The sequence below is a fragment of the Scyliorhinus canicula genome, chromosome 4 (assembly GCF_902713615.1).
Source record: "Scyliorhinus canicula chromosome 4, sScyCan1.1, whole genome shotgun sequence".
Classification (NCBI taxonomy): Eukaryota; Metazoa; Chordata; class Chondrichthyes; order Carcharhiniformes; family Scyliorhinidae; genus Scyliorhinus; species Scyliorhinus canicula.
The window spans coordinates 36254045-36398223 of record NC_052149.1 but is presented as its reverse complement, the minus strand read 5'-3'; the positions used below and the strand labels follow the sequence as shown (position 1 = coordinate 36398223).

General features: G+C 44.6%; 1 protein-coding gene across 1 annotated transcript; it reads right to left on the bottom strand.

Moving 5' to 3' along the window:
• Nucleotides 1-51166: 51166 nt before the first annotated feature.
• On the bottom strand, nucleotides 51167-102053 carry LOC119964479 (diencephalon/mesencephalon homeobox protein 1-like). Its single transcript, XM_038794027.1, has 5 exons — nucleotides 101869-102053; nucleotides 64941-65106; nucleotides 57133-57311; nucleotides 55918-56272; nucleotides 51167-52622 (listed from the first exon to the last, which is right to left on the bottom strand). Exons 2-5 carry the CDS (start codon nucleotides 65092-65094, stop codon nucleotides 52216-52218), a joined length of 1095 nt encoding a protein of 364 aa, XP_038649955.1. The 5' UTR covers nucleotides 65095-65106; nucleotides 101869-102053; the 3' UTR covers nucleotides 51167-52215.
• Nucleotides 102054-144179: the final 42126 nt, after the last annotated feature.

The window sequence follows — 144179 nt, the reverse complement described above, 5'->3', positions numbered from 1 at the left end:
AATGCTATTGTTAGAAGTCAAATGTGACATCCTAGCATTGAGAACAAAAGGCTTAAACACCGAGACATTTACCATCATGGCAAACCAAAAATGAACCTATAAGTACGGCATGACCTCTTCAAAAAGCCTTGGGCGTTCTACCTGCCTATCAGTAACACTAATTGGTGGGCAAGATTAGCAAGTGGCAAGTTGGGTTCTAGGACATTCCAAAATAGAAGGATTCCTTATCAAATGTCGGACCCTCATTTACATGTTATTCATTGCTGTAAGTGGTTCTGGGTTGTACTCTGATACCTACAGAGGAACCCAATCCAATATGGCAGACAGCACATTTTTGTCTAGAAATCAGCACCCCTACTAATCACGTTAGACACATTTATTCAGTGCCCAGAAACCAGGAGAAGCACAATCACACCCGTAGCTTGTTTGATCAGGGTTACTGATGTGCATTGGCTGGTGTCACTGGACAGTTTATTTTCTTCCACACAAGTATTCTCTCTTCATTCACCTCACCCAGGAAAGAGAATACAATTTTTAATAGTGCTGTAATCGTTGCCTCGGGGTGTCGTGCTTTGCTTAATAGCTCAGTGATTCATCACTGGTGCTTACTGGTTTGTCCACAGGTTTAGTTTCATCTCGTCTGCCAGATCGTTTGATCCCTGTCTCATTGAAGACATGATGATTACTCTTTGCTATCTAGTCTTCTTTCAGTTCTTCATGACCTGCATTTAGGGGTTCAGTAATTACAGTCTAGCTGCTGGTTGTCAGAAAGATACTACGCAGCTAATTTGTCCAGTCTATGCCTCATTATGCTGACAGTGACAGCAGGTGATTTGTGCTGTTGTAAACCTGCAGGCTATACCTGATACCTCTTGCAGGGAAGGCAAAACAAAAAGAACTCATTGTCTCTAGAGGTCTGGTGACTGTAAATAGTAATCACAGGGAGCCTCGGGTAACATGGTAGAAAGGGTATTCCCCTAGCACAGGTGATAGATAGGGAAGTTTGGGTGGCATCAGAAGCTAGAGTCAAAATCACATCTTATTTTTTAAATTGAGAAACCCAAGTGAAAGTCCCAAGGATCCCAGTAAGATTCAAGGCAGCAATAAAGGACGACTGTAAGTAATGGTGATGTTAAACTTCAGTTTTAAAAATCTGAAGATTGTGTGAGGAAGGCAAATTAAAGGAAGGTGAGAAGAAGTTTGAGGAAAGAATGGAATGGCACAGAACTCTGGGTGTAATAAGTCTTGATTTCAGTGCAGTGAGATAGAGGAGGAACAGTGCATGATGCCAAAAATGGACATTACCTGATTTACGAACATGCCGGTTTTTGCACTCTTCCCATAAAAAACATTCCGAGATCAGAAATGAATACCTACTGCCAGGTTATGTCAAGAGTGATTGATATGAGGGGCTGCTTAGCACACTGGGCTAAATCGCTGGCTTTGAAAGCAGACCGAGGCAGGCCAGCAGCATGGTTCGATTCCCGTAACAGCCTTCCGGAACAGGCGCCGGAATGCGGCGACTAGGGGCTTTTCACAGTAACTTCATTGAAGCCTACTCGTGACCATAAGCAATTTTCATGTCACTTTTCATTTCATATGCAAGATAGAAATGTCACGTTTAGCGCGTGGGCAAGAATATGGTCGATGGAATATAACGTGGATAAGTGTGAGGTTATCCACTTTGGTAGGAGGAATGGAGGTGCATGGCATTTCTTAAAGGAGGAGGGATTAGGAAGGTTTCATGTTCAAAGGGACCTTGGCGTTCTTGCTCATGAGCCGCGAGAATCTGGCATGCAGGTGCAGCAAGCAACTGGGGAAGGCAAATGTTGGCCTTTATCACAAGAGAATTTGAGTACAGAAGTAAAGGTGTCTTGCTTCAATTCATTGGTTAGACCATTCCTGGAGTATTGCGTACAGTTTTGGTCTCCTTGCCTGAGGCAGGATAGATTTACCATGGAGGGAGCGCCATAAAGGTTCACCAGAGTAATTCCTGGGATGGCGGGACTGTCCTATGAGGAGAGATTGTGGGGACTGGCAGCGCCGGCCCTAGGGTTGCTGGCGCCCCGGGCAAGCTGAACTTCAGCGCCCTTGGGGGGGGCGGGGCCTAGGCGGGCGGGGGGGCGGGTCCGGGCGGGGGGGCGGGACCAGGCGGGGGGCCGGTGGGGGCGAGGCGGGGGGGGGGGGGCGGGCGAGGGGGGGCGGGGGGGGGGCGGGGGGCGGGCGCGGGGCCGGGGGCGGGGGGGCCGAGGCGGGGGGGGGGGAGGCGGGGGGGGGCGGGGGGGGGGGAGGGGCGGGGGGGGGGGGGGGGGGCGGGGGGGTGGGGGGGCGGGGGGGGCGGAGGGGGGGGGAGGGCGGGGGGGGGGGGAGGACGGAGGGAGGGAGGACGGGGGGGGGGCGGAGGGGGCCGCCCTGGGGGAGGGCGGCCACCGCGCATGCGCTGGTTGGCACCGGCCCAACTGCGCATGCGCGGGACCCGAGTCTGGCGCCCCCTAGCACATGGCGCCCCGGGAGACTGCCCGAGTTGCCGGTACCTTGGGCCGGCCCTGGGGACTGGAACTGTACTCTCCAGAATTTAGAAGAATGAGAGGTGATCTCATTGAAACTTACAAAATTCTTCAATGGCTTGACAGGGTAAATGCAGAAAGAATGTTTCTTCTGGCTGGAGGGGGGTCTAGAACCCAGGGACACAGTCTCAGAATTAGGAGCAAGCCATTTAGGATGATGAACCTTCGGAATATTCTACCACAGAGGCCTGTAAATGTTCAGTGGTTGAGTATGTTCAAGAACAGGATCAATAGATCCAGGGACATGGGGATCAGGGGGGGAAATAGCATTGTGGTAGATGATCAGTCATGATCCTGTAGAAGCATAGAATCATAGAATTTACAGTGCAGAAGGAGGCCATTCCTTTGGAAACCGAACCTTGGAAAGAGCACTCCACTTAAGCCCACACTTCCAACCTATCCCCGTTACTCAGTAACCCCACCTAACCTTTTTGGACACTAAGGTCAATATAGCAAAGCGAATCCACCTAATCTGCACATCTTTGGACTGTGGGAGGAAACTGCAGCACCCGGAGGAAACCCACGCAGACACGAGGAGAACATGCAGACTCCGCACAGGCAGTGACCTAAGCCGGGAATCGAACCTGGGACCCTAGAGCTGTGAAGCAACTATGCTAACCATTGTGCTACCATGCTGCCGTGTTGAATGGTGGAGCAGGCTCAATGGACTGCACGGCCTACTCATACTCCTATTTTCCTCTGGGCAGTACGGTGGTGCAGTGGTTAGCACTGCTGCTTCACGGCGCCGAGGTCCCAGGTTCTATCCCGGCCCTGGGTCACTGTCCGTGTGGCGTTTGCACATTCTCCCCGTGTTTCCGTGGGTTTCGCCCCCACAACCCAAAGATGTGCAGGTAGGTGGATTGGCCACGCTAAATTGCCCCTTAATTGGAAAAAATTCATTGGGTGCTCTAAATTTGAAAAAAAATACTCCTATATTCCTAGTTGCTGTCTTTAATTGGTGAGACGGTGAATTATCGTGGACCTGATATTACAGAGACCTAGGATAATGATCTCGGACATAGGTTCAAAACCCACCATGGCAGCTAGTGGGATTTAAATTCAATTGGATATAAAGCTGGTAAAGTTGTATAAACCCGTCTGGTTCACTAATATCCTTTTAGGAAATAAATGCACCCAGTCTGTTCTATACGTGACTCCAGAGCCACAGCAATGTAGTTGACTCATAACTTCCCTCTGAAATGGCCGAGGAAGCTACTCAGTTCTATTGCCAGCGACACCCATGAAAGAACAAAGAGAAATAAATAGTCAAAGGGGCAAGAATGTTTGCTTTGAATAATGGATACTGAGAAATTCCTGGAACAATGTCCTGCAGCTGAATTGATTGGCTTCAACCAGCACCGCCATCTACAGGTCCACACCCACATACCTTTGTGCCAGCAATGACTCGGTCACTGGAGAGCTTTCCCCCAATCCTGATTGACTTCCATTTTCCTAGGGTTCCTTGATAACATAGTCAGTTGAATATTGCCTTGGTGTCGATGATTATTGGTGGTGTGTAAGTGTTGCTTGATAGCATTGTAGATAATTTCATCCATTGGGAAGACTGGCTGCATTGGACATTTTTTGTGGAAATGGCATATCTGAGCAATTATGCACATTGTTGGGTAGGTGCTAATGTTGTAGCGGTGGATCTTCGCTAGAGGTATGGCTAGTTATGGTGAACAGGTCAACAACCACTCCAGCTGGGATGTATCAGGACCCATCATCTTCACTGTGTCCTGTGCACGAAGCTGTTTCTTGAGTGAATGAAGTTGCCTGAAGAGTGGCATCTCAGGAGGGTGGGAAGAAGGATCAGTTGAGCTCCACCATTAGTTAGAATCATAGAATTCCTACAGTGCAGAAGGAGGTCTTTTGGCCCATTCGGTCTACACTGATCCTCTGAAAGAGCATCCTACCCAGGCTGACTTCCCCACCCTATCCCCATAACCCCACCCAACCTGCATATCCCTAGACTTTGGGAGGAAACCGGAGCACCTGGAGGAAACCCACATGACACAGGGAGAATGTACAAACTCCACACAGTCACCCAAGGCCAGAATTGAACCCGGGTCACTGGTGCTGTGAGGCAGCATTGCTAATTGTGCCACCGCGCTGCCCTATGTTTTGATGAGAATCTTCATGGATTCTCCTCATTGTTTCAGTTGCTTAAATGACCACCACCAAGCATGACTGGATGTAAATGGCTACAGAGCTTTGACTTGATCCTTTGGGCATGGAATTACTGTCCAGAATTTTCTGCTTCTACTGTTTAGTATATATATAGTCTGTATTGTGGCTTATTAGGTTGGCATGTCATTTTCAGGTATGCCTGCTGCAGCATTTGGGAAGTGCACCCCACTTCTGCACACGTCTCCACCCTATCCCCGTAACCCAGTAACCCCACCTAATCTTTTATGGACACTGAAGGAAATTTAGCATGGCCAATCCACCTAACCTGCACATCTTTGGACGGTGGGAGGAAACCGGAGCACCTGGAGGAAACCCACGTAGACACTGGGGAGAACGTGCAGACTCCACACAGCCAGTGACCCAAGCCAGGAATCGATCCTGGAATCTTGGAGCTGTGAAGCAACAGTGCAAACCACTGTGCTACCTTGCCACCCAGGGATGCTGTTCTACATTCTATATTGAAGCAGGATTGACAAAATGCCTCAATGGTAAGGCAGCAGTGAAAGATATGCCAGGCCATGACATTATTGATATGGTAATATACAGTTCTGCATCTCCTGATTCCCTAATAATAATAATAATAGCTTATTGTCACAAGTAGGTTTCAATGAAGTTACTGTGAAAAGACCTTAGTCGCCACATTCCGGCGTCTGTTCGGGGAGGCTGGTACGGGAAGGAGGCCCTACAGCACATGTGCCTAGTTTTGAGTTGTTACAGCTGTTCTTAATCTGGCACACTTATAATAATCTGTATTGTCACAAGTAAGCTTACATTAACACTGAAATGAAGTTACTGTGAAAATCCCCTAGTGGCCACATTCCGGCGCCTGTTCGGGTACAGAGAGGGAGAATTCAGAATGTCCAAATTACCTAACTTTTGGGACCAGTGGGAGGAAACCGGAGCACCCAGAGGAAGCCCACGCAGAAATGGGGTGAACGTACAGACTCCACACAGACAGTGACCCAAGCCGGGAATCAAACCTGGGACCCTAGCGCTGTGAAGCCATAGTGCTAACCACTGTGCTACCGTGCCACCCAGTGGTAGCTTAGTGTTAGCACAGTGGTGGTGTCATGAGGATTGTGCACTGATCAGTGCCAGACATAGATGTGGCTGGTAGATTTGTTAGATAAGTTAATTATTCTCTGGTGATGGCTCTTTCACCCACAGCTCCAAACCCACTCTGGGAGCCACGTCTTTAAGGCCGTGACCTGCTTGGTCGGTAGTGGTAATACTGAGCCGATTCTTTTGATGGATATTCAAGTGCCCCACTGAAGCTGCTATCTGAGCCTTTGCTATCCTCAGTGCATCCTGAAAATAGTGTTTAACGTGCAGGTCATAGAATAGGATCATAGAATCCCTACAGTGCAGAAGGAGGCCATTCGGCCCATGGCGTCTGCACTGGCCTTTGGGCAGAGCACCCTACTTGAGCCCATGCCTCCAACCTATCCCCATAGCCCAGTAACCTCACCTAACCATTTGGACACTAAGGGACAATTTAGCCTGGCCAATCTATCCAACCTGCACATCTTTGGACTGTGGGAGAAGCCAGAACACCTGGAGGAAACCCACGCAGACACGAGGAGAAAGTGCAAACTCCCCATAGGTGTACTGATTGATCAGCTGAGAGAGGGTAGTAGAAGGTAACCAGCAGGAAACTTCTAGACTCATGTTGGGCCTGGGCTCATGAGAATTAATTAAGTCCAGGACCAATGTTGGACACTCTAAGGCCCGACCTACCTGATTCTATATTGCTGTATCTCGCCTCTAGTGAATCTACTTTGCTGTTAGGAAAGGAAATAAGCTTGTTGATGACAAGCAGGGCCGAGCTTACTTTGGGGTTCCGTCCATTGTATCAGTTTTTGCAGTTGCTTGTTTATCCAGTGTAGTTCTGATATACGTTTGAATATATTCAATTCCTTTTTGCAAAAATTATCTGAATCAAACAGAGAAACCATGTGTCCAGGGACACAGTATAATTGGAAATGGATAGTTGAGTAGACTAACAGCAGGATATTCAGGGGCCAGTAAAAATCTAGTTGGCATGTACGATTTAAATCATCATCTGCAGGAAACAAAGGTATGTGACGTTACAATTAATGAAACTTTGATTCTTTGCTTATTTCATTTATTTTATTTCTAAGTTAAGTACTGAAGAATTTCAAATAAATTGCCACAGCTTTCATGTCCTTTCCCAGAGCCATGTGTGGATATTCAAGGATGCAACCAGTTAAACACTTGCTAATGGTTCAGAGCTTATACCTGAGGCTTTAGATATTACCTTGTGGAGAGTTAATAATTTAAGTCGTCAGAGAGAGCTTAGATATAAAGAGGAATCTGAAATAAGTTGAGGAATGATCACGGGGCTGTGAAAAAAGGGATCAGTGCGGCTTTTGGATAGTGGTTAAAACCTCGTTATTTTCATCCTTCTAATCCTGACCTTCGCAAATCTCATTCAGACCAGTGGGAGAGGGGGAAAAAAGAAATTATCTTCAGGTAATCTATGGCCAAGTTAGACTGCTCTCCTCGGGGATGCACCTGGCCAAACCCACCCTCTGTGGAATCAATTTCTGAGCCATGTCCGATTAACGCTGGATTCAGCAGCTCAGGCATTTTAGCAATCAGCTGCCTCTTAATTGGCTCCATGCATAACCAAAACTAATTTAGTGGGGGGGGGGGGGGGGGGGGCTATAGCTTCCAATCCACCGGATGCTCACTTTACTTATTGTTTGCCCTTAATGCAATTTAGTCCAGTCTCTGAGACACTTCTGCCTGGGAAGCGATTTAAGACACAAAAAAGGGAGATTGGAGTGCTTAATGTAGCTTTGGAGCTCTTAGGTTTCAATGCAGATGAAGATTGGGTTTTTTCTTACAATGCAGTGTACCTGCCAGTTTTTAAAAAGCACAAAGAGTTGGGGGAAAAGAGTGTTGGCTACAAGAAAGGTGAAGGTTTCATGTCAGTGTGGCTGGTTGCACTAATGGGGCATTAGCAACTTATTAATGATGCCCACTTCTCAGAATTTATGTATGAAAATATTCCATGGGGTAAACATACAACCCAATAAAGCATGATTTAATCAATTCATCTAGATTTCCAGTTCATATATTGATGTTGAAAAACCCCAGCAAGGGGTCCAGTTCTACTTAAGTTAACCTTGCCTGTATTTGATAATCTTCTAACAACACCAACAGGCTACATTTATGCAGTACCTTTAAAGTGATAAAATATCCTAACACACGTCACAGGAGTACATTAAAAGATAAATAATTTTGCGGTGAAGAAAGAGTTGTTAGTTCACGTGACTAAAGTCAAAGAGGTAGATTTTCACCAGACAAGGATGCCCACTGTCCCCGCTGCTGTTCGCACTAGCAATCGAACCGCTAGCAATCACGCTCAGGGCAGCAAAAAATTGGAGGGGGATCCGAAGGGGAGGTAGAGAGCACAGAGTCTCACTCTATGCAGATGATCTGCTCCTCTACATCTCGGACCCACAAAGCAGCATGGACGGAATCATCGCGCTCCTGAAAGAGTTTGGAGCCTTCTCGAGCTACAAACTCAACATGAGCAAAAGCGAGATCTTCCCAGTACACCCGCAAGGGGGAGGGGGGGGGGGGGGGGGGGCAGCACTAAAGGGGCTGCCGTTCAAACAAGCCCGACACAAATTCCGCTACCTGGGGATCCAAATAGCCCATGACTGGAAAGGGATCCACAAATGGAACCTCACCAGCCTGACGGAGGAAGTAAAAAAGGACCTGCAAAGATGGAATACACTCCCACTCTCCCTCGCGGGGAGAGTCCAGACGATCAAAATGAACGTACTGCCCAGGTTCCTCTTCCTGTTTAGATCCATTCCAATCTACATCCCCAAGGCCTTTTTCAAAGTGCTGGACAAACTTATCATGGCGTTCGTATGGGGGGGTAAAAATGCTAGGATCCCAAAGAAGGTCCTACAAAAAACAAAATCCAGGGGGGGGGCTAGCCCTCCCGAATCTACAATTCTACCACTGGGCGGCAACAGCCGAGCGAGTAAGGGGATGGATCCAGGAGCCAGAAGCCGAATGCGTGCGTGTGGAGGAGGCCTCCTGTATGGGGACCTCCCTCCGGGCCCTCGCCACGGCAGCATTCCCATCCCCACCCAAAAAACACTCCAGCAGCCCAGTGGTGACAGCCACCCTCCAATCCTGCAACCAACTGCAGCAGCAATTTGGCCTGACCAAAATGTCGGACAAGGCTCCCATCTGCAATAACCATAGGTTCACACCAGCACTGACTGACGCCACCTTCAAAAGGTGGAGGCAGGACGGGGGGACACTGACAGTCAGGGACCTATACATGGACGACAGGATCGCAACACTGGACGCACTGACAGGGAAATTTCGGCTAGCTGGGGGGAACGAGCTACGGTACCTGCAGCTCAAAAACTTCCTACGAAAGGAGACAAGGACGTACCCACAACCGCCACGACAGACACTACTGGAAGACCTACTGGACGCAAGTATCCTAGAGAAAGGGAACTGTAGCGACATGTATGACCGACTGGTAGAAAGGGACAACACCGTACTTGACGTAACAAGAATGAAATGGGAGGACGACCTGGGGATTGAGATAGGGTGGGGACTCTGGAGTGAAGCACTGCATAGGGTCAACTCCACCTCCACGTGCGCAAGGCTCAGCCTGACGCAACTAAAAGTGGTACATAGAGCCCACTTAACAAGAAACCGTATGAGTAGGTTCTTCCCGGAGGTGGAGGACAGATGTGAACGGTGCCAAAGAGGCCCGGCCAACCACGCCCACATGTTCTGGTCTTGCCCCAGACTTGTGGAGTACTGGACAGCCTTCTTCGAGGCTATGTCCAAAGTGGTGGGGGTGAGGGTGGAGCCATGCCCGATAGTGGCGGTCTTCGGGGTTTCAGACCAGCCATATCTATTCCTGGGGAGGAGGGCGGACGCCCTTGCCTTTGCCTCCCTGATCGCCCGCCGTAGAATCCTGTTTGGCTGGTGGTCAGCAGCACCGCCCAGAGCTGCAGACTGGCTGTCCGACCTCTCGGAATCTCTCCAAATGGAGAAAATCAAATTCTCCATCCGAGGATCGGACGACGGCTTCCACAGAACGTGGGAGCCATTCAGGCAATTGTTCCGGGATCCTGTTTGTGGCCAACGTACAAGAGGAAGAATAGTTGGGTGGCCAAGAATCAGGGGAAAATGGACGGGAATCGGGGGAAGGTAGCTGGGGGGAGGGGGGGGGGGAGGGCTATGGGTTCGCTATGGGGGTTTGATGGCTAGCTAAGGCCCAAAACCAAACTATAAATAAATGCCTATAAACATGTGCCTCGGCCATATTGGGGAATGTAAAATATGTAAGCTGGCTAAAGGGGGCGGCCACAGTTGTTATTACGAAGATGCTTACCTGTAAATATACATGTTAATTTTTGCGTGTTTTTTTTTCTCTCTAATAATTTGTTATTTGTTCAATATAAAATATGAAAACTCAATAAAAAACATTTTAAAAAAAGAGGTAGATTTTTTTTATTAATTTACAGGATTTGGACGTCGCTGGTTAGCATTTATTGCCCATACCTAGTTGCCCTTCAGAAGGTGGTGGTGGGTTGCCTTCTTGAACTGTTGCAGTCCTTGAGATGTAGGTACATCCACTGTGCTGTTAGGGAGGGAGTTTCAGGATGCTGTCCCAGCGACAGTGAAGGAACGGCGATATATTTCCAAGTCAGCGTGCTGAGTAGCTTGGAGGGGAACCTCCAGGTGGTGGGGTTCCCAGGTATCTGCTGCTCGTGTCCTTCTAGATGGCAGTGATTGTGGGTTTGGAAGGTACTGCTGAAGGAACCGTGGTGGGTTACTGTAGTGAATCTTGTAGATGGTACACATGGCTGCCACTGTCGGTCGGTGGTGTAGGGTTTGAATGTTTGTGGAAGGAGGAGCAATCAAGCGGGCTGCTTTGTCTTGTCTTGTCGAGCTTCTTGAGTGTTGTTGGAGCTGCACTCAGCCAGGCAAGTAGTAGTAGAGGTTGAAGAGTGACCTAAAGGAGGAAAGAGACACGGAGAGCTAGGGAGGTCCGGGGGGGGGGGGGGGGGCGGGGGGGGGGGGGGGGGCGTAATTTCAGCATTTAGGGCCTAGATGGCTAAAGTCTTAGCAACCAACGGTCAGAAGGGAATGAGGGATGCGGAGAAGGCCTGGTGAAGGAATGCAGAGTTCTTAAAGAGTTGTAAAGCTTGATAAGATAGGGATGGACAAAGCCACGGAGTGATTTTAACATGAGGAGGAGAATTTTAAAACAAGACTTTGAGGGACTAGGAGCAATGAGGTTAAGCAAGCAGAGGGATAATTGGAATTTGGTATGAGTGAGAGTGCAGTGAAACATTGTGAAAGATGTTTTTGCCTGCAGCTTGTTCTTTGTAGATTTATGAGCACCAAGTACTCCAGCTTCACTGAAATACAAACCATCTATGTTCTCAGGCACAGCAACATCAAGATAGGCAGACATGCTAACTGAGAATCCTTAAAAGAGGTTCTGATTTGCTCCCTCATATTATGAGCTACTTTGTCCTAAAAGCAGAGCACTATTTTTGTGGGGTTGGAAATTTTTTAAAAGACCAACGACAGTCTAATCTTTACGAGGTAAAGATTCCTGCAGGTTTATTGCAGCTACAGCTGGCAGTAAAGAAGGCAAATGGTATGTTGGCTTTCATAGCGAGAGGATTTGAATATTGGAATAGGGAAGTTTTACTGCAATTACCTGGGGCATTGGTGAGACCACACCTGGAGTATTGTGTGCAATTCTGGTGTTCTTATCTGAGGAAGGATGTTCTTGCTCTGGAGGGAGCGCAACAAAGGTTTACCAAGCTGATTTCTGGGAAGGTTGGACTATCATTCAAGGAGAGACTAAGGGCGAGATTCTCCGCAAATGCGGAGAATCGTAAAGGCTGCCGTGGGACAGGCGGTGACCTACGGCAGCCTTCACGCCCACTTCCGGGGCCGATTCTCCCCCCCGGACGGGGCTAGGAGCACGGCCCCGTGCGTCACGGTGGCGCGGCCTTGACGACGGTCGTCAAGGCCGCACGTCAAGCGTCACGCCAGCTGATGTGGCCGATGATGTCGGCCGCGCATGCCAGGTTGGACAACGCCAACCCGCACATGCGCAGTTGCCGTCTTTTCCCTCAGCCGCCCCGCAAGACGTGGCGGTTTGATCTTGCGGGGTGGCGGAGGGAAAAGAGTGCGTCCGTTACAGACGCACGGCCCGCGATCGGTGGGCACCGATCGCGGGCCTATGCTCCCCTTGGCACGGCCGTGGTACTGCCGTGCCAATCGGGCCCCCAGATGCCCCAAACGGGCATCTGGCGCCCGTTTCACGACGGCAGCGAGCAGGTGTGTTTGCTGCCGTGTTGAAACGGGCGTGAAGGCCCGGCCGCTCGGCCCATCGGCCTTGGAGAATCGCTGCTCGCGAGCGCCGATTCGCGGCGTGGGTCGGGCGCAGGGGGAGGGGGGGGGGGGGAGAATAGTGGGAGGGCATGAAAAATGTCGGAAGGCCCTCCAGCTATTCTCCCACCCAGCGTGGGGGGCGGAGAATCGCTCCCTAAATCTGTTACGATTATGTTCATTGGAGTTAGAAGAGTGAGAGGGGATCTCATAGAAACCTGTAAAATTCTAACAGGATTAGACAGGGTAGATTCAGATAAAATGTTCCCGATGATGGGGGAGTCCAGAACTAGGATCATAGTTTGAGGACAACGGGTTCACCTTTTAGGACTGAGGTGAGGAGAAATTTCTTCAACCAGAGAGTGGTGACTCTGTGGAATTCACTACACACAGAAAATAGTTGTGGCCAAAACGTTGTGTGACTTCAAGAAGAAAGTCGAGATAGTTCTTGGGGCTAAAGGGATCAAGGGATATGAGGGGAAAGCGGGATAAGGATATTGAACTTGATGATCAGCTATGATCACAATGAATGGTTCAAAAGACGGAATGGCCTCTTCCTACTTCTATTTTCTATGTATGTTTCTATGTATGTCATCCCATTGTGCATCATAACTTGTGAGTGACCTAATGGGCACATGTTATTGCTGCGCAGTGGGATGCTATGTTTGCTTTGTGTGGCACTTTCTGTACGGTCAAGTAGCAATTATTCAGCAATTTGAGCTTGGAAATAGTTGTTCTATTAGGATGTAACTGTGAAAGGAAAATACTGGCCTGCGTATATTGGCCATTTATTTGATATGCCACAATCCTGTCCAACCTTACCTCAACAGACCTTTGGAGGCTATTAAACTTTTCTCTCATCTGCCATTCGGTATTGGATTGACCCTGGAAACCACTTCTTGCCAAGTAGCCAGAACATTTCTTCTGAGGAGGGCCCCGAATGGCAGCTAAACTTTGTTTAAGAGGATCATGAAACATGCATCCTGAGAAAGCTGATATAACTATTTCTCCATCCCTCATCAGCAATATTTAGTGTGACCTTTTAAATGATTGTTGTCGGCTTTAAGAGCTACAACTACATGCTAATATCTGCCCTTTGCTCATTTTGAGTTCCCATGGATTAGCTCAGTCTGGGCCAAGAGCTTTCTGTTTGAATATGTAATGATGCTGATCCCATGAAATGCCACAAGATCAACGAACATGATTTCAACAATTGGTGTGTCTACACTCTCGAGGTTGTGCTGCTTTTGCCTGGGGACCAGAAATTCTCCCTGCTGTGTAAACTACATTGCCACATTGCTGTACTCAGTTTCTGTCTTGTGGTAAATCAGGTAATATAAGGGTATAGTCATTGGGAGTAGCAAAATGTTTTTATTGTATCTGCACAAAGGCAAATCCTTTTATATGTGACCTCTGTAATGTCCCACAGGGCAACTGGAAATTTTCCAGCATAAAGCAGTAACTGTGCTTCATGGCTTATATATTTTGCATGGTACCCATGCTAACATGAAATAAAATTACAATGGCGGCCTGGGGTAATGTAATTTGTCAGAACGCAACCTTTCATGCCTTCAACCTAGACTTGATCCCAACCCTTAGTAATAGGATGAAAGTTTCTCTTTTTCGAAGGACTATAAGTATTCTGAGAGAGATATATCTGGGACAGTTTTAAACCTAGTCCCAGGTGGAGTTGATAAAAAGCACTATAATATGTTATACAAACCTTTCAAGTTATTGGGAAATGGCACCAGGATGCATGATGTAGGATTTGGAAATCGCTGCTGGTAAAGTAGGGTGCCCTGTTGCAAAATTATAATATAATAATTTTTATTGTCACCATTAGGCTTACATTAACACTGCAATGAAGTTACTGTGGGAAGCCCCTAGTCGCCACTTCCGCCGCCAATTCGGGTACACAGAGGGAGAATTCTGAATGTCCAAATTACCTAACAGCACATCTTTCGGGACTTGCTGGAGGAAACCGGAACACCCGGAGGAAGCCCACACAGACACGGGGAGAACGTGCAGACTCCGCACAGGCAGTGACGCAAGCCGGTAATCGAACCTGAGACCCTGGCACTGTGAAGCGACAGTGCTAACCATTGTGCTATCATGCAGCCCACTTATGCATTGAAATAAAGTTGCCTTTTTAAAATAAAAATTCCAATTGAGGGGCAAATTAGTGTGGCCAATCCACCTACACTGCACATCTTTGGGTTGTGAGGATGAGACCCACACAGACATGGGGAGAATGTGCAAACTCCACATGGACAGTGACCCAGGGCTGGGATCGAACCTGGGTTCTCAGCACCGTGAGGCAGCCATGTTAACCACTGCGCCACCATGCTGCCCGAAATAAAGTTACCTTGATGGAACATTGTAGACACATTTTTATTCTAGATGTGATTTGTGATATACCTGGTCCGACTCTGGCAGTGAGTGGTTTGTTACAAATTCAACTCTGTTATGACATCTTGGGTTCAGTGATGTCTATCACTCCCAAAAACCTGAACATCATGGAAGTTGACACTGCTTACATCTACTGTACCAATGTACAACCAGGGAGAGTAAAGCAGTACCTCCTTGTGACCTGAACTGGACATTTATGTCTGTCAAATATATATTTCTTATAACACTCTGAAGGAGGAGTGAACAAACATTCGATGAAATGAGGCCAGATTCAAATTGTTACGCTACTTCACAATATGGCAGTTACCATCAAACTTAACTTAAACAGCACAACTTATCTTTGTACAAGATAAAGAAGAAGCCACATTTTTCCATATGAGTGGATTATCTTATTTGACTCAATCTCCTTACAGACTGTGCTGTCTGACAAATGCTGTCTGTCAAGCATTCTGTTTCAAATACCTCCCAGCTACATGTACATTTATGTTTTATCTCTCACTGTTCCTTGCCAAAATAGGAATCAAACACCCTTTAAAACAATGATTGTGAAGTGTTTTCTGATTGTCAAGCTAGTCGAATAAATGTCTTATTATTTACTGTCTATCAATGCTAGCTCATTTACATTATAATTATCCATAATCCTAGAACCCTTTTTTTGTCTTTGAATACATTGGAGCTTTTACTTTGGGAAAAACAGGGAATCTGGGCACAAATTATGCTTCCAATTTGCGTTGGTTTTCCAGAGTGAGGATACAATTCAACTTTCCACCAAACTTATTCGAATAATCATAAATTGTAAAATCTTCCATGAACCATCGTAACTGGGATGCATAAGAGAAATAATGTCATTGTTTTTGTTTTGCTTTAAAATATATTCATTATGTATTAGGAGTGGCAACATTGGGCAGTTTTATTAATAACGCAGAAAATGTATTTATCAGAGGACTTGGCCTACACCCAGTGGGTAAATTGATTTGAAAATTACATTAAAGAACTACACTGAACCATTTACTAGTTTCATTGGTGTAAGTCAATTTCTTGATAAGTGAAATACTTAAGTGGGGAGCACGGTAGCATGGTGGTTAGCATCAATGCTTCACAGCTCCAGGGTCCCAGGTTCGATTCCCGGCTGGGGTCACTGTCTGTGCGGAGTCTGTACGTCCTCCCCGTGTGTGCGTGGGTTTCCTCCGGGTGCTCCGGTTTCCTCCCACAGTCCAAAGATGTGCGGGTTAGGTGGATTGGCCAGGCTAAATTGCCCTTAGTGTCCTAAAAAAACTAATGTTAATGGGGGTTGTTGGGTTACTGGTATAGGGTGGATACGTGGGCTTGAGTAGGGTGATCATTGCTCGGCACAACATTGAGGGCCGAAGGGCCTGTTCTGTGCTGTACTGTTCTAATTCTAACTTCTTAGCATTTAAACTTTCAAAACACGCCAAACAGTGTCCTTGTGTCTAAAAGAAAGCTTTATTTAAAGCTAACAGTTGCAATTGGTGAAAACACATACATGTAATGAAATGAAATAAAATGAAATGAAAATGAAATGAAATCGCTTATTGTCACAAGTAGGCTGTGAAAAGCCCCTAGTCACCACATTCCGGCGCCTGTTCGGGAGGCTGGTACAGGAATTGAACCCGCGCTGCTGGTCTGCCTTACAAGCCAGCTATTTAGCCCTGTGCTAAACCAGCCCGTCATGCCAATTATTTCAATCTAGGGGCATCGCCAGCTTTGGTGGGGGGCAGCTACTAGCAAGATGTTTCTAAATGAGTGCAAAAACAATCACAGGCACCCGATTTATGCTGGATATATATAACTTGCTATTCTTTTCACACTGATATGCCAATTTCAGACAAACAATGCTGGTAAGTGGAAACTCTAGGCCTGTATATTTTTGAAAATGATGAAGAGATTTGGAACCATGACTAAAGGTGGAATCTTGAGGCTCAACACGCCGCCCACGGGATTGACGGCATGGGCGGAAAAGCTCGTGAGAATCGGGAAACATGATTCTTGCCGGAGAGATTGCATTTCCTGATTTTCCCCACTCCTCACTAGTTATGTCACAAGATTCACGCCCACAAACAGCATAAACCTAATATTAATACATTTGAATTCATTTAAATGATATTAGCGGCCTCCCCCATCCACGCCAAATGGTCCCCCTCACTAAATATTCATACCTCACTGACATGACTTGAGGATGGGGGAGGGTAGAGGGACTCGATTGACCAAGTGGCCTAATTCTGTTCCTATGTCTTATGGTCTTATCGTCTTATGGACATGCTCATGAAGAGAGAAGAGCACTGAGTGGGCACTGGGGTGGGGTCATTACCTGTAGCTAGGGGAATCAGAAATCCGGTGTAGTGGGTGGGGGTGGGAGAGAAGTAGGGAGGGAAATGGGGGGGGGGGGGTGGCACGGAACAGGGGCGGGAGATTGGGTGCGAGGGAGCTTGTTGGAGGGGAGGAAATGGAGGGCTGAGGAGAGTGCTGAGCTGACAGAGTCAGCCTCATCCTCGGAGAATCTGGAGATGATGACAACCTCCCTGGTCCTCCTTGCATGTTGGACCCTCGCCGCAGCCTGTCCTCCATCCTCCAGCAACTCCTCGGGCTCATCCTCCAGCCCCTCCAGGCAGTGGCGGAATGGGTCTAAAAATATTGGTTGCCAGGAGACAAAGGGGCCCGCCCACAACTACAATGCTATCATTTAATTTTCATAACGAATAAATAAAATTTTCAAAAAATACATATGGAAAAAAGGGGACAATTAAAATTTTTGTGGAAAAAATGTGCATTTCTTAGTAATTACAGTGTACATATACTGTACATATTACTGGCAGTAGATACCAAATGTAAATACAGAATGTTATAATTGAATTTTTAAAATTTTCTTTTAAGTAATTGGTTGATATTTTTAAATAGTTTACTGCACAATTTACACATTAACAGATAGTTCAAAAGCACAATAGAGCATTGCATGCAGTCCACTATATTAAGAGCAATCGTTTGTGTTCGCTAGATGATTGTGCGAATCTGCCAATAATTGCTTCTGCATCCAATTCATCTAACAATTCCTTTTCAATGGATAGCAACATGTATGATTCCAAATTCTCCTCAGACAGCGAATTTCTTAACCCTTGTCTTTATGATCTTTAGCTTTGAAAATGTCCTCTCACATTGGACTTGAGTAACTGATAGTGTGCAGATGACTTTATAAAGGTCATAAAGGTTATCATATGCCTTGTCATGAAGTCTGTTGGATGCCAGAATTTTTAGTACACATGATGGGCAAGTGCTGCAAATTTTACAATTGTTCCAACTGGAATCCATAGTCTCACCATCATTAAGCAATAGCTTTAATACATCAAAGTTTGAAGCAAAAGAAAACAATTCCAATATTACTTGATCTTTGCTGATTTGTGGAAACAGCTTAATAATACCTTCCAATGCTTCATCTTCAAGCCCTTCGCTGCAATAGTTTTAAACTTTGCTGGGTCCAAGCAGGACAAATCTTTATACAACTGTTTGTGTTGTACAAAGTGTGATTCTAGTGACTGGACAATGCGGTCCATTATTAGGTTAAACACATTTACTCGAAAATCAGCTAGAGAATCTGAGGAATTTCTTTCATCATCAATAAGCTCATCTGCCATTCTTTTCTTCTTCCTCTGCCTCTTAACTGGCAATGCTGTTTCCAACGCATCAATTTCCAATGTTTGATTTTCATCCATATTCAGCTGTGAAATCCTGTCATTACATTTATTTACAAATTCCAAAGACTTGCTGTGAACGTTATCAAATATTCTTGTCTGTTCCTTCAACTTTGTTGTAGCTGAATCTACCAAACTCCATGCAGTAAACATATCTAAACCACTTGTCTGTAGATAACTTACTAACGGGGTTGTAGTTTCAAATATATACAAGTAAGTAAATGGTGTCAATATGGTTTCAAACTTTAGAAGACTTTGAAGTAAACCATTTGCTTCATGTTTTGTTTTTGCATCAAACTTTTCTGAATCTTGTATCCTTGATAAGCATGTCAATAGATTTACGAAAGCACTGGCAGCGGCATCATCAAAACGTCCAAATATAGTTGTTGCTGCATTGGATTTTCCTGACCATCTGGTCTCACCAATTAGCTTTAATCGTTTCATTTTTTCTTGTCCTAGATGTTTTCCAACAACTTCTATCCATACAGCTATTCTCTTGTATGATGCTTTCACAAAAGTTGCTATATTCTGGAGCAAATTGAAAAATGAAACTGCAGGCACACAACATTTTGTTGTTTCAGTTATCACCAAATTCAAGACATGGGCATAGCACCATATATGAACATGTTGATCAGCCACATCAGCAATTTTACTTTGTAAACCATTATACTGACCATGGTAGCTTGCAGCGCCATCTGTGCTATCAGATAAACATTTTTGGGGGTCAATTTTAAGATGCTGTAATGTTTCAATCAATAGATCAAAAAGTCCCTGTCCTGTACCATCATTACTTGGCACAACTGAAAGTAGTCGCTCATAGATAATACCTTTAAGCACATGCCGAATAATAATGCTAAACTGATCGATGGATGAATTATCTTGTGTTGAATCAACCTGAATAGAATATTTTGCTTGAGAAACTTCATGACTAATTCTTTCTTGTATCATATTCTTCATAATTTCGATTAACATGTTTATAGTTGTTTTACTCAGGTATGTAACAAGTCCACCATGGCCTTTACTTTGAGCCTTTCCTTGTTGCTCTAATCGTTTGATTCTTTGTTTAGACATGTTTTGCACTGCAGAACCATGAGCTGCCATAATGGAGTCATATTTTGCCATCAACTGCACTGTAGCTAAAAAATTGTCATGATTCAGAACCTCATTATCTAGAGTGTAGGCCAATTCATTTCTGTGACCTCGAAAAGGAAGTGCTTGCTTGCCTAATATCTTTATGATGTCTATAATCCTCATGACAATACTTCTCTGCTTCAATACTTCTTCTTTCCTTTTAATTAGTGATGCTGCAAAAAAATTATCTAAGGTGCCATCATTAACCACACTGATATATTGCTGAGCATTTCTGACATGTGTTGTTGTCGATTCATGTAAAGTCAAGCTCTGGCTAATACGCCTGTAGTCACTAAAGCGACGTACAAAGGGTGATGGATTACAAGTGTTGGGAAACTCAAAGGCTAAGCAGTATGAACAATATCAGTATCTATTTTCTTTGTTATATGTTAGCCATTTTCTTGGGACTGAGTCATTCATAATTTTCCTCTCATATAAACGAGCATCAAATGGCAGATCATCAAGTGGCTGAAGTGGATGTTCAGCAAAAAACTGTTTTAGGTTTGCTCGTGATGGATATTGGAGGATTCCAGTAATTGATCTTTCATTTTCTTGCGTAGGTTCATTTACAGGATGTGCTTCAGAAACCAAGTCATTTATGCTTGAGGGAATATCTGATTCCCTGTCAATAGTTGAAGCTATGTGTTCAGATGTTGCAACTACAGGCAGTACAGATACCGGAACAAGGAAGCCAGAAGAAATATTGGGCTTGGGTTGATTAGTAATGGATGCACTTGTATTTGTCTCTACATTCAAAGTAGCTCTTCTCTGTTCTTGTAACTCGCATGTCATTGCATCATCACCATGAGCATTGTTTCTTGCTTCTTGATTATTTGTTGCAGGACTGAATATTGATGTGGATTGTGCTTGTGGTATTACAAACTCTGTAATAGGCCTGCATCGCTTGGCTGATTCCTTCCTTTCTGCTTCTTTTTGTTCATTGCGTTTTAGTGACCCAGATTTATGCTTTTTCTTTTCCATGCTGGTAGGGGTAATATTCCTGAAATAAAAATTTAATTAAAAATAGCCCACATTGTGAAAAATTTATATTGATGATTGCAAGAAAAACTTGAAGGAACGCCAGATAAACCCCTACTTGATAAAAAATATAAAATAACTTACTTACACTTCAATAGGCTATGTTCATTAGTCAATACTACTGTGGCCTATGCAGCTTCAGAAGAGGAGACAATCCACTGTCCAGTGTTCACACCAGCAAGCAACTGAGACAACTGTTGAAACTTAGAAGTTTGGTCCGACTATAGTAAGACATTAAGAATGGTCCCACGACCAAAGTTAACATGTCCAGTTTGATACCAGTGTAGTGTTACAAGTCGCAACCCTTTGAGTTTACCGATCATGGCTTATCACTTCAATATCTTTGACCTCATGATTCATGGTCAAAGGTACCGCTTCTCCTTTTCGGTGACCTCACGACCCTATGTACTGCTTGATATCCTTTCAAGTTGCCGACCATCTCAAATCACGAACTGTAACTTTATCTTTAAATTCACACACTCTTGCTGAAAACGTGGATTTCCAACTATGTCCGACCCAGGTGAACCAGCACCCCCCCCCCCCCCCCCACTCCTTTTCACATTCGTTTAACACTGCTTCATTCCTTCATACACTGAGTGATTATTTGTTTGTTTCTTTATTGAATTTTTATTTGGTATTGCTCTTTTTAAAAACAATTATATTTTATTAAGTTAGAATACAAAACTCAGGAAAGAAGTTGGAGATTTATTTATCTAATTAATTATAATTTTTAAGGGCCCTTCAGAGATTCACGGGCCCCTTCTTGGCTCTCCAGGCCCCGGACCGATGTACCGGCTGAACCAAGACTACTGCTTGATATCCTTTGAAGTTGCCGACCATCTCAAATCATGAATTGTAACTTTATCTTTAAATTCACACACTCTTGCTGAAAACATGGAATTTCCATAATTATGCCTGACCCGGGCCCCCCTATTCCACATCCTTCCACTACCTCCCCTGCTTCGTTCCTTTTCATGCACTGCTTATTTGTGTCCTGTTCTCTTTTTTTTCTTATTCCTTTTTATTACTAAAACAGTTGTCTGTGTTTGTTTCTTTATTGCTTTTTTATTTGATATAGGGGGCCCACTTCATCAGGGGCCCACTTGCCATCGGGCAAGCTGACACCCTGGCCAGTCCGCCAATGCCTCCAGGTCCTCCTCCTCCTCATCAGATGAGGCCACTTGTCCCTCTGCTTCCTCGTCCTCCTCCAGCATATTGCCCCACTGCAATGTCAGATTGTGGAGGACACAGCAGACCACCACAAAGCAGGAGACCCTCTGGCAGGGGGGTACTGCTGGTGCTTGACCACCAGAGCCGTCAAGGCATCAGAACCACATTTTCAGCAGCCTGATGCTCTGTGGCAGCTTGGGTGGCAACGTGGGCCTCATTGTATTGGGTCTCCACCTCAGTCTCAGACCTCTGTACCAGCATCATCAGCCATGTCCTCAGCTGATATCCCTTGTCTCCCCTTTGATGCACTATCAATTGCGACGAGAGTAGAAAGTAATCGAGGCTATATTGCACATAAATGTGTGGCCTCCGACAGCAGCTGATGAAATGGCTGCTGTTCTGACTACGCACACATTTATACGCCGCCTACTGTGTGGAGCCAGCAGGCAGGGATCTACCCCCATACCTGTAGTACAGGAGTCTTACCATAATACCCATATATACAATATAATACAACAGTGATCACTAGCACATTCACCCCCTGTTAAAAATGAGTCCAGCTCATGGGGGTGGTGGAAAACTGTATATATACAGATTGGTTTTAAATTACAGAGAAGGTTACAAATTTAGACGATCAGGCGTCTTGATCTGTCGTCAGGAGCGCCGCAGTTCTGGTGGCGGCACAGGCGGCGGCTTGGTCTTCGGTGACTCCGGGAGCGTGTCGAAATCCTCTTCATCCCTGGGTGGGAGCAAGGGGAGGACGGATTGTCCTGAAGCGGGGGCTGCAGTGGGGTGCGCCGGGGGAAGGGAGGGTGGCGCCGGTGCAGGGTGGGGGGGATCCCCGGGTGGGAGCAAGGGGAGGACGGATTGTCCTGAAGCGGGGGCTGCAGTGGGGTGCGCCGGGGGAAGGGAGGGTGGCGCCGGGGCAGGGAGGGGGGTGTGCGGGGAACCAGCTGGTGCCAGATCCCTGAGGGAGACTGTGTCTTGGCGGTCATCGGGGTACACTACTTAGGTGTACTGCGGGTTTGCGTGGACCCTCTCAACCAACAGGTCTGCCTTGTGGAGCCGCACGTTCTTGCAGAGGAGAACAGGTCCTGGAGCTGCCAGCCACGTTGGGAGCGAAACCCCGGAGGTGGACTTCCTGGGGGAGGCAAAGAGACGTTCATGGGGGGTTTCGTTAGTCGCCGTGCACAGGAGCAACCGAATGGAGTGAAGTGCCTCATGGCGGACCTCCTGCCAGCGGGAAACCGGGAGATTTCTGGACCGTAGGGCCAGCTAGATGGCCCTCCAGACTGTCCCATTCTCCCGCTCCACCTGTCCATTTCCCCTGGGGTTGGAACTGGTCGTCCTGCTCGAGGCGAAGCCCCTGTTGAGCAGGTACTGGCACAGCTCATCGCTTATAAATGAGGATCCCTGGTCGCTGTGGGGGTAGGAGGGGAAACCGAACAGAGTGAAGATGGTGTTGAGGGCTTTGATGACGGTGGCAGACGTCATGCCGAGGCATGGGAAGGCAAAGGGGAATTGGCAATACTCGTCGACCACATTAAGAAAGTACGTGTTGTGGTCGGTGGAGGGGAGGGGCCATTTGAAGTCCACGCTGAGGCGTTCAAAGGGGCGGGAGGCCTTCACCAGGCGCGCACGGTCTGGCCGATAGAAGCGCGATTTACACTCCACGCAGACCTGGCAATCTCTGCTGATCACCCTGACTTCCTCGATGAAGTAGGGCAGATTGCGGGCCTTAATGAAGTGGTAAAATCGGGTGACTCCTGGGTGACAGAGATCGTTGTGTAGGGTCCGGAGTCGGTCCACTTGTGCGTTGGCACATGTACCTCGGGACAGGGCATCGGGGGCTTGTTGAGCTTACTGGGGAAATACAAAATCTCGTAATTGTAGGTGGAGAGCTCGATCCTCCACCTCAAGATTTTGTCATTTTTGATCTGACCAAGCTGTGTGTTGTTAAACATGAAGGCAACCGACCGTTGGTCAGTGAGGAGAGTGAATCTCCTGCCGACCAGGTAATGCCTCCAATGTCGCACTGCTTCAACTATCGCTTGGGCCTCCTTTTCGACGGAGGAGTGCCGAATTTCGGAGGCATGGAGGGTGCGGGAAAAGAATGCCACGGGCCTGCCTGCCTGGTTGAGGGTGGCGGCCAGAGCGACGTCTGATGCATCGCTCTCGACTTGGAAGGGCAGCGTCTCATCGACCGGGTGCATCACAGCCTTGGCGATGTCGGCCTTGATACGGTTGAAGGCCTGGTGAGCCTTGGCCGTCAGTGTTCGTTTTCATTCCGCTCCTCTCCCCTTTCTTCCCACATTCCTGTCAGGACAATGATATAATCAAGATTCGAGTCTCACACACTGTGAGGAATTGCGAGTCAGACATACATCTTAACCATTCTTTTGGTTTTAATGCATTGCCCCATAGTGCCATCTCAGAGGAAGGTGATATGAAAAAGAATCCATTCATTGAAAGTGGTGAATCCTGCCCATCTGTTATATGCTGCAATGCAAAATAATCATCATTGAACAATCCTATATGGCTGAACAATAGGGGGCCTTTATTCCAAGAGGACATTGGAGAATATGGTCAATAGACTGTAATGTAAAACAATCATCAGTCCACACTCCAATAACAGTCAAACAGCAGGGATCCTTCACTCCGGTAAGATGCTCTAAAATATTACCGATAGCGAAGAGTTATTCGATTCTTTTGTGATGTAACTCAGACAGTTAGGAAATAATTCACAATATCAAGCAGTTGCTATTCTCTTTGAAGCTAGAGTTTTCTTTTTGCAAGACATATATAATTGGGACAATATCAACATTTAACATTTTTTTCTGTGAAGCCAATTGTATGCGCTCACACCCACTGGGATTTAAATTGACACTGCCTCACCTCATTTCACTATGGATCTTTAACAGATACGGACAGCAAAGAAGTTTATCCTAAATGTCTGGGCCATATTCGAAATAAAGTCCCAGGAGTGAAAAAGCAGCGTTCTCACATTCTGAATTACGTTCTGCATTACTTATTTTTCCATCAAAAAGATGAGAATTTTCAGCTTCTCTGTCTGGGATAGATCCCATCCATGTCCGAGACATGAAAGGATAGATTTCTATATTAGTTTTTCAGAGTCCCCATTTCCACTGCTCTGTTTGGATGCTCAGCACCATGAACAGCAAATAGAAACAGCAAGGCTGTTATTCTGTCACCTGTAACTTACTTTCCTTTCTGCACTTGATATTGGCTGTAGGAAACCTGAACACTGCAACAAAATGAAATCCTCTTGGTGTGTCAACTTGGCATTTTCCAGCAACCTTCTTCATCCTCAATCCTGAGGACCTTACAGGGGAAAATCTTCATTTGGGTAACAAATTGCCGACTGGGTTCTCTGGTCCCCTCAGCCGTGTGTTTCTCGGCAGTGCCGTTCACTGGTGGCGGGATTATCTCTTCCCGCCACTTGTTAATGGGATTTCCCATTGAAGCTGCCCTATGCTGCCGGGAAACTTGCCAGTGGGAACAACGAATCCCAACTGTTTGAGAATTCCAGCCTGAGATTATGGGTGTCCTGTGAGATGCTGATGATGCATTTCATGTTGAATTCAAACTCCGTGTGCAGATATGAGTATGCAAACCTCTATGTTGTATATTTACTCGTTTAGAGCGTGTCTTTTGCTCTGATGCAGGTGTAAAGGATACTATGGCACTATTGAAGAAGAATAATAGAGTTCTGCTGTTCTCGTCAACAGTTAACCTTAACCAAAATACTACAATATATTATTTGGTCATTTATCATGTTGCAATTTGTGGGCCATTGCTCTGCACAACTTGGCTGCTGTGTTTTCACATAGATTTTCACAAAGTCCTATACTTCCCAAAGCACTTTCCAGGAAATGGAGTACTTTTTGGAAGTGCTGAAGTTGTGAAAGATTGATACAAGTTTTTTCAAATGTGGGTCAATGTTCTTCCATTACAGGCTTGGTGAGATGTATGGCTAACGTATATGACAGAGAAAGTTTCAGAACATTGAGGCATAAGGGAGAGGTAAGTTGAAAGCAATAAAGAATAATGGGCTGGATTATGCAGACAGCGATGCAGCAAAGGTGACCTGAAAGAAAATTTCTCACAAAGATATGGTAATCTCTGTAGCATGGAATTCCCCTTTCCTGGTGTAAGTCTGAATCAGGTGTAGAATTTACAGTGCAGAAGGAGGCCATTCGGCCCATCAGTCTGCACCAGCCCCTGAAAAGAGCACCCTACTTAAGCCCACATTTCCACCCTATCCCCATAACCCTGTAACCTCACCTAACCTTTTGGACATTAGGCCGCGTGAGGCAAAAATTGTGGCTAGCGCCAGGCACCCAGCAGAATGCCATGCTCCAGTGCCTTGACAGTGGTGTTGAGGAATTGAACAAACGAATGTGATATAAAATAGGATAATTAGTTAGAATAATGTAGAGGATAGAGCCGGTCTGATGGTAGTGAGTTAACAGACTAAGAACAAAGTAATTGAGCGAAGCATGGCCAGAAAGGGGGGAGGGGAGCCTCATGCAGAGGATGGTGAAAAGAATGCTGGGTAACAAGAGGCCCAGGGTTGAGGAATGTGAAGTGAGCCAATCAGGATATATGGCCAGGTCAGGAGGTATATAGGATGACCTATGGGAATCTTGTATGTGAAACTTGATGCCATTTGAATGATATGTGCAGAGATCTCTTTGTCCTCGGCCTCACTTGGTTCTGGGAGCTTCAGGAGACTGTATGTGTTCTGAATCTCTACAGAGCGGGTCAGCCTTGCAAGTTGTTTAAAAATAAATAATACCAAGCCTACAGATCCCTCTCGAGTTTTATTGAGACCAGACTGACAGGTAAAGAACTTAATTTGTCAGCGTAAATGCATTCTACTCCACATGTACAGATAATGGGCCCAACCTGGGACACTCGACGGTTCCTGACACCTTCGAGGCACTCCTCAGGGTGAGCGGTTGGCTCTTGGACAACAGGGGTTATCCACTGTGGTTGTGGCTGATGAAGCCTATCTGGAGGCCGCAGACTGACACGGAGACCCACTATAATGACGCCCATGCCGCGACCAGTGCCATGATCGAGTGGTGCTTTGGAATACTGAAGATACGGTTCAGGTGCCTGAACCTCTCTGAAGAGGCCCTCCAGTATAGCGCCAGGAGAGTTTCCCACATCGCGGTGGCCTGCTGTGTCCCCATAACGTTGCGCAGCAGAGGGGAAGTGTGCTGGTGGAAGGGGGTCAACACCAGGCCTCGTCCAATGAGGGAGGGCAGGGCATGGGGCCGGGGCAGGCACAGGAGGCCACATGAGATGCTCTAATCATCTCCAGGTTCACTGACTAGGGGGCCTGGCCGATGGTACGGACATCTCATCCCACAACCTGCAATCGCCTCCCCCCCACCCCCCAGCTGACCACCCCCTCCCATGACCACCTGTCCTACACCAACCTCCCTCCCGTCCCACCCCTGCAACCCCCTCTGTGATTCCTACCTGTGGCTGCAGGCCCTGGGTTGGAAGTAACAGCAGGTCTGGTCCATGGGATAGAGGATGATGACGACCCACTCTGCGATGAGCTCTGGTGCTCCCTGTCAATTGACAACATCTGACTCCTGCCCACAGGAGCACTTTCCAAACACCTGGGTAACCCCTGCAAGTGAGCTGGCCATCCCATTACCCGGTCCCACTGAACCATTGGAGTGCCGGTGGTGGGGACATGGTGTGAGGTGGGGTGCTGTGTGAGAGGGAGGGGTAGGCGCGGGGTTCCGGGACGATGTGCGGGTTCTGACCTAGGGTCCTGGCTCATGACCACCTCCACCTTCCGCCCATCTACCCCCCGCCCACCACCCCCCCACCCCCCCATCCCCCCACAGCACCCCCTCTGCAGCCAACCCAGCTCAGCCCATCCCTCACACCCTGCTGACAGAGCACCGAGGCAGGTTGGAACTTTTATGCACAGGTGTTTATTTTACAAAGAATATGTGAACATCTCTATAATAGTGTGTGCCTTAGCCTCTAATGTTATCCTTTGTGCTGCACCCATGCCATCTTAACTGGTATCTTCCTTTCTGACCTTAAGGCCCTAACGCAACATCTAGGTGGATCTCCAGGCGGTACATCAGGAGTGGAGGTGGCCTGCTGAGATTCCTGCCCTGTGACCTGGGTCCACTTTGGTGGCCGGCCTCTGGAGCAACTGGGCCTGGATGGACCCGGTGGTGGCTCGGGTGTCTCAAGTGGCATGGTGCCACCCTGTTCTGCCCACTGCCCCTGAATGTGCCAGGGACAGAAGGGGGGCATCCGCGACACGTGGTGTTCCAACACCTCCCCTTTCGGAGTTACCGGCACAAACCCATCATCTTCTCCTCCCTCGGGGTGCCCGATGGCCCAAGGTCTACTCAGTGGGATGGGGGTGCACCTAGGACGACTTCCAAGGGCTCCCCCATCACCTGGCACCACCATTCCTGGAGGCCCGCTCTCTTCTCGTCATGGCTCTCCATGCTCACGCCATGGAGTACAGGGACTGGGCCACCTCCCTCTGGGACTGGCTTAGGTTAGCCAGCGCCTAGGCAATACTGATGACGCCCTCAACCATAACTCGCTGTGACTGGGCCAAGCTCTGGAACACTGCTGCAATGTCCAGGTGGCCTTGGTACATAGCTGCCTGTGACAGAGCAGCCCTGTACTGTGCATCGGCCATCACCCGCACAGAGTGCCCCAGGCCTCGGACATCCTGACCTATGGCCGATACCTTCACCCCAAGGCCTCCTCTGCAGACACCACCTGTTCAGTGTTGGCCTCGGTGGCACACATGGTCGGTACTGCCTCCTGCAGGTGGTTGGACCCCTCCAACTGCATGTGCAGACACTGGATGGATGCTGGCAGCCCCTTATATGGTCCCTGGCTCTGTGTCTGCACCTCCATTATTGATGTACCAACCTTTCCCGAAGCCCGAGACCCATTTGGATGGCAGCTAGTCCCTGGGATCGGGCTGCCCTCTGACTGTCCGCCCACTTGGGGATTCCTACCTGTACCTGATGTACTACAGAAGCCTGCCCACTAATATGTTCACCCGATGTGAGTGTCTCTAGGATGTTGGAGGGGGTTGAAGACAGCTGTGACAGGAGATCAGTGTCGACCCCAGATTTATGCTCTGGGGTGTCTCAGGCTGGCATTTGGGGGCTCTCCTTGCAATCCTTCATCTCCTTGTCGCTGGAATCTGCTTGGGGTTGGGCTCAGGTGCGGGGGACACCTGGTCGCCAGGTGATCCTTCAAGACACAAGAAATAACTCATGATTGGTTTGCGGGATGCAGTGGTGGATAGTAATGAGGGGGTGGTTAAGAGGTGGTGTGGGAGTGTGAGGGGATAGTGTGAGGTGGTCTGGGGAGCTGACTTGGTAGAGGGGTATATATACCTATACCCCCATATTCCCACGCATGGCATGGGAAACTGCAACCCAGTGGGACCTCACTTGGTTGCCCGATGCTGACCTCAGCCATGGCGACACTCCGGGCACACCGACCTGCTTCAGTAAGTGGCCACAGGTCCGCCTGTCCCCCTCCAGTCTTCTCTCTCTCACGGCGGTTGTGGGCCACCTGTTCCTGAGGGTAGGGGACAGGCAAAGCACAGAATGAGACACTCCGATGCGGGCAGAACAGGGGGCGGGAAGCTGGTGGCCTTCGTGGCCAGTGCACCCGGTCATGGCATCCGGTATGGGTGTTGGCATATGGTGCAGGTGGGGTGTATGCACACTGCCAGCGGGTGTGGCTCGGTCACACTCCAGGTTGGGGGGGGGGCGTTGGTTATAGGTGTTGGGGTTGGGGGTTGGTGGCAGGGGCACAGTGCTGCCTACTCATCCTCGCTGCCCTGAGGAGGCTTTTTCCGGCAATGCTGACCGGTCCTGGCAATGGACCCATGGCCTCTGCCACCTGCACCCAGGCCCGGTGTACGGCAGCTGGTGGCAAGCCCCTTCCCACCCCGGGAAACAGGGTGACCCGTCTCTCTTCTATGGCGTCCAGCATGGTCCCCAGCTCGTCATCCACAAACCAGCGTGCCGCTCTCCATGCTGACATCTTGTTGACTGGGATGAGTGTGTGTGTGTGTGTGTGTGGGGGGGGGGGGGGGGGGGGGGGGGGGGGGAGAGGAGTGGAGTGCTAATATGCGGCTGCAGCTTGTCAGCCTCTTGAGTGGTAATCCTGACCCCGGCGAATTGGACACTGTTTTTCATTGAGATCGATCGTGTTCCACAACACTGGTGTCAGTGCTAGCCCATTAATGGTTGACGAATTGCTCTGGGTCCGGTGCCAATTAGTTATCGTAGAAGTCCAAGAATTCAGTCCCGGCATCAACAATTAGTTTCTGAAACGGAAAATCCCACCCATGGTGTTTTGATAGTTTGTGATTTGATGGGAATGTAAGGTATAGCATTTTGTTTAAATTAATTAAAATGTTATTATTCAAAGAGGTGCTCTGTTATAACTCGTGAATTATTCCTGTTCAGAGTTTTTGGACCAGGTAATGTTATTTGTACAGTCATTATATAAATGATTGTGCAATGGAACCAAGCACAAATCCAGCAGAGAGCAGTAGAGCGGAGCTGCTGATTGGCTGTTGCGGGGAAAATTTGCATCAGTGCATTGCGGTCACTGCATCCAGAACGTGTACCTGAGCAAGACACCCACCATGTTCAAGTGAAGGCAAGCATCCAGCAAAGGGCAGTAGAGCGAAGCTGCTGATTGGCTGTTGTGGGGAAAATTTGCATCAGTGCATTGTGGTCACTGTATCTTGAAGATGGTTTGTAGAGGAGCTGTTATCAAGTGACAGTTAAACCCCAAACACTTATTCAGTGTTTCCTTTCCTACTTCCTCCTCTAACCAAAAAAAAAAATCACTGTAAAGATCCCAGCCAAGTAAAGATAAAGAGGGAGACTCAAGGGCAGGTAGAAGTAGAAAGAAGTTGAACTGTGACATCACAGCCTGCAGGTAAGTGATTGGCTGGTGACTGGTAAGTAGTTTTTCTTTTCCCTGAGGTGTTATCGTGTGGGGTGCAGTGGTTCCTGAGTGAGTGCTTGCTGAGAAGGGCAGTAAATGTTTTAAAAACTTACTGTTGGGAGTTTCCAGCTGAATCCGGTTGGAGTGAGGACAGAGTGACTGCTGGGTAAGTAGTTAAGATTCAAATTGTTTGCAGCAGGCCCATGACAGCTGATTGCTGTTCTCATGTGGGGCGCAGTGGTTGCTGGTTAAGTGTTTTATTTTTTGGCAATTCCTAAACCCTAGACACTACACTTGTAGTGTCCCCCACCTTTCCACCTGCTTTAACCTAAGGGGTAGAGTCAATAACAGGTAAGCTCGTTCTTTCTTTTTCTTTTTTTATCTGGAGGGAATGGCAGGGAAGGCCAGTGCAATGTTCCTCCTGCAGAATGTTTGAGGTGAGGGACGCCGTCAGTGTCCCTGCCGATTTCACCTGTGGGAAGTGCACCCATCTCCAGCTCCTCAGAAACCACATTAGGGAACTGGAGCTGGATCTGGATGAACTTCGGATCATTCGGGAGGCAGAGGTGGTTATAGGTAGTAGCTTCAGGGATGTAGTTACACTGAAGAATCAAGATAGATGGGTGACGGTGAGAGGGGCTGGGAGGAAGCAGTCAGTGCAGGGATCCTCTGTGATCGTTCCCCTCAGTATCAAGTATACTGTTTTGGTTAGTGTTGAGGGGGATGCCCTACCAGGGGTAAGCCACGGTGAACGGATCTCCAGCACTGAGTCCATCCCTGTGGCTCAGAAGGGAAGGAGGGAGAGCAGGAGAACAATAGTTACTGGGGACTCGATAGTTAGAGGGGCAGATAGATGGTTCTGTGGCAGCGAAAGAGACTCACGGATGGTATGTTGCCTCCCGGGTGCCAGGGTCCGTGACGTCTTGGACCGTGTTTACAGAATCTTTAAGGCGGAGGGAGAATAGTCACAAGTCGTGGTACACATCGGTACCAACGACATAGGTAAGAGAAGGGACGGGGATTTAAAACTGGAATTTAGGAAGCTAGGGTGGAAGCTGAGAGCCAGGACAAACCATGTTGTCATCTCTGGTTTGTTGTCGGTGCCACATGCTAATGAGGTGAGGAACAGGGAGAGAGTGCAGATAAACATGTGGCTGCAGTGATGGTGTAAGAGGGAGGGTTTCAGGTACGTGGATAATTGGAGCACATTCTAGGGAAGGTGGGACCTGTACAGACAGGATGGTTTGCACCTGAACCAGAGGGGCACCAATATCCTGGGAGGGAAATTTGCTCCGGCTCTTCAGGGGGTTTTGAACTAATTTGTCAGGGGGCTGGGAAAACGAGCTGTAATCCAGAGGCCAGTGTTGAGAATAGTGAGGTACTGAGGAGGGTATCAAGGTCGCAGGAGTGTACCGGCAGACAGAAAGGTGGGTTGAAGTGTGTCTACTTCAGTGCAAGGAGCATCCGGAATAAGGTAGGTGAACTTGGAGCGTGGATTGGTACTTGGGACTACGATGTTTGGCCATTACGAAGACATGGTTAGAACAGGGACAGGAATGGTTGTTGGCAGTTCCGGGGTATAGATGTTTCAGTAAGAGTAGGGAAGGTGGTAAAAGAGGTGAAGGAGTAGCATTGTTAATCAAGGATAGTTTAACAGCTGCAGAAAGGCAGTTCGAAGGGGATCTGCCTACTGAGGTAATATGGGCCGAAGTTAGAAATAGGAAAGGAGCGGTCACATTGTAAGGAGTTTTCTATAGGTCTCCCAAATAGTTATAGAATAGTGGAAGAAGAAATTGCAAAACAGATTATGAATAGGTGTGGAGGTCTCAGGGTAGTTGTCACGGGTGACTTTAACTTTCCAAATATTGATTGGAACCTCTATAGGTCGAACAGTTCGGATGGGGCAGTTTTTGTACAGTGAGTGCAGGAGGGTTTCCTGACACAATGGGCGAAATTCTCCGACCCCCACGACGGGTCGGAGAATACCGGAAGGGCCTTCCCGACATTTTTCCCGCCCTCCCGCTATTCTCCCCCACCCCCCGCCCAACTCCCGACCCGAATCGCTGCCGCCGTTTTTTTACGGCCGGCAGCGATTCACAGCTGTTCGATGGGCCGAAGTCCCAGCCCTTTACGCCGTTTTTACGAACGGCAAACACACCTGGTCTGGCCGTTCGTAAAAACGGCGTCACAAACTCGCTTTTCATAACCATGGCACCGATTGGCACGGCAGTACCACGGCCGTGCCAAGGGTGCCATGGGCCTGCGATCGGTGGGCACCGATCGCGGGCAGCGGGCCCGATGCCCGCGCACTCTTTCTCCTTCCGCCGCCCCGCAGTGTCCATTCGCGGGGCGGCTGAGGGGCAACCCGGCCCGCGCATGCGCGGGTTTCGCGCAAATACGCGATGACGTCATCCGCGCATGCGCGGGTTGGAGTCTTCCAATCCGCGCATGCGCGGCTGACATCATATGACGCGTCAGCCGGCGCTAAGTCCGGCAAGCGGGCTTAACGATATTCGTTAAGCCCGTCATGCCGGAGCCTACGGCGTCGGGCTGCTAGCCCCGACCGGGGACCAGAATCGGTTCCCGGTCGGGAAGGGGCGCGCTGGCGTCAAACCCGCCCGGGTTTGACGCCAGCCTTACGATTTCTCCCGTTTTGGGAGAATCGCGCCCAATATGTGGATAGGCCGACATAGGCCAGATTGGATTTGGTACTGGTTAATGAACCGGGCCAAGTGTTAGATTTGTTTGTGGGAGAGCACTTTGGAGATAATGACCACAATTCGGTGTCTTTCACTATTGCAATAGAGATGGATAGGGCCATACGGCAGGGCAAGGTCTATAATTGGGGGAGGGGTAATTATCATGCGATTAGGCAAGAATTAGGGAGCATTAGATGGGAACAGAAACTGTCAGGGAAAGGCACAAATGAAAAGTGGAGCTTTTTTCAAGGAACAAATACTGCGTGTCCTTGATAGGTATGGCAGGGAGGAAATGGCCGTGTGAGGGAACCATGGTTCACAAAAGAGGTTGAATGTCTTGTCAAGAGGAAAAAGGAAGAGTATGTAAGGAGGAGAAAACAAGATTCAATTGGGTCGCTTGAGGGTTACAAGGTAGCAAGGAATGAGCTAAAAAAAGGGCTTAGGAGAGCTAGGAGGAGGCATGAGAAGTCCTTGGAGGGTCGGATCAAGGAAAAGCCCAAGGCTTTTTATTCTTATGTGAGAAATAAAAGAATGACCAGGGTGAGGGTAGGGCCGGTCAAGGACAGAAGTGGGAACTTGTGCATGGAGTCAGAAGAGATAGGAGAGGTGTTGAATGAATACTTTTCTTCAGTGTTGACCAAGCAGAGGGGCCATGTTTTTGAGGATGAGAGTGTGATAGAACATAGAACATAGAACATAGAACAGTACAGCACAGAACAGGCCCTTCGGCCCTCAATGTTGTGCCGAGCCATGATCACCCTACTCAAACCCACGTATCCACCCTATACCCGTAACCCAACAACCCCCCCCTTAACCTTACTTTTTAGGACACTACGGGCAATTTAGCATGGCCAATCCACCTAACCTGCACATCTTTGGACTGTGGGAGGAAACCGGAGCACCCGGAGGAAACCCACGCACACACGGGGAGGACGTGCAGACACCGCACAGACAGTGACCCAGCCGGGAATCGAACCTGGGACCCTGGAGCTATGAAGCATTTATGCTAACCACCATGCTACCGTGCTGCCCTGCTGATACAGGCGGGTAGGCTGGAGGAGATAGATGTTCTGAGGAAGGATGTATTAGCAATTTTGAAAAACCTGAGGGTCGACAAGTGTCCTGGGCCAGATGGGATATATCCAAGGATTCTTTGGGAGGCAAGGGATGAGATAGCAGAGCCCTTGGCTTTGCTCTTTGGCTCCTCACTGTCCATGGAGATAGTGCCAGAGGACTGGAGAGTGGTGAATGTTGTTCCTCTGTTCAAGAAAGGGAATAGGAATGACCCTGGTAATTATAGGCCAGTTAGTCTTACTTCAGTGGTCGGTAAGTTAATGGAAAAGTTCCTGAAGAATAAGATTTATGACAATTTGGAAAGATACAGCTTAATCCAGGATAGTCAATACGGATTCGTGAAGGGTAAGTCTTGCCTCACAAAATTGATTGAATTCTTTGAGGAGGTAACTAAGTGTGCAGATGAAGATAGAGCAGTTGATGTCGTATACATGGATTTTAGTAAGGCGTTTGATAAGGTTCCCCATGGTCGGCTCATGAAGAAAGTAAGGAGGCGTGGGATGGAGGGAAATTTGGCCAATTGCATAATAACTGGCTATGACACAGAAGGCAGAGGGTGGTGGTGGATGGAAAAGCTTCAGACTGGAGACCAGTTACCAGCGGTGTACCACAGGGATCAGTGCTGTGTCCTCTGCTATTTGTGATTTTTATCAATGACTTGGAGGAGGGGGCTGAAGGGTGGGTCAGTAAATTTGCTGATGACACCAAGATTGGTGCAGTAGTGGATGAGGTGGAGGGCTGTTGTAGGCTACAAAGAGACATTGATAGGATGCAGAGCTGGGCCGAAAAATGGCAGAGGGAGTTTAACCCTGATAAGTGCGAGGTGATTCATTTTGGTATAAAAAAATTTGAATACGAATTACAGGGTCAACAGCAGGGTTCTGAGGAATGTGGAGGAACAGAGAGATCTTGGGGTTCATGTCCACAGATCTCTGACGGTTGCCACTCAAGTGAATAGAGCTGTGAAGAAGGCTTATAGTGTGTTAGCGTTTATAAACAGGGGGCTTGAGCTTCAGAGCCGCGGGGTTATGCTGCAACTATACATGAACCTGGTGAGACCACATTTGGAGTATTGTGTGCAGTTCTGGTCACCTCATTATAGGAAAGATGTGGAAGCATTGGAAAGGGTGCAAAGGAGATTTACCAGGATGCTGCCTGGTTTGCAGGATAGGTCTTTGATGTACCATCAATTGGACGCGAGACACGATGAAGATCCAAACTGTGGCTTTAATCAGGTACTTGTTAGCCCGGTGGTCGACTACAGAGAAAGGCCGACCGCCGGGAAACCTGGGTACTTATACCCAGCTCAGAGGCGGGGTCTACTTGCCTCTCGACCAATTGGTGAGCAGTCACATGATTAGCCCCAGCCAATCAGACGAGAGGCACATGACCAGCCAGAGCCAATGGGAAACCAATGCTCTGCACCAATGGCAGTGCTCCCACTCATATCACCACAGTCTTATGAGAAAAGGTTGAGGGAGCTAGGGCTTTTCTCTTTGGAGCGGAGGAGGATGAGAGGCGACTTAATAGAGGTTTATAAGATGATGAGGGGGATAGATAGAGTGGACGTTCAGAGACTAATTCCTCGGGTGGATGTAGTTGTTCCAATGGGGCATAACTATAAGATTCAGGGTGGGAGATATAGGAGGGATATCCGAGGTAGGTTCTTTACTCAGAGAGTGGTTAGGGTGTGGAATGGACCGCCTGCTGTGATAGTGGAGTCGGACACTTTTGGAACTTTCAAGCGGTTATTGGATAGGCATGATGTGTTAGGCAGGCTGGGTCGACGTGGACTGCACTTGATGCAGTGTAGAGAGACAGACCTCCAACACTTGATAAGATGCAACACGATTTTATTTAACGTCTTAACTAATATACATGTTCAGCTGTGGATTGACACTATACTGACTTGACTGGAGACCTAGTACTAGCCTGACCAGACTTACTAGCTACCGCATGGTATTTGCACTGGCTAGCTCACAAACTCTGACTGTCTCAGTGGCTGGGTCCAGAGAGCGGGAAACATAGTGCCGTTTGGCTTTATAGTGGTAGTGTCCTGTCTGGTGATTGGCTGATCTGTTCTGTGTGCTTACTAGTCATCCTGTGTGTGAACCACCGCCTGTCTGCACTCCATTATATACATAGATGTATATTATGACATCTCCCCCTTTTTTTTAGATAATAAATATTAAGGTGTGTGTGCGTGTGGATATGTTTACGTGCCTAACTACATACAGACTGTGCTAAAATGAACTTATATACATAGGAAGGTGTCGCTGGTGCAGATATGGGGCAGATGAAATGGTAAAACGATATTTACAGAGGTCAAAAGGATGAGGTAACAAGATGTGCAAAAGTTCAGTCTATAAATTTAGTCTTTGTGGCGGGCGACAAATTCTTGTTGACTGCCGCAAGGGTAGATCAGGGACTGCCTGCACTTGTATAAGCGGGTCCGCCGCCAATGCGGTGGTCGCAGGAGCCGGCAGGATTGCTGGTAGATCGGTGGAAGAATACTTGGTCTGACGCGGATGGTGTCGAGATCGGATTTCGAGATGAGGTTCGCCGATGCACCGGTGTCCAGTTTGAACCAGGATGCAAGCCTTGTTGACTGTGAGGACAGCACACCACACTCGTCGTCGGGATCCACGCTGAGGATCGAGAGGTGTTTCACTACCTTGGAGAAAGGCAGCGCATGCTTCGTAATGATTTCCACCTGGTATGGGGATTTGAGGAACTCAGCATCAGGATCTGTTGGGCTGTCGGGATCGGAATCTGGCATGCCTTGCTGTATTGAATGGACACTTCTGCACCGTGGCTGGGATCGCTGGCTGCTGGGCAGTGGAGCAGATCTGCAAAGGGTTGCGTAGTGGCCAGGCTTGCCACGCTATAGGCACCGTCATGCTTTTGCTGGACATTGCCGCTTTAAATTGGCGACGCCACAGTTCGGACACATCATGACAGCAACGTCAGCGCGTTCCGTGTGCCATCGCGCATGCGCAGTGCGGTCGAACGATGTACGCACCTGCGCAGTCTGGCCGTCGGTCTCGCCGCCCCCTCGGTTGTGGTGCTCATGTGCAGGAGCCCTGGAAAAGCGCGCGAAATGGGCACTCTCGTTGATGCTTGGGTCCTGCATTTGTGCGATAGTCTGCACCTGTTCCGCCTCGTGGGAGGCTAGCTTTGCATTCTCTGCCGCCCTGATGTGGGAGTCCCGATTGTTAGCATGTTCATGGACAACGCACGTCTCGATGGCGATGGTGAGGATGAGCTGCTTGACTTTCAGGAGCTGCTGGCGAAGGGAATCGGAGTGGACCCCGAAAACGATCTGATCCCGGATCATGGAATCAGCTGTCGAGTCATAGTTACATGACTGCACGAGGATGCGGAGATGGGTCAAAAAGGACTGAAAAGGTTCATCTTTACCCTGAAGCCTCTGCTGGAAAACATACCGTTCGAAGCTCTCATTGACTTCGATGTCGCAGTGGCTGTTGAACTTCACAGGACTGTTTTAAATGTCGTCTTGTCTTCGCCTTCAGCGAATGTAAGGGAGTTGTAGATGTGGATGGCGTGGTCCCCGGCTGTGGAGAGGAATAGTGCAATTTTCCTGGCATCCGATGCGGCCTCGAGGTTGGTGGCTTCGAGATAGAGTTGGAACTTTTGTTTGAAGATCTTCCAATTTGCACCAAGGTTGCCGGCGATGTGGAGCTGAGAAGGAGTGTGGACGTTTACCCTGTCACCGGATGGCTGCTTGCTGGTCAACGCTGATTCACTCAAGGTAGGTCCGTCAAATTGCAGCATCACTCACTGGTATGTTGGGCAGGCTGGGTCGACGTGGACTGCACTTGATGCAGTGTAGCGAGAGACAGACCTCCAACACTTGATAAGATGCAACACGATTTTATTTAACGTCTTAAATAATATACATGTTCAACTGTGGGTTGACACTATACTGACTTGACTGGAGACCTAGTACTACCCTGATCAGGCTTACTAGCTACCGCATGGTATTTAGCACTGGCTAGCTCATGAACTCTGACTGTCTCAGTGGCTGGGTCCAGAGAGAATGGGAAACTTAGTGCCCTCTGGCTTTATAGTGGTAGTGTCCTGTCTTGTGATTGGCTGCTCTGTTCTGTGTGCTTACTGGTCATCCTGTGTGTCAATCACTGCCTGTCTGCACTCCATTATACACATAGATGTATATTATGACAAGGCACATGGAGCACACCAGAATGACAGGGGGCAGGATTCTCCCCTACCCGGCGAGGCAGGGGGTCCCGGTGTAGCGGAGTGGCACCAACCACTCCGGCATCGGGCCTCCCCAAAGGTGTGGAATTCTCCGCACCTTTAGGGGCCAAGCCCTCACATTGAGGGGCTAGGCCCGCGCCGGAGTGGTTGGCACCACGCTGACTGGCGCCAAAACCGGCGCCAACGGCCTTTGATGCCCGCCGCCCGGCGCCGGGGCTGGCCAAAAGGCCTTCGCCGGTTCGCGCATATGCCGGTGCGTCAGCTGCCGCTGACATCACCACCGGCGCATGCGCACTGGGGGATTCTCCTCCGCTATGGTGGAGGCCGTGGCGGCGGCGGAAGAAAAAGAGTGTCCCCACGGCACTGCCCCACCCGCCGATCGGTGGGCCCCGATCGCGGGCCTGGCCACCGTGGGGGCACCCCCCAGGGTCCGATCGCCCCACGCCCCCCCCAGGACCCCGGGGGCCCGCTCGCGCCGCTGATCCCACCGCCACCAGAGGTGGTTCAAACCACGGCGGCAGGATTGGCCTCTCAGCGGCGGGACTTCGGCCCATCGCGGGCCGGAGAATCGCCGCAGGGGGCTCGCCGATCGGCGGGGGGTGATTCCCGCCCCCGTCAATTCCCGGGGGGTTGGAGAATTTCGTCCAGGGAGTGGGATAGCTTCATCTTGGTTTCGGACAATGCTCGGCACAACATCGAGGGCCGAAGGGCCTGTCCTGTGCTGTACTGTTCTATGTTCTATGTTCTAAATGTGAAACAAAGATGAATTATGTGGTAAAAGCTCTAAAAGGGGTCTACACTTTTTCAATAAGACCACTTTGTTTCAAAGAAGATCACACGCAAAACCAGGAAAGGTTATTTTATGTGTGTGAACAAGCTTTTCACCGCACTTCCAAATCCAGGGAATTTCCTGGGCCAGCAAGTTCTGATGGCATGATTGCTGTTTTATAGGAACATCGGGACAAGCATAGGCCATTCAGCCCATCGAGCCTGCTTCACCGTTCAATACGGGCATAGCTTCAATGCCTTTTACACCCTCTGCCCCCATATCCCAGTGTGTTATTGTTAATCAGAAACCTACCAATCTCTGCTTTAAACATATTCAATGACTGAGCTTCCGCAGCCCTCTGGGTGGTGGATAATTCCCAAGATTCACAACTCTCTGGGTAAAGACATTTCTCCTCATCTCGGGGAAGTGACTTCCCCCTAATTCTGAAATTGTTCTCGACTTCCCAACCAAGGTAACCACCTTACCTACATCTAACCTGTCTACGCCTTTAAAGTTTTATTATAGTTCAAAAGTTTAAGGAGCCAGAATGAAAACTGCTAAAGTGAGAAAAATGCAGACATGTTCTTGGTTACCAATTATATCTCCAAGAATATGATTTATGCAGAAGTTAACTTTCTTCGAAGGAAGTGGGCTGGGGGGTAAGTACACTCATGCAAGAACGAAAAATCTCTGATGTGGGGCACAAGAAACAAATGGGAGAACTGAACCACATGAATGTGAAATCTTTATCGCCTATTTTGCACAGAATGGTGAGATCTGGTGGGTGGGATTCTCTGGTCTCCGACGCCGAAATCGTGTTCAGCAATCGGCCGGAGAATCCCCATTTGCGCCGAAATTGGGGGTGGCGTGCTTTTGCAATGCTCTGCCCTCTCGAAATCGCGAGTACGCCGCAAGATTAAGTTACCTGAGGCTCTTCCCCCGATGCTCCATCCCCCGATGGGCTGAGTTCCCGATGGCGTGCGGCAACTTCTCCTATTATTTTCGTGGACCCGGCATGGCGTCTGCGGACTGAGTCCAGCGCCACCACAGTCGATGGGGGAGCCGTTCCGCGGGCATGGGGGCTACGGTGGGGTCTGGGGGCACTGGTGGGGTGCGGTCTTTGGGTGGCGAGCCTGGTCAAAGGGGGGCAGTTTTTGGCAGGCAGAGTCCATGTGCGGCCGGCGCCATGTTACATGACATGGCCGCTGCTATGCGCATGCGTGGCCATGGATCCGGTAATTCTCCAGCCGTATCCGCAGGTAAATCTTTATGCTTCGTGCTGCTAGCCCCCCACCAGACCGAGGATCGGTGCAGCTTTTGTGCCGTTTATTCGGACATAAAATGCCACCGTTCCCACGCCGGTGTCAGCATTTAGTCTTCCAATCAGAGAATCCAACCCGGTATTTGCAAGTCCAATTTTGAAATTCATGAAATCTATTAATTAAATCTATCACATCACCCTATAATTTGCATTACATCACCCCATCAGTTCCATTACATCACTCTATCATCACTCTATCATTCCTAACCTTGGCCCGAATTCTCCGGTGGTTATGATTCACTTTTCCCACCGGCAGCGTGGCCCTGCCCACCGGTTTCCCAGTGGAGTGGGGTGGATACAATGTGAAATCCCAATTACAAGAGGCGGGAAGATATAATCCCGCCACCAGCGAACGGCGCATAGCCGATAAACACGTGACTGGGAATCAGAGTAACCAGCCTTTAGCTTCATTGGAGCTACCTTGTTAACTGAAGACATGTTCTTAGTAATGATATCCACAGCAGTGCGTAAACAGATGTCATGTATGATGTCTTGTGACATGAATCAGTGGGAAATTTGGTGTGGTACACAAGTTTAGTATCAATTGTCCACTTAAGAGTCTCAATTGATACCCAGGCAAGAAGGCTGTCCACAAACCGTCCCATCCTGGACTAAATTGGAGAAAGACACAAAGGTGATTGGATCTCCACCCTTCTGTCCAATCATACAGCCCCGCCGCCTCCAAACTTGTGTAGGGGGTGTGGGGGGGGGGGGGGGGGGGGGGGGGGGCAGGTGCATTAAATTCTGCCCATGTTCTCATTAACTTACATATGTCTCTTACTGCTCATATTAATAGATTTTGGTTTAAGACCTGCCCACCAATAAGGCAACAACACTAAAGGCAACTTTTCTCAAGCTGTCCAAATTCAAACAGGACAAGCCAGTGGGTAACAATTTCTATCCAAATTTTGGACACCCAGATTTAGGTTGTGGTGAGCAGCCTAAACATTCTTCAAAACCCAACAGCCAAATATGGTCTTCCTTCTAAAAATGTCAACATGACTACGTTAACAGTGAAGCTGGGAGTAGATTATTGCCTCGCATGCTGGGTACTAATTTCATAGACTACTTATGTAGAGTCATAAAGGTCTACAGCACAGAAAAGGCACTTCGGCCCATCGGATCTGTTCCAGTCAAAAACAACCACCTAACTATTCTAGTCCCATTTTCCAGTACTTGGCCCATAGCCTGTTTGCCTTGGTATCGCAAGTGCACAGCTAAATACTTCTTAAATGTTATGAGGGTCTGTGCCTCTACCACCCATTCAGGCAGCAAGTTCACCCTTTGGGTGAATAAGATTTTCCTCACATCCCTCTAAACCACCTGCCCTTACTTTAAATCCAAGCCCCCTGCTCATTGATATCTCCATCAAGGGGAAATGTTTCTTCCTAACTATTCTAAGTCCCTCAGAATTTTATACATCTCAATCATGCACAAACAATCCAACCTTAACCCTAACCCTAACTATAACCCCGCAGTTTCCACTGCTCCAAGGAAAACAATTCTAGTCTATCTAATCTCTCTTCATAGCTACAATCTCCAGCCCAGGAGGCAGCATGGTGGCACAGTGGTTAGCACTGCTGCCTTACAGCACCAGGGAGCCAGGTTCAATTCTAGCCTCGGGTGACTGCGAGAAGTTTGCACTTTCTCCCTGTGTCTGCATGGGGTCCTCCGGGGACTCCGGTTTCCTCCCACAATCCAAAGATGTGCAGGTTTGATGGATTGGCCACGCTAAATTGCCCCTTAGTGTCCAAAAGGCTAGGTGCGGTTTCTGGGTTACAGGTATAGGGTGGGACCTGACCCCAGGTTGGGTGCTCTTTCAGAAGGTCTGTGCAAACTTGATGGGCCAAATGGCCTCTTTCTGCACTGTAGGGTTTCTATGATTTTATGAACATCCTGGTAATTCTCCTCTGCACCCTTTCCAGTGCTATCACATCCCTCGTATAATGTGGATTCCAGAACTGCACACAATACTCTATACGTGGCCTAACTACTGTTTTATACAGTTCCAGCATAACCTCCCTGCTCTTAAACTTTATGCCTCAGCTAATAATGCCTTCTTAACCACTTTATCCACCTGCTCTGTTACCTTAAGGGACCGGTGTACCTGCACACCAAGATCCCGCTGTTCCTTGGTGCTGTCATTTATCATGTATTCCCTTGGCTTGTTGTCCTGCCCAAGTGCATCACCTCACACTTATCCAGATTGAATTCCATTTGCCACTGATCAGCCACTGAGAAGACCTTCTATATCCTTCTGTAATCTGGAGTGCACTTGCCTGAGAAAGTGACGGAGGCAGATTTTGTCATGGTTCTCATCTCACACTCTCTCCCTTCGCTCTGTGGTAAGAACCAAACCAAAAAAATGGGCAGCATGGTAGCAGTGGGCACACGGTAGCAGTGGGTGTCATGGTAGCATGGTGGTTAGCACTGTTGCTTCGCAGCGCCAGGGTCCCAGATTTGATTCCCGGCTTGAGTCACTGACTATGTGGAGTCTGCACATTCTCCCCGTGTCTGCGTGGGTTTCTTCCGGGCACTCCGGTTTCCTCCCACAAGTTCCAAAAGACGTGCTTGGTAGGTAAATTGGGCATTCTGAATTCTCCTTCAGTGTACCCGAACAGGTGCCAGAGTGTGGCGACTAGGGGATTTTCACAGTAACTTCATTGCCATGTTAATGTAAGCATACTTGTGACACTAATAAAGATTATTATTATTATTTAAACAATGGGAATGATTGTTAAGATGTCACAAAGCGAATGTATACAACCTATTGCCGACCATTTATTGCATTCAATAATTGCACCATACAAGTCTCCAAGATTTCTAAGAATTGAAGGTTATGTAGGATTAGTACATGTGCTTTGCTATCACTGTATTTTTCTTCTTGGGATAAATGATTTCTCCAGCCTAAATGGGTCGCAGTCTGATTTGTCTGGATCTCCCATTCATCTGGATTGCTCATCATCTGGAAGGTTGACAGTAGCCGATACAGAACAATGTTACAATTTTGCAAAAAGCTCTTGTTCTGTTTAGTGAGGAATTAATTTTGTTACCAGCGAATCTAAGTGAAACTTATGGAGCCAGAAGATTCTTCAACTGCAAAGAGACTGCAGAGTAGTCCATTTAAATTGGTTTCCCCCAACTAACGAGCTTAATTAACAATTTTCTCCACTCATCACGAAATGTGGGTTGGAATCTCATTATCCAAAGATGACATGTGTGCTGTGGCGTGGAGCACTGGTGTTTCGCCAAACCCAGAACTCACAGCATGACTTCACCACAAGGGACAATCTGTGTAGAAATGCTGGAGAATTAAGATCAGCCTCTGATCAGACGTTCTAAATAGAACAAAGGAAGACTGGGAGACACTATAAGGTACAGATACCTCACTTTATATACATCCAGAATTATGTGGCTATTCAGATAAATACAGTTCCCCCATTAAAAATCATCAAAATAAACATTTATAGTGCCTACAGTAAAACATGTTCACAAAATCTGTCAACATTTGAGTTATTTTTTTACATTCTGTTTTTTAACATAACAAGCGGATGCACAAGTGGTCTTGGAGACCTTACTATGGTGGTTGAAGCGGTCATAGATTTACCTCTGGAAACATGGGCCTACGAAGGAACATTTGCAAATGAATTGCCAGAGTTCAGCCCTTGATTACGTGAATTATACATTACATACACACAAACAAAAAGTCCCTTTTTTTGAAAAATATTTTTAAGTGACCTTCACAAAGTGCAGTTTATCTAATTAGCTGCAGAAGCTCTTTATAATTAAACATTTTACAAGGCCACGTAGCACAATACACTTAATGGAATTCACTCACTTTTGTTTTTATTTTAAATAATTGCTTTGCACTTTCCCTTTTTGCAAGAGGCAAGCTCCTTCAGTGGCAATACATACTACAGTTCATCTACTAAATTATCATTGGCAACTTAGTTATTTACAAAAATCAAACAATTCACAATTAGTGTTTTGGAAAGTACCCAGAGTCATTGGCATTTTTGAATTTCAATTCTAGTGTAGATATGATCCAGATGAAAATTACTCATGTTAACCTTGGACGTTTTTTGTTTATTCTTATTTTTTGATGCAGAGCACCTGACCATCTTGTACACAAGCAATAAGGGAAGATTAGCATTTGAATGGGGAAGTCCCTCTTTTCTATACATTAATATCAAACTTTTGATTAGGTTGAATTTGAACACATGTCCCAGAACCTCTAATGATGCACTACTAAATCTCCTCAGGAGAAGCAGGTTTCCTTTGCAAGGGTATATTTAATTCTTAATTTGCCTACAAAACAACAGTGATTTTTAACAGTAGGATGTGGGCTATGATGTGGTGAGGGACATTGTGGAAACATGAGAAGTGTTGGATAATGTAAGTTTGTTCTTTCTGGAGCATACAAGTTAGAGCCAAATGTGCTCTGTTCCCCACAGCACAAGCTCTCCATTACCCTAACTTCTCACTAACTGATATATGCTGCTACAGATTTTGGTATGTCTAGGAACAGGACTTAACATCACAGTCAAGAGATTCCAAACAGATGCTGCCAAAGTCCTCCATGTCATTTGACAGTAAGCAATTCATTAAATAGTGGCAAAAATTGCAAGGCCTCTCATCAGGAGCTGCTCCATCTCTACAGGGGCAAACAGCTCCACTAAAATGTGAATTTTAGCATAGAACCGTAATTATTCAATCTAATTGATAATGGTGATATTTGTAATGGAATGTATACTTTGAACCAATGTGATGTAGATTTATTTTCCGAAAAAGACTAAATTGTACTCCTCATCCTTATCCCAGGCATTGGCTCTGTGGTATCTGGAAGAGTTGAGTCCAGAACTGATCAGTTTTAACACCTGTCCCTCATTCAAGAAACATAATGTGAACAGTTCAAATCCTCCTTATAAATCAGAGATCAACTGATTGTCATGTCTCCATGACACCATAGTTCTGAAATAGGAAATGATTTCTTCTTCCATAGAATTCAACAGTTTAGTTTAACTTCTTTGGTTGGACGTTACCATATATCCTTCCTAAAACAGGCAGATTGTGATATTTTTAACAACATTGTTGTGTGATTTCACCCATGTGAACTATCTCAGCAAATGGCTCCCAGTTATAATTTTATCTTCCTTATTGAAGATAAAAGATAACTTGTAACGCGATCTATCTACCATTGTGTGGTTAACAGAAGGTTGTTGACATTGGATCTTTGTAAAAACATTATTGTTGGACTTGAATAAATCTATTGATTTTTCTCCTTTCAAATATTGAAAGGTATGATGTTGTGTGTGGACTTGACCTTGTTTTTGTGCAGTGCATCTTACCCTGAAAAACCTTTAAAATAGTGAACTCTGACTCAAAAGTAACAGATGGGCTTACATTTATATTTATGATGCTTTGCTGTTCATACTAGCAATATCATTTTTGATGTAATAAAATGGTCTATTGCTAAGGACTCTGAGTTCTTTGAATAGTCTATTGTTGAACATTCTACAGAACTGTGGCAATTACTGAGGAACAAAGAAATAGGAAAGACTCTTCTCACCATCTGGGTAAGGCAACACTGACTTAATACACAGCTCATGAACACGACAGACATGTATTTACATCTCAGAGACAACACTGGCTACTCTCCATTAATATTGTAACCTGGGGATCAAGCTCACACCTCACTAACTTTTTTGAAAAATGTAAATAAAAATGATTTAATCTGTACAGCATGTATTTACAAGGAACATTTTGTTATTTGATTCACATTTCTATTACTGTAGGAACTGGTTACATATAGATGTGATTACTGTCACACCTTTCCTCCACCATAGATTGACTCAGCCACCAAGCCCCCAGCAATGAGTAGGAAGAGCAATGAACTTGAAGGTTCTGTGCTGTCTATCACTGTTTTGTGTGGGCTGTTAGGAACAGTCACAGTCTGAAAAATAATGACCACAACACAAGCAAACCTTCTGGCATGAGAGATATGATTAGACATCAATGGAACTTAGCGATGACATTGTCATGAAAGTGGTTACTTATTCTTGCTTGTTTTCCATCTGGGTAGGCAAGAAAACAGATGATTTGAGATTTTAAGGTGCAATTTATTACAAAACTGCTTTCAAAGGGGAAACATCCCAGTGCTCAGATGGCCAGTCTTGGGAAACTGAATTTATGCTCATCAAAGTAAAAAATGTCAGTGTTAAGAGTGAACTGCTATAATGTTTTGAATGTAATGTTACTATTGGGCACTTTGGGGACAGGTACAATATGGATTAAATATAAGCTAACAACCCTTCTGTACTTCCCTCAGCATTGTATCTCAACCTGATTTACATCCAATAGACCAGCATTCTTACTGAATTCATTTGTGGACACCTTTTAGTGCGAATAAGAGTTCAAGCAGTTCTCAGAACAAAGAGACCAGCCTGTTCAGGTACAAGTGATGAAATGACAGTGTTCCACTTCATTACTTTCACCCAATCTTCGTAGAGGAAGCTCCTTTAAGATAAGTTTATATTTGCCAGTGTGAAAGTCCAGTGAATGGAGAACAACTGGCATTTGATCTTGGCAGGTTTCCCTACTTTATCACTAATACAGTAAAACGGTTTTACATTTTGCCACTGGATCCTGTTGCTAGTTCATTTAATAAATAGCAAACAATATCTTTAAACCACTTTGGAGACATCTAACAGCAGATCATTGGAAGAACACTTAATTAAAATAGCAATATAACCCAGAATAGGCTTCTTGTGATATTAGCTTAATGATTGACATTTCTCTGTCCACTACTTTAATGCATATATTAATCTATTTATTTTAAATGGGTTAATGCCATCACTAGGCTAGCAGAGAGTGTCATACAAATATGTGTCCATTAATATTGTTATTCAATAATAACTAATAATCTAGTTTCTTACTGTATATTAATATAGTAAATTTAACCTAAATAAGAGTAATTGAATTTGTAGGTTTTACTACAATGTTAAATAATTCATAAGTGTACTGGTGTTTCACCTTGTGCATTGTACAGGCCACTACTTTGGGGGTCAGTTTAGCTCAGTTGGCTAAGACAGATGGTTTGTGATATAGAACAAGACCAGCAGTGTGGGTTCAATTTCTGTACCAGCTGAGGTTATTCATGAAGGCCCTGCCTTCTCAATCTTGCCCCTCATCTGAGGTTAAACCACCACCAATCAGCTCTCTGCCTCAGAGGGGAAAACAGCCTATGGTCATCTGGGACTATGGCAACTTTACCTTACCTTGTGCCATGTTGTGATATACAGGTGTGGAACATTACAATTCCCACAGAGGATCTTCAATCTGGACCACTATCACAGCAATCCCTCATGGATTAAGGTGGTAATGGATTGCTTGCTTCCCATTTCATCTCATTGGCTGGTCTTGTAGATTGGAGGGTCTTAACACCATTTTTGGCATTTGGGGTAGGGCACAGAAATTAGAAGGTGATCCACTGTTAGACTTTGAACAATGGCTATGCTTTCAGTCAGAGAGCAACATATGGAAATAGGGAATTCAAAGAAATGTTGATAAAATTAACTCAAGGAATGTTAATTGGCACAATAGTTAGAAAACAACGTGAAGCTATCACTTGGCATCATTAGCATTTTTGTGATACATAAAGCATTTTGAGAACTTTTATTTCAGTAAAAGTAGTGAGTTTAAAAATGGTATTAGGGCTAGCAACAATATTTTCTCAACAATTTATACTGAACTGAACTGAGTAGATTTTTCTCATGTTGCAAATCATAGGATTTTCAACTTGAGTCTTATCAGAGCCAACCTTAACTGAAATCATTGTTCGACATCATATGCATTTGAAATTGTAGCCACAGATCCATTTAAAAATGATGAGTAGAGAGAGTGCTAATGATCAGATTGGCCGTTGAGGAAAGAATCAGAATAATTTGGCTTGTTTAACAGGCAGGTGAACACATGAGCCTCTACTTGTAAAGAGAATTCCCCATGAAAGTTCAAAATATTTGTTTTTAAGTGATTCCATTCAGATTGTGGATCAGCAAAAATAATCTCTAAGATTAACAGTAGCAACTAGCCAAGATGACATTACCTGTTCCTCTCCTGGCCACTGCCTCATACTGAGCCAAGCTGTTTATTAACTTCTTGTCATATTGGACCCTGAGCTGGCCTTCTGACCACATAGATCCTCTCCATCACCAAGGCAACCTACTTCCAGCTCCATAATATGGCCACTCTCCACTGCAGCTGACCCTCCCATCTCCTATGCTTCATAAACAGATCAAACTCTGCTGTCGGTATTCTAACTTGCACCAAGTCCGGTTCACCCATTGTCCCTGCACTAGCTCATATGCAATGTTGCCAAGACACCAATATTTAAGTTCTAGACTTGTATTCTTTGTTCAAAATCTTTCATGGCCTCACTCCACCCTTTCTCTGTAACTTACTGTAATCCTCTGAGAACTTTGCCTGCCTCCATATCTGACATTTGTGTGCCTTCCTGACATAATTTGCCCCACAGTGGCATCTGTCTCGGCCCTAAACCCGGCCATCCCCCCCCCCCCCCCCAATAATGGGCAATGGGCAGCATGGTAGCCTTGTGGATAGCACAATTGCTTTACAGCTCCAGGGTCCCAGGTTCGATTCTGGCTTGGATCACTGTCTGTGTGGAGTCTGCACATCCTCCCCATGTGTGCGTTGGGTTTCCTCCGGGTGCTCCGGTTTCCTCCCACAGTCCAAAGATGTGCAGGTAGGTGGATTGGCCATGATAAATTGCCCTTAGTGTCCAAAATTGCCCTTAGTGTTGGGTGGGGTTACTTAGTTATGGGGATAAGGTGGAGGTGTTGACCTTGGGCAGGGTGCTCTTTCCAAGAGCCGGTGCAGACTCAATGGGCCGAATGGCCTCCTTCTGCACTGTAAATTCTATGAATAAATAAATGTCTCTGTCTCTCCTATTAACTACTCCTTAAAACCTCTTTGATCAAGCATGTGGTCACTTGTTCTACTTTACTGGCTCAATGTCAAATTTAGTTTAATTTCATTCCTGTGAAACGTCTTGGCAGGATTTACTAGAAAGGTGCTCTGTAAATGAATGCAATTTAAGTCCAAACAATGTATTTCTACTGTATGTTTTTTGTCACAACGCCTTTTTAGGTGAGTTGAGAACTTAATGGGCGTCATCAATATGGACCTGTACAGAAAGAGAAATAGTAACCCATAAATGCAGGTAACCATGCGGGTGCTTCTCAATTTGAGGCTTAACAAGACCAGTAGGCCATCAGTCCACGCTATGAAATTAAGTGAATTAGTGGATGTCCACGTGAGGACAACAGAGTGTAGAAAATATTTTACATGTTATATTTTTATCATCTGGAAATTGTTGGAATGCAAAGTTTAGCCACGATCTGGAGATGGTCACTCAGAATCTGGGCTACTCGCTCTCCCCGACTGTCCTTGTTGTAAGGGGGGCTGTCCAATTCTATGACAGAAACAACGCTCAGCTGCCACTATGTCGATGGGAGCCAGACCAGGCACCACCAAGGACTCTCATTGACTGCATGAGAAACCTTGAAATCCTGGACACCCAGCTCCGCGGCAGCGTCATGTTCATGGAGCAAAGAGACACTTCAACCTGTTGCCCTACACGTCCGTGGACAGATGAACACTGTTTATCAGCAACTGAATTAAATCTAATTTAATCCGATCCGCTACCAGTCGTTGCAACATTGTCAATTCTCCGCCTGGGTTTAGAGGTGCAAGAAAGGGTTTCACGAGAAAATGATCTCATTTTTAGTATTTTTTTCTTTGGAGATGGGTTTTTTAGCAGACCCTGGAGAATGATATTGATTCAAGTGCCTGCAACCTTCAGGCATACGGAGGTGGCTCCTTCTAAGCAGGTGGCTGTACTATCATCGCTCTCCGCCTTTGGTGTTTGAACATCAATATTTAACAGAAATTGTGTTCGCAACCAGCCTCGAGAAACCTTTGTTTCAAACGCGTGTGAAATTAGCCTCAAACCCCCGTCCCGACACAACAGTGCGCTGGCCTGTGTGATGTTGGCCGCATTTCAACAACCCAAAGAGGTCTGAGACCTCAGCGAGGCACCGTGTGAGACCTCAGCGAGGCAGAGGTGGATCTGTTACAAAGCACAGAGTTCCGACCCAGAAATTCGGCCAAATCTGGTCTTGGGAGTTGACTAAGCACAATGCTGGAAGTATTCAGAGCCTTGGGCAGCATTGTCAAAATGATGGTCCTGATTTTTTTCCCCACAAGTTTCGCCGAAATGTATCATGAGCAGGGCTGATAATTCCCGGTCCAGAGGTGAATATCATCAGTAAGATGCTACTGGGTCTAATCACTGAGATGCACCCCCCCCCCCCCCGAAAAAAACACACAAGGGAAACAATAGGTTAAACCTATAGATTTAAACATTCAGACACGGTTTGTTAAATCTTCTAGTTTCTGATGAGTAGGGTGTCGGTTTAATTGGAAATACAGGGAACACAAACCCAAGCAGCTACCTTTAATTCTGAACTTGATGTTTGTAAACAGTCACCAACCCCGGATTGCAAGTTGCACATGTTTGTAAACAGTCACAAAACCTGCATGTTGCACCCTGTCCGTCTCTGGTTGTGTTATTAGTGGCTCAAAAGGCGCGTAAGTGATCTGAGGACACAATTTCTGGAGCAGCATTTCAGGCATTTGGAAATCACTGCTCATCACCCTGTATTCTCACCATGTATTTCTAATTTTAAAGGTATTTCAGGACTTTCATGAGACGCATTTCAAGTAAAGTCCTGACTTGCCAAAACATTGAGGAATAAATTCACAGCTCTGATCCATTCTCCGAGTAGTGCTCAGTCTCTGCAGGCAGAATGTGCGACGGGCAGGCGGCAATGTGTACATGTAGTCAGAGAGTTCAATCCGGTTTTTAAATGTTTGCCTATTGTCAGTGGCAGAAAAAAATGCAAGCGACTTTCTCTATGCACACCCACCCCATTAGTTTTTGCAGTTTGGGGAAAACAAAGTGTTGATCAGGGATTTGCCGCCTAAAATGAGTTTACGTGAGAACTAGTTTTCTGCACTTGGGGTTCTGAAAATTCACTCTAATGTGTTTAAGAGCATTGCATCTTTTCATTCTGGATATCCAATTTCCGAAAACTGTTACCTGATTGGCAGTGGGGTTGCATTTTAATTTGAAACTGGACCAATGTGAACTCTGGGGGAAGGAATGCAGCTTGTGCGAGTATACAGATAGCTGATTCCTCCTACTCATTATAGGAAATAGATATGCAATTAAATGTATATTTTGTGCACGTGACTTTAAAGCATCTTTACAAAGCTAGCGACATCTAACCCGGTATAAACGCAGCGATATTCTGGTGCTGTTTTGTAAGTCTTCATTGCAAAGAGGGACGGCTCCATTCATCATCCTGGGGGCCAGGCCAGGCCTGTCAAGTCAGTTCGGTAGGCTGTCCAGCCCGAGGGAGGCCGCGTGCTGCTTGGCTCGGAGCCGGAGGTTTTCGATACTTGTGGTTTTGCTGTTGAGGTTGGGCAGGGCACTGGATGCCTGCAGGATGGGGCTGGACCACACTTGCTGGGCGTGCGAGAGCGACTGGTAGTAGGACTGGCAGTGGAGAGAGCCGATGGGGGCCACATTCATATTCATGCCCAGGTACGGCATAGCCGGCGGGCTCCCCATGTCAAAGGAAGAGTAGTGAACGAGGTTGTTAGTGGCTGCCATGTGCTGACGGAACTGCTCTTGCAGCCGGAAAAGGCTGAGAGGAGATGAGGAGTAGGAGTGGGTTTGTACCAGGTTACTCCCACTGCTCGATGCCGGCGTCCCTGTCGTGTTAGTCGGCGAATCTAGAAGACACAATGGGAAGGGGGGGGGGGGGGGGAAGTATACATTTAGTCTTTCCTTGTTTATGCCTTAAGTCATGGAGGATTTTATTTTTTCTCATGTTAAAATTGAAACATCAGGCATTTATATTGTCCAACATTGCAATTTCAACTCTTGTTGCACACTAACATCCAAAACGCAAGCAGGGCCCATGCCTGGGCTCCACGGAGGAACCTGCTGCAGGAGAAAGAAGCAAATTACTGCCGCTGCTGGAATCTGAAACAAAAACAGAAAATGCTGGAAAATCTCAGCAGGTCTGACAGCATCTGTGGAGAGAGAAGGGAGCTAACGTTTGTCAAAGCTGACAGCGGTTGGGTGCAACACATAAACCCTGCCTGGTTGTGTTCTGTGGATGTGGGACACCTCGGGAAAAACTGCATTTAGCGCCCATTCCTCAGTTGCCCCGAGAAGACAGGGGCGGGACTCTATTTGAATTCTTGGGGAGTTGTCAATCTGGGAAAACTTGTTGGGAGGGAGTTGAACTCCAGGGTGCTGATGAAGATCCTACCCGAGCTGTGCCTTTCCCCTATATTCTCCCCCCCCCCCCCTGGCTACCCGAAAGGACGAATCACGTGTGGTGGGGTGGTGGGGGGGGGGGGGGGGGGGTGTTGGAGAGGAGACTTACATCCCACTGCAGCCTAATATTGAAGAACAAATGCGGACGTGTGGGGCTGGATTGACATTCAGACCTCAATCCATGTTTGTGCCAGTGAAAGGGATTTAAGCGGTTCCACTCTCAGGTCCGCCCTGATCTGCAATTAATTCAAACGCTGCTCAGGTCCATACACCTGTTAGGCACGGAAATCCCTGCAGTTTGGAGTCAAACAAAGGGCTTATCAGTCCTGACAGCGCCTGATCGCATTCGCCTGCACTTGAAACCTGACCAGCTGTCACAAAACCAATCACTGGAAATGTGAGCTTTATCTGATCAAAACCAATGTGGCACCGACGCCAGGAGATTGAGTGGAAAATCCCACCCAAACCTTTTTTCACCCCTCCACTTCATTAAGGGATGGGATTGTGGGTGGGGTGGGGATTTTGAACCATTAAAGTGCCGAGCTTTTCGAATCAGAGGCCACAAGGAACCATCAGAAGCTGCCGAGCACAGACTATAAGGGACTCGTTGATTCAAAGGGAATCAGACCAATGCAGGACATTAGCCATCAGACAATCACATTTCCTTCAATTACTGCTGCACATGAATCTGTGTGTGTCCAGGCACCAAAATCCAGACATGGATCTGATTGAAGACGGATTCCGCAGCCTCCTGGTAACCTGCTTTGTCCACGTGTTCAAATTCTGCTCATTTTAATATCTCTAATTTCTCCCCACCCCAACCCCATTGCTGATTATTCTTTCCCTTGTGCTCTTTATTGTCAACAGAAATAAATTGTTTCCCCGCCCATGTCCTGACGGCATAAAATGAGGCCATTCGGTCTATCACGTCCATGCTGGCTTTCTGCACAGCAATCAAATCAGTCTCTCCCTATCTACTCTGTCCAGATTCCGCATGATTTTGAATAGCTCCATCAAATTGCCTCTCCGCTATCTTTTCTCAATCCCAGTTCCTCCGATCTATTTTCATAACTGAAATTCTTCATTTCTGGAACCAGTCTGGTGAATCTTTTCCGCACCCTCTCCAAGCCTTCACATTCTTCCTGAAGTGTGGTGCCCAGAGTTGAACGCAATACTCCAGCCTCTAGCCGAGGTTTGAGTCTTATACAAGTTCAACATAACCTCTCTGCTCTTGTACTCTGTGCCCCTATTAATAATGTCCAGAATACTGTGAACTTCAGTACCTGCCCTGCAATTTCCAATGACTTATGGACTATAGCCTCTGTTCCTGCACTTCCCTTAGAGTTGTATCATTTATTTTACATTGTCTCGCCACGTCTTCCTGCCAAAATTAATCACTTCACATTTGAATTTAATTTGACACTTTTCTGCCCACTCCACTTGGGGCGGCACGGTGGCAAAGTGGTTAGCACTGCTGCCTCACAGCGCTAGGGACCCAAGTATGATTCTGGACTTGGATAACTGTCTATTTGGAGTTCATGTTCTCCCCCTTTCTGCGTGGGATTCCTCCCATAGTTCAAAGATGTGCAGTTTAGATGGATTGGCCGTGCTAAACTGCCCTTTAGAGGCCAAAGGTTAGGTGGGGGGTTATGAGGATAGTGCCTAGGTAGGGTGTTCTTTCATAGGATCAGCGCAGATGCCTCCTTCTGCACTGTAAATTCATACTATCACCATGATTCTACAACTTGTCCGTGTCCTTTTGAAGTTCTACACTGTCTTCCTCACAGTTGACCATACTTCCAAAGCTTTGTGTCATCTGCACAATTTGAAATGATGCCCTGTAGTCATCAATGATGTTTTACCTGAGCAGCTCCTTCCCAGACCCATTCTGGCCATTTCTCACCTCTGCGGAGTTTATATTTTCTTCGGTTAGAAAGCTTTAATGACAATTTTGCAGGATTTAAAAGGGGGTGAATACTTTGTCACGCTGTAATATTAATTTAATGAAGGATAAGAGGGAGGTGTGTTGGAATTCGCTATATTCATGTATTTCCAACTGGTTGTGTCCTCAAATGGCAGGGGGTTTGGGGCCTGAAATGTAGACAGATTTGAATGAGAGAGCAGTGGAGTTTAAATCGGGTGTTGGAATTGGCAAACATTCTTAAACAGTTTGAACCTGCAACCCTGAATATGTGATTTAAAGTCTGGATTCGGAGCTGGCCCTGGATTAACACACCGAGCCGGGATTGCAATTCTGAGTGAATTTGGCATGACTGACAGCATTGGGTCCCAGATGCAGAGTCACATATAAATAATCCAAAAATGTGCAGGTCAGGTGGATTGGATGTGCTAAACATTACCCCTTAGTGCCCAAAAATGTGCAGGTCAGGTGGATTGGCTGTGCTAAACATTATCCCTTAGTGCCCAAAAATGTGCAGGTCAGGTGTATTGGCCATGCTTAACATTGCCCCTAAGCGTCCAAAGATGCATAGGTCAGGTGGGGTCACAGGGGATGGGAGGAGTGGGCCTGGGTAGGGTGCTCTTTGGAAGGGTGGGTGCTTTTCGATGGGCCGAATGGCCTCCTTCTGCACTATGGGGATTCCATGGATCACAGAACAAATCAAGCCAATTTCGAAACTCCCAAATCCAAATATTTCTGTGTAAATGTCCGACTTTTGAAAAATGGATTTGAAATTTTCAATCCCCCCCCCCCCCCCAATTTGGACTGAAAGTCATGTTTACCTGATTTCGGGCTTCCCCGTTTACAGATTGTGGCCTTGCTCTCAGGGCTGCAGGCCTTCTCCTGCTTTAACTCCTCGGCGGGCGATTTGAACTCCCGCTCCCTGTCCGTCTGCTCCTCGGCTGAAGATTCGCTGTCTGACTGCTCGGCCGACGTGACGTTGAGCTCGATGTTGATGGGCTCGGCCCCGGCGCTGCGTGGCTCGCTGGCCTCCGAACAGCCCTGCGTTTCGGTGGCTGGCCTCGGTGCTTTCGCTTCGTCTTGGCTCATTTCGGCCTCTTTCTGTTTCTGGAGCTGCTCTTTCTGCAGGCTGCGCTGCTTCTTCCGAAACTTGGCGCGGCGGTTTTTAAACCAGACCTGAACATTCAAGAAACAGATGGCAAGACGCGATCAGCATGACCTTGCCGCGATTTTTAAAAAATGAAATACTGTAAGCACTTAGGAGGATTGCGTGGAACTTGAAAAGAAAATGGGCATGTTGATGGGATGGCTGGACAATTTAGTGCAGAAGTGTGAAATGATTCATTTTGGTAGGATGAATACAAAGAGACAATGGGGACAATTGTAACACTCCTTGGTGCCTGTACATGTGGCTGAATGGTTGAAAGTGGAAAGACAGGTTGAAAGAGTGGGTAATACATCGTACAGCACTCTGGGTGGCACAGTGGTTAGCACTGCTGCCTCACAGCTCCAGGGTCCTGGGTTCAATTCTGATCTTGCGTGACTGTTCAATTCCCATACCAGCCTCCCGACCAGGCGCTGGAATGTGGCGAATTGGGGCTTTTCATAGTAACTTCATTTGAAGCCTACTTGTGACAATATGCAATTTTCATTTCATTTCATTCATGGGCCAAATGGCTTCCTTCTGTGCTGTAACCATTCTGTGATTCTATAACGATTCAGTTCTAACCAGCGTGGGATGGTGAAAATTGCCTCTGAACTAGAGGGGTAGAATAGAATGTAACCCCTAAGGTTTTCCCATGAAAATTGCAATGACGTTGGATTCATTACACAGTGCCAGATGTACAACTGACATGTAAAGGACAGTATCTAGTGAGATTGTGGGTAAACAACTGGGCATACAAGACATTTAAAAAACTGGATAGATTATAGATAACAAGATTGGATAGAGTGTAACTGGTATCTAGGCATCTAATGAGCCATGAACATTGTGATAGATGACTGATGGAGAAAGCAAGGGAGAGGATATCTTGTACCTGCACTCTAGCTTCAGGCAGGTTGGTGCACATGGCCAACCTTTCCCTCATCACTACATCTGGATAATGAGTTTTCTGGAACGTCTTCTCCAGAGCCTCCAACTGCTGGGCGGTGAAGGCTGTCCGACTCCGACGTTGTTTACGGTGCTGGGACCCATACCTTGCCTCAAGGATAATATCTTGAAATGCACAGCCGTTGGAAAATAAAAACACATCTAGTTTAATTATTGGGAAAGGTACAACTTTCACCAACAGCCTTATCTATTGGCAACCCTTTTCTCAATCATATGGCCAGTAATTATGTCACCTTTCTTCAGGCTTTGTGTCATTATCATCCAGCTCATAAATTCTGTCCAGCAGATCACAAAAGCTGCCCTATAATTGACCTGTGCTCACTTTCCCCTCTCATCTTGTTGGGGCCTCATATCCACCCAGCACCACTTTTAAAGCTTACTGGCCTCATGAAGTGGCTTATAAATATTTTGTCACTTTGATTGACTGGTTATGGTACTGTTATACTGAAAATAATTGGGTTTGAAATTATTTCGATTGTGAATTGATTCTTGTTCAATGTTTTAAGACCAATGACAGAGTTTGGTAATTATCAACAGCAGGATTTGCTTTTGTGGATCACTCAAAACCGCTATAACAAGTTTTCTGTCAATGATGTCTTGGAAGAAATTACGTTTGTTGTCTGAGGAAATATTACTGGGGATGAAGCTCTTCATTTCTGTAAGTTGATGTTTGTGCATTACATCGACCCTTTCCTCTCCTATTAAAAATGGGGGGTATTACAATGTCCACATGGTGGATATTCTGCCTTAGGGGTGAGGAACAATTTTCTGATACATTTCTCAGGCCTCTCCCCATCATCATTATTCAATGGTGTGCATTACAGAGCACATCCTGTTAAGTGTGGAATGGACATAATAGTCTCAAGTGACAAATATCTTTGCCTTCTAGGACGATCTTAATCAGATCCAACCCCACGACCACTGCCATCTAGAAGGACAAGTGCAGCAGATACCTGGGAATCCAACCGCCTGGAGTTTCCCCTCCCAAGTCATTCACTACCCTGACTTGGAAATATATCACTGCTCCTTCATTGTTGCTGGGGCAACTCGAATTCCCTCCCTAACAGCACAGTGGGTGTACCTACACCTCAAGGACTGCAACGATTCAAGAAGGCAACTCATCACTAACTTCTGAAGGGCAACTAGGGATGGGCAATAAATGATGGGCAATAAATGCTGGCCTCATCAGCAACGCCCATAAATTAATTTTAAAAAATGAAAGAGAAGCTAATTAACTATTTTGGTAATTTTGACGGGGGAGGGGGATGGAGTGTAATGTTGGCCATGACACAGAAAATCGTTTCTACCCTTCTTTGAATAATGTTGTTGCCTCTTCAACATTCGCCCACCCAGGCAAAAGGAATCCTGATTGAATAGATTCACAGAAGAATTTACAGACAAGTCCGGTGTTTGGACTGTTGAGGAGCAACCTTCAAATCTCCACTGCATGGCTTCAGTTTTAGTTTCTCTGGCATGGTTGCTGTGCAGTGAGCATCATGCATCTGCTGCCCTGGGAGTTACCCATGTATTAAACATAAATAGATTGTTCTATAAGGCAAAGATATTCCTTGGGTTCTCTTCTCTACCAGCTTTTCCCTATTTGCTACATCCTCTACGTTCACCTCTAACCATTTTTTATCCTGATAGAGTTCATCCATTCATTTGGATCAGCTGCTTTCCTCTCTTTACTGCCAAGTAAGACAAAACTCACCCCACCCCCCACCTCCACTTTAGTCCCGAAATATCATCTCTCTATGTACATAATAAGAATTAGGAGCAGGAATAGGCCATCTTTATCTTATGCAGCAACCTTTTGTGTGGGCCCCTCGAGCCTGCTCCGCCATTCAATGAGATCATGGCTGATCTTTTGTGGACTCAGCTCCACTTTCCGGCCCGAACACCATAACCCTTAATCCCTTTATTCTTCAAAAAACTATCTATCTTTACCTTAAAAACATTTAATGAAGGAGCCTCAACTGCTTCACTGGGCAAGGAATTCCATAGATTCACAACCCTTTGGGTGAAGACGTTCCTCCTAAACTCAGCCCTAAATCTACTTCCCCTTATTTTGAGGCTATGCCCCCTAGTTCTGCTTTCACCCATCAGTGGAAACAACCTGCCCGCATCTATCCTATCTATTCCCTTCATAATTTTATATGTTTCTATAAGATCCCCCTCATCCTTCTAAATTCCAACGTGTACAGTCCCAGTCTACTCAACCTCTCATAATCCAAACCCTTCAGCTCTGCGATTAACCTCGTGAATCTCCTCTGCACATCCTCCAGCACCAGTACGTCCTTTCTCAGGTAAGGAGACCAAAACTGAACATAATACCCCAGGTGTGGCCTCACTAACACTTTTATCCAATTCCAGCATAACCTCCCTAGTCTTAAACTTCATCCCTCTAGCCATGAAGGACAAAATTCCATTTGCCTTTTTAATCACCTGTTGTACCTGTAAACAAACTTTTTGCGACTCATGCACTAGCACACCCAGGTCTCTCTGCACAGCAGCATGTTTTAATATTTCGCCATTTAAATAATAATCCCTTTTGCTGTTATTCCTACCAAAATGGATAACCTCACATTTGTCAACATTGTATTCCATCTGCCAGACCCTAGCCCATTCACTTAGCCTATCCAAATCCCTCTGCAGACTTCTGGTATTCTCTGCACTTTTTGCTTTACCACTCATCTTAGTGTCGTCTGCAAACTTGGACACATTGCCCTTGGTCCCCAACTCCAAATCATCTATATAAATTGTGAAAAATTGTGGGCCCAACACTGATCCCCAAGGGACACCACTAGCTACTGATTGCCAACCAGAGAAACACCCATTAATCCCCACTCTTTGCTTTCTATTAATTAACCAATCCTCTGTCCATGCTACTACTTTACCCTTAATGCCATGCATCTTTATCTTATACAGCAACCTTTTATGTGGCACCTTGTCAAAGGCTTTCTGGAAATCCAGATATACCACATCCATTGGCTCCCCGTTATCTAAAGCACTGGTAATGTCCTCAAAAAATTGCACTACATTAGTTAGACACGACCTGCCCTTTATGAACCCATGCTGTGTCTGCCCAATGGGACAATTTCCATCCAGATGCCTCGCTATTTCTTCCTTGATGATAGATTCCAGCATCTTCCCTACTACCAAAGTTAAGCTCACTGGCCTATAATTACCCGCTTTCTGCCTACCTCCTTTATTAAACAGTGGTGCCATGTTTGCTAATTTCTAATCCGCCGGGACCACCCCAGAGTCTAGTGAATTTTGATAAATTATCACTAGTGCATTTGCAATTTCCCTAGCCATCTCTTTTAGCACTCTGGGATGCATTCCATCAGGGCCAGGAAACTTGTCTACCTTTAGCCCATTAGCTTGCCCATCACTACCTCCTTAGTGATAATCTACCTCTATTTTCTCTCCCTCTTCCTGCCCTTTGGAAACTTATTTAACTCGTGCTTCCTTGATGATAATCTCACCAAATCTCTGACCAACAACCTTCCCTTCCTTGCTCCGTATTCGCTGACAGCATAAGCTGCTGTCCCCTTCAGACATTTTCCCTCCTTTCCAAATGGTTTTGGATCGCTGTACTCTTTGACATCTTTGTCCTCACAAACTAACAATTGATCTCCAACTCTCTTTCATCTCTGACTCTGCTGTCACCTTCCAGATTCACATCCATATCGTCTGCAACTTTCTCATTGAATTTCTCCAAGTATTTTCCACTTCTCCCATTGCTCTGAATTGCCTCAGCGATTTTGTGAATTTCATTTACTTTGTTGCATTATTTCTCCTCTTCCTCTTTGACCTCAGTTTTTAGAGAGATTGACTGCATCATCCTCCTTTAATATCTCCGTCTCTATTGCCCATGAATTTGTTCCATTCTTACCTGTGATTATAGATCATAGAATCATAGGTTATAGCAAGTGTCTCTCTACCAATGGCATCTCATACTGCTCCCACCTTTGGAGTTGTACTGGGATTCATTCTTGGCTGTTTCTTTTCCCTCCCGTAGACTGGGCCTCGGAAATGTCATCTACAAACATGGGGTCAGCTTCGACCTGATGACGCCCAGTTCTAGCTGCTCACCATCTCCTTCTGCGCCTGAACTGTCTGACCATCCAATATACACTTGAATAAGTCATTTATTCATCCACCCCTTTGCTTCAGCCCTGCTACAAACACCAAACCTTTGTTACCAACTCCAATGCTTTATCCATGTCAGTCTGAACCAGGCTGTTCACAACCTTAGTGTCCTGTACAATCCAGAGCAGAGCTTCCACTTAACATATCTTTACCATTTCAAAGACCCACCTACTTTCACCTTCATTAACTTTGCCTGCCTCTACTCCTACCGCAGCCCAAATGCCAATTAAATCCTCCTACATGCCTTTGCCCTCTGCAAACTTGAAATACTGGAAGGAAAATGACGTGAGGTGTACAATGGTCAGCTGATTGTGTACCACCCATTTTCTGAAAATTAAAATCAGCCCTATTGTTTCACAGCCATGACTCACTCCACTCAAATTGTAATTCATGAGGTAATTATAGATGAGGAAAACTATTAAGACCATTAAGTTTATCTACCCTCACAGATCCTAGTCTCCCAATAGTTCGTTATTCGATTATTTCTTGATTGATTCCAGGGTTTTGATCTCTGTTTCTTTCCCCAGAAGTATATTCTGTAGGTTGATGACTTTTTGTGCAAAGAACAATTTCGTAAATGTACCTTTTACGTCCTTTTGCTCATTGTTGCTGGTTAATTTAAAGCAATGTTCTGAGTTTAACTTTTCCATTATGGACATATAAAATTGACAAGAAGTGACCTGCTGGTCCAGCAAGCCTGTTCCAATGACAATCAGACCTAGATGGGATGGGAGTGTGTCTGGAAAATGCCTCTTATACAAAGGCAGTGGACTGGATTATCTGTTGCTCGCCGCCAATGCAACAAAAAATCCAACGTTGGGGTAAAATGAGATCAGCGCCCTCTCCAATGCTCCAGTCCCCGGTTGGCATCAGGATCGAGGTCTGCGCTCCATGCCTGCGAGAGGATGCCAATGGGTCTTGGAGACCCATTTGCATTCTATTAATGGGCTGGGCACCATATTCTCTGTGCGTGTGTGATTCTCCGATCCGGGAATCATGTGGGTGAGACTTGGTGCTGGTTCTGACAACCATGTACCTGACGCGGTGGACCTTGCAGTGGGCTAAGGGGGTAATTCTTTAAGGGAGTTGCCCCAAAGTCTATTAGAGTGCCCCCCCTCCTCCCCACTCAACAATACAAACAGAGATAAGTGCAGATAGTTTCACAGCTGGCCACTTCAAAGTTACTCAATCGTGAAGGGAGATGAATAAAACAATGACTTCAGCTGTGTGGAAGCTGTCAATCAATGTGGTTGACTCTTAACTGCCTCCTCAAGGGCAATAAAGGATGTGCAATAAATGCTGGCACAGCCTGTGACACCCACATCCCATGAACACATTTTAAAAAATGGGCTTCGTAAAATCAACATCAAAGAGAATAGAATGAAAGGCCTGCAGATCAAAGATCTGAGGAGATTTAAACGCAGCTGACTGGTTTTCTCTTTCCAGGAATTAAGAGGTGCTGCTTCCTCTGCCTGAGCCAGCAAGTTTATTGCCCAGGTGAGAGTTAAAGCAGTAATGATTTTCTCTGCCTCTGTTTGGATTGCTCTCTAGCTTCCAGACAGGGATCTCTTTTATTGGGGGCTTTCTGACAGGGGTCTCTCTTCTGGGGGTTCTAGATAGGGGTCTCTCTTCTGGCAGGCTTCTAGATACGGGTCTCTCTTCTGGGGTGTCTGTGGGGGGTCTCTTTATTTAGGGGGCCCCTTTGTGGTGTCTCTTTATTTAGGGGCTTTTGTAGGTATCTCATTTTCGGGGGGTCTCCTTATTTAGAGATGGGGGTGTTGTTTTTGGGGGGTGTTGTTATTTAGAGGATATCTGGCGGGGGGGGGGGTTGCTTGGTGTGGGGATTCCAGACACCCCAAACTCTGGGGGGGTGACCCAGAAAACCCGGTTTTGGGGGGGGGGGGGGGGCGGGTGGGGGGCTGAATTATGCTGCGGGGGCAGAAGGGGTGGGCTTAATTGCATTTCAGGGGGGATCTGCCGCACAAAATGGCGGCCCGTTAGCAGGATTCCCTAGGGAATCTCTCGCAATCCTCACCATGCAAAGATTTGCATGGCTAAGGATTAGGACTCACTTCCTTAATTGTTCTCCCAGCGGGAGACGCCGGCGGGATAGTCTCCCAAAAAGGAGAATCCAGCCGGGTCGAATAGGTTTTGTTTGGTTTATATTTGGTCATACTAATCACACATCATCATGCTATTTGGCTTGTGGCCCTGGTTGCGTACTTTAGACATTTAGACATGTAGATGTCTTTACCCTTAAACTTACTTCAGCTCAGAACAATGTATGGTATTCACACGCTTGGGATGAGCCCTATCCATGGGAGTAAAAATACTTTTACCTATATTAAATAAAATTTTCCAGACACATTTCCCATCCCATCTAGATCTGATTGTCATTGTTTGCACTTAAAAGTTTTAATACTCTCTCATATCTTTTTATGAGTTATGAACTTGTGGGCAGTTCCCCCAATGTCTTTTTTCAAAGTATTAATAATGATGATGACCACCAATGGTCCTAGCATCAATCCATTCTGTTCTCCATACGGAATCTCTACCGTGACAATGTGTTGCCGATGAGAATGCAACCAATTCCTTGTTTAACACAGGTTCCCCTGCCAATCACACTATTACTGAGTAGCCTATAATGTGGCACCTTGCCAAAAACTTGTTGAAAATCCAAGCATATGGTATCAACTGTGTTACCTACATTTTTCAATTTAATAACTTCCTCAAAAAACTAAATGACCTCGTTTTCCAGAGATCATGGTGAGAATCTCTAATATCCTATTCTCTTTGATAGTGGGGACAAAATGTAACCTCAATGGGGGCATATAGCAGGCAATAGTGGAACTGCTGTCCAACAATCCAATCTGTTTGGAGACTTATTTTTCTATACAAGACTACCTCCACATCCATTTGAGATTTTCAACTTTAGAGTTAACTGCCCATTATTGGAGAATCATGTACTGGAATGAGGGTAGCGTAAAATAATTATTTAAATAATTTAAAACCTCTACCACATTCTGGAAGTCCACCTTAATCATCCCTGAGAAATCCTTAAATGATTTATGCAGTCCTTAATGGCCCTTGGTTTCCTAGTATAGCTGTTCCTAGTATGGCTACAGTTATCCACCATCTTCTTCTCCAGTGGACTTTTGGTTGCACTGATAGTAGCTCTTGTTTAACTGAGCTTAATGTCTATCTCTTGTTTGTCTGAAAGCTATTGCCTGGAGTTCTCTGTCCGTTCCAATTCAGTGTTTCCCCTGATGGCGTATCCCATTGATAAACATTGGGAGTAGAGAATCTCACTGCCATGAAACGGCACACGGCCAAGAAACACAGGTCTGGGAGATCAGAGAATCCAGCCCATTTTCTTTTACCCTCTTCCATGTTGGTAACGCCCCATCTCATAGAGTTGTCAAATTCCCTTAACTATCTCAGGTATAGGATCATTTCTCCAATGCCTTCTGTTCTGTTCATTTTTCATTGACTTTCTAAATTCAGCATAAGTGTAGTTAGAAAAAGAGAAAATAAAAACTCATCTTTGCTACACAATGAATAATGACATTGGTATCTTACCAGCCAGTCTCTCAGCCAGAGTCAGTGCATGGACAGATGGTCTATAGTCAGGAGCATGCTGGGCCTGTTGTGCTGCTTGCTGGTGGAGATTATACATTGCACTCAGAGAGTTCATGGCATGAAGAGAGTAACCATTGACCCCATAGTGCTGCATGGCTGCAAATCTCTGGGAGAAACAGCAAACATAGAGTCATCAGAGAATGGCTAGAATTTTAGACTCAGTGCATTAAATACAGTTTATGATTGAATTGCTTGGTCTGCATAATAAAATATCCAGGGAGAATATGTGATACTCATGATGTCTTTGTATTCATACCTATGGGGCTGATATCACATTGTTAATATTAGCAACAAATAACAGACCAAGGAATTTCATACCAACAGATGTGTTAACATATTCCTATAAAATTCCTTGCTGTTTTAATCAGTTAGAAATCCATAAATATCAGTCAATATACCTTTAGTTCATGTAACACCTGAAGCATTTTAAGAAGCCACTTCTTCCTGGCAATTTAAAATTCAAGCAATTAGATACTTGCTAATGACTATTGAATTGAATGTGCAATCAAAACCTGGCAAGTGAGTGGACAAGTATTTCTCATGATGCAAGCTGGGTGCCTTTGTTACCAGGTGACTATAACAATATTAGATACAAGGCTAAGAAGTGAATGTCTCAATATTACAAGAAATAGGGGATGCGACTTAACTACTGCATTGCACCCAGCGTGCATCTGGGCCTTCTGGTTAAATAGCCGGAAAGACCAAAATCGCGATACGTCCCGGGTGTGAATCAATTTTCTACGTAACCGGCTATTCCCAGTGGTGAGTTTCAGATCACACCCAAATATGGTGAGCGAATCATTAATCCAAATTTACGTTAAGTTCCATCACATCAGCGCGATTAAAGCCGAATGTAATGGCCTCCCAGGAATTAACCAACTCCCAGTGAAAATCACATGGGTGTTGTTTAGTACTCCTTTTTAAAAATGTGAAGCTAGCACAATGGCTGCTGAAGGGAACTGAAGAGGTGAATAGTCATTTCCATTTTTGGGAATACAGCTCAGGGCTTGGTCGGGTGTGGCCCCAGGGCTGGGGATGGGTGGTGGGGTGGGAGGCCTTTAGTCTGTGAGGCCTTCAAACCATCTTTAAATATTGTGGAGACTTATAACAGGGGCTGCTGCCTGTCTGTCCTACCAAACACTTCCAGGACAAAGTCTTGTACTTGGTTATATGCTGACAGTCACTTCAACTCCCTTTGACTGTGAGCAGCCTCAAGCTTCACAGCTGAAGGCTATTGCTAACAAAGACTTGGCCTTGTTGTCAGAGCACTTCACAGCTCTCATGTAGCTTCTCGTGGGTACATGTGCCATGTATCAGATGATGATTATTTCATCACATTTCAATCAAACTTTGAAGCCTGAACACTTTGCCTGAACTCTAGAAGTGTCAGCACCATAGAGGAATCAGCCAACAATCAAACACTTGAAACTGGGCTTCAGCACTGGGGATATCCTCGCAACCAAAGAGTGAGTGTGTGGATCAGGAGAGGGCACCTGAACACAGTCTCCCTAATGTTCCTGACAGGGGTCTGAGGTCCAGGGGCTCCTATGCGGCTGGGGGTGAGTGTACAAAGTGAGGCTCGCCAGCACAACTGGCTCGCTGGATGGCACGTAAGGGTTGGGAAGGCTTGAGGGGTTTGAGAGTCCCGGGATGGAAGCTCTAACTGATTGTCGGTCTATCTCCTTCTCCAATTCCTTACAGATACTAAAATGGATGGTGGGGGTGGGTCCCGCCTCAACAGGGTCAGAAAATCCTGGCCTAACGTTGAAGGCGGGAGGGTGAGTTGAGAAGGCTACTAAAAAGAAGCATATGGGGCCCTTTGTTTTATAAATATAGGCAAAGAGTGTAAGAACAAGAAAAGTATATTCATGCTTTGCAGAACACTGCTAGGCTCACTTTCAGCTAATTCTGATCACCGCACTTTAGAAGGATGTTGTGAAAGAACAATTTGGGTTTATATCACACCTTTTATAAACTCAGGACATTGCCAAGCAGTTACAACAGATTAAGTACTTTTCAACTGTTGTATATGGGAAAAGTGGCAGCTAGTTTGCACACAGTATGATATCACAAAGAGTCATATGATAATGACCAGATAATCATTTTAATGATGTTGGGGGACCATTGGCCGGGGAATCAATGAGAATGCCTCTTATTTTCTTTGAAATAGAACCGAGGAATCTTTTACATCTACTTTGGTTTAAATTTTCATCGAACTGACGGTACCCTCTCGGCACTCCCTCGGTTCTGCAAGAGCCTGTCAGCCTACATTGTCATGCTGAGGCCTCTGGCAAGGGGCCTGAATCTGCCACATTCCGACTCAGATAGGAATACTACCCACTGTGCCACTAGGAGTTGGCAGAGGAGGTTTAATAGAATGGGTATCAGGGATGCATGCATTCAGTTATGTGGAGAGTCTGGAGAACATGGCCGGGATTCTCCAAAATCCTGGCCAAGTGTTGACGCCGGCGTTAAGACCAGAGTGTTTCACGCTGGCGTCAACGGGCCTTTGGCCCAATTATTCAGTGGGCCACAGGGGGCCAGCACGGCGCCGGAGTGCTGCGCACTGCTCCGGCGCCAATATATGGCCCTGTACTGCTGGTGCGGGTCTGCACATGCGTATTGTGGCCGTTTCCTTGCTGGCACATGTGTGGGGTGGCCATTTCCGCACCAGCGGCGCACTATATGGCGTAGAGACACAGCGGGCTCGCGCAGAAGGAGGTAAGCCCCCTCCAGATCACATGCTCACGCCGATCGGTAGCCGCAGGTCCGAGCTCCCGCTGGGTAGTACCAGGTTGGAACCACACCGGCGGAACTCGGTGGGAACTGGGCTGGTTGGCTGCGGAGAATTTCTGTGGGGGCCGTTAAAAATGGGGGCAGATAATCGACCGTGCGCGCGACTGCCGCCGTTTCTCCGGTCATCGGAGAATCGCGTCCCGGCATCGGAGTGGCGTGGCGGGAATTTCTGGCGTCACCGGTGATTCTCCGACCCGGCGCGGGCATGGAGAATCCCGGCCTATAGGTTTGTGGGAGATTAGATAGAGGTGTTCAAAATCATGAAGTGTTTTGATACAGGAAATAAAGGAAACCTGTTCCCAGTGACAGCATGCAGATAGATAGTAATTATCAAAACAAACGGAAGCAACCCAAGGAAAAAATTACATATTGTGTCCTTTTCAACTAGAATGCATTGCCTAAAACGGGTAGTGAAAGCGGATTCAATGGTAACTTTCAAAAGGGAACTCTACAAATACATGAATGGCAAATATTTGTTGAGCTATGGGGTAAGATCGGAAGAGTGGGGCTAATTGGACACCTCGTTGAAAACACCATCATAGTCACGTTGAGCTAACTGCTCCCCTTCTGTGCTGAACTCTTTTATAATTGATTCTTTGAAAAGCTGTAAGTTTTCAATATATACTTTCTCCCCACATGTATAATTCATCGACAAAAATAAGAACACATTTGAGTGGGATCCAGCAGTATTAACTCTACCCAGCTCGAGATTGGCTCTGCGTCAGACAAGTACAAAATGGCAATCGTTCTCCCAAAGAAGCCACTCTGAAACATAAGTAAGCCAAATGGGGAAAAACCCTGCTCAAAATAACATGTGATACCAAAGTGCTCCCTGTGTAAATCAAGGCATAAAATAATAGCCACACTGCAGAAAGATGAATAATTTGAGGTTACCTCTAAAAATGAGATAAAAGCAAATTACTGCAGATGCTGAAATCTGAAATAAAAACAGAAAATACTGGACAATCACAGCAGGTCTGACAGCCTCTGTGGAGAGAAGGGGAAGAGTCACCCAGACTCGAAACGTTAGCTCCTTTCTCTCTCCACAAATGTTGTCAGACCTGCTGTGATTGTCCATTATTTTCTGCTTTGGTGTCTAAAAAATGAGAAAAGTTCATTAAAAAAGTAATTATATATATCATATACACATATACATGTGTGGAAGTAAAACCTACCACTGGAACTACTCTCCACAGATTTCAGTTTGCTTTTAACAATGTACTGGTTACCAAAGGTGTAGTTACAGAGCAAAATAAGATTGAAGTATATGTAATAACCAAAACCTAATCACCTGGGTTATGTGACTATAATATAGTCATGAAAATTATTTAAAATTCCACTGGATTTTGATTGCATTAACTTTAAATTGTCTGCCCTCTTCAATGTCAATTCACCCAGCTGCCTTAAAGAGATGCTATCACCAGATTGAAGAGTTTTGAGACTGGTTGAGTAAAGATAGGCAATATGAAACTATAATGGCTAGCCATATACAAATGCTACTCAGTAAGTCATTGTTGGGTCAGATAGGCAACCGCGTGGCAGCAGCTGTAGGGAGAGAAGCACTAGGGTTTGGAGCAGGGAGTCAGAGCAGCACAGAGAGGCACTGCAACTATAGCATTACTAGATACTGGTGTGAAAAACAATTCAAGAAGTATAGACAAAGCTATTCAATGGGATAATGTGAGATTGGCCAAACAGCTAACAACAAGGCATTGAACCAAGGTAAACAGTCAAGTGTTAGATATTACAGAGAGAATATATGAGATGTGATAATAACTACAAAATTATTTGGTGCTGGGCAACGTTGGATAGTGGGAGTTTTGGTTTGATCAGAAAAGCGAATTAATGAATGAGATAATGCCCTGTTCGCCTCCAGCAGCACAGGAATATAATTTCTCGAGAAGTATTTTATTCTTTCAGTCTAACCTATCCTTAAAATCTCCATTGTCAGGTGCCCCAAGTTACAGCATGCTTTGGAGCCAGTTTTGGCCTCAATAAAGGATTTACAATAGCATTGGCCTGAAGATGAAACCAATTTGCATTAGTGTTAAACTTATTGAATCATGGAATGACTACATGTAGCTTTTTTTTATTCGTTCATGGGAATTCCTAATTGCCCTTGAGGGGGCAGGTAAGAGTCAACCACATTGCTGTGGGTCTGCAGTCACGTGTAGGCCAGACCAGGTAAAGACAGCAGATTTCTTTCCCTAAAGGACATTAGTGAACCAGCTGCATTTTTATGATAACCACCATTGGTTTTGTGGTCCCCGTTAGACTTTTAATTCCAGATTTTTATTGAATTCGAATTTTGCCATCTGCAGTGGTGGGATTTGAACCTGGATCCTCAGAGCATTACTCTGGGTCTCTGGTTTATTAGTTCAGTGACAAGACCATTACACCACCAGCTCCCCGCAAATGCATAAAACAGTCTCTAGGGTACCGAGTTCCAATTTAATCTTTACATATCCATAAAAGATTATACGCACTCTTTCAACATGTAAACAAATGTCTCAGGATGCAACTTACAATTTAATTTGAGAGGCAAGTTTTTGAAGAAATTGTTTAACTGGAATGTTCTAACGTTTATCAATTAAGTTTGGCACTGTAAAATAATTTAATTGCAAGTCGTCCAGTCCATTCACATTATAGCTAGTGCACAATTGTGGTGTGCTTTTACTTTAAATTGATGTTGAAGTTAAAGTGTAAGTTCAACTTGAATCCATAAAGTCTGATTTTCTAGCATTCTGCTTCATTTTGAAGTCAGTCTGGTCCTTAAACGTTGTTTAAACCTTAAACCTGGAACCTTGTTTTGTTCAAGCTTGGGAGTTAGTTGGATCTTGATACTGGATTAACAAATACTGTATAGCATTGGTGTGAAGACAAACACTTCACTTCAATGTTGAACCTACACTGTGAATGTAAAGCCATGTGAATGTCAGTTTCAAATCTGCTACGTTCCCATTTCAATGTGTGGTTAGATCTGAACTACAGTTGAAATGAATATAAGTGAGTTAGAAAGGTTCAGACACTATAGAGTCATTGACTCAAATTACGCTGCTCCTTTTTAAAATTCCTTTACCAGAACATTTTCTTGTCAGTTTTCATGTATAAAAGCAGCTAGATGCATAAAAAAGCCGTAATTTTGAGAGAGTACAGTAAGAAGTCTTACAACACCAGGTTAAAGCCCAACAGGTTTGATTCAAATACAAGCTTTCGGAGCGCAGCTCCTTCCTCAGGTGAGGAAGGAGCTGCGCTCCGAAAGCTCGTGTTGTAAGACTTCTTACTGTGCTCACCCCAGTCCAACGCCGGCATCTCCACATCTTGAGAGAGTAGAGAGCCCTCCTGAGATGTTTGATTGTTTTTATTGATGAGGGAGAATTTGAGAGCATCAATTTGAGAGCATCAAAAAACAACTACAAAATAATAATGCCACAAAATTCAAGACATTAACTTTCTGTGTCGTAGATTGGTGAGATTCAGCTTTAGTTCCATCAGTTTATATACACTGACTGCCTGATCTGAGCTGTGCCGTTGACTAACCAGCAAACATCCCTCATACACTTGCTCATGGCCAATTAGAAAACTTTGTGGCTGCAACGTGCAAAGCAGATTACCTGCCTACTTCCCATTCAGGGAAATATTTCTAACATACGAACATACGAATTAACAGCAGGAGTAGGCCACTTAGTCTTTTGAGCCTACTCCACCATTCAATAAGATCATGGCTGATCTGATTGTAATTTCAACCTCACATTCCTACCCTTGATATCCTTTCACCCCCTTGTTAATCAAGAATCAATCTAGCTCGGTCTTTAAAATATTCAAAGATTCTGCTTCCACTGCTTTTTGAGGACGAGAGTTCCAAAGACAATCATCTGAGAGAAAAAAAACATCTCCTCACCTCTGTCTTAAATGAGTGACCCCTTATTTTTAAAAGTGACCCCTATATCCTCTGTTTCCCCTTTATCCGCAGAACATGTGACTCCTTCAAAGAACTCTAATAAACTGGTGAAACATGATTTCTCTTTCACAAAACCGTATTGTCTCTTCCTGATTACCTTGAATTTTTCTAAGTGTGCTGCTAAGTGTGCTGCTATAACATCTTTAATGACGGCTTCTAACATGTTCCCTATGACAGATGTTAGGCGAACTGGCTGTAGTTTTCTGCTTTCTGTGTCCCTCCTATTTTCCACAAAACTAGGGAATTCTGCAATATTAAAACCAATGCATCAACTATCTCATTAGCCACTTCTCTCAAGGCCCTAGGATGAAGTCTATCCAGATTCGAGGATTAGTCAGCCCGCAATCCCACCAATTTGCTTTATTCGACTTCCCTGGTGATTACAATTTTTCTGAGTTTCTCCCTCCCTTTCTTGATGTAAAATACCTATTCAATTCATGCATCATCTCCCTACTTTCCATTATCAAATCCCTAGACACGCTTTCTGTAAGACCAACACTCACTTTGTTAACTCTTTTCTTATTTAAATATCTATAAAAACTCTTAGTATCCATCTTTATATTTTAGCTATCTTTCCCTCGTACTCTAATGTTCCCTCCTTATGAATGTTTTTGCCATTTTTTGCTGCACTTTATATTCTGTCCAACCTTCTGACCTACCACCTTACCTTGTGCAATCATATGATTTTTCTTTAAGTTTTTCTTTAAATTTGATTCAGTCTATTTAATCACAGATTAATCTCCCCTTGGAATTTTTCTTTCTTATTGGAATGCATCTTATAGAGACAGGGGAACTATAGAGAGAGGAATAAAGAAGTTGAAAAACTGAACTATTTCAGAAAGGTACAAGAATTTGTGGCACTGGTAGATGCAGGAATATGAAAAGACCATTGGGCTGATTTAACACATTGCCATCATGCACAAAACATGCATATACAAATGGGCAAACAGTGATGTTAATGGAAAATAAAAATATTGACTAAGAGTCATCCAGACTCAAAACGTTAGCTCCCTTCTCTCTCCATGGATGCTGTCATACCTGCTGAGATTGTCCAGCATTTTCAGTTTTTGTGTCAGATTCCAGCATCCGTAGTAATTTGCTTTGATTTTTGAAAATAAAAGAAATGCTTGTCAAGCAAATATATCACTAATTCAAACAAGTGCCCTTTCCTGGTTGGGAGCCGAACAGTCTCCCGCTGAAGCTAATTGGCTGCCTCTGATTTACAATAAATCTGATAATGTGGTGTGAAATAAATCTCCTTGAAGAGAGCGGTACAAAGCTGGACACCAGAAAGCTTTGCTATAACCATAGCTTCAGGGCTTACGAATATTTGTTACAATGGGCACTAATAATAAGCAGTACTTGCTCATGTTTAAGATCCTTTTAAAAATACATAAATCAATTATAGAAAGGAACCTAGACAGCATTTTTTAAATTACAAATGCATTTGACAAATGGAGGCTCTGTTTTTCAGGCTGTCGAATTCTGCTTACAGTGCTTAAAATAATCTTTATATTTCATTAAGCAGCCAAATAAGTTGGACTTGCCCAGTGGCTGTATTGATGGGTTTCAGTTGAGTCCAGCAGGAAACATGACTCTCCTGTTGCTATTCAGTTGCCATAGCATAATATCCAATACTGTCGTGCTCTATGAGCCAGGGGATCTGCAGGGATTTCATTGACTCAAGTAGAAGCAGTGTAGCATCGATCCCAATTACAAGAAGTTGAGTTTGGGACCTTCTTCTTTGTATTAATGCTTCTCTTCTTAAATTGATTGTTTTTTTTTCATTTGGGTACTGCTATATTTTCCAATCATTTTAGCTTTACTAATTTTTATTACAATTTTGACATAACTAAATGAAATGCAAATGGAAAAAGAATTGGTATTAATCCTTACATTTCAATCCATCAGTGCTAAAATCAGTCACAAGATAATAGATTACCAGTTTAGTGCCAACGAGCATTAAAGTATGGACTGGTTGTGATATGGATTCCTGTCAGCTGGAAGCTGGGCTGTAACTGCTCTGAACTCATTTTATTTAGGATTATTGTAATCAACAGGGAGAGGACATGTTCAGCCCATCAGTGTGAACTGGATTTATACCCAAGTATTACAGAAATAAAAGGCAGTGTTTCAACAATAAAGACGCAACAAGGAAAAGTTGAGAAGGTTGATATTAAGACATAGGCCGTGATTTAACAGCCGCGTTGTGCCAGGCATGGATCCTTGAGCACCAGTTATATTGTGGGAGAGGCCAAAATTGGGATCGCTGGACACCGATCAGTTCATGATCTAATCCACCTGTTCCCCTTGATGAATTCCAGATCCCGCCTAGGCATGGCGAAACACTAATTAAGGGCAATCTCCATCTCATTAACAAGATTGACACCCTATCTAACAGGCTCCTGGGAACTAACCCACTCCCCAGCGAGTTTATTTAAAAATGGGAACCTAGCACGATCGCTGCTGAGGGGCTAGGGGAGGTGAACAGCCCTCTTCATTTTGGGGCATGCAACCCAGGGACATCAATGCTGGGGGCGGTAGGGAAGGAGCCCTGAGGGGGAATAGGCTAGGTCCATCGGTTGGGCATCGCCACTGGGCTAGGGGGAGTGAGGTGCTCATTGCGTCCGGATCCCACAGGCCATCTGTATACCCATAAGAGGGGCAACTACAGTTGCTGCCTCATCAAATTCCTCCAAGAGAGAGCCCTGTTTGTGGTTACAAGGTGATGGTCACGTGAACTCCCTTTGACTGTGAGCAGCCTCTGGCTGCACAGCTAAAGGCTATTGCTAATAAGGAATTGGCATTGTTGGTTATCTGAGCACTGCATAGCTCTCAAGTGCATTCTCTTAGGTATACGTGCCACGTCTCAGACGAGTGTTATTGCCTAACATTCCAATCAAACTGTGAGGCCTGGACACTTTGCTGAACCCTGGAGCTATCAACACTACAGAGCCAGCAGCCAACAATCAAGAGCTGGGCCTCAGCGCTGGGGATATCGCTGCAACCAGAGGGTGAGTGTGTGGATCAGGGGAGGGTACCTGAGCTCAGTTCCCCTAATGTTCCCGGCAGGGGTCTGGGGTCTTGTATCTAGAGGCTCCTGAAGTGGCTTGGGGATGAGTGCACAGAGTGGGGTCCCCCAGTGTAACTGGCTTGGTGGATCGCACTCTGAGAGAAGGCGGGAAATGTAAGGGTGGGGGAAGCTTGGGGGATTCCGGGGTGGAGGCCCAAACTAATTGTTGGTCTCTCACCTTCAACAATTCCTTACAGGTATAACAAAATGGATAATGATATTAAGCCCACAAAGGCAGCTACTGCAGTGCTGGTGGTAACCCCTGCACCCAGATGCCAGAGAAGGCAGCAGCAGCGTTGATGCAGGCTCGAGGCGGCATCCCATGTGCAGGGGGCTGCCACATACCCAGCAGACCTGGCCGCCCATCAGGCCAGGAGGGACCAGTGGGGGGATACCAGCGACGGCCCAAGGTGTACTGGTGTCATTGGCCATTCGAGGAGCTGACGGACACCATTTGGCACATCTCAATAAGGACATGGCACGGCACCTTGTGGAAGAGGAGGACACCCACTCCCAGTGGCCATGAAGGTCAACGCAGCCCTCAATGCTTATGCCACCGGTTCATTCCAGGGCTTGAAATGAAATGAAATTAAATGAAAATCGCTTATTGTCACAAGTAGGCTTCAAATGAAGTTACTGTGAAAAGCCCCTAGTCGCCACATTCCGGCGTCTGTTCGGGGAGGCTGGTACGGGAATCGAACCGTGCTGCTGGCCTGCCTTGGTCTGTTTTAAAAGCCAGCGATTTAGCGGGCACTTGTGCGGCATATCACAAGTAACAGCCCACAAGTACATTTGTGATGCCATGGATGCCCTGTATGCCCAGGCAGCTTACTATATAAACCTTGAGCTGGACCGAACCCATCAAGATGCTCAGGCTGCAGGATTCTCTGCCATTGCTAGGATGCCACAGGTCCAGGTAATTGATGGCACACAAGTCACCTTACGCGCACCAGGACATCAGGGATTACCCTTCATTAAAATGAGGGGGTTCCACTCCCTGAATGTTCAACTCCTGTGTGGCCTTGCGACCACCACCTCTGGATCATGCACATGTGTGCACACTTCCCCGGGAGCATACATGACAGCTACATCCTGGGTCACTTGGAGATCCCCAGCATCATTGAGGACCACCTCAGGATGATGGGGTTAGCTCTTGGGCGAAAGGGAATACCCGTTGAGGTCCTGGCTGATGACATCAATGAGGAGGCCAGAGACCGATGCTGAAACCCAATATAGCAAGGCCCATGCTGCCACCCTTGCTGTCATTGACCAGCGCATCAGACTGCTCAACAGGCGGTTCCGATGTCTGGACTTCTCTGTTGGTCCACTGCAGTCCACCCCCCAGAGGGTCTCCTGCTTTGTGCTGGGTCTGCTGTGCCACCCACAAACTGGCACAGCAGTGGGGTGACAAGGAGGGATATGCGACCTGAGGAGGATAAAAAAGGGCTGAGCCAGGAGGGGCTGGAGATGGGCCCTGGGAGGACCTACGGGAGCAGCTGGAATATGGAGAACAGATGGCAGCGAGGGTCTAGCATGCCTGGACAGCCAGGAGGCCCTTATCATTGCCTGATTCTCATAGGACAATGCTTTGTCCATCAGCCCACCCATTCTCCCTCCATACCCACAATCCCTCCATTTTCCCCATCCCTCCCTTCCTCCCAAGCCTCCCTATCCCCAAGGATGGCATGTGGCCCAGTGGTTAGCACTGGGACTGTGGTGCTGAGGACCCAGGTTCGAATCCCGGCCCTGGGTCACTGTCCGTGTGGAGTTTGCACATTCTCCCCATGTCTGCGTGGGTTTACCCCCACAACCCAAAAATGTGCAGGTTAGATGGATTGGCCATGCTAAATTGCCCCTTATTTGGAAAAAAAATAATTGGGTACTCTGAATTTATTTTTAAAAAACCTCCCTATTCCCAACCCATCCTTTCCTCTCCCTCCCAACTCCAATCAGCCCCTCCCATTATTGACCAACCCCACTCACTATCCTCCCACCTATTTCTCCCCTTCCTCACCCTCCATTTCCTGACCCTCTCACAACACTCCCCTCCTCCCGGTTACCCTGTTCCACCCTCCCAGGGTAGGTGTAACATCCTGTAACAGGATGATGTGCCTGTGTCAGCACTGACAACGGGTCAATGTGGAATGCAGGAGAGTGATGATAATCTGCTATGAATCAAGCTCTGGCACGCCTCGGTCTATGCTGTAACCTGACTCCTGTCTTTCTACCAACAGTGCGCTGACACCCACCACCTGCACATGGTCTGCATCGGAGGCTCCTAATCTAGGACCACTGTACCTGGGGGTTGGAGCGAGCAGAGGCTATCAGGAGGTAGGGGTGAAGGTCAGCCCGCTGTGAGGAAAAATGTGACAGAGGTTTTGCATGTATCAGGTGTAACATGGTTTAATTGCGAACATTCAAAACCCTCATTCTCCCGAGCTCCCCCCCCCCCCCTCCCCATCCACCCCACCCAACCCCCAGTCCCACTCAATGATCCTCAATCCGCTTAAGCTTCTCTGTTCAGCTGCTACATTTAGATGTTCCCAGGATGCACATCAGAGGTGGGAGCTGCCTGCTGCTTCTCGTGCCCTGTGCTTTTGATGCCCCTGGCTGGCAACTTCTGGTGGACCTGTGAGAGATTGAACATGTGGTCATTGGGAGGGAAGGACCATTTTGTCTGGCATGAACAATGTTGGTCTTCTTACTGCACTGGACTGAGGTCCTCCTGGTCTTGCTGCCCGCACTGACTGCGCTGCCACTGTCTCCCAGATGGCATTGGCAGCCCTGTGCTGATCCACCAACCTTCTTGGGGGCACAGGGGTCCCATCTCATCTCCATGGCACCCAGTAGCCTGGCCAGGTCGGCAACCCCAAAGCCAGGTCCACGTGGTGGTACAGCTATGTGCTGACTGAAGTTCATTCGGAGGGAGCGTTTATGAGCTGCCGAGCACAGTCTAGGTGAATCAGCTGGTGGGGCAGCCATTTCTGCCGTGAAGTTCTTGTGGGGGGTGGGTCGGGGGGACATTTCCGGCACTAAGTGCCATTAAATACAGGCCGTGGTCTTGCTGGCTCGGCAATCAGGAAGCACCCCGGATTTCATGCCCAATACAGCGCTTAGAACATCTCCCATTAAATTGTGCCCACAGTCAACCTTGGTTTTATAAATTGTAAATAGAGTAAGGAAGCAAAACTAAAACGTTATAAAACACCAGTTAGGCTGCAACTAGAGTATCGTATCCAATTCTTGGTACCGCACTTTTTAAAATTCATTTATGGGCTGTAGGCATCATTGGCTGGGCCAACATTTAGTGCTCATGTCGAATTGCAGAGGGCATTTCAGAGTTAACCACGTTGCTGTGGATCTGGAGTCACATGTAGGACAGACCCTGTAAGGACAGCCAATTTAATTCCCAAAAGGAAACTGGATGAGTGTTCTGACAACTGTTTTAAGGTCATAATTAGACTTTTAATTTCAGATTTTTATTGACTTCATCATTTGCTGTGGTGACATGAACTTGGGTCCCCAGAGCATTACCCTGGGTCTCTGGATTACTGGTCTAGTGACAATATCACTACACCACTGCCTTCCCTTCAGGAAGAATGTTTGAGAAAGTGCGGAGGACAGCTACTAGAATCATACCAAGGATGACAGACTTAAGGCACATAGATAGACTAGAGGAACTAGGTTTGTTCTCCTAAGAGCAGAGAAGGTTAAGGGGAGGTTTGATGAAGGATTTTGATAGATTAGATAAGGAGAAACTGTTTCCAGTGCGGAAAGATTAGTGACAAGTGGGCACAAATTGAAGGCACTTGGCGAAAGAGCTAGAAGTGGAACATGGAAAATAAATGATCTAGCTATTAGGGCGGCATGGTAGCACACTGGGTAGCACTGTTGCTTCACATCGCCAGGGTCCCAGGTTCAATTCCCAGCTTGGGTCACTATCTGTGCGGAGTCTGCAGATTTTCCCTGTGTCTGCATGAGTTTCCTCCGGGTGCTCTGGTTTCATCCCGAAAGACGTGTTGTCAGGTAATTTAGACATTATGAATTCTCCTTCAGTGTACCCGAACAGGCGCTGGAATGTAGCGACTAGGGGCTTTTCACCGTAAATTCATTCCAGTGTTAATGTAAGCCTACTTGTGACAATAAAGATTATTATTATTAGCCATATAAGTAATGAGAATGACAATCTGATGGTTTATAATGATGTCCTGTATTTTGAGATGAAATTGCAGGGAAGTGATTTTTTTTTTCTTTTCATAAAATATTGCAGAGATATGTATTTATTTCAATACTCTTCAGCTGCTGATCTGGAGCTTTAGTTTACTAAGCTTTACTAAGCACGCTATTTTGAAATTTGTGATTTCATTAGTGGGTCATTAATTATGGAGAAAATCAGACATTGTCCCATTTTATTGTGAAAAAGGGATTTTCACCTCTGAGTTTGACATCATTAATTTCTAACATACACGTTGTTTTAATTTGAAGTTAAGTCTTTATTCAGGTTTGCTCTATTTTGGTACTATCGTTACAAAGTCAGCTGAAAGTATGTTCCAAACCTTGAGGCACACTTGCATTCATACTTCTTTATTTTACTGTCATTCTTGCAAGTTCCTACAATGCAACCGTGCCGACAAATTAAAAGTATTTCTGTCTGTCTCTCTCTATCTTCATGCAGAATCCTCGGTTGCCTGAAGATTGCTTATCATAGCTCTCCACAATATGTTTGGTTAAAGAAATGTGCCATGTGATAGATACTAGATTAACTAGCTAAACTGTTATGGACGGGGTTACAAGCTGATCAGGTTTGCAAAGACCTTTGCTTTAAAGCATTATTGATCCCAGTGATGGCAAACTAACTTCACTTAAGGTGACAAGACACTTGAATTGAACCAAGATTCGAGCTTTGTTTTGTCCTCTGCTTGCAAGAACTATAGTGTAACAATTACTGGTCTTTGCTGAGTGACAGTGAAAGAAGGATTTGGAAACTGTTGCTTTCATCGCTAATTAGAATATTTAGCTCTGATTCAATGTAGTTTGAATATAGACATTCACAAATAGCAGCAGAAGCAGCTAATGCTAAGTAGAAAAACTTCTTGAAACACACCCAATTGGAATGAAATCAGAAAGAGCAGTAGGTTGTGGTGATCAACTACTCCATTGGATTCATTGGGCTGTGTTTCTGGGGATGATCTATTTTCCCTCCAAACATTATTTTGCCGTCCTATTAGGGTATTTTATTTCTTCAAATTATAACGTTCCCATCAAGAGCCACTGCAACCACTGTGAATTCCATCTTTTTTCTTGGAATTTTTCCAATGCAGGACAGTAGACTTGCGAAACAAGTCTTTCTACCTTTTGATTGGGCGAAGAGGAGAGGGCAGATATGGCACTGGATAGACCGTAATGATGCATGATCCTGTACGCTGTGCTGGTACGGGCACTTTTTACAATTACAGATTTCTGAACCGGAAATCGTAGCAGATGTTCCTTGAAATCATTTCATACCACTTCGTGTGAGGCACTTATGGAAGGATTTGTCTTTTTTAAATTTACAAAAAATAAATTTAGAGTACCCAATTCTTTTTTTTTTCAATTAAGAGACAATTTAGCATGGCCAATTCACCTACCCTGCATATCTTTTTTGGGTTGTGGGGGTGAGACTCATGCAGACACGGGAAGATGTGCAAATGCCACACGGACAGTGACCTGGGGTTGGGATTGAACCCAGGTCCTCAGCGTCCTGAAGCAGCAGTGCTAGCCATTGCACCACCATGCCACCCCTGAAGGATTTGTCTCTTAAGCCATCAGCAAAACTCTACCATTTGAAGCTACACATCCCCAACATTTTTAATTTTCTGCATGTCCATCATATTAAGTAGATGGAATGATGACGATTCTCAACATTAGCAAACAATCACCAGCCAACAACCTGAAGGCCTAGGGCTGATTTAGCTCAGTGGGGGCTGGTTTAGCTCAGTGGGCTTGACAGCTGGTTTGTGATGCAAAATAAGGCCAGCAGCGCAGGTTCAATTCCTGTGCCAGCTTCCCGAACAGGCGTGGGAATGTGGCGACTAAGGGCTTTTCACAGTAACTTCATACTTGTGACAATAAAAGGTTATTATTATTATATCCATGTACATATATTCCCCTATATTGCTGTGATAAAAGGGGAAACCCAAGATGGTGTGTATGTGTTCAGGCATATTCCCCTTCTTGTCTAAGGAAGAGAAAATAATGTTTTTTTAAATCTTTTGGCATATTTTTCCTTTAATGGATTACAAGTGCATGTGTGTAATCTCCATTTGGCAGTTGTTGCCAGATTTCACCCTTTTGAAATGTTATCATTTTACTTTGTGGTAATCCAAGTGAACTTCAGAGAACGGCCTCTATGCTTTCACAATCATTTAGTCAAATTGTTTATTCCTTTGTTAGCAGCCTGGCTGTAAAAGAATATGTCTAAGATGGAACTCTGATAAATCGGAAGCAGCTTGGGCAGCAAGGTGGCGCAGTGGTTAGCACTGCTGCCTACGGTGCTGAGGAACCGGAGTCAATCCTGACCCTGGGTCACTGTCTGTGTGGAGTTTGCACATTCTCCCCATGTCTGCGTGGGCTTCACCCTCACAACCCAAAGATGTGCAGATTAGGTTGATTGGTCATGTTAAATTGGCCCTTAATTGGAAAAAATTAATTGGATGCTCTAAATTTATTCATTTTTTAAAAAAATCGGAAACAGCCCAAAGAAATATGCTTCCAACCAGGAGTCTCCAAAAGATCTTGTTTTACTTGAACCAGACTTTTTTTTAACTCTTTCATAGAACGCGAGCATCGCTGACAAGCCCAGCATTTGATACCTATCCCTAATTGCTGTTGAACTGAGTAGCATTTTAGGCCATTTAAAAGGGCAATTAAAAGTCAACCACATTGCTATCACATTCTGGAGTTAAACATAGGCCAGACCAGGTAAGGATGGCAGATTTCCTTCCTAAAGAACATTAATGAACAAGATGGGTTTCTACACCATTACTGAGACTCGGGGTGGGGGGGGGGAGGATACTACATGGAGAGGCGGGATTTCCATTGGGGTCGACAGCTCCATCAGCCCAACAACACCAGAAGTAGCAGCTGCTGGGATTGCAGCTAAAGTGGGGAGCCCAAAGCCTGGGACTCCTAAATAATTAAATCTGGGATCTTGGGCCGGGAGTGTTTGGGAACATTAGGGATGGGGGCAGTGTTGGGGGGGGGGGGGGGGGGGGGGGGGGGGGAGGGGCGGGTAGTGGCTGGGTCTAAGAGGAATAGAAAGTAGGAAAGAAGAGAGTGTTTAGTCTAAGTTGGGGGGATGAAGTCTGCCCTGCGATCAGAAAAGAGCAGCCCCTGAAATGCAACCCCCCACTTTGTTCCCGTTCTTTAACCATTTGAGGTTTAAAAAAAAATCAGACTTTCCGCACCTGCCCTACTGCCCATGCGAACGTATTATGGCTGTGTGGGCAGTGTATTATTAGAGTCAATAGACTTGATAATAAGCTGAATTTATCCATTATTGGTCATTTTAATATGCCAGATGTGCTGCCGATTTTGGCACTTGCTCGTAACTCTTCACTATGGGGGTTAGCTTGGGGGTGAGTTGGAAGGTGGTAGATGGGTGCCCACCCCATTTTACGTGCCCCGCTCCCTCACATCTTGTGGGAAACATGCCCATCAGGAGCATATAAAATTCAGCCCCCATTTCCAGATTTTACAAATTGAATTTAAATTCTACCAACTGCCAAGATGGGATTTTAACCCATGTCTCAGAATATTAGCCTGGGCTTCTGGATTACTCGTCAAAATTGATCCTGTCAGTATTAATGCCAAAGGAACTCCCTACCACCATCCTTCGACTAACCTCAATTTTGCAATGTAATATTTTTATGCTGGTGTCTTTTAATCAATTTTCAAAATTGTACTCCGATTCCATGAATCTTGAAATTTATTACATCGTATTAGAAATAATAATAATAATAATCTTTATTGTCACAAGTAGGCTTACGTTAACACTACAATGAAGTTACCGTGAAAAGCCCCGAGTTGCCACATTCTGGCACCTGTTTGGGTACACGGAGGGAGAATTCAGAATGTCCAATTCACCTAACCAGCACCTCTTTCGGGACCCTGGCGCTGTGAAGCAACAGTGCTAACCACCGTGCTATCGTGCCGCCCCAACCAGGTTATCAACCAGTCTTTGCGATGGGTGACTTAAGTCCTTTGTCCTCAGACTCAGACATGTGGAAAAGTCCTTCCGAATTAGTGAATGAATTCAGATAGGGTGGAAATCATTAATCAAACATCAGAAACATTGAATTCCTGAGTTACATGCACCCAAGCTAACCTTCTCAAGCAGTTTGAATACTTCCACGCAACTGGTGAAAGGCCCAAATGGAAATCAAAACATCATGTGATAAAGGATATTTTTAGAGAATGCTGACAGTCACTTCCTTGGCCAAGACTAATGTGAGAGTTTTAAATGACATTTATAGCCTGACACTTTCAAAGGGACAACATTTCCAAGAGTTGTTTTGGAAGTATGCAAAACGGATGGTGAAATGGGAAAAAATATATGGATTAACTGTTTCTTGAAATTTTCACCCCTCTTAATAATAATAATAATCTTTATTAGTGTCACAAGCAAGCTTACATTAACACTGCAATGAAGTACTGTGAAAATCCCTTAGTCGCCACACTCCGGCGCCAGTTCGGATAGCTTAGCGACCTCATTGTAAAATAATACAAATAGAGTATAATTGTAATAAATTGGAAATAGCATAGGTATATAAGGGGAGATAGTGGTAAAGTGGTAATGACACTGACCAACTGGGCTGAATGGCCTGTTTCTGTATTATCCATTCTGAGCAATAAGAACTAAATTGGCCAAGGTATACTTTGTTCAACATTCCAGCATATATCCATATTAATGTTAATTTCGCAACATATTTTGACTAGAAACTGATCTGAAGGAAGGAACACACAAAAGCTTTGGCTAACCCCTGATTAAAACAGAACAAGTCAGAGTTGTTTTTTATCAGTTCAACACTTATGGAAATGAAATTTAATCCTGAGACTCTGTGATAGCCTAATGGATAAATTTATCAGATTCTAAAAGAAAACATTTCAATATTGAAATGTACATCTGCAAAACATATTTATACATAAAACAATGCAATATCCAATATGTAATGGTACAACATGTTCATTCACAACTATGTCACATTCCAACACCGAACCAAATGTAAACTTGGACACCGTAATGTAAAATGATACAATACTCCAACCACAATATTCTTATACATTAGAAGTTTGTATTCTATAATGTGTTCCAACGCTGTCCCAATATGTTAGACCAAATTTGAACTTATAATTTTACGAAGTCCTGATAAAACTATAACACAATTCCTGAAGTGATTTCCTACCAAATTCCCTGCACCACATCCCGATATATCACCACACATATCACAACACAATATTCCAATATATAATACGACAATTATTTAATCAGTGTTACTATGCACGGTGCTTCTCTGATCTTGTTTTGTTCCTTCTAACCTGTAAGTATACCATCCTATATACTTTCTTTCTCATTACAGCCTCACTGATTTGAAACCGTTTCATGCCACAGTCTTCCATTTTAACCCATTTCTTATTTTAATTCATTCAGGACCATAAAAGAATGGAATGCCTTCTGATGGCTTCCAATAATCTTTCAAACTCAAACTTAGCATATAATTTATCTCCAGCCTTTGATTTATATTCAATCTTTGTGACATTCTAAACTCTGGGTTTTAGTTTCTCTTCCGCTTGTCATAAATAGTGCTCAATATCTGAATTTCTCACTACACAATGCTCCAACACAATCAAATCTAGATTTATACATCTAAAAATAATATTCCATGATACAATTAGAATGCTATATTTTGGAATACTATACAGTTATAGATTAGGATATTATTGAGTCTCAAGATTAAATTTCCTCAGTTGAATCAATACAAACAACTCCGAGACAAAGCTCGGCACAACATCGAGGGCCGAAGGGCCTGTTCTGTGCTGTACTGTTCTATGTTCTATGTTCTATATAAAAGTTCAATATACAACTGAACAAGTTCCCATTATATAGATACGTTAACTCCATTTAGAACTGCACTTAATATGGACCTGCAAATGCTCTAAATACACATTTTAAGATCAGGGAGAGGGTATTTGCAATCAGATATGAACCAACCTATACGGTTAGACAATACTGTGCCAAAGCGCTTCACAGAAGTGTATTCGAAAAACAAAATACAGATAATCTAATCTCCGGGGCATATTGGCAGCTAGAGCCAGGTGCCATCCTATGTTGCCGTCCTGCTAGCCCCCAGTCAAATGGGGAATCGTTTTGCGCCAGATTCGAGCATTAGTTTCTGGCTAAAATATGTCAACGATTGGCTATATTTTTGCACCAGGTATTTAGAATAGATCAGAATTACTGCAATTTAAACAAAATTTCTCTCATGGCATTAAATAAAAGGGTAGGTTTGTTCATTGGAACCCTTTGCCCGTATTTGAATCATGGAAGGGTGGAAGGGGACAGACTGGTCAAGTAGATTGGACACTGAGATTTTATCACATTACAGAGGCCTGAGTTTAAATCCAAGGCAGGATTCTCTCTCCCCGGGGCTGGGCCGGAGAATTGCTGGGACCGGCGCGAATCGCGCCACGCCGCCCCGACGCCGGTCCGCCAATTCTCCAGAGAGCAGAGAATCAGCACCATTGGCGCCGGTCGGGGGTTACTCTACGGGGCCCCCCCCCCGGCGATTCTCGGCCCGGGTTGGGCCGAGCGACCACGCTAAAAAAGCTGATTCTCACCGGCGCCGTTCACATCTGCTTTTACCCGGCAGGTCCTCGGAGTGGATATATCTGGGGGCAGCCTGTCTGGGGGGGGGGGGGGGGGGGAATCCGACCTCGGGGGGGCCTCCACTGTGGGCTGGCCCGCTATTGGTGCCTACCAATCGGTGGGCCGGCCTCTGGGGCTGGGGGCCTCTTTTGTTCCGCGCCAGCCCCTGTAGCCCTATGCCATGTTGCGTCGGGGCCGGCGCGTAGAAGGGAGACACTATGCATGCGCGCATTGGCGCTGGCCCCACTGCGCATGCGCAGACCCACGGTGCCTGTTTGATGCCGGGGATCTGCAGCTGGAGTGGCGTGGGTCACTCCAGTGCCGTGCTGGCCTGTAGGGGTCAGAATTGCTGCTCCTGAGGCCATGCTGGTGCCGTTGAGAAACGCAACAGCATTTATGACGGCGTCAACACTTAACCTCAGGATCAGAGAATCCCGCCCCCAGGTCAGACTGAAGGCTGAGAAATCTCCTTTGCTGGATGCCTGCAGTGTCCATCAAATTTAAGGTAGTTTCTCATCAGTTTCTGGTGCTTGCGTACGAAACTGTCCCTAATCTGGCATTAATTGGCAGAGTCACTTAGAGAGAGGATGTAGGACGGCTTGTCCGAGAAATTCAGAATGATTACATTTGCCCATCAATGACTGGTCTTTCAGAACCGGGACATGTTGGTAGAGCAGAGTAGTTACCGTGGTTTAAACCAATCTGTGCTGTAGCTGACCTGGAAACACTTAATGCTGACACTGGGTATCTCTAATGGGAAATTTAATTCCCCAGTAGTAACATGCCTTAACTTGAGTGCCAAAGAAAAAGAATCATACTTAGATCAGGTGGATAATAATAATATACAACTGCATCATAGAATCCGTACACTGTAGAAATAGGCCATGCGGTCCATCAAGTCTGCACTCACCCTCCAAAAGAGCATCCTACCTGTGCTCACTCCTCACCCTATCTCTGTAACCCCACCTAACACTATGGACACTCGGGGCAATTTAGCATGGCCAATCCACCTAGCCTACACATCTTTGGACTGTGAGGGGAAACCAGAGCACCCGGAGGAAATCCACGCAGACACAGGGAGAATGTGCAAATTCCACACAGTACTCAAGGAATCGAACCCTGGTCTCTGGCACTGTGAGGCAGTAGTGTTTTTTAAAAATTTTAGATTACCCAATTATTTTTTCTAATTAAGGGGCAATTTAGCATGGCCAATCCACCTACTCTGCACATTTTTGGGTTGTGGGGGCGAAACCCACTCAGACATGGGGAGAATGTGCAAACTCCACACAGACAGTGACCCAGAACCAGGATCGAACCTGGGACCTCAGCGCCGTGAGGCAGCTGTGCTAACCACTAGGCCAGTAAGGCAGTAGTGCTAACCACTGTGTTGCCCTATATTCCAACTGCACCTTGGAATATTATGTTAAGATGTATAATTCAAGATTTGATTACGTTGTCATTTATGTGGAATTAATTTAGTACTTCTGTGCAAAAACCCTCCTGCAATACTTAGGCAATGTCTTAGACAAATGTTTGGTTAATAGACGATAGGTTGCATCCATTGATGTATATATGGACTCATTTTATTTCTGTAACGTTTGGGCTGTATATTAGAATTAAAATACAGCAAGAATTGCCAACTGTAATGTATCAGACACACAGAATTCACCTTTTACAAGATTTTGAACAAAATCTATATTCAAAAGATGCTTACTGTAAAATACAGGCCGTTACACAAAAGTTGTGGTTGATGAATATACAAATGTCAAATAGACTTGCATGGAATTCAAATGTTTAATAGTTAAAAATTATTAATATTTTCATATTAGTGTGTAGGTCATCTAGGTTATCGTGCGAATCATTTTTAAGGAAAATGTATGTTGTAGATTTACCATCAGGGCAAAGGGATTTCAGCTTTGCATCAATAGAAAATTTGAAATTTAAGTTTGGTGTGAGGACCTGACCTGCCTCTGGAATAAAGCAGAGTGAGATTCCCTGGAGGGGCAGCCAACACATCGCTTAAGATTTAACACAGTGTGATGTGTAAATCCAGTGCAATGTCAGATCTGGTTTATAAAGTACTCAATGGGTCTGACGTGCCTTATGGACTCTTTGTAAACCTAGTCGATCTTCACTTAATCACTTAAATGTTTACATTACCTTTCCCCATGCTCGAAAACATTTCAATGTCTACCTTTTGGGAGACAGCGCTGGTGTGGTTACATTCAGACATCTGCAGAGTTCACTCCTAAGGACAATTTGCAAGTCCTAGTTGGGCTCAAGCTGATCAGAGTAAACAAGAGTCTGCCTGGTCCCTGCTTGCAGTGATCAGATTGAGACCAGGAGCTGAAGTGACTACATACAGCTTGTTTTCCTCATAATGTTTACTGCAAACCCCAATAAATGGTAGAATTTTGACAAGATTATTTTCTAACCCAATGCTAGTTAAAATTGTAAAGACTGTCAATACCATAAGAAATAGGAACAGAAGTAGGCTGTTGGGCCCATCAAGCCTGTTCCGCCATTCAATAGGATGATGGCTAATCCGACATTCCTCAAGTCCACTTTCCTGCCCCTTCCCCGTAACCCTTGATTCCCTTACTGATCATAATCTATCTATTTCTGTCTTCAATATACACAAGGACTCTGCGCCCACAGCTCTCTGTGGCAAGGAGTTCCAAAGACTCTCAACCCTCCGAGAGACAGAATTCCACCTTATCTCAATCTTAATTTTTTTTTAGTCGTTCATGGGAAGTGTATATCACTGGCTGGGCCAGCATTTATTGCCCATCCCTAATTGCCCCAATTTGCAATAATCTTTATTGTCACAAGTAGGCTTACATTAACACTGCAATGAAGTTACTGTGAAAATCCCAGAGTCGCCACACTCTGGCGCTTGTTCGAGTACACGGAGGGAGAATTCAGAATGTCCAAATTACCTAACAGCACGTCTTTCCGGACCTGTGGGAGGAAAAGGGAACACCCGGAGGGAACCCATGCAGACACGGTGAGAATGTGCAGACTAGACACAGACAGTGACCCAAGCCGGGAATCAAACCTGGGACCCTGGCGCTGTAAAGCAACAGTGCGAACCACTGTGTTACCGTGCCACCCATAGGGGGCAGTGAAGAGTCAGTCACATTGCTGTGGATCTGGAGTCACATATAGGACAGATTGGATGGCAGATTCCCTTCCCTAAAGGATATAAGTGAACCAGATGGGTTTTTCCAACCATCGACAATGGTTTCATAGTCATCATTAGACTTCTCTATTGAATTCAAATTTCACCATCTGCATTGGTGGGATTTGAACCTGAGTTCCCACAGCATTACTCTGGGTCTCTGGTTTACTAGTCCAGTGACAATACCACTATGCCACCACCGCCCTTGGAGTCCCAACCTATTTAACCTTTGCTCAGAAAACAATCCCTCCATACGAGGGATCCATACCTAGTGAGCCTTCTCAGTTGCCATATTTTGATTCAGCGAAAACTTCACAATATTAGAGTTGACCATTGAATATTGTACAAACTATGCTAAAGGTTCTGTTATTTCATAAGGTAATAAAAAAGGCTTGCAGATGACACTAACTTTCTGGTGACAATAATAATTCAATTCAATATTTACATTGTGAATTGTAAGGTCAGTAATAGATATGAAATTATCATTTAAATTGGCTATTAAACACATGAAGAGCGGGGAGAGGAAGTATGGAATTGGGAAAGAACGGGCTTGCTGCATGTTTTTAAAAGAAGTTTCCACTTTATATTCCTCGGAACATTTTGTAAATCTGCAGTACAACAATCAACTTTGGACCAAAGTATTGGCAATATTATTGATGGCAATTTCCTTAGATGTGACATACTTAAGTTCCATTTGGTCACATATACATCACCTTAAAAAAACTAATTGCCCTGCAACCTGGTAGTGTTTATCGACCCGGTGGGGTGGCCACAGACAAATATATACAGTGAATAAAGATTGTTTATTTAAAATAATATTCAATGTTCAAAATGCAGAAATGATGCATTACTCAATCATTCTGACCAATGTTTAAGTCAAATGACCTCCTCCTGTGCTGTATTTCTATTCTGTAGAAGTTATTATTTAGAGAACTGCTCTCCTCTAATATGATTAATATAACTATGCATTCCAGAATTAATAGAAACAGCTGTTTCAAAAATCGAGCAATTTATTGACCACACAACCATGCTAAATCTCAGCTGAGATTCCCTTGTGTTCGTTGCCCAAAATGGGAAATATTTCATTTTAAGGCACTGATAACGTTAAGTAATGAACACACACAAAAAAAAGAAAACCGTCACGATCAGGAAAAACCCATTCCAAATGTTTCCTGTGGATCTGATGTTTTTTTCTGTATGTACACAGGACAGAAATGTTACATTATTTCCAGCGCAGCAAAGTGGTTGTGACCAAAAGGACACATTTTGTGAATGAGTAGTTCTGGCACAGATTCTCTCCTGCTGGGAGAGCATATTGGGAAATCACAGATAAATGTTTGTGATTTCCCATTCATAACATGTGCTGTAAGCAGCATAACATCAATTTTGTTTCAATGTACTGCAATCAATGCAAAATCAACGTCCTAAATTTCAGTTTTAAAGTGTAACAGGTGCCCAGCCGGTCCATTAGACCACACTTGAGATCAAATTATTCATTCAGAATTAATAGGTTAGTTGCCTCTTATGAGTTGGTTATATTTCAGTTTGCATTCATACAAAACATTTTTTAGTTTCACATTGATGTGAACTGTGTAGCATAATGAAATAATCAGTCCGAGTTCAGACAAACTGAGTGAAGTCACTTGGGGAGATGATCTTCTGTCATTTTGGAGGATCACTTGGGAACTTTTGAGCTTTTTTAAGCAGCTCAATTTTTATAAAGTGCTCACTGTCCCTTCAATGTAAAAACTTGAACTACTGTTTGTACATTGTTGTCTTGTGGAAGAATCATGCAGGGCAGATAGAATAACCCAAATTGTACCCGTACCAAAAAAGTTCCATTACTGACCATAAACATGTCACTGACACTCAAGCATGCGTAGATGTATATCTAAAATTGCTCTTTTCCCAGGTTTTAGTTTGGCTTTACTCTGCAATTGTGGTATTGAGGCATAGAAGTGTTTTTATTTTACCAATACTAACATTATAAAGTACATATGGAGTCAGTCTGGTTTGACTTTAAAGCATGTGAAGAGAAGGGCAGCACAGCAGCACAGTGGTTAGCACTGATGCTTCACAGCGTCAGGGTCCCAGGTTCGATTCCCGGCATAGGTCACTGTCTGTGCAGAGTCTGCACATTCTCTCTGCATCGGTTTCCTCTGGGTGCTCCGGTTTCCTCCCAAAAGTCCCGAAAGACGTGCTGTTAGGTAATTTGGACATTCTGAATTCTCCATCTGTGTACCCGAACAGGCGCCAGAATGTAGTGACTAGGGACTTTTCACAGTAACTTCATTGCAGTGTTAATGTAAGCCTACTTGTGACAATAAAGATTGTTATTTTGTCATTCCATAGTCAGGTCAGGCCTTGATTCGGATTCAGAAGACATCGCTGGAATTCTCCGGCTGTTAAGATTCTCTTTTCTGCTGGCAGCGTACTCCTGCTAGCGGGTTTCCCGGCGGTGTGGGGTGGCTTCAATGCAAAATCTCATTGACAAGCCCCGGGAAGAGACAATCCCACCGCCAACGAACGATGCTTCATTATACATGCATTAAACCACTGTATTAATTTCACATGAAACAATAAAGTATTAACTTGCATCAAAGTGATCTATTTCACCTACATTTCTCTCCAAATACAATTTGTTCTGAGGATTATTGAGATAGATATGAACAAATGGGAAATCTGCTATTTGTATAACTTTTCCGCCAGGTGTTTTTTGTTAGCCTGGTTGTCCTGTCACTCAATCTTTTAAAGGCCTTTTTAATGTGATCAGTAAAGTGATAAACCATAGTGCTAGTGCTATTCAGTTTTGAAATTGAGTTCATGTTAAGAACATTTTAATTCACTGCCTTGTTATTTTACTAGTGAATCCTGAAAAGTGTGAATATTTTCCTAAGCAATCTCTGAAAGACATTCAGCATTTTTTGGGGCACTGCTCTTTCCATAATTCAGATCTCTCATACCTCACTTACAGGGATGAACTTCCTTCAAACATTTCTGTTAATAGGTACAGGATAAAGGAGCTGGAATTTCAGAACACTATGGAACAGATATATTGTACATTTTGAGTAAGAAAGAATGGGTTGTCATGTCATAATGGTGTAAAACAAATAGTTCAACTGTAATGTAACTGTGCTGCTTTGATGTGGTGTTTTTCTAGAAGAGTTGGTCTCGACCATTTCAGTCGATTGCAATCGAATTAAAATCAGTGCAGAATCATATTTTTAAATATTTTTGGTGGTCTACTGAACTTTAAGGAGTCCCCTACATTGTATTTATTAGTTTTAAATCACTGCCTGCGTGATAGCACACGCATTAGAAGGATTAGAGCTATACTGCCGCTCAACTCTGTTGCAATTTTTAATTGTAATAGCTGCTATCCAGAATGTCCCTATCCCATCATAGCAATGCATACACTTTTGAAGATTTATTCATTCATACATATATCCTGCAAAAGAAGATTGACAGTTTCTCTAATTTTGCATGAAGTACAGTGGATTATATTCTCAGCAATAGGAAACCATCAGGACAAAACTATCTTTAATGTGTTTCTAATATTTCTGGCACCATCCAACATTCTGCTGCACAGCCGAACTCAGTCCAGCCACAAATATAATGCTGCTTGCACATTTTAAAATAAGTGTGAAACCCTGACAGGAAGGGGATTTGTTCCTGCTTTAATGCACCCAGGAATCCTTATGCCAAGTTAATGCCCATGTCCTATTGTCATTTTTACATCTTGGTAAAATATCCTTGCATCAATGGAAAGTAACTACAAGACTTCTCTGTTTAATAATCTCATCAGCAGTTCCAGAACTGTCAACTGATCATAGGATTCCCTGATTAGAGAGTGATCTGATAAGGCAGCGTAGTGTTGTGCTGTCTACCATTTTCAAAGATGGTTCATGTATGTTTTTTTGTGCTATGTTTTTCTCTCTCGCTTACTGAAGACACCAAATTGCGGATGGAAGACATCAAGTCATAGGAACCAGATCTAATTCCATACCTTACTTTTACAATTTTTTTTATTATGAGTAGCTCTGGACAGTGAAAGCCTGCAATCTATTGGATTATGATTGGGAAGGGGGAAAGAGAGGGGTGAATAAGAGGGCTTTGCAGCTCAGCTTCATCTCAGCTTTGCTGGGCAAACAGAAATGTGCACTTTGCAAAAGGGAAACCAAGAGCTGGAATTTTGGTTGATGTGTTTAGCCCCGTGTTTCTATGAACAGCCAGTACAATGGCTGTATGGACTGTAGATCAGAACTCAGACTTTCCTGGGCTCTAACAGCTCACTTTTTGGGGTGGCGGTGACCTAGTGGTATTGTCACTGGACTAGTAAGAGAGTGGGGGTAATGCTCTGGGAACATTACATATAGTGAAATTTGTCTTCAATAAAATCTGCAATTTAAAGTCAAATGATGACCATGAAAGGGCAGCATGGTGGCGCAGTGGGTTAGTGCTGCAGCCTCACGGCACGAGGTCCCAGGTTCGATCCCGGCTCTGGGTCACTGTCCGTGTGGAGCTTGCACATTTTCCCCGTGTTTCTGTGGGTTCCGTCCCCACAACCCAAAAGATATGCAGGGTAGGTGGATTGGCCACACTAAATTGCCTCTTAATTGTAAAAAAATGAATTGGGTACTCTAAGTTTAAAAAAAATGATGACCATGAAACTATTGTCAATTGTTGTAAAAACCCAACTTCAGGGAAAGAAATCTGTCTAACCTACATGTAACCTACATGTGACTCCAGACCTACAGAAACGTGGTTGACTCTTAAATCCCGCTGAAATTCGAGAGGCCACTCAGTTCAAGGGCAACTGGGGATGGGTAATAGTTGCTGGCCCAGCCAACAAAGCCCAGATCCCCTGAATGAATAACAAAAAAATTATTACATTTAGTCGCACATTTATATGTGATCAATTAGCGCAGTTGGCTAGAGTGTGGTATACAATAATGCTGAGAGGTTGGATTCAATCTCTCCATTGTGGCTGCTTCCACATCTTACCCCATAATGATATCATGGCATGAGCCATGATTGGTAAACCTCAGCCCATGGGGATGCTATGTGGAGGAGAACATTTAGAAGTGTTCAATATCAACAACATAATTACATTATTATTTACCCACATTAGTTTCACAGTTACTGATATGTGAACTGGGGAAGATGGGAATGTAATGGTAATGTGAGCGGACTAGTCATCCAGCCGCCCACACAAAAGTTCTGGGGACAAAAACAGAAAACACTGGACGATCTCACCAGGTCTGGGGACAGGGGTTCAAATCCATGGTAGCCAGTGGAATTTAGATTCATTTTAAACATCTGGAATATAAAGCTAGCCTCAGTAATGGTGTCCGTGACAACTATCACCAGTTGTTGTAAAAAACCATCTCGTTCACTAATATCCTCGTGAATCCAGACCCACAGCATTGACACTTAACTGTCCTCTTCAATTGCCTAGCAAGTAACCCAGTTCAAGGGCAATTAGGGCTGGGAACCAATTCTGGTCTTGCTGCTGATGGCCACATCCCATAAAGGAGTAAAGAAACATTACAGCCAACTCATCACATTCAAGATACATTTCCAGATTAACTACAAAGACTGTTGTCATGGTAACATGTCTGATTTTAGATCATTATTGGGCACTATAAGTTTATATTAGGTCAGGATGTTTCACCTTATTATGGATTGATATCCAATCATTGTATTACATAGCTACAGACTGACACAAGCCCAATTGCTTTCATGTATGCATCTAACCATAAACTAGAATGAGACAAATTATGGACTCAATATAGCAGGAGTATCCGATATAAACTGACATTATAGAATCAATTCAGGAATTGCACACAGCCAGCAGAGAGCCATATCTGAAAGGGCTGCCGGTCACGGAATTCATGTTGACCTGTTGTAAGCCTCACTCTGTTTTCGTATGTGGAATCTGCAACATTCGGCCCAAATGAGCAGTACCAATTCATCCTCCACAGCAGCCCCCTCCTATCCTAATTACCTTTCCCCACAATGTGCTCACATGTCTCTTACCTCATGTAGCCTCCAAGCGTCCCCTTAAATGTATAAATGCCTTCTACTTGAACCATTTTATATGCCAGCAAGTTGCACATTTTCACCAGTCTGTATAAAGAAATTCCTCCCAAGTTCTATATTTGATAGCTAGCTTACATTTCGACCCTCTTCTTTCGTGATCAATCACAAGTAGAAACTGTTTCTCCATGTCCATCCCCTTTTGTCTATTTTGCCTTGTTTTTTTAAACAAACTCTATCAGCGCCCCTCAATCCTTTTTCCCCCGCACCCTCCCAATTCTGGTCTTCCAAATCTTTTTCTGCAATTTCTCCGAAAACTGCACACAGGGGGTCAAGTCAGACTGGAATAAAGTTGTGTGCAACTTCAACATTACCTCCCTGCTTCGATATCCCTGTAGCGCCACCTCGGTGCATTGTTTACATTATTTATGGCCTTGTCAACTTTGCGTTGCTACTTTTAGCCATTTACGCCTCTGTGCTCTCAGATAGATCCCTTCGACTTTACCCCATGTCGCTTGCACCGAGTAAAGTGGCCTCATTTCCAGGCAGCGCCCACTGGGACCGCGTCATTGGTAGTGGCGTTTACCCTATCGCTGTTGTGCAAGTCTGCATTCAGACTGTCGCATTAGCGTCAGGGCAAAGTGGAAATGAGGAGCAGAATATCGGCAGAGCGGCGAGTGTTTGTGTTGATGCCCTGAGATTGCGAGCTCTCCAATCCACGGGGCGGGTGCAGTTCGCCCAGAATTGTGCGGGGTGTCACGGGCGTTGAGAAATGAGCCTTCCCAACAACCCCATTATTGCCCCTCTATTGCTGGGTTGCAGAGGCAGGGTGCCAAGTGATCTGTGGTCTGAAGAGCAAAGGAAACGAAACACCAACGGGAACCCCGGTTCTTACCGTTCACAGTTCCAACTGGTGCTGGTGGGCAGCACAAAAACTTTCTCGGCGTGTCCCAATTCAGTTTCTGCCTCCTCCCCCAAAAATGAAACGTGACCTGCAGGGTGACAACGTGTCTCGGCAACAGTGTTATTATCAAACTATCTGTTGGGGGGGGGGGGGGGGGGGGCGGGGGGGAGTCATTAATTATGAAGCACACGATTACAAAGAGCTAATTGGTATAATTATCTCCATCCTCTTTAATGTAGTGTGACTGATGCGTTTTTTGTCGAATTTAATCAGGCGATTTGTTTCGTGTTAAGAGACATAAATCCGGTTAAACTCAAACTTTAATTGCATAATTACTGAAGGATATCTCTACCCCCCCCCCTATTGATATTGATTCATTTTACCCATCCGGCAGTAATCTCCTTCAAGTATTCCTCATGCACAGGACCCATATATCAAGCTGCTTCTCTCTATACTTATTCAGTAGCGATACACGGATGTTCATGTCTTTATTTAATATGGAAATACGTGTAGCAATTCAGACAGTCGTATAAAACGGCCCTCAACATTATGCGGTGCCCAGTCTTGCCTTAACTGCCTTTTATTGATTCCGAGAAATCTGCATATAAATAGACGCCTTGCATGTGTCTCCCCGGAGATTTGGGGGAAATGAGTAAATTTACTATCATCCTGGGCACTGAAATGCCGAATATGAGCGATGTCAAATAACACTGATGGATTGGTCAAGTGTCTCAGGACACGTCCCGCAGACTTCATAGGGGCGAGTAATGTTAGAGATGGTTCACATTTTGTGCACAATACAATTTCACTCTGGACATTTAAAAGTAAACAGGGTCTCAGGAACAGATTCAGCGGAGTTAAGAGTTGTACAAAGTTGGCCCATTTTGTGTGTATATGTTATCAATAAACGATACCGCTGCAGATCCTCTTATGGGGTAGAAAGATAGAGAGTGATTGATAGAGACAGGGACCGGCCGTCAAAGGCAGAGGGGGAGAGAGATGATCAAAAGCGAAAAGCTGATGAAGGTTTATACTTGTTAACGTGTATAGGTATTGTTCTGACAACTGCTACCCCGGGAATTGACTGATACACAAATTGCCCGTGGAGGGGGGCAGGCGCTCAGCGCCTTCAGTGCAAGAAGGGCAGAAGCTTAACGTTCATGAACACTTATCAGCATGGGACGTAACCCAACACAACTGCAGATAGTCATCAAATACCCAGAATGAGACATGGAGTCCGGAGCCAACACGAATAAAAAAAAGTCAGACGCACTTAAGAAGTCAAATAATAACAGCTTGTTAAATCTATTTTACATTTTGAGCGTTCCTCAGTCTGCAAGATATATATTCACCCCCTCCCCCAGATTTAAAAATCAGGTATGAAAGTGGTATTGGCATTCCCTTGTAATATTCAGGATCGCCTCATCCCCGCACTAAGTAAACAGCAAACAGTACAATGATTAAACTGGGTTAGAAACCCACGTTTTTCCATGTGTTTTCGTGAGAGATTAGAAAGAGGGAAAAGTTTCCATTTGCTGCATTTTCTTCTTCAAGTCGATTATCTCCCTGGTTTGCACAGTGTTAAAAGTTTGGCTTGGCGGAGTTGCCGTAAGGGATACTTGCTGCGGGACATGATTATATATTTATTACTGTCATCTACATCTGCAAAGGCAAATCTAACGACAGCGCCGATCTGGAACCAAATATACAGTAATCCTAATCGAACTGCATAAATCAGAACAAGCTAGGGGAAGTGGTGATTGAAGGGGTGAGAGAGGACAGCGAAGAGATGAGATATGTGTGTGTATCTTTCTTTAGATATAACATTCGACTTTTTAGCAGTCAAAGCAACGTCAAAATCTTGATAATGGTTTATTTCTGCTCACAGTAGAATATAATCATTAGATAAAAACGCATTTCCCTTCACTGAATTACTAGGAATGTCGTGTGTAAGATATTCAAAGATATTTTGTTAGCTAGTGAATAGTTATTTGAACTATTTTGATAAACAATATACATTCCTTATGTTATTCACAAATTAATTAGAGCGCTTATTTATAATTTAATACAGAACATAATGAAATAGAGGCATCATATCCAAACCTGCCAATAATTTTATATGGTTGCTGTGCATTCCAGGGGCGTTGTATTTATAATTGGAACATTGGCAATTTTAGTTTAAATAATTACGTTGTGATAATTAAATATTTTAGGGCGTAGCTTTAGGGCAGACCATATTCAAATGTACTAATTATAGTTAATTGAGATGTTTTCCAGCTGTCATAGCACGCTAAATAGTATAGAAATGTAAACGGTCGCTGCAAGTGAAACTGGAAACAATTATACTCAGATGGAAAATTAAAACCTCATGCAAAAAATTAATTATTTCTTAATTGTTGTTAATTGTTTAACACAGCCAAATGGGCTTTGATTACATATTAGACGAAACACAATCCACACGCGTGAGGTTTAAAATCATGATTTGGAGAATTGTTCTTCCATTCGATTTGATTCTGAACGCTGGGATTTACCATTTGCACGGGTTCACTCTGTTCCTTAAGTCCTCTGTACGTTGAGATGGAGCTAATTATTTATGGACACTTGCTAAACAGTTTAAAAAATTCATTGAAATGAGATTTACAGCAGCGCCCAGGAATGTTGATTACTTCGACAGAGGCGATTTCTAAACATTTACTTTGCTACAAAGTAGGCCAGCGTTCAGCAGTCACCTCTGCATCGGGATCATCGCCGTAGGGGCGAGTTTGGCAAGATTTATTAGATATTCCGTAAAATATGCATCCTGATCCCCATTTGGCTCAGGACCTAATAGAAGTGGAAATAGCTTTCGACTGCAGTGCGGTTCATTCATCATCCTCTCTGACACCAGGTTGAACCCCCCCCCCCCCCCCACCACCACCACCACCCCACCAGCGTCTCTCCTTATTTGCTGATCACATATACATATATGGTCATGCTTAGAAGATACACCACAAAGTTGATGTGCTTCTTAGGTATACTGTTCCATTTTTGTCGTTATTTATCTTGTAATGTCTCTTTCCAGACCCTATCCCCACTCCCCACCGTTACTTCGTCTAGTCGCACGTCTTCATTTTGTTTGTTTTTACCCAATGCCATATTTTGAAAGCACACCTGTCCAATGATTTATATTTCCAGCACTCCGACACACATTTCTGTTTTTGTGTATGTCTATTGGGCAGTGGATTCCATTCTGAGAATATCTATACTGGATCATTAAACATCTATCTACATATGTACAGACATAAATATTTGCCATAGGCGTACATCTGATACAATTAATATTTAATGCGTTTGTATCGATGTTTATTAAACATGTTCGGAGTTTTTTTGCATGCATAATATATTTGCATCATCTCTGGGTACCTCTCGCCCTCTCTTCCGTATTATTTATTCCGCTGTAAGTACTGATCAATCGATCTTTCTTTTTTTTTAAACTGTTTGTTTAACTAGTTTTTAATTTCAGTTTTTTAAAACTTTCTCGGCAATGCGCCATTCATGAATGGTTTCCCTCTTTTCCAACGGATGTCTTATCACTCTCTGTATCTCCTCTTGATCTTTTTTTCCCCCACTCAGTTTGCCTCACCTGTAACATCTATACAGCTACTCTGGCTTGGATACGTAACTAAGATACAGCCGTGCCCCTCTCTCCTAATTTCCCGAGTTCACATTGTTGGAGTGTGTGCTGGTGGAGGGGGGCATTTGCTTAATCACATGAGATGAGAAGAGCTGGTGGCTCTGCCCAACCGGAGTAGATTTTTTCTCAGATAATTAAAGAATAACTTGGCGACAGATCTGCTACAAATATACAGGGGGTGGCGAATGGGCTTTACAGTGCTTTCACGGTCAAATAATCTGGCCAGTCAACATCTTTACAACTGTGATACACCTATCTATCTATCTATACAACTGTGATACACCTATCTATCTATCTATACAACTGTGATGCATCTATCAATCTATACAACTGTGATACACCTATCTATCTATACAACTGTGACAGACCTATCTATCTATCTATACAACTGTGATACATCTATCTTATCTATCCAACTGTGATACACTTATCTATCTATCTACACAACTGTGAAACACCTATCTATCTATACAACTGTGATACATCTATCTATCTATACAACTGTGATACACCTATCTATCTATCTATACAACTGTGATACATCTATCTATCTATACAACTGTGATACATCTATCTATCTATACAACTGTGACACACCTATCTATCTATCTATACAACTGTGATACATCTATCTATTTATACAACTGTGATACACTTATCTATCTACACAACTGTGATACACCTATCTATCTATCTATACAACTGTGATACATCTATCTATCTATACAACTGTGATACACCTATCTATCTATCTATACAACTGTGATACATCTATCTATCTATCCAACTGTGATACACTTATCTATCTATCTACAGAACTGTGATACACCTATCTATCTATCTATACAACTATGATACATATATCTATACAACTGTGATACACCTATCTATCTACCTATCCAACTGTGATACATCTATCTATCCAACTGTGATACACTTATCTATCTATCTATCTATCTAGCTATACAACTGTGATACATCTATCTATCTATCCAACTGTGATACACCTATCTATCTATCTATACAACTGTGATACATCTATCTATCCAACTGTGATACACTTATCTATCCATCTATCCATCCATCTATCTATCTATCTATCTTATTGTTATTTTGAATGAATAATTCACAAGAATAAAATACATCCACATTTTTTCTAAATTCTCTGCAAGTATCAGGAACCGACACTTAATTCTCTGTCTGAGAGAAGTGCAGGAGGTGGAAGATGCCGTACCTGAACAATTATCGCAAAGGGCTTTTAGTTGCTTGGAAGCAATGTTCCCGATCTGGAGCGAGCTTCAAAACTCCAGCCGGATTTACTGAAGGAAGCATTCTGGGCCTTTGCTGGGAAAATGTCGCCACATCAGCCGAGCTACGTTAATCCTCCACTATCCATTATTCCTCCCGAGTTGACGCATTTAAAAAAAAAAGTTGTTGAAAAAAAAACCAAATATGTAAAAACTCTCCGCGGCGTCGGAATGATTATTTGGGGGAAGTCAAGATGGAAGTGAATCAGGAACCCGAACATTTTCTTTTCAATGGCTTTCTGTTGTCACTAAATGCCACCTGCACGCCGCGAATGCCCCTTTAACTGGCGCCTGTCGCGATCGTGGTGGTCGGGCTTTAACACAGAGATATCCCTAAAACAAAGCGAAGCGTTTCGCTTCTAAAACAGCGGCCACTCCAGAAGTTTTGCATCTTTAAATCTTGCCTGGCACGAGACTTTTCTGAAGGTGTAAAAGCGAATTCAACACAGGGGGTTCCTTTCACCCTGTGCATGAACATCTCTCTCCTTCCAAAGCTTGTCAACTTACAAGAGCGTTACCTTTGCTGAGAAATCTAACTGATACAAGCATTCGGAGCTGGGGTTGCTGGGCTGTTTTGGTGAAGTTTCTTCCAGGCAAGAGAATGAGCGCTGACTTTTAACAGAGGGACATCAAGCGGGGATTTAGAAAGACTGACATTCACTCGCGGAGATCTTTGGAAATCATCAGATTGTTCTGATAGTTAGGCGTTTTGGTGTAAAAGGCATCAGTCTTCATTGTGTGCATACATTTTGTTTGATAATATATAAAGGGGGGAGAAGGAACGAGAAAAAGGGGGACCAGTTGGTGGGACCCACCAGCAAACTATCAGAGCAGCACAAATTAAACTTGGCAAACGGAGCCGAACAAGCAGCCAGTAAATATACCAAACAGCGGGGGAAAGCGATTAATTTGCACTTTTACACAGAGCTATACATGTAAACATATCTATCTATCAATGTTCAAAGGCAGAGAGAAAGAACAGTATTGTTAAGTATACATCTTCAATTTAAACGTCTATATTCTACACTTACCTTTCCAAAGCTGAACCTTTACAGTAGCCCACGAAGGGAAGACTCCTACTTCAACAGTTCCTCAATGATAAGGCAGAATTTATGACACTTAACACTCAGAATTGTTCAGCAAGAGAGTTCTGACGTTTTACTTGTGTCTACAGACACCTCTTGTCTCTCTTTTTGTATTAGTCTGCCTCTCTCTCTCTCTCTCTCTCTCTGAGTCCCTCGCACTCCGTTCTTGCAGATTAGAAAGTTGTAGCCAATGACAGGGTATGTTGCCATCTGCTGGGAAGTAGCCTGATGCAGGATTTTAAAACAGAATCACTGGCGTGCTTCAGGAGCCAAGAGCAAGTTTGCAGGATTTCAATGGTCCTTCAATGTGTCAATCAAAACATGGCCTCTCGCTCTCCCTCTCACTTCTGCACAAACTTCTTGTAAAACAACCTGCGTCACATTCCTATCTGGACAGATCAAATCAGCTTCAAACATTAAAACACAATAAGGAATTTATAATGTATTATCAACAAGAAGGACCAACTCCCCCCCCCCCCCCCCCCCCCCCATCACAGCAGAAGAAAGTGCACAGTATTTAAGAGCGCCCTTTGTACATGGATATCGTTTTTCTGTTAGTCAGAACTGTACAGGCAGTTTTTTTTTGATGCAAAGTTGACGAACTCAACCGTTGATTTTATTTGCTTTTCAGATTTGTCATGCTTTCCGTAGCAGAATGGACGTCTCTAACCCTCTGGATATTGCTAATAGAGTCCCGGCTCCTTCCCATACAATCTCTCCCAGCCCTGACGGCTTAAACTGGGATTGGGGCAACACGACGCCATTTCACACACCAAAAAAAAACTGCCTTAAAATGACTACTGGTAAGAGGATTAAAACAATAATGCCCGTCTCTCCTTGATGTATGTTAGATAGCGTCTCCTTCCCAGAATGCAGAAGAAAACTTTGCTCTGATTTTAGGGATGGTGATACCTCTAAGGGGTAATACTTAAGACACTTCTGTTAAAATCGCTGTAGGAGTTGTGTGTCTAAACATTTTGTGAAGCAGCTCCTTGTGAGTGGACGCTCTTATTTCACAATTGACCTCCTGTTTTTCTACTCTGAACTAACTGCTCGTTTTCAGCCTTTTAAGAACATTTATTTTGCACATTCCTCCAAACCTTCTTTCAACTCATTTTTTTTTTCTTTCACACCTTTTCTTTTTCCCTCTCTCCACAGTGTTCTCCTGTTTCCACGCTCCTGTTGCTGCTGCTGTTGTTTGGAAGTGCCCGCTAAAACACTGGCTGCTTCTATGTTTTAAGTTGCTGTCTAGCAGCCTCCCTTGTCTCATGCCAACTGCGGGTCTGCAGAATGAAAGGGGATTAACTTGTGAACTGCTGAAAGTAGGGACTTAAATGGGCGCAAAATCTCTCAAATGAGTCATTGTGGGAGCCGTTCTAAAGCAATTAAAGCGAGGATAAATTCCTCCCAGCTTTTCCTTAAAACCAGCTTTCAGTGGGGTTTAATGCAGACTAGCGTCCAGTCCGTCAGAGGGGTTTAAGTAAAATATTGAGAAGGTCGGTTTCTTTACAGCATTCCTTCCGTGCCTTTTCCCCTTCCTCTTCATATTTTATCTGGCGATCTCACCCCCCAAAAAACTTACAAGCCTTTATCTTTTCCTTATTTATAGCTTTACTAAATTCACGCTATTTTATACCCCTTGCATTCTCCAGTAAAGCACAGAATAACGAGGGCGCATTGTCAGCGAGCCCTCCATAAGAACTATGCTGCCATCAATCTTGTCCCCTCCTCTCTCTCTCAATGATGTGTAATAATATTTGAGCTTGGGACAACATGAAGACCCAGAAAAAGGAAAGCTTACGAATCGACTCTGAGACTTTTTAGAGTTACAGACGCCCCTAACCCGCTCCCCCCACCCACCTCCTCACTCCCACCCACCCCCTCACTCCCACCCACCCAAACCCCCAAACTACTCGACATCTGAAGCGAGAAACGGGAGGCTATTGGCGGCTGTCAGCTAATTAATAGATCTAATCACTTTTACTTTATGAATACATTATATCCGCAGCCTCTTGCATTTCTCTATTTTCTCCCCTTTGCCGCCAACCCGTCCAAGGGTAGCTCATTTAAAGGCAATTAATCATTTTGATGTATCGTTTAAAATTGACTGGTTCCTAGGGACCTCCTCTGACAAGAATAACAAAGCAATTTGCCAGCAGCCATCTACACGACATGTTATTAGCGCCGGCTTGGTCTGAGCTGGGCTGTGGGAGAATTAGGCAGCAGACTGGATGAATAGACCTACCTGTTAGCGAGGATCTCCTCTCCTACACCTGTACTTCACACGGACCAAAAGAAAATCGTTTTATTGATGACAAGAGCCGCCAATTCTCTTTCTAATCTCGCCTAAGAAAGTTTTAGGTGACTGGAATGTCATTTTCTTTCATCCCCCCCCCCCCCCCCCTCCCTGTTCCAACTGCCCAAAGTAAGAGTTTAAGGTGATTTGAATGTCACAGCGGATTCTGCATTACCCAGCTCCTTCACTTTACGCATTCTCGTAATTCATTCTTCTTAACATTGTTTAATTCGTCAACTTCAAGTGGATTAATTTCAAACCAAAATAATGATCTAAAGCAACAACACACCTCAATGTTATGAAACACTTGCACGTATATTAATGGCTCGCGGTTTCTAATTAACGCCTGACTTTCAAATTCAGGAAGTTCCAGTTGTTGCAGTTTGCACACAGCAGGTCGAGGCAGCCCTCTCCCGATACTTTTCACAACATTTGCAGGAAAATTGCAGGGAAAAATAGCTCCCAGTGGAAAAGGTCATGAGTGTCAAAGAGTTCGCTCAGAGTGTTAGAGTCAACTTATTGAATGAATGTATGTGTACAGTCTGTAAAAGATTTGATTAATAATGCTGAACACCACAGCAGCGTGCTGGTGGCAATGGTCAAGTCATTCTGTGAATAGGGGTTCCCCAACCCCATTATTACTATTTTAAATACCATACATTATTAAGTGTGCCTGAACCTAAGATGGGCGGTATGTGTTCCGTCGCTAAACCGAAAATGGTTTCCTCGACTAGATATTGTTTATTCGCAAAACGCTTGATTTATTCCCCCCCCCCCCCCCCCCACCACACACACTTTCCTATCAGGTCTTCACCTCGACCTGTCCAGATTTGCAATTCCTCAAACGAGATCATTGGCATTTTAAACTTCATAGCTGCAGTAAATAAACACGGCTCCTAACCAACTTACCAATATCAATTATTGTATTACTACGTCAGCCAGTCTAACAAAAAGTCTAACAATAATTGAACGTCTTTCTTCACGTTTCTGGTTCATGGTATCAAAGTGATACCTCCTGTACATTGAATTGATAATCTTAGGTGGAAGAGGTAATTTCCATTGCTACTTCTGATACAATGCCTGCAATTCAGCAGGCATTGTATCAGAAGTAGCAATGGAAATTACCTCTTCCACCTAAGATTATCAATTCAATGTACAGGAGGTATCACTTTGATTATTTCCCCCAATAGAGTAACAACCACTCTGCTTAAAGAGATAAGCACGCCTTTGGGGGGGGGGGGGGGGGGGCGTTCTATTCAATATGAAATTTAAGATTAAAAGTGCATTATCCTACATTTGGAAACGTCTCTCGATAAATAGACAACGATACGCAGAAATAGAGACGACCATACAATTACACATAGGGCCAATCTTGCGCATTAGATAGATACGGATTGTTCCCAGGCCTGGATAGCGCTCCAGTAAATCGAGCACACATCTCGTCCTATTTTTTTCCCTTCCTCTGCCTCTACATTTTACCCGCAGTATTTCCCAGTATATCAGTGTAATAGATGATTTAAGTTAATTGTAACCACATAGAAGCTACTATCCAAAATGACACCAAATTAATCGCGAGGATCTTATCACACGAAAGAAAAGGCACCGTCCGAATTCTTCAATAGAAAACTCTTTGGTTAACGCTGCAGATACACAGAGGGATTCTACAAATAATGCAGTTAGATTTTTTTGAAATAACTTTTTTTTAAATTTGAAGTCAGAACGAGGGAATATATCCACGCGTACACCAGCAACTTCCTATGTTAAAAGGTACACCTGGGACGCCAGGTAAATCCGGATGCAACTTCTCCACAAATGTTGAGGACAAAAGTTGAAAAACTAAGTACTTTGTGATTTAAAATTAGGCAAAAAGAAAAGCGGGAATCAATTTTGGTCAATTATTTGGTGAATTCTCCTATGTGCATAAGATAGGCGACTTCCTGTGAGACTGGTGGCCAAAGACTGACACGGGAGCGATCCTGCCGAGAGCAACTCTCACAACCTGATGATCTGGGAGCTAACGCGACGTTGGGCTCGAACGTCCTACCGACACATCTCTGGTTCCCGTTACCGTCACAGTTAGTGTTCAAATTTATGAAGGGGAGCTGTAAAATTAACATTGTTTGGACGTCTCTCCTTTCCTCTTTCACTTCTCTCTCTGATCACTCAAAATCGCAGCCTCACTAAACTGCTGCAGGATTTCAATAGGGACCATAATATCCGACTCAATCCTCGAGTATTCTCGACTAAAGATAAAATTATTTCCTTGAAAGTTCTTGAGCACTGGGGGGTGTCCTGGCTTCCTGCTTTCCCCAAATCAAAACATATGGCTTTTACATGGGCAACGTCATACTTGAGTCGTTTAGTTCCCAGTAACTTTGGAAAAGAAGCGATTCTAACTTTATGAAATAATTTGCATAGCATTCAAAATATGAAACCCACTCTGATTGGAGATCAACGGGTCGAAGATACAGGATGGGACTCGACAGTGACGTCATCAGAAATGTGAAATATATTTACAATTATGGAGAAGTGACTTTGAGCATGAAGAATATTTTACCTCAAGGATATTGGAGCAAATATCTTGCCAGCCCTGATCAGACTAAACAGTTGATGTGTTTCTCCGGGACTTTTGATAGTGGCCACCAGGTTGCTCAACCCCACTGGCGGATTGTCTGTGGTTGTTTCTGTAACCTGCGCTAAACAGGGGGCATGCTCTAATTTAAACGGTGGAGTTAGCAGATACTGGCAAACTTGTGGGTATTCAGCATTCTGGGGCTCTGTGAGTCCGCATGCACTGGGGTGTTTGCATCTGTCAACTTGTCTCAGTGCCTGAGTATATGGTTGGTAATGAACGTGCTTATTGCGTGTTTCCAGATATCCCCAAACCCCATCACCTTGATAAGGCCCATTTTTAACAGAGGGAAGTGTGATTTGAAACAATTGAGCTTGGTATTCATTAGCAACCCGTAAGAAGGATTTTACCTTCTGGTCTTTTACCTGAGTGAGTGAGAGACGTTGATGTTCCAGTAACATAGAGCTACAGGACATCAATAACCACAGTCTAGTATTTGGGTGATATTTCAGTGATGTGCTAAAGCAAATAATGTATACAGTTCTTAGGGGGCAAGACCTACTCGTACACATCCACCCGCTATCATATCCTGTCACACTTGGAATGCATTTGGAAAATTGAACTTTAGAAAGGAGAGCTAAACTATTAATCATGAATATAGAGCATATTGCTGAAGGATTGGTCTGATGTGACATGTAAATGATTTGCTTAAAATATCAAATGAAAATTCAATGCTATTATTATTTTAATGTGCATCTGTACATAACATAACAACCGTATGCTTTCGAAGTAGGCGACCTTATTTGTAGCCTCTTCAATATATGTGCAGTCTGCTTTAAATGGATAACTTGATCTCCACGAGTACGTGCATACACATAAAGACTCTCTCCCTTTGATAAAGTATTAGGAGCTCGAACCTTGACTTATTTGATCCTGTACAGAAAAAAATCCTCAAGATCTTAGCGGTTTAAGGGTCCATGTGAACGCTTCATCGTATCACTTTTTTCTCCCCCTCTAAACTTGACTATGGAGAAGAGAAAAATCCATATTGCTAGCCACTGGATCTGGCGGCAGTAGAATTTACATGCGGATTTGTGGCCAAGAGCAACCTAGGCAAGCCTCCCATATCCGTGGATTTGTACCTATCTGCCTCAGAGCAGCACAAGGAAGGTCTTTGTAAAACCTTAATCCTGAAGCAACACAGCTTTACCAACACGAAGGGATAAAAGGACGATAAAACCACAACGTTATGGTGGCAAATCTTCTCTAATCCTTCGATTTAGCAAAACAAAGCCCCTTGCTATAATCCGGTATTGCTTTAAAAAGCTCAGATTTTGTTTTGGTAAGAAGATGATCCAAACGACTAATTTTCTGAGAGGCTAACGTACTCTGACAGCCTTAAAAAGACAAAAGAGAGAGGAGGGGAAAAATAAATGCAAACCTCATTCTTTTACTGGGGTTGAATTCAGCTTTTTGGAACTCGGCAATAGGAAAATATCAACTTGTCAGCAGTTTACGGCAAAGGAGTCTAAATACCATCACGAGAAAAAAAAGCCTCTCTTCTCCCTCCACCCACCCCCCCCCCCCTCCCCACCCCCGAATCCCCCTCCAACTTAGCGCTGAGTGGCTCTAAACCCTTTTGATCATTTTTAAAGCATCTTAAAAACTGTAACAAATTACTCCCAAGAAACGCCAGGGGAAAAAAAATCAATTATCGAAATGAAAAGGGCTAAGGCTGAGAATAAAGGCGAATGGCATTATAATAGTAATTTGATCTTTTCATTTCAAGAGGAAAGTTGCACATTTATGTCAATCCATATAATTCCACGTATTGTGGTGGCGGTAAGACCCAACACATGGGGTTCACTATTCCCGGGCATGTATGTATGTCAGTTGCACGAGTGCGTTTCACCCTGTGTACAATGCTGCAGCTATGTGAATTGGACATGTCTCAAAAACCTGCGTATGAGCCTGTATTATATGTATGTATGTATGCGCTCTATGTTCATGTATGTTCACAGCATTTACATGGTTACATCCCGTACTTGGATACATTGCATATATCTGGTACCTGTCCACTGCACGTGTATGCAACTTGTATGTCTGAGCTATTTCCACGTTGTAATTATTTTGACAAAGAGTCATCAAGACTCGAACCGTTAGCTCCCTTCTCTCTCCACGGATGCTGTCAGACCTGCTGAGATTGTCCAGCATTTTATGTTTGTGTTTCAGATTCCAGCACCCGCAGTAATTTGATTTTATCTTGTAATTCTTTGTGTCTGTTCATCAACATAATAAGCGCACCCGCATCCCCATATATCTGTGCGTAGTGTATGCATGCACTAGATGCAGTGTTTAAGCGCCTACTTTATGCATCACTCTCTGGACCAAAAACATATTAGAAAATCAAATGGCCAGTGCTGCAGTTTGAAGAATTCACTTTGTTGCTTTACACATCAGCTTAGAATGGTTTTGTCAAACCATTGCCAGCGGTGTGGGCGGCAAAGGGATTTAAATGCCATCACTCGCAAAAGCTCCTTCTCCACCTCAGCCCCAAACCGAGTGGCTCCAACCCCCTTTGATCATTTGTAAAGTATTTTAACAACAATTTGGGAAGTTAACCGGACTAAGTGCTGTCATCGAATTACGCATTAGTGCAATTCTTTAAAAGTTCCTCCAGAATGACGAGGGGACAACATACCAAAGACACTCATGCACCAGCACACAAACACACACATGCATGCAGATAGGCTTGCATACACAGACACATACACCGCCCCCCCCCCCCCCCAGAAAAAAAACAACAACACGCACATTGCAGCGCGTAAGTGCAGCACGAGGTGGTGCATACATTGACCTCAGCACATACATTTACAGAGGATACCAGCGCGCAGACAACACAAGCGCGCACATATGTAGATATCTCCAAAGACACATAGACGAGGGGCGGGGGGAATTCTTCTTACACAAGAGCAAATTACCACGGAGACTAGAAATCTTGGAAACCTGAAATAAGGCCAGGAGAGTCTGGCGCCATCTATACAGAGAGAAACAGAGGTAACCTTTTAGCTCGACTACCCTTGGTTAGAACGATCTATCCAAGGGTCAAGAAGTCATCGGGCTGAAATGATCACTCTTTTTCTCTCTCCACAGAGGCTACCAGACCTGCTGAGTATTCCGGATATAAAACCTCTTTATCTTTAACACATAACCTCGATTATTCAACATAATCTGTAACACGTCCGACACTAATTTAAATTGCGCTTAATCCAAAAGGATGATGAAGTTCTGAAATGCAGACGAACTGAAAGAGTTGCCAGCCCCAGTTATTCAGTGATTAGAATATAATTTCGAAATACCGTGAAATTATTGATACACTGTGGTACATTACTTTAACTTTTTAATTTTGTGTTTTTTTTAACACCCATGTTCGTTTGCTACCCCAGGCGATGGATTTTAACATATTTACACCATTTGGTTTATATTATCTTTTTGAACGTGGGAACTCTGAAGCATTACTCTTCGGGTTGTTGGAAATTTGATACTGCGGAGATTAACAATTGCCGTGTGGTGCACTTTTCTCCTCATTGTTACGCAAATACAATTGAGAGAAAGACAGAGCGAATGTTCATATGTACAAAGTGCGTCTTGTTGAGCAGAGAGCACAGGTCACTTTTGTCTCAGTATCGGTTGTGCTTTTTGACGGTAGCACGGGCAAATCCTTGCGGCCCTGCTGACTGAACATTATAGAGGGCTGTCTCCTTTGCTCAGGGTGATTTGTTTAATTGTTACATAAGGACACTGTCGAGCTATTTTGAGACTGTCAGAATCAGCCTGCTTGAAGCATTCAACCCCAGAGCCGCCCTTTGCAACGCCCCCAGTTTATTTCCCTCTTCTGTCCCTCTCACCTTCTCCTTTCCCTTGTTTTCTAACTTTGCTACATACATCGCTCTCCATTTTTGCCTCTCCTTCCTGTTTATCTTCTCTTTCCATTTCGTTTTCTACCATTTCCGCTCTCTCTCCAATCGGAGAGGTGTCTCGATAAAGCTGCTTTAATTTCTAACAGACGATCTTTCAACCCCATCAGTGCTCCCCGCGATAAGACTCAGGGACAATCCCGCCTGCAGGAATGCCGGACTCTCCGCTTCACCTCTCTCAATTCATTTCCAAGAACCAAAACAAAAAGTTAAAACCTTCCATTTCCGGCAACAAACGCCCATGCGTTGGAATGTTGTCCATTTTGCCGATTTTTATTCTGTGAGAGTGGGGTTTAAACAATGAGCAATGGTAGGCTTTCCAAGGCGGAAATAGTTCGAGTAGAAACCAAGACTATTCCAACAGGATGGAAAGATATGATAGCCAAAGTTAGAGCTCCCGGGGTGACAAAATAAACAGATATTAAAATAAAACTGATAAAGGACCTTGAAGACAAACGTACACAATACATTGGGAGAGTGCAGGGGGGAATTGAAAAAATGGACACAGGAGGGGCAAAGAGCGAGTATGAACACAGATTAGTGGGTGATATAAAAAGGAAATACAAAAATATTTTAATGAATATAGAAAAAGTTGAAGGATGCTTCAAAAGAATGGCGGGGCAAATTTCAGAAATCTTCACGTGTGGAGCCTGGAGCGCGGTTAATGTTCTACATCTGTCTTCACAATAGATGAAGTTAATGTTTTGGGGGTATGGGGTGGCGAGTAGCAATATTGGTAGGTCATATATAGAGAGATCCTCAATAGGTTAGCATCTACAGAGTTCACAAGTCACCTTGTTCATCCTATGTTGCTGAGGGAAGTCAGGGTAGAGATAGCAAATGTTCTGACCAAAACATTTTCACCTTTGATAGGGGTGGGATGAGGTACCAGAGGGTTAGTCAATTGAAAATGTTACACGCACCTGTTAACAAACGGGATAAACCTGGTAGTTCCACACCGACCAGTCTAATATCAAGGGAAAAATACTTCTCATTTGGAGAATCATGGGCAAATGAAGGCACCCAGCAAAGTTATTAAGGACAAATTATGTCCGACTAATCTAATTAACTGCTTCGCTGAAGTAACAAAGAGGCTTGACGAAGGTCGCACCGTAGACGTTGCATATATGGACTTCCAAAAGGCCAAAAAAGTGCCACAAGGCAGACTCATTCGGACAATGGAAGCATGTGGTATTGAAGGGACTGCGACAACTTTAAGAAGGTGTTTAGGGATGGGCAATAAATGTTGACCTTGCTAGTACCACCCACTTGTATGAATAAAATAGGCTTGGGCACCTAATTGGTTGAGTGATAGGAAGCAGAGAGTAGTGGGAAACGCATGTTTTCCTGACTGGAAAGAAGTAAGTAGTGGGATACCCAAGGGTAGAAGACCATAGAACTCCTACAGTGCAGAAAGAGGCCATTCAGCTCATCGAGTGTGTCCGACCCTCTGAAAGAGCAGCCTACCCAGCCCCCCCCCCCCCCCAACCCCAGCTAACCTGTACATCTTTGGACTGTGAGAAACCCACGGAGGCCCCGAAAGAACGCCCAGACTCCACAAGGCCAGAATTGAACCCGGGCCCCTGGCGCTGTGAGGCAACCGTGCTAACCACTGTGCAACCGTTCCACCCCTAGATTGATATGAGGGCCATTTGTGTTCTTGGTATATATAAATAACCCGGAATTGGATTTAGGGAAGATACAAAACTTGACAAAGTGCTGAATAGTGAACAGGATATTAGCACAATTCATGACACACAGGCAGACCAGTGAAATAGGAAGGTGCCCAACAGCTGCAGTTTAATGGGTTTAAGTGTGAAGTGGTGCACTTTGGGAGGAATAGCAGAGAGGTGGTAGAATCTAAATTGTACTCTTTTAAGAGAGGTGCGAGACCAGAAGGATCTGGGATGTGTATTCATAAATCTTTGAAAGTGGCTGGCCAAGTTGATAAAGTAGTTGAGAACGTGTATGAGATTTCTGGGTTCCAAATAATGTCACTGAATATAAAAATCAGTCATGTTAAACCTAAACGAATCATCGTTGGGGCCTGAGTTGGTTGTACCATGTACAATTTGAGCGGATAGCGGAATTGCCAGTGTCCTGGAGAAGGAAGAGAGGAGGTTTTACCCGGATGATGTCCAGGATCAAGTACTTCAGTGATTTCGAGATATTGAAGAACTGAGATTCTTTAGGAAAGAGAAAGTTAGGGAGAGGTATTTAAAACTATGATATCGCCTTTCGGTGAAACTGTTTACTTTGACAAGTGGGTCGATGGCCAGAGGTCATGGATATAAAATAATTGTCGAAAGGACTAGAGGAGAAATGAGGCGATATTTTTCAGTGTTGTTAAGTTCTGGAAATCACAATGGGGAGAATCAGCGTGCACAACACACATATTTGAAGAGGACTAATTTGCAGGATTATGGGGAAAATGGCATTTGGGAATAAATTGGACAGCTCTATCGAAGAAAAGGCCAAATGACCTTCTTCTGCGTTGTAAGCTTCTATAATTCTAGAATGAGGAGGGTAATTATTTCATTGGGCGGCGGTGAAAGTTGTATTAGCTCTTTCCCACCAATCATTGCGGCTTCTCCAGTTCGTAAGGGGAACGCTGTTCATCAGTCGCGCGTAATTTGTATAATCGCATTCACAATTCTGTAGTTTAAATGTAGCTGACATCAGAAGAGGCAACGACATAACTTGTAATCACTTTACCATATGCATTGTACACCTATTATGTTCGTTTGTGTACACACGTGTATTTATGCGCACACAACATACGTGATAGAGATAGACATACATTCGGATAAGGAACCTCTCCGGGACAGTATTTAGATATGTGTACAACTGTTAGACAAGTAGATATTGCTGCGGAGAGTCCCCTTTTCTGATGTATTCCAGAATAACCCTTTTCACAAAGTAATATGTACTGACAGAACCTTTTAGCCCTTCCACCTCATTCTCGGAATTTGGCCATCAAAGCTCCAAATGTTTGAGCAGATACGGTTAGAAGGAACAGATATTCTCAAGGTGTAGCAAGCGAAGGCCGACTTTCCATAATAATACTAAACCTACTTGGAGCAACTCAAACTCGAGTAAAAATCAATTATATTGGGGAAAAGGGGGAGCAGGCGAGGACATGAGAAACAAAATTAAAAAATATGAGGAGAATTACAAAGTGAAAACGATAAAGTCTTACATTCTCTGTCGAAGACTAACTGTTCATGCATGCACTTTCTATCAGTATGCATTGACATATTTGTAGAGACTTCCATAGGTATGTATTGGCATATATGTATAGAGATGTCTATAGGTAAGTATTGACATATATATACGGAGATTTCTGTAGGTATGTATTTACATGTATGTATGGGGATTTATATAGGTATGTATTAGCGTTTATAGAGATATTTATATATCTATCTATCTATCTATATATATATATATATATATAGAGAGAGAGAGAGAGAGAGAGAGAGATAGGTATATACAGATAGATAGGTAGATAGATTTCTCGTCCGGATCTGTCTATTACAGAGTTCCTCTTCCAGAGCTCTGAGCAAGTCATACGGGCTCGAAACGTTAACTCTTTCTCTCTCCACAGATGCTGCCAAACCCATTGAGTTTTTCCAGCGTTTTCTGTTTTTATTTCCTCTTCGATAATTTGTTGAAGACCTAATGACGTTAAAAAGGGTTCTGGGGGCTTCTCTTCAGGGGATGAAATGAGTGTTGAACAGTTCTCCCATTGCAAATTGGCCAAATTCTAATTGTAAAAAATCAGTTTTTCGAGTGTCGTTATTCAACATGAAAGTTGCGATAGGCAACAGTTACCCAATTCCCAACACTCAGGCACGTGTGGGTGGAATTGAGGGACTCTAGTCTTAGTTTGCCTTCAAGGTGCTGCTGCGATCTTCAAATGATAATAGGTTTTGAAAACTCGTGCCTGTTATAACAGATATAGGCTAATAATTGATCTCGCCCTTCTCTCGGTCGACATCCCACAATTATTTTCTGCAGTCCCAACACAACGCTATTCGGTGCAGTGTACTTGAGCAAAGACAAATTCAAAGACAATTCTTCAGCGCACTTGGGAATGTTAGCTCCCAGTAGGGTTCGGCACATAAACAACACTTTCAGTGTCTGACTTAGTAACCTGCATTTGTCCCGCCCCAAGTATGACCTTCTGGCCTCCTGAAAGTGATCCTGGCCAGGATTGTTTAAATCAAATGATCGTGAAAATTGACATTCGGAATTGCGTGCCGCGAGAATTAATTTTAACTTTAAAGCAAAAGAAAATGAAACCCGGGGTAAGAGAATCGGGCTGTATTGAACTATATTGAAAGAGGCACAGCATAACATGAACGGAACCCAACCAAACTTTAGAAGTTGATGCACCAGCTGATGGTCCAGATGTGATCTGTCAAAATTAGACCTTGCCATTATTCGTGATATGACGCAGCGGTTTGATCAAAATAGTTTCTTTTTCCCAACGATCGTTTAACGTGGTCATCCTTAATTGTACAGGAATTGCAAACTGGCAAACTGGAGACTTGAGCTCTGGGCAACTTCGAGAGACACACTTCTGGTTCAAAGAGGCTTCCCACGATAGACTCTAATATTTCCGACCTCAGAGGAGAATAGGTGAGGAAAATATATCAAAAACGTGAAACCTATTTTGGAAACGTATTTAAAAACATATTGTATATTTGTCAAATAACCTTCAACTAGTTGTCTCCCAAAGTCCTTGTTTAGAATTTAAAATAGATACTGTTTGGTGTATGGCCCTTCTAGTCTGGAATTTTCAATTTCAACACTGTAATCCAGATTTTAAAAACATATCAACATAAGGGACAGGAGCATCCTGAGCATAAGAAAGAGGCCACCTGGATCATCGACACTGCTTCGCAAGTCAATAAGATTGTGGTTGATATTCTACCACAACTCCACCTTCATTTACTGTCTTCGTTTGGACTACAGATCAGCCACAATGGATTATTAAGGGGTTCGACACAGTGCATGCTGAAAAAGTGTTTTACTTGGCTAGAGAATCAGAGTCAAAGTATTTAAGGGTTGGCCATTTATGATTGAGATGAGGAGATGTTTTTTCACATAAAGGGTTGTGAGGTTTTGGAATTCTCTATTCTAACGAGCGATGGATGATCAGTCATTGAGTATATTCACGAGAAAGATTGATAGGTTTTTGGGCACTATGAAAATTAGTAAGCCCCCATATGCCTTTATTACCTTAGAATTCAACATCTAGCTCTGTCTTGACTGTACTCAATAGCTGAATATCCACAGCCCTCAGGAGAAGAACATTTAAAAGATTCACCCCATTCATATCAGTCCTAAATGGTTAATCTGTTATTCTGAGAATGTAATTCAGGACTCTGCAGCCTGGGAAACATACATTGTTTAAGTATCAAGAATGTTATATGTTTCAGAGAGATCCCCTGTCATTCTTCTAAATTCTAATAATAATCTTTATTATTGTCGCAAGAAGGCTTACGTTCATACTGCAATGAAATTTCGGTGAAAATCCCCTTGTCGCCACACTCTGGCGTCTGTTCAGATACACAGGCAGAGAATTCAGAATGGCGAATTCACCTAATAAGCATGTCTTTCGGGACTTGTGGGAGGAAAGCGGAGCACCCGGCGGAAACCCATGCACACATAGGGAGAACGTGCAGACTCTGCACAGACAGTGACCCAAGCCGGGAATTGTACTTGGGACCGTGAAGCTGTGAAGCAACAGTGCTAACTACTGTACTACCGTGCCACCGATAATATCTCATAGTCCAAGTCTACTTTAATCTCTCTTCATAGGACATTCATCTCATCACAGGAATAAAACTGAACCTTCACTGTGCTCCTCCTGAGGCAAGTATATACTTCATTTTGGTAAGCCGATCAAAACTACATGCGCTATTTCAGGCGTGATCTCACCAAGGCACAGCCAATTGTAGTAAGATTTCATTATTCTAACATTCCAATCACTTTGTGATAAAGGCTAACATACCAATCAATCTTGCAATTGTTTGCTGTACCTGAATGTTAACTTTCAGTGATTCATGGTACAAGACTCCAGGACCCTCTGAACACCAACTTTTCTCATTTAAAAATCATTCTGCTTTTCCCATTTTCCTACCAAAGCACATAACTCCACAATATATTCTGTCTGCCACAATATTTCCCAGACACTTCACCTGTTTTTTTCTTCTCTTTGTGTCCTCCTCACAGTGTATAGATATGTACAGTATAAATACTTCTCTTTTTCTGTCCTAGGTTGTAGTTATAATACAAGTTTCATTCTGATATTTTATCATTTTGGATGTCGATAAGATAAATCTGACACACCATCTTAAGAGTGAGGCCCATCTGAACCATGCCAACATCACATTTTTGTGGCGAGTCATAGAAACATAGAAATAAGAGTTAGCCCTTTAGTTTCAGAAACCTTTTATCATTCATAAGAATGCTTGGAATAGGCAATTTGACCCTTTGAACCTATTTCACCATCCAGTAAGACAATAAGACATAGGAACAAAATTACATCATTCAGTCTGCTCCACTATTTGATCACGACTGATATGCCCCTCATCAGTTGCTGAAGGTAAGTTCGCAGGTACAGCAGGCAGTAAAGAAGGCAAATGATATGTTGGCTTTTCTTGCAAGAGAATTTGAGTATAGGAATAGAAATGTTTTGCTACAATTGTATAGGGCTTTGGCAAGGCCACACCTGGTGTATTGCATGCAGTTTGATGCCCTGATTTGAGGAAGGATGTTCTAGCTATGGAGGGAGTGCAGCAAAGGTTTACCAGACTGATTCCCGGGATGGCACGATTGTCATATGAGAAGAGACTAAAACAGTTAGGATTATATTCATTGAAGTTTAGAAGAGTGAGAGGGGATCTCATAGAAACATAAAATTTTAACAGGATTAGACAGGGTAGATTCAGAAATGATTGTTTCTGATGGTTGGGGAGTCTAAAATTAGGGGTCATAGCTTGAGGACAACAGGTAGACCTTTTAGGACTGAAGTGAGGAGAAATTTCTCCACCCAGGGAGTTGTGAATCTGTGGAATTCACTACCACAAAAAGTAGTTGAGGTGAAAACATTGTGTAATTTCAAGAAATAACTAGATGTAGGTCTTGAGGCTAATGGGAAAAGGGATATGGGGGAAGACAGGATAAGGGTATTGAACTTCATGATCATACTAAATTGTGGTGCAGACTCGAAGGGCTGAATGGCCTCCTCATGCTTCTGTTTTCTCTGTATGTTTCTATGTACCCCCATTCTCCTGCCTTCTCCCCATAAACCCAGATCCCTTTACTAATTAAGGAAACCCCTTATTAACCAAACACACCAGATTTGTGCTTGAGGTGCTGTTACCGACAGGGCTACAGACCAAGAGCTGGAAGGTGGAATTATACAGAATAGTTCCTTCTTAGAACATAAGAACTAGGAGCAGGAGTTGGCAATTTGGCCTCTTGAGCCTGATCCACCATTCAATACGATCATGGCTGATCCCATCCTGGCCTCAACTCCAGCGTCCTGCCCATTCTCCATAACCCTTCAACCCATTACTAATTAAAAATCTATCCAACTCCTCCTTAAATTTACTCACTGTCCCAGCATCCACCACACTCTGGGGCAGCGAATTCCACTGATTCATGACCCTTTGGGAGAAGTAGTTTCTCCTCATCTCTGCTTTAACTTTGCTACCCCGTATCCTGAGTCTCTGATCTCTCATTCTAGAATGCCCCACAAGAGGAAGTATCTGCTCCATGTCTATTTTAACCATAGCTTTTATCATCTAATATAACTCATTCTTGTACACTCTGGAGAGTATAGGCCTAAACTGCTCAATCTCTCTTCATAAGTCAAACCCCTCATCTCTGGAATCAATCTAGTGAACCACCTCTGAACTGCCTCCAATGCCACTACATCTTTTCTCAAATTAGGGGACCCAAACTGTGCACAATACTCCAGGTGTGCTCTCACCAATGCTTTGTATAGTTGCAACAACACTTCTTTAACTTTATACTCTATTTCTTTAGCTATAAATGGCAACATTCCATTTGCTTTGTTTATTACCTGCTGTATGGTCATGGTTGATCTACCTCAACTTTACCTTCCTGTTTTATCAACGTATCATTTAATTTTCATGAATACCCACATAAGTAGAAAACAACAATTTATACTGTGTGAGAAGGAAGTTCTTACTGGTTGGCAAATAGACTGATTGGTAGCAGTGTTGCCATGGAGAAGGCATTACGTGGCTAATAGTTAACTACCAAGCATTGTTTGAATTTTAAACCAGGTAGTTTGACTCTGACTGGTCAAGGCATTACCCTGAGGAATGAGTCGGGAACGGCTGTCACTTATTTTGTTTAGCTGAAACTGTTGCAATGTGCGTACCTGTTCTTTCGGTCTTTAATGAACAGAAAGCCTGTGTATCAATATATTTAGCTTCCAGTATACACAAATGCACCACACTGTGAGCCCAACTGACAATCTTAAATTGGTTGTCAGCATAATTCTTTGCGCATTGAGGATTATTTAGCAAATGTTATCCAATTGCTTCATCACATCTAATGTTGGACATTGTGTTTTGAGTTTTGCATGCACGGGCTAGTTGGGTATGGTCTAGTACAATTGCAAACAGCAGCTAGGATATGCTGTTTGACATAATCTGCAAGTCTTTGGGACATAGTGGTACTGAAATTCATATCCCACATTAATTGAATGTGTGATAGGCTTGATGGCAACATCCTGTTAGTGGTAAATAGCACTTGTGTTGCCACTGCATGATATGTTATTAAGCTGTTAAACGTCCAGCCAAATCCAATTCAACAATGTGTCATTTTCCAGGGTCATTATAGCAAACCCAATAGCGTAACAGTGAAAGTTTTGGTCATCTCTAAGATTTACTTGTTGGGTACAATCTGGGTACCTCAAAGCACACCCACTGGAGAGGCACAGATCACTGGCAGCAGTTTCTGGTTTTTCACCTAATTGGTTTTCCAATCTAAGCAAGTGTGCACTCTTAAAGCTGTTGTCAGTTTCAGTGGCATTATGATGGCAAACCCTGGCAATTTCAGCACTACCACTTCAACCTCAGGGAGAGAGTGGCATGGTGGTAATTTCACTGAATTAGCAATCCAGAGACCCAGACTAATGGCCTGGGACCACGGGTTCAATATGGCAGCTGGTGGAATTTAAATTCAATGAATTAAGCTGGAATATAAAGCTATTCTCAGTAATGGTGACCATGGCAGCAATCATTGATTATTCGTTTCCTTCGCTAATTTCCTTTATGGAAGGATATCAGCCGTCCTTATCTCAGTCTGACCTACATGTGACTCCAGACTCACCAACATATACTTAACTCTTAACTGCTGTCTGAAATAGCCTAACAAGCCACTTGGTTAAGCTTAAGGGACAGACAACAATTGCAGGTATTGGTTCAGCAGTGTCCACATCCCATGGAAGACAAAAGGACAAATCTGGTCCTGACTTTGCTCCATAATCTTTGGTTAACAAAAATCGGTCAACATTGCTTGGTCTTCACACTGGGTAAGTGTAATGTAACTCCAGTCCAGTGCGAAGTTTATTGGATCTCTTTTCCAAATGATCCCTTTTGGTATCAAATGCTTAATATTACAGGAAACAGGTACTCCAGCCAACACTCTCCCAAAGTTTCAAATAAAACACAACGGGAGACAGAGTTCTGCACATGTGTGTAAGGCCTCTTGAAGGCCAGAACGGCAGATGCTGAGCGGGGGCGGGGGGGGGGGGGGGGGGGAGGTGTTGCAGACAAGTGCAAGGTACAGTATAACTTTGGTCCAAGGGCCTACATTTCAGATTCTATAGTTATAAAGGTCAGATTCCTGTAATACAACTCGTTCCTGGGTTTTCCATAGCATGGGGGGTGAGGGGTGGGGCGTGGGGGGTGGGGAGGTGTGGGGGGTGAGGGGGAGGGGTGTGAGGTGAGGGAGAGGGGTGAAGGGGAGGGGTGAGGGGGAGAGGTGAACGGGAGGGGGAGGGTAAGGGTGAGGGGTCGGGGGTGAGGGATAAGGGGTTGAGGGTTGGGGGTGAGGGGAGGGGTGGGGCGGTGGTGGAGATGCTAGAAAGAGAGATTTGGTGCCGTGGATAACTTCTCCCGGAAGTTTACGCTCGTCTAACTTTCCCCAGCTGAGAGTCACATTCCCATTTAATAGTCGAAATCGTGCAAGCTCATTGAATCACTCTGAAATTTGACTTCAACTCACTCTGATCCAATTATCTCTAACTTTTTGCTTCCTAGCTATGATATATATATATATGGAAGATATATTAAATCAGGAATAGTCACGTCGTGAAAATGTCATTGGACTGGAGAAATTCAGAGACCAGAGGGCTAATGATCCAGAGGATTTGAATTCAATCCCCCCCCCCCCCCCCCAACAAGACCTCCTGAAAATTTAAACTTCGTTTCAACAAATCTGAAAATGTAAAATCTTGCTGCAGATTTTGCAAAGTTTAACACTAAACATACAACTGATTCACCATTGTCCCTCAGGGAAAGAAATATGTTAACGTACAGCTGACCCCAGCCTAACGCGACACGGTTGAATCTTCATCCCAGGGCTAGATGGGCAATAGCCTTGTTAAGCGGTTCCCACAAAATACAAGACACGAAACAAAATGTGAATGTCAGATGGAGCTGAGGACTGAAGAGGCAAATGCCCCACAGATTACCAGCACAACATTAAAATGCACCTCCGGACCCACAACACTCACTGCCCAGCATCACAAGGAGAGATGTATATATGGACCAAGTTCTGGACAGGCAGACTAGTTTGGCCAAGGGTACTGAGGGGATGAAGGTATTTTTGGCAGTAGAGGGAAACACTTAAAACATTATCACGTAAAGAATGACACAATTTGGTAATGGATGTAAGATAGTAAACAAATCATACACTAATGGAACACTCAAATGAAGCAGCACAGTGGAACTTCTGGCCAGGCAACCATTATCCTCTGCGTCAATGTGAATTGGTACTTTAAGCGATACAATCATTTTGAGTGAGTTTTTTTTAACGGTGTTACCGGTGTTTGTCTGCAGTTTAATTTTTTTAAATCCTAATTTCAAAATGTTATTATCTCTTCAGGTTTAGGACTCCTCTAAACGATGTGTTAAAAATGGATTGGTGAGCAACCTTCACCCCGATCGCTGCTAATGGCGTTAGTCAGCCGAAATATACATGAGAGCACCTCGTACAGCACACGTACGGCATTTCTATCCCCTACCCCAGTCGTTCCTACCATTTCCCAGTCAAAGTGTCCATTGAGACAATCAGTGTGATATTGTGGGAAAGTGTGCTCCGTCGATTCAGAACTGGATTGAGACTGCACCATGTCAAATAATATCCCTCAGAGTGCAGGAAACCGAACAACTGTCACGCCATGTGCTGCATGCTGCTATCGCCCATCGCTGGTTAGAGATAGTTTAAAGCATATAAACTCGGTAATATTGCCTGATTGTGGAATTTAAGAAGTGCAAGGGAGACTTTGGGTGCCCACGCTGAAATAAGGCAGGGAGAGAACCCCCCCCCCCCCCCCCCCTCATATTTCAGAAGAAAAGGGTGAAAGAAATGAATTAGATCAGGAGAGGAGGACTTTGAAAGTTGTGTATTATCAGGCTGACAATGCAAGGGGACTAGCTGCAAGTCTAGAAGTGGCATCGCGATTAAATCTCCTCTGAACCGGATTGATTTGTCCATTGAGCAAATACAGCTTTCGGATTTTATTGGAGAAAACAGTCCATCATTATCACTTCCAAAAATTAAACGTGCCTTTAAATTATAACTGAAACAGATGTTACTTATGCACCACGCCTCCAATACCCGCAGTATATTGTCACCGCTCCATATGTATTTGGTCTTTTCGAACACAAAAGGCCTGTGAGAGATGTCCTTGGTGCTGAAGAATAGATCCTCATAACCAGACGAGCAGATTCTGTCTAAAAAATATATATACAATAATAATTATGCTGTTAGCGATTCCCTCAATGCTTGAATTGTGTTAGCATTGCCACATAGAATGGTTAGTGCCTATGATTTATTGCCAAGTTACAGAACAGAATGATAGAGATGGGTGCATTTTTATTGACTGTTTAAAAATCTGTTCCTGTTTGCTACTCGGTTTTATATCAATGCTACATTCGAACTTTTACACTTGGAAAGCACTGGAAAAATCATTCTGTTGTTTGACAACCCAACTCAGTTCTCGATTGAAGCCCAAGAATTGATATGTCATGGATTACTGCCTGCTGCTTCGGCTCAGAACCAAACGAGCCACTAGGGTGGAACTCTCCTAACCAGAGTCCCTTAAATCTGGTGGCTGGGGACAGGGACATTTCATTCGCAGTTGATAACAAGTGCCTTCCAGCACTTATTTTCCACAAGTAATCTGCCCGTGCAGCCTTGCAGATTACTGAGGCCATGTTCTTTCTCCGGCCATTGCAACCAACGGTCACCAGTGACCATACATCACTTTCTTTTTTTGTCAAGGCGGCCTCCCGAAGGCCTTTTTTACTAGCTCCAGTGTCACTAAGGAGCACCAAATGCACATGTACGTGTCAATAATCTAGCCCCCAAGTCAAGTCAAATAGCTCTTTGAAAAGAGAGAAAAAAATGAATAATGCCTCTGGCCCATCAATAGCTGCATGTCAGGAGGCGTGGATAAGGTATCGATCAAAAGGCAATGGCATTTGTTGCAATTTCAGCCTCTTAATGTATGACCATCAAGGCAGAATAAGACCTCAGTATCATTACAACATTAGGATCATTTGTGACAGGAGGCTCTCTTGAACCTCGTATTAAGACGGAAAATCGCATCAGAAGGGGGGCAGGTGCCTACAGGCTGTGGCTCTCTAAGTTCTGTCTCCCTGCAGCAGTTACATTCAGCCAGCCCTTTCGAGGGATCGAGGCAGGCACTGATACTATTATCAAAGCCTTTCACTTGCTTCGAATTTCAGCATTGTGCTAAATATTTCATGCGCTGGCTTGATGCTAACTAGTGACTTCATCCAGTGGCGAAGTACTTTAACGCCACTTCCCCCCCCCCCCCCCCCATTCTTCTTTCGTTTGGGATCAGTACTTAGTCAAATGGGACAGCAAAAAAACAGATGAGAATCAATTATTAAAACAGCGACAATGTAAAATCAGGCAAGTTTCTGTGCTTTACAAGAACGGTGGCACGAAAATATATATAGATGTGTTTAATCAATAATATTATACTGGCAGCCACAAATGCGGAGTGTACCGCCTTCAACACCAGTGGAATCAATCATAACATTGTTCTATTGTGTGTTCGCTATTTTCCAGGTTACCATTAACAACCCTCAGTGTCTAATTGGGATGGTATTTAGTGAACACCCATTCAAATAGTAACCGGGAAGGAGATGTGGATGCAGACGGCCAAAATAGGCTATTTAAACCTGTGGTTTAAGTTATGCAAAGTTGCTTGTTGGGTATATAATTAAAAACATGTATTTCTATTAATGCCCGTACTGTCGATATGGGGAGGCAAGCACATTCTTGTGAGCATCTGGTATCTTGGTTGATTCTTTACAAGCTAATTTTATATTTTCGGTTTCATTTCAGTGAGGGGTGCTGGGGGGCATGTTTTATCAATGTGCGATTTCACCTTACACCCTTAAATACTTTTCTGAATAACTATACAGATTTATTCTAACAACCAATTCCTGAGTAAGGCATTAAAACATATTTAAAGTGACTGTCACGAAGTCGTAATGGACGCTTTTAATTAAGCCGAGCATCTGCTTTTTTTTGGCTTAAAAATACGTCAGATACATCTTTTAGTGGTTATTAGTGTCACTGTTTATCAAAATGAATGTTCATTAAAACTGAAAACAAGCTATCAGTCTTGTCTTCTGAGGATGGTAGCTTTGATCTTTACCTTTTACTCATTCACAGTAAGATGTATTAGTACAATTGTACTGATGTCTTGTTCCGGCCTAAAGTTTTTGTTTAAAAAAACCCCGCCAGTTTTCTGGAGGGCCATCAGTAAGCCTGTTGGTGCACTTACTTTAAATGCTATCGTTTAATAACTCGTCCAGAAGATCTGCGTATATATAACACACAAAAAAATCCACTCACCAGCAAAAGCACTTCATCATCCTAATGAGCTCACTGTTGTGTGAATCTGAATAAGCTCGCTGTTGTTGAATATTAATTGTAGGAAGAGGCTTGGGATGCTGGTTACAAATGGCCTGTCCTTCCACAGGAGCGCTGGCCCGAGGGGAAGCTGGACAAACCTTCATTTAGCAGGGTGGTGGAGAGCTTGTCTGATTTCCCTCTGGTTTTTCTCTCTCTCTCTCCTTAGTGTATCCGAAGACAACAACCACAATAGAGGGGAGTGAAATCACAGCAAGGAGAAGCAGAGTTGGTGGGCCCTAATACAATGGAAACAGGTTGAAATGGGTTAATTAACAGGATAATCACCCAACAAGGCTTAATTTATTTTCAATGTTTCAATGAGAATCTCATTACGAAGCATAATGTCACTTTACCATTCCAGGCCGACAGAATGTGAATTGATCGCTCGCTGAGCTAGTATTTACCCACCGACCTGGACATTTCAACCGGGGCATGGACGCTGGGGGAAAGGCTTGGGCCGTGTAGAAAATTGAGAGATAAAAATAAGACGAACACGGCTCCTCTCCAGACAAGAGGGGGTCAATAAGAATTGGATTTTATTTATTTTTCAAGAAGAGGCATCAATTCTCAAAGCGTACAGGAGGGCAATGCACTGCACACACATTGTAAGCGATATTCCAAAGTATTGCAGCGTGTGTGTCTTGGGATAGCGATCTCACCACATTTTCTGTGCGAATTCTCTGAATATTCGACTCCCGTCCCTGATAATTTGAAAGGGCTGCGGATCTTTGTTTTTGTCTAAAATGGGGTATTATTCCGACTACTAGAAGGTGCGTTGAAACCCCCTCTTCATTTACGATGACCCCCTTTACAGCTAAAAAAATATATAAAGATCCCATTCCCTTCTTCCCGGGCAGTGCAGGATGGAGTAGCATCGACCACAGGGTATTTCCAGAGGTCGGTGCATGGATTCACCTGGTCATCACACACACATTAAAGATGCCAATGAAATGTTTAATTAATAACGTGGTTACCACGATGCCAATCAGTTAGGTCGGTTCTGTGTCGCTGTTGACAAACCGCGTTAATCATAACAAAAAACTCTTATCTTACTAACTAAAAGCTGAATAAAGTCGATGGGAGCAAGGGGTCATTTAGAGAATGCGACCCCAACAAGGGAGCCACTCTGAGCCCAGGCATCGCCGTCACTATCAGGAAGAACCCGGGCTGAGGGGAGGAAATATGGCCCCTACCCCCACCCCCAACCCCTTGCTGTGGGGAGTGGATGTGAATGGTGTCCGCTCTCTCAGCTTTCCCGCTTATGAAACTATAAATCTTAACAGTTTATAGAATTATCGACTCGCGCAAGCAGATTGTTTTATTTTTGCTTTAATCCGGCGTTAACCCCCTGCTTTACAAATTGCACTTTTTACAGAGACGTGTTCTAGTTAAATATCATCCCCTATTAACCCGCTGCCCTGACCGTTTATCACGTCCTGCCCTGGGGGGTCCTCATCTGATCCCACCGAGAACAGTGTCAGCCCTGGTCTGAACATGTTGGCAGTTATCAGTTATCTACCCTCATCCCACATGCAGACTTTATTTTCCACCCCCCCCCCCCCCCCCCCATCCCCCCATTCCTCTTTCCAAAAAAGAAAAGAAAAGTAGAGACATTCTGAAACGGGCAGATTCTGGAGCCGCAGCTGTGAAGCTTTCTCTGTCTCCGAGAAGGAACCTCTCGCTGGGCCCAAGTGGGCACGTAAAGAGCTGAGCTGAACTCTCCCAGCTGGAGCTCCATAGCCCAGGGCCTGCCTGCGATCCCAAAGGTTCCCATCAACTCCCCCATGCTTCCATTTCTCATCCTCCCCACCCCCTCCACCCCGAAGGAGAGGAGGAGGTGGCGAGGGTGGAGAAAGAGGTGGACGTTCCCAAAGCAGCATCTGTCTCACTGGTTTTACTCACTGGGTACCAAATGGCGCTGAACTCGCAACTGATTTGAGTGCAGGGACATGTATTCATTGGGGGAAGTCAACTCTATTCTGGGTGGGGGCGGGAGGGAGGGAGGTGGTGTGTGTGTCTGTGTGGGGTGGGGGTTAGAAAGGAGACACCGGGGGTAACACACTCTGCCCTTGTCTCGCCCTCTGGATCCAGGGACTCAGAATAAACACTAAACATGAAGCATCATTGGAGTGTGGCAGCATCCACAAAGAAACATCGAATAAAACACACAGCTGATTGTGGCACAGATCGGATTCACACCCACTTCTGTCACTAGACAGTTTTATTTTGTCCTTTTAAATCCTAATATGTATAAAATGCCCATAACAATGCGCCGAAGTGAGCATAGCCCCCGCTTAGTTACACATCCACTCTCACCCCTTACCAACAGCTTCACCAATCACTTCAATTGTACAACTTGACCCTTTTTTTTGTTACTTACAAATCTTTTATTCCCACACTCTACTAAATACGATCATAGCAAGATGTGTTACATCTTAGAACATACAGTGCAGAAGGAGGCCATTCGGCCCATCGAGTCCGCACCGACCCACTTAAGCCCTCACTTCTCCCCTATCCCCGTAACCCAATAACCCCTCCTAACCTTTTTGGTCACGAGCAAATGCAATTTGTTATTTAATGGCATAAATGACTGGCATTGATGGTTTTTCTTTGGGGGGGGGGAGTGTTGAAATTCTAACTGTAACATTAGGTAATGCACAGTCGAGGTGAACTAGGCTGCCAGGCAAACCCTGACCGTTTAAATGGCAGAGGGTGCCGCAGTCAGGCATGCTGTGTGACGGATACTCCCCGGAGAGACGCTTTTCTTCGTGGTATTCTGTGGTCATGCGTGCGTGTATTTTGACCCTCTCTCAGTTTGGTGTGACATATGCTGGCCAGGAGCTATTACCCCCCCCCCTCCCCGCCCCCTCCCTTGCACTTGGCTATTTGAGCATCAGATATGCAAGATTTCAGCTTTTATGACAAGCCAACAAATCAGTGATGGATCAGAACATTGGACTCAGCATTGGAAAAGTCAAGGACATTTGACACATTTGTCAAAGTCCTCATTGACCCCCTGACCCATGTGGTTCCTAAAGTATTGATTCCTGGCGTCTGCTCTCAGTTGGCCTGGAGACATCTGAAGGCAAAGGACCGGCAGGACTTTCACGCAAAAAAAATAGACCGGATCGATGAGAAATTATTTAGCTTCGCCCAGAAAAAGAACAACCGCAAGCTGTCCGTGAAACTTAAGCAATAATAAAGGAGTGAGGAAGGATTTCTTAAAGGGGCAATGCCCGTTTTAATATGAATACTGGGTGGGGTGGCATCATCGACATTGCAGATGGCCAGGTGAGGCGGATGGGAGATGATGTTGCTGCTCCATCGCTGACTACAATTTAGAATATTCCCACTTTACGAAACGCCTTTAAAAGTCGGATTGGTGGTCATTAAAACAAAAACTCAAATAATGTAGTTTCGTGTAAATTTTCATTTTAATTTACACTCCGCACGGTCTTCCAGAGGAGTGCAGTCTGCAGTGATAGTTGGGAATATTCAGCTGACTATCCTTTTGCCACATTTTATTTACAGTTCAATCGTAAGAATCGTTTTAGGCAGGTTGAGCAATAAAGAAGCTATCCTTGTTGGAAGATTTTAGTTTGAGTGCCGACCCTGTATTAATGTTAAGGCTATCAGAGAGGTGGGGAGTACTGACCTCTCGTCATCAGGTCGGATTCTCTAGTTGGTTACAACCAAAGAGGACATGAGTAACTCACTAAAGAACCTATTGTGAATACGCGAGTGCGCTTACAATGGTATACATAATATATAAAATCTATATATTATCGTACCTGTATTTCCAACCAAAAATGCAAGAGATAATATTGTGAACCCCACTTGTAAGATACCCACTTGTTTTATTTGTTAATGCACTTGTTGTATTTGCTGAGTTAACTTTTCCACCGTAATTTGTATTTTATTTTCTCTTTATATCTTTCTGCAGCACACGCCAGGGAATAGATTGAGCCTTATCAGCCCCATATAGTTGGATTCGGAGGCAAGACCCGAAACATTTTGAAAGCTGCATTTTGGGTTAGCTCCCTGGCCCTTTCCAGCAAGCAGCTGTGTCGGAAGCCCAACAATCCTCTGTTGCTTTATCAGTGACCTTCCTTCCATCATAAGGTCCGTTGTCTCCCCACAGATGCTGTCAGATCTGCTAAGATTGTTCAGCATTGTGTGTTTTTGATTCAGATTCCAGCATTCACAGTCATTTGCTTTTATCAGAAGTGGGGATGTTTGCTGATGATTGTACGACATAGACCACCATTTGCCATTCCTCAGAAACTGAAGTAGTCTGTGCCCATATGCAGCAAGACTGGCACAATATTCAGACTTGGACTGACAAGTGACAAGGAACATTCATGTCACACAAGTGCCAGGTAATGACCATCTCCAACCAGAAAGAATCTAGCCATATTCACTTGACATTCAATGGCATTACCGTCAGGGAATCCTCCATTATCAACATCCTTATCAGAAACTGAACTGGACTGCCATAGCTAGTAATGTAAAGGAAGATAGGAAGAGGTTTTTTTTTAATACATAAAAGGTAAGAAGAGGCAAAAATAGACATTGGACCACTGGAAAATGTGGCTGGAGAAGTAATAATAAGAAACAAAGAAATGGCAGAGGAACTGAATAGTTACTTTGCATCAGTCTTCAAGGTGGAAGGCACCTGTGGGATGCCAGAACTCCAGGAGAATCAGGGGGCAGAGGTGAGTGCAGTGGTCATAGATCATAGATCATAGAATTTATAGTGCAGAAGGAGGCCATTCAACCCATTGAGTCTGCACCGGCTCTTGGAAAGAGCATCCTACCCAAGGTCAACATCTCCACCCTATCCCCATAACCCCATAACCCAGTAACCCCACCCAACACTAAGGGCAATTTTTGGACAGTAAGGTCAATTTATCATGGCCAATCCACCTAACCTGCACATGTTTGGACTGTGGGAGGAAACCGGAGCACCCGGAGGAAACCCACGCACACACGGGGAGGATGTGCAGACTCCGCACAGACAGTGACCCAAGCCGGAATCGAACCTGGGACCCTGGAGCTGTGAAGCGATTGTGCTATCCACAATGCTACCGTGTTGCCTTTTGGTCATTACTAAGGAGAAGGTTCTGGGGAAACTGAAAGGTCTGAAGGTGGATAAATCACCTGGACCGGATGGAATACACCCCAGGGTCCTAAAAGAGATAGCTGAGGAGATTGTGGAGGCATTGGTGATAATCATTCAGGAATCACTGGAGGCAGGAAGGATCACAGAGGACTGGAAAGTGGCTAATGTAACACCACTGTTTAAGAAGGGAGGGTGGCAGAAGACGGGAAATTATAGCCCGGTTAGCCTGACTTCGTTCATTGGTAGAATTTTAGAATCCATTATTAAAGATGAGCTCGCAGAGTACTTGGAAGTACATGATAAAATAGGACTGAGTCAGCACAGCTTTGTCAAGAGGAGGTCGTGTCTGATAAATCTGTTGGAGTTCTTTGAGGAAGTAACAAGGAAGTTAGACAAAGGAGAATCAGTGGACATGATTTATTTAGATTTCCCAAAGGCATTTGACAAGGTGTCGCATAGGAAAATGTCAAATAAGTTAAGAGCCCATGGTGTTAAGGGTAAGATCCTGGCCTGGATAGAGGATTGGCTGACTGGCAGAAGGCAGAGAGTGGGGATAAAGAGGTCTTTTTGAGGATGGCAGCCGGTGACTAGTGGTGTGCCTCAGGGGTCGGTCATAGGACCACAACTTTTCACAATATACATTAATGACCTGGAGGAAGGAACTGAAGGCACTGTTGCTAAGTTTGCAGATGATACAAAGATCTGTAGAGCGGCAGGTAGTATTGAGGAAGCAGGTGGGCTGCAGAAAGACTTGGACAGGCTAGGAGAGTGGGCAAAGAAGTGGCAGATGGAATACAATGTGGAAAAGTGTGAGGTTTTACAGTTTGGAAAGAGAAATGGGGGCATAGACATTTTCTAAATGGGAAGATGCTTATGAAATCAGAAGCACAAAGGGACATGGGAGTCCTTGTTCACAATTCTCTTAAGGTTAACGTGCAGGTTCAGTTGGCAGTTAGGAAGGCAAATGCAATGTTAGCATTCATGAGGAGAGGGCTAGAATACAAGACCAGGGATGTACTTCTGAGGCTATATAAGGCACTGGTCAGACCCCATTTGGAGTATTGTGAGCAGTTTTTCACCCCTTGACTAAGGAAGGATGTGCTGGCCTTGGAAAGGGTCCAGAGGAGGTTCATAAGAATAATCTCTGGAATAAGAGCTTTTCTTATGAGGAACGGTTGAGGAATCTGGGTCTGTACTCATTGGAGTTTGGAAGGACGAGGGGGGAATCTTATTGAAACTTACAGGATACTGCGTGGCCTGGATAGAGTGGACGTGGAGAGGATGTTTCCACTTGTAGGAAAAACTAGAAGCGGAGGACACAATCTCAGACTAAAGAGGTGATCTTTTAAAACAGAGGTGAAGCCAGAGGGTGGTGAATCTGTGGAACCCTCTGCCGCAGAAGGCTGTGGAGGCCAAATCACTGAGTGTCTTTAAGACAGAAATAGATAGTTTTTTGATTAATAAGGGGATCAGTGGTTACGGGGAGAAGGCAGGAGAATGGGGATGAGAAAAATATCAGCCATGATTGAATGGTGGAGCAGACTCGATGGGCCGTGTGGCCTAATTCTGCTCGTATGTTATGGTCTTATAACTGCTGTCACTACAAGGGAAGGTCAGAGGCTAGGAATCCTGCAGTGAGTAACTCACTCCCTGACTCCTCATAGCTTGTAGACATCCTGCAAGGCAGGAGTCATGAGTGTGACAGAATACTCTCCACACACCTGGATGTGTGCAGCTCCAACAACACTCGAGGTGCTTGACACCATCCAGGACGAAGAAGCACTTGACAGTGGCACCCCATCACATTCAACAATCTGTCCCTTCACCACTGATGAACAGTAGCAGCAGTGTGCACAATCTACAGGAGGCACTGCAGCAACACACCTAGGTTTGTTGAAAAACCTATTTTACCACATCTTCCAAACCCACAACCTTTACCACCTCAAAGGACAAGGGCAGCAGATGCAAGGAAGCAATACCATCTTCAAGTTCTCCTCGGAGCCACACACATTACTGACTTGGAACTATATCAATGTTCCTTCACTGTTGCTGGGTGAAAATCCTGGAACTCCCTAACAGTACTGTGAGTATTCCTACAACATATGGGCTGCAGCGGTTCAAGAAGGCAACACATCACCACTTTCTCAAGGACAATTAGGGATGGGGATTAAATGTTGGTCTAGCCAGCAAAGCACACATCCCATGAATTAATAAATACAATAAAAGCAACTATCCCATAGCTTAAGACCCCATTTAGAGGTAAGGTTCAGAGGTTGACCGAATCCTGCTGGTGTCTGACTGGTCCCTGCTGTCTGAAACCAGGGTTGCACCTTGGAAGTAGCTGTGTTGCGGCAAACCAAAGGGCCATCAATGCTTCCTTCCATTTATCCAATGAATGACTAACAGGAATAAAAATGATGAAGTCTTGGTCATGACCCTTCTTGTGGATGGGTTCCCCCTCCACAATGATCACTCTGCGGTTCAATCAGTGTTCATCAGTGGTGAAGGGAGAGATTGTTGAAGGTGATGGATCACTCTAAGAACCGTGAGCCTTCCTAATTTTTTTGTATTTAAGTAGGCACCCATGAGTACCATCATTTTGAGGTACCGTTAAGCTGTCCTACCTGCCTGAGCAGGGCCCACCTCTCCCAATGAAGTTGCATTTGTGCAGTACTGCAGGCCCTCCTGTTGGACTTCCTGCCTCAGGAACTCACAAGTCCTCCGTACTTAGAGAGAGGTCTCTTGATTAACCACCCCGTGTAAGATCCTTCCATTGGTATGTCCATGACCCAAGAGGGGGTCAAAACCTAGAAATGGTCCCAAACTGTGATTACAAACAATATCAGTAAGATTTTGCCCAATGTCTTTCAAATTGTTGCCAATGTCACTAAGTATAATACTAGGGTATGGTAGTATCGTGGTTATGCAACTGAATTTGTAATCCAGGGGTTTACATTAATAACACAGACAATGATTAATTCATAATCCCACCATAGCAGAATTTACATGGTGATTAAGAAGAAATTTGTAAATAAAACTGGAATCAATAGGAGTCTAATTAGTTCAGTAATGTCCCGTAGATAATAAAAAACACTGACCAAGCTGACTTATAGCTCACTCCTGCACCATACCAATGTCGTGACTGCCACATGAAGTGGCCTAGCAAGCCATTCAGTTGAATCAAAAGTCTATAGAAGAAGGACTATCACCATTAGGGTTGGGCAATATCCCAAGCATATATCAGGCCAATGGGAAATTGTTCAGCAATGATTTATGCTCAGACCTCCCCTTCTCTTCTATTCCTTCTGTGGAAAGCAATACCATTAGCAAAGAGCAACATCTTTCAAGCACTCTACATGGTTGTACAGTTGTCTACTTGGGCTACCTTTGATATTAAAGCCATCATTTAGGTTGCTGTCATGTAACGTATTTGCACTTGAGAAGACAGAAATGATGAATAGTAGCATCAAATTCTGATATCTATTAACTGTGGTTATGTAGTCATGGTCAGCATATTATTAACAGGATGAATGTAATTTAGTACAGTTACTAAAGTTTAAATTATCTTCATGGCGTTATCACATTTTCCAAATAATTATATTCAAATTGAAATCAGAAAAAAAAAACAAGGATCGAATGCATTAAACTGATGTACAAATACCCAGACATTGACTACTGGTGTTGCCAGTTCATGCATTGTTGCCCAGTTTGTTAATTTACTAACTTGAATTGTCAAACACATATTTTTCTTGAGTGTTACTGTTAACCCTGACAAATTTTCTGGTGACTATGATTCATCCATGGGAACAAACAAATAATTTAATAATTACACTTCCTTGGATAGCACCATAAAGGAGCTTCAACTCAACTGGCTTTTCATTAAATGAGGAGCCAATGACACGGTGGTTCCAGGTTTCCTGTTTTATATTCACTAAGCACTTAAAGACTTACACTGAGAATTCTCAGCTGGAGTGGTATTGTACCTGCACTATTGTGTATTTTATACACTGTGTATTTCATGTTTGCCCTATTATATATTTTCTTTTCATGTTCAGAATGATCTGTCTGAGCTGCACGCAGAACAATACTTTTCACTGTACCTCGCTACAGATGACAATAAACAAATCCAACAACCCAACAGAGACCCGGGTCGGGATTCTCCTACCCCCTCTGCCGGATCGGAGAATCGCTGGGGGTCGGCGTGAATCCCGCCCCCGCAGTCCTCCAAATTCTCCCTCCTCCCAAAAATTGGCCTGGCGTGAGTCCCACCGCCCGCCTTGGAGAATGGCGGGGTCTGGCGCAACTCTATGGGCGCTGGGGCTGCCTGAATTCTCCACCCTGTGATGGGCCGAAGTCCCGCCCGTTCTATGCCGGTCCCACCGGCGTAAATTGGAGTAGGTCCCTTACCAGCGGGACCTGGCGGCACGGGCGGCCTCCGGGGTTCTTGGGGGGGGGGATGCAGGGGGATCTGGCCCTGGGAGGTGCCCCCACAGTGGCCTGGCCCGCAATCGCAGCCCACCGATCTGCGGGCGGGCCTGTGCCGTGGGGGCACTCTATCCTTCCACACCAGAGGCTGTACCGGTCCGCCGTTCCCGGTGCAGAAACGAGGCCCTCTGCGCATGCACAGGGATGACGCCAGCACGCACTGGCGCTCCCTCGCATGCGCCAACTCTCGCCGACCAGTGGAAGCCCTTTGGTGCCGGTTGGCATGGCGCCAAGCCCCTTTCCCGGGGGCGCAAACCACTCCGGGGTGGGCCTAGCCCCTGAAGGTGTGCAATCCGGGTGGCCCGACGCTGGAGTGGTTCATGCCACTCCGTCCTGCCGGGACCCCGCGCCTCGCCGGGTAGGGGAGAATCCCGCCCCTGGAGTCATGCTCTGGGGACCCGGGTTCCAATGCCACAGATGGTGGAATTTGAGTTCAATAAAAATCTGGAATTAAATGTCTGGTGATGACCATGAAACCATTGTCCACTAATGGTTCACTAATGCCCTTTAGGAAAGGAAATCTGTCTTTCTTACCTGGTGCGGCCGACATGTGACTCCAGATCCACAGCAATGTGGTTGACTCTTAAATACCCTCAGGGATGGGCAATAAATGCTGGCCCAGCTGGCGATGCCCACATCCCATGAACGAATAAAAAAAATCTGTTGCCAGGATCAGCTGAGAAAGACAGAATCAGGAATTCCACAGAATAACAGAATTTTTACAGCGCAGAAGGAGGATTTTTGGCCCATCATGCTAGCACCAATTCTCCGAATGAGCAATTTACCCAGTGTTATTCTCCCACCTTTCTCTGTAACCCTGAACATTCTTCCATTTAAGATAGCAGTCTAATTTCCTTTCAATGCTTCCATTAACTGCCTCAACCACACTCTCAGGCTGTGCATTTCAGACATTCATTCACTGTGTGAAATGTGTTAAATGACTGTTAATCTTTTACTCCAATCATCTGTGCAGCAGCAGATCCATGAAACGTTACTCATTATACCTTCCGATGTTTTGCTATGCAGAAGGACCACTAATGGATAGCGGAGAAATCAATTCAAATGTGATGGCAATAATGTTGGAGCACTTGTTAACTTGTCAACCATGCATATAATGAGCTCTGGTTTGTAAACATTGCCTAATTCTCCTGCATAGCATGTGGACCATCAGTGCTGTTTGGCTCCAGTACAAGTATAGGAACACCAAAAAACCCAGAAGGCACCATATTAATTCATGCCTGCAATATCAATGACTCAACTTTTAAACATGTTCTAAAATATAGCAAATACACACAAGTATGTTTAAATCAATGCTTGTGCGAACACCTTTGCAGATTGCTTATACTCATAGAACAGACTACAAGGATAAAATCATATAATTCAACAGGAGATAAATATTAGGAGTAAAATAACAATACACCATCATAGACAGGGACTGCAATTAAATATAGTAAGACGCCTTCCAACACCAGGTTAAAGTCCAACAGGTTTGTTTCAAACACTAGCTTTCGGAGCACTGCTCCTTCCTCAGGTGAAGCAGTGCTCCGAAAGCTAGTGTTTGAAACAAACCTGTTGGACTTTAACCTGGTGTTGTAAGACTTCTTACTGTGCTCACCCCAGTCCAACGCCAGCATCTCCACAGCATCGCAATTAAATATGCAATAGGAAAATTGTTGCAAATGCCACAAATGCAAATTAAAGTAAAAGATACAAGGGTAAAAGCAAGGGTGAAATTTCAATTTGGAGGGGTCACAAAGTGTTGGGCAGCTTTGACATTTTTTTCTGAGCCCTATGATTGGTTCATGGGAACAACCAATGTGGGCAATAATGGTGTTGTCATAAACAACATCCTGCCAGAAGCAACGGCATAGAGCAGGTCATGCGCCCGGTACTCAGACATCATGTACTCTGGGCAAGTAATAACTGAGGTGAGCTTCCTCTGTTTTGTAGCTGCCAGCAAGCAAGCAATAGGACTGCATGAAGAACTGAAGATGGATCTTTTTGGACAAAGGAAGAAAGGGCCAGAGACACAAACAGGCCAGAATCTCTCAACTGGATCTGCTATAGAGAGCTTCACAGGAGAGTCCACGGCAGGACAAAACAATACTGGTGCGAGCTCCAGGACTTCTGATGAACAACCCATACAGAGATGTAACATTGAATGACAAAGCAAGTGAGATCGTGAGGACAAAGCAGGCTCACCTGACACATTAACGGTAAACAATGCTTCCCCCCGCTTCCCACCCCATCCTGTTTGATGGCCCTAGCCCTTCTGGCAATCTCATAGCCCCACGTGTGGCTGGCAACCAGGAATGGAGGTGCTCTTGCAATTTCCTACATACTTCACCAGTGCCTGCCTCAGACAGTACGGCTTCTGAATCTTTCAGTGCTGGACAGCTTCCTATTGGCCCTCAGTATTTTTTAACTTGACCACCATCCTTGATTGGTGGCTAGTTACTTGCTGCCTCCTCCAAAATCTCCCTTGGGGCAAAACCACCAGCATTTCTGGGTTTCCAACCTGATTTTCATTGCAAAGGCAGGATCAGAATCCACTAGTGAAAATTCTGCCCAATGATTCCAGTCAATGACCTTTGGTTAGAACAAGTTTTGGAAGCACGTTTTGACCCGGTCAAACACGAGAAGGGAAATAGAAAGCGATGAGGGTGAATAAAGTAAAGGAGACAAAAGGAAATCCCATGGGAGAGAAATATTAGAACTTCTTCAAGTTGGGTATTCCTGGAAGAGAAGTAGAGTGAAATGAATACTGATACAAATCTCAAAACACTGATACACTGGGTTGTGATGCAGACCATAGCCAGCAGCGTTGGTTCAATTCCCGTACAGGCTGAGATTATTCATGATCCCGTCTCAACCTTGCCCCTCGCCTGAGCTGTGGTGATCCTCAGGTTAAATCACCACCAGTCAAGCCTCCCCCTCAAAGGCAAAAGTAACCTATGCTCATCTGGGACTATGGCACCTTTACCTTTACAAAGGCAAAATACAACAGATGCTGAAAATCTGAAATAAAAACATTCAATGCTGGAAATATGCTGTATGTCAGGCAGCAGCCGTGGAGAGAGAAACAGAGTTAATATTTCAGGTTGAGACGTATCATTTCAGTATTTTAATTTGAGATTCCCGGTGTCCACTGTACATTGATTTTGTATTGTGATAATACAACTACACATGTCACCATTAATCCTATTTTAAATACAGTTATAATCATTATCTTGCATTTTAAAGAATGAATGTGTGACTGTCAGACACCTTCTAAATAAGAACAGATCAAGATGCACAAAGCTGAAACAAAGAACAAAGAAAAGTACAGCACAGGAACAGGCCCTTCGGCCCTCCAAGCCCACGCCGACCATGCTGCTCGTCTAAACTAAAATCTTCCACACTTCCTGGGTCCGTATCCCTCTATTCCCATCCTATTCATGTATTTGTCAAGATGCCCCTTAAATGTCACTATCGTCCCTGCTTCCACCACCTCCTCCGGCAGCGAGTTCCAGGCACCCACTACCCTCTGTGTAAAAAACCTGCCTCGTACATCTCCTCTAAACCTTGTCCCTCGCACCTTATACCTATGCCCCCTAGTAATTGACCCCTCTACCCTGGGGAAAAGCCTCTGACTATCCACTCTGTCTATGCCCCTCATAATTTTGTAGACGTCTGTCAGGTCGCCCCTCAACCTCCGTTGTTCCAGTGAGAAGAAACCAAGTTTATTCATGATAGCTAATGCCCTCCATACCAGGCATCATCCTGGTAAATCTCTTCTGCACCCTCTCTAAAGCCTCCACATCCTTCTGGTAGTGTGGCGACCAGAATTGAACACTATACTCCAAGTGTGGCCTAACTAAGTTTCTATACAGCTGCAACATGACTTGCCAATTCTTATACTCAATGCCCCGGCCAATGAAGGCAAGCATGCCATATACCAGTGTTCTTTAAAGTCGGGGGTGTGACCTGTGGGTGGGTCACGGAGCCGCTGTCCCCGGCACTCCCGATCGCGCAAATCACAATGCAGCAGCCGGCTTTTCACAACGCTGGCTGCAAGCGGCTCTGAACATGTAAAAGTAAAAATTAGGCAGCATTGCGCATGTGCGCACGATGATCGGCATGCATGTGCATTCCGCGACATGTAAAAAAAATTTGGCCGTATTGTGCATGCGCGCGCGATGATCGGTGCGCATGTGCAAATCGGGCACGGATGCGCAGTGCGATCGCTATTTTTCTTAAACTGTTGTAAAGCTTTTTGTTTTATAAGTTCTGTAGTGGTTTTTTATTCATTTATTTTATTCATTTAATTTTTTAAAAATTTATTTTATTCATCTTATTTTTTTTACAAGTTTGGGGGTGTTTTATTCATTTTTTTTCATTTATTTCATTTTTTTTACAAGTTCAGGGTGTTTTATTCATTTTTTTCATTTATTTTATTCATTTTTTTTTACAAGTTCAGGGGGGTTTTTTCATTTTTTTTCATTTATTTTACTCATTTTTTTTTTACAAGTTCGGGGGGGGGGGGGGGGGGTTATTTGAAAAAACTTTACGGGAAAAAAATTCTGAACTTTGGACAGATGGAGACATCCTGACCCTGGCATCAGGGAGGCAACATACTATCCTGGAGTCTCTTTCACATCCACAGAAGCACCTATCTGTGCCCCTGACTATAGAGTCCCCTATGACTATTGCTCTTCTGCACTTTGACCCTCCCTGCTGAACATCAGAGCCAGCCATGGTGCCACTGCTCTGGCTGCTGCTGTTTTCACCTGATAGGCTATCCCCCCCGACAGTATCCAATGGGGTATACCTGTTCGAGAGGGGGACAATCACAGAGGATTCCTGCACTGACTGCCTGCCCATTCTGGTGGTCACCCATTTCTCTGCCTGCACCTTGGGTGTGACCACATTTATATAACTGCTATCTATGACGCTTTCCACCACCTGCATGCTCCTAAGTGCATCCAACTGCTGCTCCAACAGAACCATGCGGTCTGAGAGGAGCTCTGGTTGGGTGCACTTTCTGCAGATGAAGCCATCCGGGATGCTGGAAGCCTCCCAGACGTGCCACACCTCACAGTTAGAGCACTGCACCCCTCTAATTGACATTGCATCAATTAATTAGTAAATTAAATTTAAATTTAAAAAAAAAAAAAGTTACTGTTAACTATATGTTTTCTAGCACTAGATTTATACTATAAATGTGAAAGCTAAATACAGTACTCTCCGATCTCTGGCTTAGATACTCCTCTAAATTATATTTAAGTAATAATGTTCAATTAGTTTAACAATGCTTAATTTTTAAATTTAGTGTAGATTCCCAACCAGCCAATCTGGTCACAGTTTTACTGTGATGTCACTTCAGCCCCCCCCCCCCCAAACACCACACACACACAATTTGAAAAGGTAATAAAAATTAAAATGAATAAAAATCACTTACCTTCCCAGGTTCTCAGATGCTCTCTTGTTCTCTCCCTGCAGATTAAACGTTACAGGCCAGAAGAAAGAGAGAATAAAACAGTAGGGAAAAAGCACCTTCTCCCAATCTGCACCGAATTACCTCACTGCACCAAATTACCAAGTTCCAAATTCCCACTCAGGCTGTGTCTCCTTCATTTGCGCAAAGCTTACTGAGTGCGCTTTCTGTCTGTCTTTTATACAGACCTCAGCTAACCAGGGTGACTCACACTACTTAAGCTTCAAAGAGAAGAATACAATGTGCACCTTTGTGCCACTAAACAGGCCTCAGGTGACTGACAGATAACTGCCTCTCAACAATTAGGGTGGGGGCAGCTTCAGCCAATCAGACACTAAGCTACGCACTGCACTTTTAACTGAAAAACAGCAGAATTAGACTTACCACTTACCTTTCCTGATGACCTCACTGCACCAAATTACCAATTTCCAAAACTTGAACACTTGCTTGTGAACTGCCTATACACTGAGGTTAATTTATAACATACAGGGGAAACAGAATCACCAGATGAATGCTTTTGTAATATCCACATTTACAAACCCAAATCTTCTGCATGTCTTTATAAAACTTTAGCAAATAAACATGCTCCAATTTGGGGCTAAATATTTATGATTTTGGCCTGCCACACTAACAATGGTAGACTGGGGTTCCTTGGTGCTCACCCCTTTGGAGGGTGGCCCACCATTGGAGAAAGGTGCCAGCAGGTCTGGCCAAAGAAAAATGTCCCTCCAGTATAGTCACTTTTAAAGTCCACTGTGGAGGTGGGGCATAGTGGCATTGTCACTGGACAGTAATCCAGAGACCCAGGGTAATGCTCTGGGGACCTGGTTGAAACCCAACATTATACAAGGTGGAATTTGAATTCAATAAAAATCTCAAATCAAAAGTTGAATAACAATCATGAAACCACTGTCAATTGTGGATAAAAACTCATTTTGTTCACTAACATCCTTTCAGGAAAGAAATTGGCCAACCTCACCTGATCTGGTGACTCTTCCATGCCCTTTGAATCGCCCTAGCAAGCCATTCAGTTGCATCTTCTCAAGGACAATTTGGGATGGGCAATAAATGCTGACATAGCCAATATATCCACATCCTGTAAGCGAATAAAATAAAACTGAGTTAGGTGGACACCACTTCCACCAAATAACAGTGTTGTACATATGCCAATCATGCAGGCTGACCTTATGTATGAATACCAGAGGCAACACATAGAACCTTTACAGTGCAGAAGGAGGCCATTCGGCCCATCGAGTCTGCACCGGCTCTTGGGAAGAGCACCCCACCCAATGTTAACACCTCCACCCTATCCCCACAACCCAGCAACCCCACCCAACACTAAGGGCAATTTTGGACACTAATGGCAATTTATCATGTCCAATCCACCTAACCTGCACATCTTTGGACTGTGGGAGGAAACCGGAGCACCCTGAGGAAACCCACGCACACACGGGGAGGATGTGCAGACTCCGCACAGACAGTGACCCAAGCCGGAATCGAACCTGGGACCCTGGAGCTGTGAAGCGATTGTGCAATCCACAATGCTACCGTGCTGCCCACACGAGCCAGAATTACAATGAATGACGGCACTCCTGCTTACTTCCATGATGTCAGTCGCAAAACGCGTGGAGATAGGAGCCATTTACTTCCAGCCACCAGGAAACAACAATATAGAGCAAACTGAGTTGAAGCTAGACTGTATGCCAATTTGTGCCTCTGGTCAACCCATTCAGGCAATATAAGCAGTCCTGAGAAAATACAGTGCCTAGTTGAAGTTTTGAAGATATACTACCTCCATGCTCTTTTCCATCACTTAACAGTATTGTTGATGTATCACAAAGCATCAGATTGCATTGCTCAAAGAGTACTCTTAGAAATAACCAATTCTGATTTCTTGTGAAAATGTGCCAATCCTGAAAAAATGAAGGTGAAATGAAAGGTAGGTATAAAAGTGCAGGATCCAGAGGCAGTATGCTAAAGGAAGATGATTATTTATCTAGTGCTCTAAACGAACAGTTTGATTTGTAAAATCTAGAACAATTAAATTGTAGGTTTCCTGAAGCAGTAACACTGGAATGAAGTTACTGTGAAAGGCCCCTAAGTCAGGGGCAGCACGATGGCACAGTGGGTTAGCCCTGCTGCCTCAACTGGGAGGCAGCAGGTTGAGGTCCCAGGTTCGATCCCGGCTCTGGGTCACTGTCCGTGTGGAGTTTGCACATTCTCTCCGTGTTTGTGTGGGTTTCGCCCCCAGGCAGGTGGATTGAACACACTAAATTGCCCCTTAATTGGGAAAAAATTAATTCTGTTTAAAAGTTATTATTGAATTTACATCCACGTACCTCTTTCAGCCATTGCATTCAAGACAACAATTCATAGTGCAAAAAATATTCTCCTCATCTTCCCTCTGGTTTCTTTTGCCAGTTGATGGGTTATTTTTTAGAAAGGTTGTTGAGGCTATTGGAACCAAGATAGAATTAAGATCAACATCTGCCAGGTTCTTGTTGAATGGTGCTACAGATTTGAGAGACTTAATGGTTCACATCCCTTTCTATGTGACCCAATGATAATAAATGGCAATTCATGTTCAAATTGGAACGATGGTGTGACTTGGAGGTGATGGTGATCCCACAATATTGCTGTGCTTGTACTCAGCGGTACAGGTTGCAGGGGAGGGAAGGATCTGTTGAATTAACTTTCTACATAGCTGCCCATAGAATGTGCCTTCAGCAGCCAGAGTGCCAGTGGTGGAGCGGGCGATGTTTACGCCACTGGGATATAGAAACAGATCCATATCTACCCTGCACATCTTTGGGTTGTGGGGGTCAGACCCACACAGACAGGGAAAGAATGTGCAAACTCGACACCTGCCAGTGTTTATCTTTATACCAAGAATTTCCTCAGTGCTGCTCCCACTCATTTACCCTAACCGAGCTGTGGTAGGTCCCTATCCCTATTCATACTGGTGCTGCAGCCTTTTGCACCGAGAGCCCAGCATGTACTGAAGTGACCCCATATAGTCTATTATTGATTGCCGAGCATGATTACTCATACAAGCTGATAGTAAACATCTCTCAACTTTCTGATGTTGCAGAAGCTAACAATACATTGAGCAGACCCCCTATCTCGAGTACAACATGCAGTTTTGAGCAGCACCCCTCAATAAGTTTATATTGACCATGGAAGTGGGGGGGAAAGCAGATCCACCAAAATGTTACAGGGGTTTAGATGGTTAAATAGTCAGGGCATGTTCCACAAACTTGATTTGTCTTCCCCTGCATTTAGAAGAATGAGGGTTGATTTGATTGAGATATTTAAAATAATAAAATATTCAACATGGTGGATAAAGAGGAGCCATTTCCCCTGGTAGGGTAAGATTGAGAAGATAAAGTGGGAGAATTCTTCCAAGCTACCGCCAGCAGTTTCAATGGTGGGCAGGGGGAGGAATTCAGCGGGAGACCCAAACATCGGTTTCACACCGGCCTGAATTTCCCACGGGATCATCTGCTGGTGCCTATCACGGTGGATCGGGAAACCTGCTGGGGACCAGCGTGAAATTGATCTGCATCCTGCTATTGGGATTTCCACTGGCGAGTGAAAGCAGAACTAGGGGGCATAGCCTCAAAATAAGGGGAAGTAGATTTAGGACTGAGTTTAGGGGGAACCTCTTCACCCAAAGGGTTGTGAATCTATGGAATTCCTTGCCCAGTGAAACTCATTTGGATGTGGATGTTGGAACTCACCTGAACAATGCCTGGAGCTGCCTTCGGAGTTCGGGTTGGAGGTCACCAGCAACCCTGGAACCCGGATTACCACAGCAGTGGGGGGGGGGGGGGGGGGGGGGGGGTTGGGAGCATTAGCAGGTGTCTCTTTCAGATTCGGTCATAGAGGGAGTGGGTCCATCTTCCATTCTCACAATGTTCCTGGAGATCTATCTTATTTCCCGGGAAAACGGGCCTCACGGTAGCATGGTGGTTAGCATCAATGCTTCACAGCTCCAGGGTCCCAGGTTCGATTCCCGGCTGGGTCACTGTCTGTGTGGAGTCTGCACGTCCTCCCTGTGTGTGCGTGGGTTTCCTCCGGGTGCTCCGGTTTCCTCCCAC

What these genes read in the sequence shown, in the direction of transcription:
- LOC119964479 (XM_038794027.1), bottom strand. Translation starts at nt 65,094, where the DNA reads ATGCAGCACTATGGGGTCAATGGTTACTCTCTTCATGCCATGAACTCT. An exon ending in TCTGGCTGAGAGACTGGCTG is followed by an intron (nt 57,312 to 64,940) that starts GTAAGATACCAA and finishes GTGCATTTCAAG; the next exon opens with ATATTATCCTTGAGGCAAGG. An exon ending in ACGGGGAAGCCCGAAATCAG is followed by an intron (nt 52,623 to 55,917) that starts GTAAACATGACT and finishes TGTGTCTTCTAG; the next exon opens with ATTCGCCGACTAACACGACA.